The following is a 144179-nucleotide window of genomic DNA, read 5'->3' as shown; positions in this document are numbered from 1 at the left end:
AGTAACCCCCTTGGTAACTATTCCAGTCCCTCAGATCTAACTCACTTGGCATAAACAGCCATTAATCACACCTCAGGGCAAGCCCCCAGTGACTAAATTAACCTCCTACCAAGCCCCACCTTTTAAAGGTGCCATCACTTTTTTTTTTTTTTTTTTTTTTTTTGCCAGTCTTGGGGCTTGAACTCAGGGTCTGACCACTGTCCTTGGGCTTTTTCCTCAAGGCTAGCGATCTGCCACTTGGGCCACAGCACCACTTCCGGCTTTTCTATGTATGTGGTACTTCTGGCTCTGCCACCACTTTTTTTTTTTCTTTTTGCCAGTCCTGGGTCTTGCACTCATGGTATGCATACTTATAATCCTACCTATTCTGAAATCTGAGGAACCCAGTTCAAAGCCAGCCTGGGAAGGAAAAGTCTGTTAAGACTCCAATTAACCACTAGAAAACTGGAAGTGGAACGTTGGCTCAAAGTGGTAGAGCACTAGTCTTGAGTAAAAAGAGCTCAGAGATGACTGGAAGTGTGGCCTAACAGAGTGCTTTTCTAGCATGCACAAAGCCCTCAGTCCCACATACACAGAAAAGGCCGGAAGTGGTGCTGTAGCTCAAGCGGTAGAGTGTTAGCCTTGAGGAAGCTCAAGAACAGTGCCCAAACCCTGAGTTCAAACCTCAGGACTGGCAAAAAAAAAAAAAATAGCTCAAAGACAGGGCCCACTTCCTGAGTCCAAACCCTACAACTGACAAAACAAAAAAAGAGAAACTACTTCCAATCCTTGTCTAGTACTCTTGGTTACCTTTTTTGTTCCAGGCTGGTGTTCTACCCCTTGAGCTACAATTCATTTCTGGCTTTTTGGTGGTTAAAGATAATAGTCTCATAGACTTTCTTACGTGGGCTGGCTTGAACTGGACTCCTCAGATTCTAGCCTCCTGAGTAGGTAGGATTACAAGGATGAGTCATCAGTATCTAGCTCATTTGTACACTTTTATTTATTTATTCTCAGTGCTAGAAATCAAACCTTCTGTATGCTACCACTGAGCTTATACTCTCCGTTCCTGCATTTAGCTTTTGTTAAGAAAGTAACCAGCAATTTAAGTGTAAATGACCATTACAGTCTCTCAAATTACATTTCACTAAATTGCCTTATATTAGAAAAATTGGCACTCAATTGCTTTTTCTTAATTTCTTTTACTTTGAAGTATGAGCATTTCTATCATCTTAAAATAAAGATTTGACCTTTTAAAAAACCCTCAAAGTTGTAGGTTGAATGAATCAGTGATTCTACTCTGAAGAGATGAGTAAAAATAGAAAATAATTTATTTTCCATTCTTATACCTTCTCTTTCCTGAAGATTGTTCTTTGAAGCCTTAAAAATTAATATTACTCTTTTTATTTTGTGGTAGTACTAAGACTTGCACTGAGGGCCCAAACCCTGCCTTTGAGCTTTAAAAAAAAAAAAAAAAAACTCAAGGCAAGCACTCTACCACTTGAACTACAGCTCTACTCCTGGCTTTTTGATGGTTAATTGGAGGTAAGAGTCTCACAGACTTTTCTACCTGGGCTGGCTTCTAACTGCAATCTTCAGATCTCTGCCACCTGAATAGCTAGGATTACAGGTGTGAGTCACAAGCACCTGGGTTAGGCAGAATTTTTGTGTGTACCTGCTGGCACAGGTACATGAACCCAGGGCTTTATTCTCTTGCCTACCATTTTCTGTTCCTGGCTGGAAGTTTACCGCTAGAGCCACAGCTCCATTTCCAGCTTTTGGTGGTTAGTTGGAGATAAGAGTCTCACAGACTTTTTAGCCTAGGCTGGCTTTGAACCATAATCCTCAAATCTCAACCTCCTGAGTAGCTAGGATTATAGGTATGAGCCTGGCTTAAGAAAGCTTTTTATTTTTTAATCATCCTTTAAGATCTCGTATGGAAAAATATGTGGATTTTTGTTGAGCAGCAATTGACAGCCGTAAACTATTTTTGTTTTACTTTGGTCATCCCATAAGTCTGTAGGCATCGTTGCACAGAAAAGGCTGGCAGCATGTTCAGTGGCAGTGTGCTTGCCTGGTATGTGTGAGCTCTCCCCTTTGTTTGATGCTAACATTGTAATATTTGGTCCTACCATGATTCTCTTTGTAATACCATAAATCTACTTAAATAATAAAATGTCCTTTCTCCTGGAGTTTCAAAAAAAATGTGCATTAGAAAGATAATTCAGGAAGCAGTGGAGGAAATGGCCTGGAAAGAGGTGTGGAGGAGGGAGAGTGGTTACTGAGAGACTGATTGATTGCCTTTATCTAGGTGGGATATGGAAAAGGTCTGTTGTTACAAGACATCATGCCATGTACTGCAGGACAGATAAAGCTGAACAAGACACGGCCCTACCTTCAAGGAAAATACCAAACCTCCTGCTTATTTCTTTAAACAATGCTCCTAGACACAAGGATGTATAAAGATGGGGCTTTTAGGAAAATCTTAGCAAAGATAAAGATTTTAGAATGCTATAATGTCTTGCATGATCTTTTCAACTGCATGATGTTATTTCCTGTGTTTTTATCTAATTCATTTATTTACCCTGCTGTTTGTGTTTCAACCCTGCATACAAGACAAGGCCCTAGAATGATGCTGTCTGCAGTTGCCTGGACTTGTTAACAGGTGTGATTTCAGTAACTAAGCTACTTGCTGACTCATAGACAAAAGGATAGCAAAAAATCTCCTCTTCCAGTCTGTGGCCAGCCAAGTGATTACAAGACTGTAAAGTCACAAAGATGGAAACATCCTTCGAGTGCCAGCTTGCTTATTTGCTGTGTCACTGATGAGCCTGAACGAATTTTCTTTTTAAACTTCAAGAAAATATTGAGTCACATTAATCCATCAATTCGGAGGCCAAGTGATAAAAAGACTTCCTTTCCTAGCCAGACAGACCTATTATTCACCTGATCTCTTGTGGGAATCCACTGTCTGAGCTATGGCACATCCTCTCCCACACCTGGCACTGGGTGCCAGTGGCTCTCACCTCAAATCCTAGCTACTGAGGAGGCTGAGATCTGAGGATCAGTTTCAAGCCAGCTCAGCAGGAAAGTATGTGAGACTTTTATCTCCAACTAATCACCAGAAAACTGGAGGTGCCATAATGGCTGGACGAGGTAGAGTACTAGCTTTGAGCTGAAGAGCCCAGGGACAATGTCAAGACCCAGAGTTCAAGCCCTATGACCAACAAAAAGAAACAAACAAGTAGCTAGCCAGTGATCACCCACCATGGGGAAAGGATTGCATGTGAAACAAGAGTTGGATCCTGGCCTTGTCAAGGCAGATTGAGCTTCTGAAAGTTTGTTAACCTCTTAAAGCCATAGGCTTCTTACCTCTAAAATGGGGTAATAAAGGACTGGTAGCTTGACCTAGTGGTAGAGTACTCACCTAGCATGTATGAAGCCCTGGGTTCGATTCCTTGGAACCACATACACAGAAAAAAAAAAAGCTGGAAGTGGTGCTGTGACTCAAGTGGTAGAGTGCTAGCCTTGAGAAAGCCCAACGACAGTGCTCAGGCCCTCAGTTCAAGCCCCAGGACTGGAAAAAAATAAAAATAAAGTAAAATGGGGTCACAAGAAGTCAAGCACTGGTGGCTCATGTCTGGAATCCTTATTACTCATGAGTCTGAGATCTGAGGTTTGAAGCTGAAATGTCTGTGAGATTCTTATTTCCAATTAACCAGCAAAAAGCCCAAAGCAGAGGTATGGCTTAAGTGATAGAGTTTTAACTTAGAATGGTAGAGTCCTAGAGTGAAAAAGCTAAAAAACAGTGCTCACACCCTGAGTTCAAGCTCCCAAACTGTACAAAAATAAATAATATGAAATATTAAAAAAAAGATGTGAGGCCAGGAGTTTGACCTAGTGGTAGAGTGCTTGCTTAGCATGCAGGAAGACCTGGATTCGATTCCTCAGTACCACATACATAGAAAAAAGCCGGAAGTGGTGCTGAGGTTCAAGTGGTAGAGCTGTAGCCTTGAGTAAGTCAAGGGACAGTGCTCAGGCCCTGAGCTCAAGCCCAGGACTGGCAAAAAAAAAAAAAAAAAGGATATGGTCTCACATCACACCTAAGTATTCTAAGTAATACATCTAATACCTGGCACCCTCATACTTTCCTAGCAGGAAAGTTTGAAGCTTGGGTCAGAAAATTTCCAGGGATAGCCTAAGGAAAACAGTTTGGCAGTTTCTTAAAAAGTTAAGCACAAATTTACCATACTCATAACCCAGCAATTCTACTCTAGGCAGCTACCCAAGAGGAATCAAAATATATGTCCACACAAAGACTCACATGTAGATGTTTGTAGCATTATTCATGTCTGAGCAACAAAACATTACACTAAGTAAAAGAAGCCAGACCAAAAAAAAAAAAAAAAAAAAACAACCCAACCACCTATTGTATGAGTCTTACACTAGAAAAGGCAACTGACTCTATAGACACTTAAAATAGGTTGGGCTGCTTGGGCTAGGGATAGAAGACCAGTGACAGAAAAGGAGCATGCTGGGTCTTTCCAGGATGGTGGAAATGCTCTTAAATTGTAGTGGTGGCCAGGTGCCTGTGGCTCATGCCTGTAATAGTAGCTAGTCAGAGGCTAAGGTCTGAGAATCACAGTCTGAAGCCAGCCCAAGGCAAGAAAATGCAAGACTTTCCAATCAACAGGCCAAAAGCTGGAAGTAGAGCTGTGGCTCAAGTAGTAGAAGGCCAACCTTGGAAGAAAAAGCCAAAGGACAGCACCCAGGCTCTACATTCAAGCCCCAGTACTGGTATTCACACACACGCACACACACACACACACACACATTGTAATAATAGACATATGAGTGTACTCAATACTGGAATGGGTAGCTAATATCCATAACTATTCACTGGTAAGCAAACAATGCTTTGTTTATTTGCTTTATTTTGGGGTGTAGGTGTTTCTTTTGAGACAAGTTCTTATTATATAGTCCTGGCTGCTCTCAAAGCCCAATTCTCCATCTCCCCGAGTTCCTCCGAGTTCCTCCTGTGGGTTGGGGATTATAGACATGTCTCTCCACATACAACAATCACTACTTTAAGCAGGTAACATAAGGCTCAATTTCACTCTTCTGACTTTCTTTTATCTCTTTCATTGGTTTTCTTTGGTACTGGGAATTGAATCCAGGGCCTCAATCAGATAAGCACATGCTCTCCAACTGAGCTACAGCACAGCTCCTCATTTTTTTCTTTTCTTTTTCTCTCTTTCTTTCTTTCTTTCTTTCTTTCTTTCTTTCTTTCTTTCTTCCTTTCTCTTTCTTTCCTTTTCTTTGCCAGTTCCAGGCTTGAGCTCAGAGCCTGAGCACTGACTATCCTTGGGCTTTCTCAAAGCTAGAGCTCTACCACTTGAGCCACAGCACCACTTCTGGCTTTTTCTATGTATGTGATATCTAGGAATTGAGCCTGGGTCTTTGTGCACAGTAGGCAACCACTCTACCACAAGGCCTAACTCCCAGCCCCCCCCTTATTTCTAAAGTGGGCTTTTAGAAAGTTGGCTTCTAAATATCCTTTTAACTGTTTCTACCTAATGTATAAAGATAGTTTTTCTTTTTTTTGTGCTGATTCTTGTCCTCTTGCTTGACTTTTTTTGCTCAAGGCTGAAATTCTACTGCTTGAATCATACCTCCACTTCCAAGAAGGTGTGTGTGTGTGTGTGTGTGTGTGTGTGTGTGTGTGTGTTTGTGTGTGTGGTCACTCATGGGGCTTGAACTCTGGAACAGTTCCTGAACTCTTCAGCGCAAGGCCAGTGCTCTATCACTTTGATCCACAGCACCACTTCTTGTTTTCTGGTGGTTAACTGGAGTCTCACAGACTTTTGTGCCTGGATTTGCTTGAATTGTGATCCTCAGATGTCAGCCTCCTGAGTAGCTAGAATTACAGGCATGAGTCACCAGTGCATGGCTCAAGAAGATAATATTGTTTCTCAGCTCTGGAGGCTGGTTAGTCTAAGATCAAAGCATTGGCAAAATCAGTGTCTAGTGGGGGGATATTCAGTGGTAGAGCTCTGAAAACTCAAGCAAATATATCATGATAATATGTCACCATGGTAAATAGACAGTACCATTTGTCATAAGTGGAATATGCAGTGAAAATAAGCACAGACAATACTAAATCATCTAGTGCATAGATAAATGTTGTTGTCTTAAGTTAGCTTGCTCTCTCTGAATGGAGACAAAAGTGTCAGGGAGGTGACTGCAACTAGCACCAAGGGAGAATTTTTTTTTTTTATGTCATCCATACTGGGGACAAGGATCGCTAACTGAGAACAAAGAAGGTTTTTTGTACTGTACTTTCACCTCCTGCACAGAGTTGAAAGTGATTGAAGATGAATACCTCCTCAGGGCTTATCTCTAAGCGGCCAAGCCTGCTTCTGTTACTTTATCATTGTCCACCAGAAGTCTGTAGCATGCATGCCTGGAGAAGGGTGGGGAACAGGGCTTGGGATCTTTGCTCATCGGGCCTAGTCAGGCTTAGGGTAGCATGACATGACAGATCGGGGTCAGGCAACAGTAACAGACACTGCTCCCCGGACTGGGGAGACAGTGTTGCAGAACCCTGTATGTGATCCCTGAAGCTTGGATGTGTGTGTGATGCTAAACAGTTCTGTGTGTGTGTGTGTGTGTGTGTGTGTGTGTGTGTGTGTGTGTGTTGTGTATGTATGCATGTGCGCCATTCCTAGGTTTGAACTCAGGGTCTGGTGTTGCTTATGGCTAGGACTCTACCACTTCCAACTTTTTCTGAGAAATTTATTGTCTCATGGATATTTCTGCCCAAGCTGGATTCAAATTGTAATCCTCAGATCTTAGCCTCCTCAGTAGATAGGATTACAGGTATGAGCCATCAGCTCCCAGCTAGCTGTGTGTGTGATTCTAGTTGTGGGCTCTGGGAATAAAAGCTGAGGTGTTGTTGATGGGGTCAAGTTAGATTAATCATCTCATCTCAAGGAACTACCCAGAGCCCATTGAAAAACTAGCTCTAGCACTCATCAGAAAATTGATATTTGGATGTCCCAGAAGTAGGAGCCGTCAATAGCCAATGAGAGACCAGGCAGCCAAGGGAGGATGTATGGCACCTTTCTTTTTTTATTAAATAATTTATTAATATTGATTTTTACATCATATTTCAAATGATGTATTTAACAAACAAGTATTCAAGAAGGGAATCTCTATCTACAATCACTGGCACTTAGATTTTAGAACATGATTAAAATTAGGCTGAGGGTTTGTATATCATAGATACATATTAATCTATGTAATAAATCATTATGTCTATAGAGTCATAGATTTTTATGTCTACGTAGTTGTGTTTATATTTCCAATACCATGTCCATAGCATTGACTATGCAAATATTGAGTCCTGATCTTGTACTGTTAGGATCTACTAACCACATATTAAGGATACCATGCGCCTTTTTTCCTTAGGTCTTGACTTGTCTCACTCAACATGATTCGCTCTAGATTCATCCACTTCCTGCAAATGCCAGTATTTTATCTTGTCTGTTGGCTATGTAGAATTCCATTGTGTGTATATAAACCACATTTTCTGTATCCATTCATCTGCAGTAGGGCATCTGGATTGTTTCCATCACCTGGCTATTGTGAATAGTGCAGAGATGAACATAGCTGAGCAGGTGTCTTTATCATATCTTGGGTTATGATGTTCAGGATAGATGCCCAGGAGTGGTACTGCGGGATTGTAGGGAAGGTCAATTTTCAGTTAAGAAACCTCCACACTGCTTTCCAGAGTAGCTGAACTAGTTTACAATCCCACCAGCAGTGTAGTAGGGTTCCTTTTTCTCCACAACCCCACCAGCATCTGTCATTGTCTGAGTTCAAAATCTTGGCCATTCTTGTTGGGGTAAGGTGGTATCTTGGGATTGTTTTTATTTGCATTTCCTTTATGATCATGGATGATGAGCATTTTCTCATTTGCTTTTCTGCCATTTTAACCTCTTCTTTTGATAAGTCTCTCTTTAGTTCCCTTGCCTATTTATGGCACCTTTCTTAAAAGAGGATATATTGAGCTGGGATGGAACTCAGTGCCTAGCAAATGCAATGTCCTAGGATCAATCCCAGTACCAAAAAATAAAAGACAAAGCAGGAGGGGACTAGGAATGTGGCTTCTTGGTAGGGTGCTTACCTACCATGCATGAAGCCCTAGGTTCAAGTCCTTAGTACCACATACACAGAAAACCAGAAGTGGCACTAAGTGGTAGGATGCTAGACTTGAGCCATAAAAGCTCAAGGATAGTGCCCAGACTCTGAGTTCAAGCTCCAGGACTGGTTTTAAAAAAAGGGGAGCTATTGATAAGAGGAAACATTTATTCCCTTTCCCTGGAGAAGAAAGGGGTCCGTAAACATAGGGGAAGGCAAATATTAATATAGATATGATTACATATCCTTTTTTTAGCCAGTCCCAGAGCTTGAACTCAGGGCTTGATCAATGTCCGTGGGTTTTCTCAAGGCTAGAGCCCTACCACTTGAGCCACAGCACCATTTCCAGCTTTTTCTTGATATATATATATATATATATATATATATATATATATATATATAGAGAGAGAGAGAGAGAGAGAGAGAGAGAGAGAGAGAGAGAGAGAGAGAGAGAGACCTGGGTTCGATTCCTAGGTATGATATATATATATATATCATATTTATGAATGGAACCCAGGTCTTTGTGCATGCACTAGGCAAGCACTCTACCAATAGGCCAAACTCCTGGCCCCATGATTACAATCTTAAGTTAAGGGTTAGTTAGAAAATAGTGGTAGAGTAGTGGTAGAGGGCTTTCCTAACTTGGGCAAAGTCTTGAATTCAAAATCTATCATGTTCAGTACTGCTCCTATTAATAATAACAGTGATGACCACAATGCTGATGCTATATTAATAAACTAGACTCGCTGAGTGCCGGCAGCTCATGCATATAATCCTAACTATTCAGAAAGCTGAGATTTGAAATCACCCGCCTGGGCAGGAAAGTCTGTGAAACTCTTACCTCCAATTAACCACACACACAAAAAAGCCAAAAGTAGAGCTATGGCTCAAGTGGTAGAGCACTAGCTTGAGCATAATAGCTCTGGACAGTGTCCAGGCCCGGAGTTCAGGCCCTAGGACTGGCATAAATAAATGAACAAATAGACTAACAAATTAGTCTGGCTTTTTTTTCTTCTACCTAAAAGTGATTAGACACTTATGGTCTCTACCAAAGGGGTAATTAAAACAAAAACTTACTCTTTCTCACTTGATGACTTTTTCAAGGAATGGTAAATAGTAGGAAAGAGGAAAATAATCCCCACAATTCTGGATAGGGATAGCAGAAAGTAGCATTTTCTTTGTGTGTGTGTGTGTGTGTGTGTGTGTGTGTGTGTGTGTGTGTGTGTGTGTGTGCTGGCACTGGGGCTTCAACTCAGGACCAGGGTATTGCCCTTTAAGTTTTTTTCTCATGGTTGTAACTTTTTCATTTAATTTTTAATAGTTATTTTATGAGACTGACGCGCTGCCTACTGCGCTAAGGAGGCAGATTTAATAGTTATTTTAAAGGTGATGTCAAAGGGGTTACAGTTACACAGATCAGGTAAAGAGTACATTTCTTTCTGAACAATGTCATTCCTTCCCTTGCTTTCTCCACTGCTGGCTTTTAGGTGGTTAACTGGAGATCAGAGCCTCATGGACTTTCCAGCCTGGGCCGGATTTGAATCATTAAGGCCCAACGAGCACTTTCATTTGATTCGCACTGTTTAATAAACTGGGTAGAGAAGGATTAAACACATTGTAAAAGATTTCACTTTCTGGTGTTCTATGAATTCCCACATCTGTAGTATCTACAATTATTTTTGGTTTCTACTGTATTCTGGGAAACTCTGCTCTAGGGGATGTGAGATCTGCTTTCTGCCCCACCTTCTGATCCTTGGGTTGTCAACAGAGACACTAAAAGAAAGGCTATGTGGCAGGATGACATCTAAGCTCGCTCACCTTTGAATCTTCATGAACTTTGACCTGATAGCCTATAACAATCCAGGGAAAAATTTATGAAAGCCCAGATATGACCAAAACACTTAGTCTTCATATAGTTTTTCCTTTTCTCAAATCTTGCTTTATTGCTATTATCCAGATGATGTACAGAGGAGTTCCATTTACACGAGTCAGGTAATGAGTACATTTCCTTTCGTACAGTGACATTTGTTCCCTCCTCTCCCGTTCCCTCCCTCCCATCTCCACCCGTGAGTTGTACAATTCACTTTCATCAGTGTCCAGTGAGCTCTACTGCTGCACTTTCACTCTTTTTCCTCCAGTTATGCGCCCTCCCTCCACCTTCCCAAGTAAGGTAAAGAATACAGAATCATCAGAAAAAGAAAATATGTTTAGAAGTCTATTGTTGTCATAGCTGAGGAGTTCATTTCACTATACATGTTATTTTATGTAAAAATTAAAAGGCACTTAGGCATTACACCTTTGTAATTCTCTCTTAAGACTATGCTCTTTTGGTCTCACTGTATTGTGAACATCTAGAATCCTGTGGAATTTGTCACATCCCAGTGTGTTTTAGATCTGCTCTTTGACACTGTCTTGGCTTGCCTCATTTAACATGATTTGTTCCAGTTTCATCCATTCTAATAGCTGTGTAAAAATCCACTGTATATAGATACAACACATACCACTTGTGTGTGTGTGTTTGTGTTTGTGTGTGTGTGTGTGTGTGTGTGTGTGTGTGAGAGAGAGAGAGAGAGAGAGAGAGAGAGAGAGAGAGAGAGAGAGAGAGAGAGAGTGAGTATGTCATGGGGCTAGAACTTGGGGCCTGGTACTGTCCCTGAGCAATTTTGCTCAAGGCTAGCACTCTACCACATGAGCCACAATGCTACTTCTGGTTTTCTGATGGTTACTTGGAGATAAGATTTTCATGGACTAGATTCTTTCCCTGGCTGGCTTCAAACTGTGACCCTCTTCTGAATAGCCAGGATTACAGCTGTAAGCCACCAGTGCCCAAGAGTTTTTCCTTTTTTTTTTTTTTTGTTTGTTTCATTTGCTCTATTTTTCTTATCTTCTTTCCACTCCTTCTTCTATTTGTTTGTTAATTTGTGGGACTGGGGTTTGAACTCAGGTTGCCAGACAAATACTCTACTTGAGCTACACTTCCAGCATTTTTTTTCCCTTTGGGTAGTATTTAAATAGGGTCTCACAATTATGTTGGATTTGGCCTTGCAACAATCCCCACATTTATATTTCCCTGATAACTGTGATGACAGGCCCAAACCACTGCATCTAACTTTATTTATCTCTTTCTCTAACTTTATTCATCTCTTTCTTTTTTTATTTTCTTTTCTTCTCCTCCCTCTCTCCTTCTCTCTCCCTCTCTCCCTCTCTCCCTCTCTCCCTCTCTGCCTCTCTCTCCCTCTCTCCCTCTCTCCCCCTCTCCCCTCTCCCCCCCCCCTCTCCCTTTGTGGGTCATGGGGCTTGATCTCGCCCTGGGTGCTGTCCCTGAGCTCTTGAGCTCAAGGATACTGCCCGACCCTTGAGCCAAGTCCCACTTCCTGTTTTCTAGAGGTTAGTTGGAGATAAGAGTCTTCAGTCCTTTTGTGCCTGAGCTGGCTTTGAACCTTGATCCTCATATCTCAGCCTCTTGAGTAGCTAGGATTATGGACATGAGCCACCGTCCCCAGCTATTCATCTCTTTCTTGAGACAAGGTCTTGCTAGCCTTGATCTCTAGGACCGAGGTCTATGTCTTAGTTCAGTCTCCTAAGAAGCTAGAATGACAAACGTGCTACCATGCTGGATCTTTTAGTTTAGTTTTTTGTTGGTGGTGGTGGTGGTGGTTTTTTTGATCTACCATGGGGCTTGATCTCTGGACATGGGTGCTGTCCCTGAGTTCTTCAGCTCAAGGCTACCACCCTCCCCCTTGAGCCATAGTGCTACTTCTGGTTTTTTGGTAGTTTCTGGCTTTGAACCATAATCCTCAGATCTCAGCCTCCCGAGTAGCTAGGATTACAGGTGTGAGCCACCATGCCCTGCTGGATCTCTTTTTAGTCTTTTCTTGACCCTTGCCTTCTTTTGTTCTTTAAGAGATAATTCTGTCCACATTTTACTTTCGGTTAGAAGTTCTTAGGAAAGTCTGAGTCACCAAATTCAAGTGTTGAGTTACCCAAGGCACTATGGGAAACAGTCTGGTTAGATGCAAATACTGCCTGTAAAGGCCATGATTTGGTTTCAGGGTCTGCCTCTTGGTATTACTATGTAGCCTAAACTGACCTTACTTCATACTCAATTAAGTCCTTGTACTTCTTAAATACATTTCCTTATCTATATGGAATTAATAATACCTGCCTATGGTTTACAACTATAGTCCTATCTACTTAGAGGCTGAGATCTGGAGGATCAAATTTCAAAGCCAACCAGAGAAGAAAAGTCAATGAGATCCCAACTCCAGATTTTTACAAAAATCACCTTTAAAAGCTGAGCTAGCAGGATGTCAGTGGCTCATGCCTATAATTCTAACTACTCAGGGCCTTGGTTCTGAGAATCTCAAAGCCAATCCTATCAGGAAAGTCCATGTAATTCTTAGCTCCAATTAACCACCAAAAAGCTGGAAGAAGAGCTGTATCTCAAGGGGTAGAGCACTGGCCTTGAATACAAAAGCTCCAGGACATTACCCAAGCCCAGAGTACAATATCCAGGATTGACACAAAAGAAAGCAACAAAAATGGTGTAGATTGGGGCCGGGAGTTTGGCCTAGTGGTTAAAGTGCTTGCCTAGCATGCATGAAGACCCAGGTTCAATTCCTCGGTACCACATGTAGAATAAAAGCCAGAAGTGGTGCTGAGGCTCAAGTGGTAGAGCTCTAGCCTTGAGAAAATCCAAGGACAGTGCTCAGGCCCTGAGCTCAAGCCCAGGACTGGCAAAAAAAAAAAATGGCGTAGATTGATAATCAATTGAGCACTAGCCCTGAGTTCAAACTTCTGTACTATAATAACAGCAACAACAATGATAATACCTATTTTCCAAAGTTGTTGTGAAGAACAAATGATATAATATGAAAATACACACCACAGCTTTTTCCCCTATTTCCTGGCAGTGGGGACTCAACTCAAGACTTTGCATACTCCAGGAAGTCTTGTTTTAGCTCTCAGTTAGACCTGGCTCACGCCAATAGAATTCTATAAAAACATTTCCTTTTATTATTGTGGTAGTGATTTTGGATGGAACACTATTTATTTGTTTATTTATTTTGCCTGTCCTGGGCTTGAGCTCAGAGCCTGAGCACTGTCCTTAGGCTTTCTCAAGGCTAGGGCTTTTACCACGTAAGCCGCAGCACCACTTCTGGCATTTTTTTTTTTTTATCTGTGTATGTAGTACTGAGGAATTGAATGTGGGTCTTCGTGTATACTAGGCAAGCACTCTACTACTAGGCCAAACTCCCTGCCCCTGGAGCACTTTTTCATATATATATATATATATATATATATATATATATTATTGTAATTAATAGAAGGATTACATTATATTCACCAGATAGAAGGTGCATTACTTCACAAACATGATACCCTATCTCATGTCTTGGTCCCCATTTCCCTGTTCCCCTCCCACACCGCTTATTATTATTATTATTTAATATAATTATTATTATTATTGTTTTCCCCTTCCCTATCCAATTTCAAATAACCAATCAAGCATATATACAATATATCAGATAACAAGGTGAAATACTGTGACAATATGAGATAACCAAGGGATAGCAAAAGAGATGAGAGATAACATAGTATATTAAGGACACCAAATCACTCATTATATGGCTTTTGTTTCTATATCCTGGAGGTCCTTTCATTTAACATCATACTATATGGCCTATGTATGTAGGTTTTCCTAGATACATAAGGCCATATAGTAAATTGTAAATCTCTGCTAGGAGATCCCAAGGTTTCTACTGATTATGACAAATGAGGGAAACCATTGAGCCTATGTTCCTTTGAGTCTGGCTTACTTCACTTAATATGATTTTTTCTAAGTCTTTCTATTTCCTTCCAAATGGGGCAATGTCGTTCTTTCTGACAGCAGTATAGAATTCCATTGTGTATAAACACCACATCTTGTTGATCCATTCATCAACTGAGGGATATCTGGGTTGGTTCCATATCTTTGCTATGGTGAATAGTGCTGCAATGAACATTGTTGTGCTAGTGGATTTAGTATGTCCTTTTTTCTGGACGATTGGGTAAATAAATGCCAAGTAGTGGAATAGGGGAGTTCTATGTTTAGTCTTTTGAGGAACTGCCTTAGTTGGAGCACTTTTTTAAAAACTAACTGTCATGGTCTGGGAAGGTGGCTTAGTGGTAGAGTGCTCACCTCCCACATATGAAGCCCTGGGTTCGGTTCCCCAGTACCCATACACAGAGAAAGCTAGAAGGGGTGCTGCGACTCAAGTGCTAGAGTGTTAGCTATGAGCACAAAGAGGCTCAGGGATAGCACCTAGGCCCAGAGTTTAAGTCCCAGGACTGGCAAAAACTGTTTTTAAAATAAATAAATAATTTTCAAGTTAATATATGTATGTGTGTTTTTAATAGCAATCACAACCATAAATAAAAAAAAAATTGCCAGATACCAGTGGTTCATGCCTATAATCCTAGCTACTCAGAAAGCTAAGATCTGAGGATCACGGTACAAAGCCAGTCTAGGCAAGAAAACCTGTGAGACTCTTATCTCCAATTAACCACCAGAAAACCGAAAGTAGCATTATAGCTCAAAGTGATAGAGTGCTAGCCTTGAGAGAAAATGATTATGGAAAGCTCCCAGTCCCTGAGTTCAAGCCCCATGACTGACATTAAAAAAAAAGAGGGGTTGGGAGTTTGACCTAGTGGAAGAGTGCTTGCCTAGCATGCTCAAAGACCCAGGTTCGATTCCTTCGTACCACATACAGAGAAAAAGCTGGAAGTGGTGCTGAGGCTCAAGTGGTAGAGCTCAGCCTTGAGAAAGTCCAAGGACAGTGCTCAGGCCCTGAGTTCAAGCCCCAGGACTGGCAAAAAGAAAAAAAAAATTAAAGATTCAAAAAAAAGAATAATTTGAAAAACCATGTGATTTAAGCTGAATCTGGTAGTTCGTACTTGTAATCCCAGCTCTGAGGAGGCTGAGAAAGTGAGTTGACAGCCAGACTGAGCTGCATGCAATATAATTCATTGTGAATTTTGAGATACACACAAAACGTAAGTTTTGAATATTGTTCATGCATATATGCATACTTAAAAGTACTTAAAATGGATAGGCAAACACTGAACTTATTCTAATAATTGCTTCTAAGGAGAAGCTGTAGCAGCAATGTTTTATTTCTCCAAAACAAAGGAGAAAGGAAGAAATATTCAAGGCAAACATAAGGAATAATAAGCTATTGTCCAATCTGAGTGTATGAATGTTTACTGTATTATTCTCTGTATTTTTCTCCATCGAACAAAAACTGTTCTTAATATTCTAAAGCTGGGTATGGTGTGGCATGCCAGTACTCTCAGTGCTCCAGAAGTGGAAGCAGGAGTGAGTTCAAAGCTAGTTTGGAATACATAGCTGGACCCTGCCCTAAAACACAAAAATCAAAAAGAAAAAGTTAAACAGCCAGGCACTACTGTCAGATGCCAGTAATCCTAGGATTGAGATTTGAAGGCAGCCCAGGCAGAAAAGCCTATAAAGCTCTTTGGGAGTATGTGTCAGAATTTTGGTATTTTAGCCAAGATAAGAGTCTCACAGAGCTAAGGGCTGGTGGCTCACACCTATAATCCTACCTATACAGGAAAGTCTGTTAGACTCTTATCTCTAATTAATCACCAGAAAACCATAAGTTGTGCTGTGGTTTAAAGTGGTAGAGGCTAGCCTTGAGAAAAAAAGGCTCAGGGACAGTGTCTATACCCTGAGTTCAAGCCCCATAACCAACAATGACAGCAACAAAAAGAGTCTCACAAGAGTTTACTGCTCTGGTTGTCTTTGAACCTCAATCCTCAGATTTCAGCCTCTTGAGTTTATAGGCATGAGCCACCAAGTTCTGTGAAACTATTATCTTTAATTAACCAGCAAAATGCTGGAACTAGAACTGTGGTTCAAATGACAGACTGCCAGCCTTGATAGAAAAAGGCCTAGTAATAGTGCAAGGCCTTGAGTTGAATTTAAGCCCCAGTACTAATACTGAAAAAAAAATAAAATAAAACAAAAAAACCCTCACACACTAGAAAACAGAAAACATTAAAGTTGTGATAACTATAATAACCTAACAAAAGTAACCATTTCTAATATTTTTGGTGTTTGTCTGATCTTTTCAACTCACTTACACATACAAATGCAAGTTATATACAATAGCATAATTATTTGAGGTTTCTTAGGATACCTGCTGGCAGCTGGGATAGACCACAATTAGCCTAGATGTCAAACAGAAAGTCTCATACAAACAAAACCTTTCCAACCCCCTTTTATTACTGAAGCTTCTAGTTTATAAACATGCCCTTTACAAAAGATCTGCTGTGCAGGGGGTAAATATTTAATTGAATCCATATCCATTTAGACCTACCTGGTGTTTGTTTTTCATTTAGATTTCACTGCGTTGCATAAGGCCATATTCATCTGCCAGTTCATTCCACTCAGTATGCAAAAAGCTACAATAGTTTGTACAGATACCAAATGTTCCAACTACCTTTTTCCCTACTACTTGGTTGAAATTCTATATATGTTCCTCTTTGTGCCAGGTGGCAGGTAGCCCATGCCTATAATCCTAGCTACTCTTGCCTCTGTGTTTACGTGGCAGATCACTAGCCTTGAAGGAAAAAAAAAAAAAAAAAAAAAAAGAAGCTTCGGAACAGTGCTTAGGACCTAAGTTCAAGTCTCAGGACCAGAACAACAACAACAACAAAATCTGCATGTGGAACTAGGTGCTAGTGATTCATACCAACCTGTAATCCTAGCTACTCAAGAAGCTGGGATCTGAGTATCAAGGTTCAAAACCATCCTGAACAGACAAAATCTGGGAATCCTATCTCCAGTTAATCAGTAAAGAGCTGGAAGTTGATCTGTAGTTCAAATGGTAGAATACCAGCCTTAAGCAAAGAAACTAAGCAAGAGCTCAAGGTCCTGAGTTCAGGATCCAGTGCCAACACACACATACACATACACACACACACACACACACACACACACACACACACACACACACACACACACAATGTTCATATGGTGTCTAATGCCTGTAAACACCACTGCAAAGTGTAGAATTGTTCTGCATAATGTGGCACCAACTAGCTGCAAGTGGCTGAGTTTTAATACATTAAACTTAGAGTCAGGGTGTGGTTTGGTGGTGGAAGTACTTACACATCCTGCCCAAAGCCTTGGGTTAACTATCACTACCCAAAAGTTAACAAATACGTGAATTTATTAAAACTAAGTAGTAGCTCACACCTAAAATACTAGCTACTCGAGAGGCTGAAAGCTGAGGATCGTGGCTTGAAGCCATCCTGGGCAGGAACGCCTATGAGATGTATTTCCAATAAATTACTTAGAAAAAGCCAGATGGGCCAGGCTCCATGCCTCCCACCTATAATCCTAGCTACTAAGGAGGCTGAGATCTGAAGGTCGTGGTTCAAAGCCAGCCCGGGCACTAAAGACTGTGAGACTCTCATCTCCAATTAATCTCTAGAAATGGGAAGTGAGACTGTGGCTCAAGGGTAAAGCCTTGAGCTGAAGCACCTAGGCCCAGAGTTCAAGCTCCAGAATTGGCAAATAAAACAAAATTAAAAATCACTTCCTTGGTCATAATAAACATGTTTCTTTTTCTTGCTTCTTTCATTTTTCTTCTTTTTCTTGTGCAAGCTTACATGCTTGGCACAGGGTGTACATTTGTCTTATGAATTCTATTGTTATTATGAAGATGATATAGAGAGGGGTTACAGTTACATAAGTCATATAAAGTATATATTTCTTTTTGGACAGTATCTCCCCTTGCTTTGCTCTCTCCCAGATTTTATCTCCCATCCCTACCCTCAAGTTGTATAGTTCATTTTCAACATAGTATCTAGTGAGTTCCACTGTTGCATTTGTTCATGCTTTGTCCCACCATTTCTATGCCCCCCCACTTATTTTCTCAAAGATAGATAAATGAAAAAACAAAACAAAAAGAAAGCAAAAACAACAACAAAGAGAAAACCTTTTTTTTTGCCCTCATATATTTTTATTGTAATTAATAGAAGGGTTACATGATATTTGCCAGATAGATGGTGCATTAATTCCCATACATTGATACCCTTTCACATGTCTTGGTCCCCATTTCCCTCCCCCCCCACCCCTCATCTTATTTTCCCCCATTCCCTATCCAATTTCAAATAACCAAATACAAATATATCTGATATATCAGGTAACAAAGTGAGGAGAAAACCTTTTATCAGAGCTGGTTGTCCATTCCTGTAATCCTAGCCATTTAGGAGGCTGAGATCTGAGGAAAACAGTTCAAAGCCATCTCAAGCAGGAAAGTCTGTGAGAATCTTATCTCCATTTAACCATTAGAAATTCTGAAGTAGAACTGTAGCTCAAAGTGATAGAGCACTAGCCTTGAGCAAAAGAGCTCAGAGACAGTGCCCAGGCCCCAAGTTTAAGCCCTGTGACTGACAAAAAGAAAAAAAAGAGAAGGAGAAGACAAAAAAATTGCATTTCCGTTTCCTATTGTTCATCTTGATAAATGTTATTTTATGTAATCAGAGCACAAGGGACATTTCAGGTGCTCAGAAAATACTTGTAGTTAGAAGAAATCTTCATTTCTATTAGATAATGCCGATCTGGAATTAGCAGCTATGGTCATTTCCTGTTCTTGAATGCCCCACTGTCACCTCTCTGGCTTTGAAAACCTCTGCAGGTACAACTGGGGATGAGGAAATTGCAAGTAACATGGGAATGATGTAGGCAGAGTTTACCAGAGGCCCCTCTGCTTCTCTCTAGAGACTGCTGAGGAACAGAGGGCTTAGACCCTGGAGCACAGTAGGCAAACACTCTACCATTGAGCTATATTCCCAACTGTCTATTAAATTTTGAGTTGTGATCTTTTCCACACCAGCAACATAAAGCATAATTCTCTTTTGTGACTCTGACATCATTTATTAGCTGGCCCAAGGACCAAGCAGACTAATCTTTATTTTTACTCTGTTTGCTAAGCTCAGATATTCCATTAATTAGAGGTTCTAAAAGGCCTTTTTTCTTTTTGAGACACTGTATTCCAGGCTTGTCTTGAACTTATGATCCTGCTTCATCTTCCAGAGTGCTGGGATTACAAGTACATGCCAACATAACCACCTTTAAATGCATATTTTTTTAAATTTATTTATTTATGTGCTTTTTTTTTTTTTTGCCAGTCCTGGGGCTTGAACTCCGGGCCTGGGCACTGTCCATGGGTTTTCTCAAGGCTAGAGCTGTACTACTTTTGCCACAGCACCACTTCCAGCTTGTTCCTTTGTATGTGGTACCGAGGAATCGATCCTGGGTCTTCATGCATGCTCGGCACTCTATCACTAAGCCAAACTCCTGGCCCCTGGTCTCCTTATATATAAGCTCTCTGCTCCAGTCTGCTTTGAAACTCACTCCTCAGATCTGAACCACCTAAGCAGTTATAACTACAAAAGTGAGCCTACAAACATCAGGCTTAAATACAAAAGTTAAACATTTTTTTTCCTTTCCTGAAATTCTGGAAATCAAACCCAGGGTGTCACACATACTATGCAAACATATTACCACTGTGGGTTGTGCCCCCAAACTAGACTTTTGATGCTTTCAACTCTTAACAGTTCTATGGGGACAGATCCCCATTGTAAGTCAAATAGAATCTAGTATCTCTATTTCCTTCTTGGAAAGTAAACTAGTGGTAATTAGTAAATAAAGCTGAAAAATGGCCAATAGGGTGGAATGTCTTTATAGGGCCAATATAAGTGGATCGACATGTTCTACTGAAAGACCAGCCAATTAGATAAATTAACAGCTAATTTTGGCATGAAGCAAAAACAGCTAGCAAATGAAATTTATGATGGGAACATCTTTGCAGAACTCAGGAGGGGCATAGGGGAATTTCATGCTAGAGGTCTGCTTAGCATCTGTGAGGCCTCTAATAATTACCAACACAAAATAAAGCATACAAAACTCATGCAATTTCTTCTAAAATTCTCTTCAGTGTTTCTATGATGTCACCTAGGGTACTATATTTAACTTTTCATTGGTTTCATTTTTCCCTCTGAATTTTTCCATTTGGCTTTCCCAGAGGTGGGCTCTGCACTATTCTTCAATGATTCAATATACCATTTAAGCCTTAAATCACCACATTTCATTACGACATCTATAAAGCATTTATTATTTCAATTAATAAAGGTATGTCTTTTGCAATAATTGCCTTGAGCCATAAGCATAAAGTTAAAAACACTCAGTAAGTTATGTAAAACCATAAAAGCCTTCAAGCAGATGACAAATGTATCCGTTAGGCATTGAGCCATTTTAAATAATTTTAAAGCTGCTTTCACAAAACACTCCTATAGGGAGGTGAGCTGAAGAAAGAGAAATGTTGGCTCAAACTCTGAAAATAGCTAAGCTCAGGTGTAATAAGGATAGGAGGGGAAAGCAATTATATAAACAATGTTGTTACAGTGACACCTGGCCAGTTTTCCTTCCTCTTCTATAGACTAAACTTGGGGACTGAGCATCTACTGTATGAGGTCTCAGGTAGCTGCCTTGGTGCTGAGGGAGTAGGCAGTCACTGAGTAACCAAATCCCAAATCACCAAAGTCTTTAACAAAGTCTGCATGTGACCATTCTCCTTGTAAGCAAAAAGACAGCTTTTCCAGGCTCTCCAAAACAATGTTGACTCTTGTACTTTCACGTTTCAGAGGTAAAGGACAGAAATTAGATGGACTTTTATTTCACCTCATCTCCTTGCCTGGAAAAACAAGCAGAATTTAGCCTGGTGTGCTGTCACCCTCAGCCGCTTTGTTAACTCTCTAGGGATTAATCACTTGGCGCTCATCTTGGCCTCTTTGTATTAGTGGTAATGAGCTTGCAGAGAACATCTGAGAAGACTGATTTTAATCGGCCACAGCCATACTACTCACAAATAATCTTATTTGTTGTTAATTGTGTTCCATAGGTCAATGCTCAGATTATCTGAATAAGAATAATTGTGTGCAGGGGCCACGAGTTTGGCCTAGTGATAGAGTGCTTGCCTAGCATGCATGAAGCCCCAGGTTCGATTCCTCAGTATCACATACAAAGAAAAAGCTGAAAGTGGTGCTGTGGCTCAAGTGGTAGAGCTCTAGCCTTGAGGAAGAAAAAAAGAATAATTGTGTGCATATTATATATAACATGTTATGTACCATAGTATATGATACAGAACATTAAGGTGCCTCATATATAATATATAATATGCAATATAATATAAAATTTATAATGTATAATTATATAACATAATTATACAATATATAATATTATATACTATGCAATATATTATACATACAGAATGCATTATACATCCATAATTATATAGTATTATGATATTACATATACATACATATATATAAGTACACACACATACACATATATATAGTATAAATCTGTTTATTTCTTTTTGTTGCACTAACCAGCTAACTAACACCAGCTTAAAGCTGGTGTTCAATACCCACTTGAGCTTCACATCTAAGAATCAGTATCTTTACAGAGAGCATTTTAATCATCTTTCTTTGTGATTCTTTTTTTTTTTTTTCTTTTTTGGTTGTGGGGCTTGAATTCAGGTCTTGGATGCTGTCTCAGACATCTTTTGCTCAAGGCTAACATTCTGCCACTTTGAGTCACAGCTAACTTCCAGTTTTTGAGTGGTTAATTGAAGATAAGAATCTCATGGGGATTTTTCTGTCCAGACTAGCTTCAAACCATGATTCTCTGATCTTATCCTTCTGAATAGCTAAGATTACAGGTGTGAGCCATCAACACCCAGATTCATCCTGATGCTTAGGAACATAAATTTAGCATCAGGTGGATGACAGATTAAGAAAAAGAGTTCTCTTTGATTTTTTTTGTGTGTATGGGGGGCATGAGGCTTGAACTTGGCCTGGGCGCTGTCCCTAGGCTCTTCAGCTCCAGGCTACCACCCTACCCCTGGGCCTGGGCATTGTTCTTGAGCTCTTCAGCTCAAGGCTACCTCCCTACCCTTGAGTCAAGCCCCACTTCCCATTTTCTAGAGGTTCATTGGAGATAAGAGTCTCAGGTTCTTCAAAGCCAGACGGGGCACTAAAGGAATTGAACCCAGGGCTTCTTGAGTATGAGGCAAACACTCTATCACTAAGCAACATTCCCAGACCTTCTGTCTTGTTTATTTTGTTAAATCGCTACTACTTCAATATTCTCCTTAGAGCCTTGTCTTTGAGTTATGAATTAACTACATCACTATGTATACAATGTATGGCACAATCCATGTATTGTGCAATAGAATTAACCATGTGGTAATTTACACTGCTTGTGGAGATATTCAGATAAGAGTTAATGTGGCCATTCATAACTATACAGTAGACATACTCTAAATCCCCATCCCTCCCACCCTTTTCCATGTTTATTTCCTTATTTATCCTTCATTTAAAGTGTTTTATTCTTTAAAATAACTAAAATCAAATGTATACAAAGGAGCTGTGTCCTGGTAGCTCACGCTGGTAATCCTATCTACTCAGGAGGCTGAGATCTGAGGACTGAGGTTTAAAACCAGCCCTGACAAACCTTCTAGACTTTTTTTTTCCAATTAACCAGCAAAAAATGTGGAGGTGAAGGTGTAGCTCAAGTGATAGAGCATTAGCTCTGAGCAAAAAACTAGGAATGCCAGGCCCTGAGTTCAAGATTCAGTACTGGTGTGTGTATACACACACACACACACACACACACACACACACACACACACACATCTATCAAAGAAAACATTGCTTTCTCACTGGTAGTTCCCATTTTCCGTTTAAAGCTCCTCTCTGTGACTGGTTTCACATCTATACTTTCAGACATAATTTCACATTTAAATACCAGTGTCGGTGCCTAGTAATTTTGTTTTCTTTTTTTTTTTTTTCTGTCAGTCATGGGCTTAAATTGTGGGCCTGGGTGCTGTTCCTGAGCTCTTCAGCTCAAGGCTACAGCCCTACCCCTTGAGCCACAGCCCCATTTCCAGTTTTCAAGTGGGTAGTTGGAGATAAGAGTCTCATGGACTTTAGTGCCAGGCCTGGCTTTGAACCATGATCCTCAGATCTCAGCCTTCTGAGATCTGAATTACAGGTGTGAGCCACTGCCCTCAGCCAATCTTGTTTTCTTTTGTGGAGCTAGGACAAGAATCAAGGTCTCATGTATGCAAGGAAAGTACTCTATTACTGAGCTATGCTCCTTTTTTGGTTTTGTTTTGTTTGTTTTTGTTTGATTAGGTTGTAGGGCTGAACTTTGGGCTTAGGCAGTTTCCCTGAGCTCTTCAGCTCAAGGCTACCACTCCACCACTTGAGCCACAATGCCACTTTCGGTTTTCTGGTGGTTAATTGGAGCTAAGAGTCTCTATGACTTTAGTTCTCTATCTGGCTTTGAAGCATGATCCTAGGATCTCAGCCTTCTGAATAGCTAGGATTACAGACATGAGCGCCCAGCCTGGCTTATTTTGTTGTTGTTGTGTATGGGGCTTGAACTCAGGGCCTGCCTGGGCACTGTCCTTGGGCTTTCTCAAAGCTAGAGCTCTACTACTTGAGCCACTGCACCAGTTCCGGCTTTTTCTATGTATGTGGTACTGAGGAATGAAACCCCGTTTTTTTTTACAAGCACTCTGCCACTAGGCCAAATTCCTGCCCTTCCAACCTGCCATTCCCCGCCCCCCCCTTTTTTTAACAGAGTCTCACTGTGTACTTTAAACTTGCCTCAAACTCATTGTGATTTTCCTCCATCAGCTTCCTCAGTTCAGGATTATAGACATGTACCACCACACCTAGCTCTTTCTTTACCTTTTAATGTGAAGGTAGAATAGTGCGTACAAGCCTATATCTTCCTTAATTTCATTTAACAAGGAATCTTGAAGACATTTTCTTTTTTAAAAAAAATTGTATTGTTGGGATAATGTATAGAGGGGTTACAGTTATATTCACCTGATAGTAGGTACATTAATTCTCACACATTGATATCCCTTCTCATGTTTTTGTCTCCAGTTGGAGAAGTTTTCTTTTTTCTTTTTTTTTTTCCCAGTACTGGGCTTGAGCTCAGGGCCTGAGCTCCTTGGACTGTCTCAAAGATAGAGCTCTACCACTTGAGCCTCAGCACCACTTCTGGCGCTTTTCTACATATGTGGTACGGAGGAATCGAACCTGGGTCTTCATGCATGCTAGACAAGCGCCCTACCGCTGGGCCAGACTCCTGACCCAGAGACATTTTCTTAACAGATCTTGTGAAACAGGTTTCATTGTGTAGTTCAGAATGGCCTGGAACTAGCTATGTCGCGTTGGCTTCTTCTGTATCTTAAGTGCTGGGATGAAAATATGTGCCATTATGTCTGGCTCATTAATAATTTTAATGCCTGAAGTGAATTCATTATATAGATACGTCATCTCTCATATTTGTGAATCTTAAATGGATCCAGATTATAAATAGTATATAATAAACTTGAGCCTTTATTATTTCCCATATGTGTGAGCATACCTGTATCATAAGTTCCATTTTGCTTGTTTTCTAGCCTTCAAATAGTTTACATGATTCTTTTCTTTGAAGATAATTTTTATTTTATCTAGTTATTTTATTAAAATACTTTTATTAACACTGATTTTATTTATTTGTTTGAGAGGAGGTCATGGGGCTTGAACTCTGGGCCTGGGTGCTGTCCCTATGCTCTTCAGCTCAAGGCTACTGCCCTGCCCTTGAGCCACAGCCTCACTTCCCATTTTCTAGAGATTAATTGGAGATAAGAGTCTTACAGGGTTTGTAGTGCCTGGACTGGCTTTGAACCTTGATCCTCAGATCTCAGCCTCCTGAGTAGCTAGGATTGCTGGCATGAACCACTGTGATCAGCTAACACTTATTTTTTTACACCATATTTCAAATGTCAAGTTTAACAAACAAATATTCAAGAATGGAATCTCTATATGCAATCACTAGCACATAAATTTAAGAACAAAATTAAAATTGAGAGTTTGTATGTCATTTATATATATCAATCTATATATTGTGTCTATAGAATGTATATCCCATCATAGGTTAATATGTCTATATAGTTATATTTATATCTCCAAGTTCATGTCAATGACCTTGAATACCTGAGTATTGAGTACTGAGTATTATACTATTTGGATCTGATATCCACATATCCTTTGGTCTTAACTTATCTCACTCTACAAGATTTACTCTAGTTTTATCCACTTCCCAGTGTCTGGTCCTATGTAGAATTCCATTGTATATATGTGCCACATTTTTTTTTATCCATTCATCTGTAGTGGAGCATCTGGGTTGTTGTGGGGCTTGGGCCTGGGCACTGTCCCTGAGCTCTTCAGCTCAAGGCTAGCACTCTACCACTTGAGCCACAGCTACACTTCCGGGTTTGTTTTTTTTTTTGGTGATTAATTGAAGATAAGAGTCTCACAGATTTTAGTGCCCAGGCTGGCTTTGAACCATGATCCTAGGATCTTAACCTCCTGAATAGCTAGGATTACAGGCGTGAGCCATGGGCACCCAGCTAGGTCTTTCTTATATTAGGAAAATGAAAATTGTGTGCAATACTATATAATTTCACAAGACTGAATGCAGCAGGGTTGTGGTTTTGTCTTTTTGTTCTTGCAAATCAGCTATGTGAAAATTGTAAACATTTAAAACATAGCCTAACAGCTATTCCAGAAAATAAAGCTTATTTAAAAAAATAATGACTTGGGGCTGGGAGTTTGACCTAGTGGTTAAAGTGCTTGCCTAGCATGCATGAAGACCCGGGTTCGATTCCTCGGTACCACATACATAGAAAAAAGCCAGAAGTGGTGCTGAGGCTCAAGTGGTAGAGCTCTAGCCTTGAGAAAGTCCAAGGACAGTGCTCAGGCCCTGAGCTCAAGCCCAGGACTGGCAAAATAAATAAATAAATAAATAAATAAATAAATAAATAAATAAATAAATAATGACTTAACATTACTGAAGAATATTAAATCTCTAAGCACCATGATTGTCCATTGCTTTGCTGCTACTGCATTTTAGATTTCTCTTCATTTTTAACACATGTTGTTTCTGTTTTTATCTTAGTAGAAGTATTTGATTAAGGCCAAAGCTACCTGATAGACAATAATACAGCAGCCTCAAATAGGAAGTAGAATGGGAAAACACTGTGTTAACTGTGAAGAACTCATTGTGGCTAGACACATGCCCGTGCCCGCAATCTTAGCTACTCAGAGGATAGGGTTCAAAGCCAGGCTAGGAAGGAAAATTGAGAGAGTTATCGCCAAGTAACCAGTAAAAAGCCTGAAGTAGAGCTGTGCCTCAAGCAGTAGAACAACAGCTTTGAGAGAAAAAAAAAAAAACAGACATCACCCAGCCCAAGCTCAAGACCCAGGACGGGCACATACAGAAAAAAATCCTCTCATTATCAGTCATATATCTTCATTTTAGCTTTTAGAAATCATAATCACCAAGCCTGGAGAATGCTTGCCTAGCATGCATGAAGCCTTGGGTTTGATTCCTTGATGCCACATGCACAGAAAAAGCTGGAAATGGTACTGCACCTCAGTTGGTAAAGTGCTATCCTTGAGAAAGCTCAAGCACAGTACCCAGGCGCTGAGTTAAAGCCTCAGGACTGGCACAAAAAAAAAAAGGAAGAAGAAGTAGTTTGAGGCATATAAGAAAGAAAGAAAGTATAGTCACTCACCAAACAAATACAGGATATTTGTGGCCCAAAATTTTGTAGTTACATGTCGACACAAGCTATCAGTAATTGCTTATGAACTTCCAATTGCCCTCAGTGCCAATTAGTATTCAATGATTCCTGTAACTTGGTAGCATGTAGAAGTAACTACTAATTCTAAACAATTTGAAGTATTTATTAAACATATACAAAACATATGGTATTCGGTTTTGGTAAGAAGTAGAACTTAGCCAGGTACCAGTGGCTCATGCTTGTAATCCTAGTTACTTAGAAAGCTGACATCTGAGGATCATCGTTGAAAGCCAGCCTAGACAGGAAAGCCCACTATATACTATTTATTTATTTATTTAGCTGCCAGTCCTAAGGCTTGAATTTAGGGCCTGGGTACTTCCAAGGCTTTGCCAAAGCTAGCACTCTACCATTTGAGCCAAAGAGCTAGTTCAGGCTTTTTCTAAGTAATTTATTGGAGATAAAAGTCTCCTGGGGGGGCCGGGAGTTTGGCCTAGTGGTTAAAGTGCTTGCCTAGAATGCATGAAGACCCGGGTTCGATTCCTTGGTACCACATACATAGAAAAAAGCAGGAAGTGGTGCTGAGGCTCAAGTGGTAGAGCTCTAGCCTTGAGAAACTCCAAGGACATTGCTCAGGCCCTGAGCTCAAGCCCAGGACTGGCAAAAAAAAAAAAAAAAAAAAAAAGTCTCCTGGGGGACTGGGAATGTGGCTTAGGGGTAGAGTGCTTGCTTCACATGCATGAAACCCTGGATCCAATTCCTCAGTACCACATAAACAGAAAAATCTGGAAGTGGTACTGCAGCTCAAGTGGTAGAGTGCTAGGCTTGAGCCAAAGAAGCTCAGGACAGTGCCCAGGGGCCGAGTTGAAGCCCCAGCACTGGCAAAAAAAGAAAAAAAAAAAAAGAGTCTCATGGACTTTCCTGCTCAGACTGGCTTCAAACCACTGTCTTCAAATCTCTGGAGTAGCTAAGGATTATAGGCCTGAACCACCAGTGTCTGGCTTCTGTGAGACTTCATCTCCAATAAACTACCAACAAACTGGAAGTGGAACTGAAGCTCAAGAGGCAGAGTGCTAGTCGTGATCAAATTCAGGGACAGAGCTCAGGCCTTGAATTCAAGCCTAAGGACTGGCTTGTGCATTTGCACATGTGCGAACACACACACACACACACACACACACACACACACACACACACACAACTTATATAACAAAACTAAAAAATTTGCCTTGTCTTACTATGGTTTTCTGTGTGTCTGAGCTGTCTCATTCTTCTTCTTTTCACACTCAAATGCCCTTTCACCAGGATTGCTCAAGCTGGGGTAAAGTAAACTTGAAAAAAGCCTGCTCTTGCACTTCCTCAGGGGAATACAGGGTTCTTGGGTTGAGAAACTAAGACATAGGTCTTGAATAATATTTGAACTTTTTTTTGGATGGTTCTGCATTTAAATTAGGGTTGACACATACTGTAAGTAAGGCTAGGAAACAGCAGACTTCACAATTGAATACCTAAGACATTTTTGTAAAGATCTAAGCAAATTGGCATATAGATGGAGAGTTAGAAAGCCATTCTAACTTTTTTATTTGTGTGTGGGGGTGTGTGTGTGCGTGCATGTGTATGTGTGTGTGTGGGGGTGTACTACTGGGGCTTGAACTCAGAGCCTGGCACTGTCCCTTAGCTTTGTATTTAAAAGCTGGTGCTCTAGCATTTGATCCAAAGTTCTACTTTGAGCTTTATTATTATTATTATTATTATTATTATTATTAACCAGGGCTTGAGCTCACTGTCCTTGAGCACTTTTGCTCAAGGCTAGTGCTCAGTCATTTGAGCCACAGCATCACCTCCTGCTTTTTCTGTGTATATGGTACTAAGGAACAGAACCTGTGACTTTGTGCATGCTAAGTAAGCACTCTATCACTAGGCCATACTCCCAGCCCTATTTTGCTTGTGGTTAGTTCGAGATGAGTCTCACAGACTTTCTTTTTTTTTTTTTTTCTTTTGCCAGTCCTGGGCTTGAGCTCAGGGCCTGAGCCCTGTCCTTGGACTTTCTCAAGGCTAGCACTCTACCACTTGAGCCTTAGCACCATTTCTGGCTTTTGTCTATGTATGTGGTACCAAGGAATCGAACTCAGGTCTTCGTGCATGCTAGGCAAGCACTTTAACCACTAGGCCGAACTCCCGGTCCCGAGTCTCGCAGACTTTCTTGTCTCATCTGGCTTTGAATCCTAGTCCTCAGATCTCAGCCTCCTGGGTAGTTAGACTTACAGTGTGAGCCATGGAGGTTCTTCTTCATGCCTTGTTTTTCTAGACTTCCTAACCTAGCATTCTTTGTTACCACAAATCTGACCTCATTGATACTGAAAAGCTTCAACCTTAATCTATCTAGGACAGCAGCCAAGAGCAAAAGATTAAAAAAAGAACCACCAGAAGAATAACTTTGCCTTATAAGGATTGGTTATTGTGCCATACAGCTGTCATTATAACATGAAAGTGTTACAGTCTTTTTATCTGGTGATATGAACTTGATCTTGTGACATTCAAGGAGCACTCGCCCATGCATGTCAGCTTTTCATGAATGTGCTTTAGAGTTTCCCTCTGCACTCCATGTAAATATGCCTATCAGATTTGAAAGGTGCACATCTCATCAAAGAACAATTGTAAAAATGAGTATGCATTTTTAAATTATTAAATTGAACCGTTACTTCTGTCTCCCTCTTTAAAAAAAATCTCTTCTTTCAAAACAAACTGATATTTTCTTTTTTACTTTCACCTGTACTTTTTAGTATGCATCTTAAAGGGAAAAATGAAATCTTATCACTTCAACTGTAACATATTGTCTCATAAACAAAAATTCTTAATCTCTCTTCTCTCTTCTCTCTCTCTCATTGGTCATGGGACTTGAACTCACTGCCTGGGTTCTGTCCTGAGCTTTTTTGCTCAATGCTATCACTTTGAGCCACAGCACCACTTCCAGTTTTCTGTGATTAATTGGAGATAAGAGTCTCCCAGACTTTCCTGCTAAGACTGACTTTGAATCTGATCCTCAGACCTCAGATTTCTGAGTAGCTAGGATTATAGAGGTGAGCTTCCAGTGTTCAGTTCTTTTTCTTTTAAATTGTCACTATGGAGTTGGGATGCAGCTCAGTGGCAAAGAACCTTGTCTAGCAGGGGCAACATCCTGGGTTCAAGCCCTAGTACCAAAAAAAAAAAAATACAGTTAAAAAATTTTGTTAGCTGGGTGCAGTGGCTCATGCTTGTAATCCTAGCTACTCAGGAGGTTGAGATCTGAGGATTGCGGTTCAAAGCCAGCCTAGGCACTAAAGTCCATGAGACTCTCATCTCCAATGAACCAAATTGGAAGTGGCTCTGTGGCTCAAGTGGTAGAGTGCTAGCCTTGAGCTGAAGAGCTCAGGGATAGAGCCCATGTGCAGAGTTCAAGCCCCACAAGTGACAAAAAAAATGTTACTATAAAGATGGTGTCCATAAGGCCATATAGTATGATGCTAAACGAAAGGACCTCCAGGATACAGAGACAAAAGCCATATAATGAGTGACTGTTGTCCTTAATGTACTATGTTATCGCTCATCTCTTTTGCTGTCCCTTGGTTATCTCATATAGTATTTTACCTTGTTATCTGATATATTGTATATATGCTTATTTGGTTATTAGAAATAGGATAGGGAAGGGGGAAAAACAAGATGAAGGGGGGTGGGAGGAGGGAAATGGGGACCAAGACATGAAAAAGGGTGTCAATGTTTGTAAAGTAATGCACCTTCTATCTGGTGAATATAATATAACCCTTCTATTCATTACAATAAAAATATACGAAAAAAGATGATGTATAGAGGGGTTATATAAGTCTGGTAATGAGCAGATTTCTTTTTGGACATTATCACTTCTCTTAATATCTGCTAGTTTTTCTCTCCTGTCCCCACCCACATTTATTTTAATTTTTATTATCATTAAGCAGCTGTACAAATGGGTTTTAGTTTGACATATTAATTTATGAGTACAATTCACCATGATCAGTGTCACCTCTTCCATCTTTCTCTCCCATCTCTCCCAGCCCTACCTATCCCCTCAAATTATGTGGTTCCATTTTCACACATATACATCAAATATTATCAGTATGCTTATCCATCCTTCCTCTCTCCATTTATCTGCCTCCTCCCCTTTCCCCCACTTCAGACAGCACATGTTTCAGCTTCCTGATACTCTTTTTTTTTTTAACTTATTCAAAAGTTAGTTGTTTGAGGTTGGGCATGGTGGCTCATGCCTGTAATCCTAGCTGAGATCTGAGGATCAAAGTTCAAAGCCAGCCCAGGCACAAAAGAACCTGAGACTCTTACTTCCAATTAATCTCTAGAAAATGGGAAGTGGGGCTTGGCTCAAGAGAAAGGTAGTAGCCTTGAGCTGAAGAGCTCAGGGTCAGCACCCAGGCCCAGAGTTCAAGCCCCATGACCTCCCCCCCCCCCGAAAAAAAGTTAATTGTTTGAAGGAGCTATTTCAAGAGGTCATGTCCAGACCCCCTGAATTCAAGTCCCAGTACTGGTACACACACACACACACACACACACACACACAGAGACAGAGAGAGAGAGAGAGAGAGAGAGAGAGAGAGAGAGAGAGAGAGAGAGAGAGAGAGAGAGAGAGAGAGAGAGAGAGAGAGAGAGAATTCTTTATGTTATTTTTTTTTTTGCCAGTCCTGGGGCTTGAACTCAGGGCCTGAGCAATGTCCATGGGCTTTCCTCAAGGCTAGACCTCTACCACTTGAGCCACAATACCACTTCCAGCGTTTTCTGTGTATGTGATACTGAGCAATTGAACCCAGGGCTTCATGCATGCCAAGCGCTCTACTATCAGGCCATGCTCCCAGCCACACAAAATTTTGTAGACAGAGTTTTAACTCCATGATATTTTACCATGCTCATGTAAATTTATGTGTGAATATCAGCACATTCCAACTCTGCTTTTCTAAAGAGATCTGGAGCAAATCTAGACATTCTACGATTAGCGATATCTGAAGTCAGGATGGTGATATTCGTCACTGTATGGTGATGCATGTCTTGTCTTATCTGCCACTCACTGCAAATTCAGTAAAAGCCAGCTGCCTGTAGTAGGGCTGGAAAGGGCTCAAACCTTCTGCAGCTTTTGTCATATAAAATGGAACAAGGGGTTTTAAAAGCTGATGTTCAAATATGTTTCTGGACTGCTGGAAGCAGAACTCTTTTTATCTCAAAATAGTACAAGGCATCATCAAAAGTCCCTGCGGGGCAGGCATCCAGGGCTGTTTTGAATGCTGCTGACTGTGCTTTTCAAGAGGCCAGCCAGAAAATGTGATCCGGAAAGAGTTCTCCTAAGAAATTGGGAGGCACAGCCTCACGAAGGGGCTGTGATGACCTGAGAATTAAACTACTGAAGTTCAGTCATTTGCAGAAGGAATGGTGTTTGGGGTAGAAATGCAGAAAGTATTCATCTCCAACAACTGGAAAATAACTTCTGGTGTTGAAGAAGTGGGTGTCTAGACTAATACTTAAGACAGACTGTGCTAGAAAGAGGTAGACAAATTATTTGTTCTCTCTAAGCCTCAGGGAGTTATTATGAATATGAAATTAAAAGTTAAACTCGAAGTTTATTAGATACCATACTATTGGGAAGAAATCCTTCAAGTAACCACAATAACTAACTGTTCAGGTCTCCTCAAATCTGGAATCCCATTGTTAGCTGATGTACATCTTTTAGTTTGTTTGTTTTTGTTTTGTTTTGGTCATGGGGCTTGAACTCTGGGCCTGGGTGCTGTCCCTAGGCTCTTCAGCTCAAGGCTACCACCCTACTCCTTGAGCCACAGCACCGCTTCTGATTTTCTGGTGGTTAATTGGAGATAAAAGTCTCACGGATTTTAGTGCCTGGGCTGGCTTTGAACTGTAATCCTCAGATCTAAGTAGCTAGGATTATAGGCGTGACACCACCCTGGCTTCTTATTAATTTTTAACTATTATTTTGTGTGTGTGTGTCAGTACTGAGGCTCAAACTCAAGGCCTCAATCTTTTACTTGGCTATTTTGCTCAAGGCTAGTGCTCTATGAGTTGAGACACAATTTCACTTCTGGCTTTTCACTCAGATATCAGCCTCCTGAGTAGCCAGAATTATAATCATAAACATCTGGCTAGCACCTTATTTCTTTGTTTTGTGATAACCTTACTATGTTGCCCAGGATAACCTTCAGGTATTGAATTATAGCCATGATACCTACTTGGCATCTTTTCCCTAATTCCTATTTGATTGGCTTTGTTTTTCCACCCTCTCCCACACTGTCCCTTCTCTAGTTCCTGAAAGTTCCTGTATGGCTTAAGATATCCGGCAATTTCACCCTTTCCTCCCACCCTTAGGGGTTGGTTATTGATTCAGTGATCAAGTCACAGAATCTGAAGAGTCTTACTTGGAAGGTTACACTAAAGATGTCATTTCTTCTGAATATTGCCTGAACAGAATAAAATAGTGCTTGGAAATATAGCAAAGGATTCACCGTAGCCTGAGGATGAAGGTACTACTTCAGGAGGACCAAGAGTCACAAACACATGACCTGAGGTTCTGCTTGGAAGGACCATTGTTATTTACTCAGTTTGAGTAGGACTTTCAGTTATTTACAGCCAAAAGAAAGAAACCTAATGAAAAAAAAAAGGCTGTTTATAATTCTAGTACATTTACTCTAAACCAGTTAGTATCCACTAAGATGGTTAGGAATATGTCTGGCCCGTAAGTTTTTGTTTTTGTTTTTAAATAAGAATAAGTTGTAGTAGCCAAGTGCTTATGGAGGGTTGTTTTTTTTTTATGACAGTCCTGGGGCTTGAACTCAGGGCTTGGGCACTGTCCTTAGACACTTTTTGCTCAAGGCTAGTGCTCTGCCACTTGAGCCACAGCACCACTTCAAGCTTTTTCTGAGTATATGCAACTGAGGAATCTAACCCAGGGCTTTATGCATGCTTGGCTAGCACTCTACCACTAGGCTAGGCTCCCAGCCTGCTTGTGGATTTTGATTGTAGTTCTAGCTACTCAGGAGGCTGAGACCTGAGGACTGTGTTTCAAAGCCAGCCCAGGCTGAGAAGTATGTGAGACTTTCATCTCCAATCAGCCAACAAAAAGCCAGAAGTGGAGGTGTGTCTCAAGCGGTAGAGCACCTGCCTTGAAAAAAAAAAAAGTGAAGAAAGAGTGAGAGGCCATGAGTTCAAGCCCCAGTATTAGCATAGACACAAAAAAGTAGTTACAGTTTATTATTATTATCAAAAGTATTAGTATTTTTTTTTGCCAGTCCTAGGGCTTGAACTCAAGGCCTGAGCACTGCCTTGGATTTTTTTTCTCAAGGCTAGAACCCTACCATTTGAGCCACAGCACCATTTCTGTTTTTTTCTATGTATGTGGTACCAAGGAATCGAACCTTGGTCTTTGTGTACTTTACTTATTTTAAATATGGAGAGTATATCTACTACATAAATAGGTATTGTTAATAAAGGAAAATGGTCAAAGTGAACTAGTATTCCTTATATTATAAAGGTAACATATCCATGATAGAAAAATTGAAAACTATATTAAGAACAATTAGTTATAATATCCCATTATCCAGAAAAAAATATTCTAGTTTATTCTAGTTCCCCTAGCCTACCTTAAAGTCATAATTAAAATTATTCTACACAGGCAATTTGCATTGTTTTTTTAAATTTTCCATACCTCAGATGCATTTTTCATTTTGCATTCATTTTGGATTTCTTTCCTAGGGTGTGGTCCTACAAATTAACAAAATGACACTTTTAGGGCTCTTTTGAATATGAAATGAGATAATAGACACATAAAGCAATTGAAACTCACTATCCAAAGATGAGCTATTACTATGGTGTTGTCCTCTCTTTTCCTTTAAACTTATTTTACTACCCCAACAAACCAATGAGCTTGTCAGCTAGCTAGCCAACCAACCAAGCAGCCAACTAATCAATCAACTTGATTAATCCTATCTTAAGCACTTACTACACAATACTCTGTGCTGAACTAAATAAATAAGCACTTTCTCTATCATTTAGCCTTTATAAGATCCCTGCTTAAAAAGGTGATGTAGGGCCGGGAGTTTGGCCTAGTGGTAGAGTGCTTGCCTAGCATGCACGAAGACCCGGGTTTGATTCCTCGGTACCACATACGTAGAAAAAAGCTGGAAATGGTGCTGAGGCTCGAGTGGTAGAGCTCTAGCCTTGAGAAAGTCCAAGGACAGTGCTCAGGCCCTGAGCTCAAGCCCAGGACTGGCAAAAAAACCAAAAAGGTGATGTAGCTGGGCGCTAGATCATGCCTGTAATCCTAGCTACTCAGGAGGCTGAGATCTGAGAATCATGGTTCAAAGACAGCCCAGGCAGGAAAATCTGTGAGGCTCTTATCTCTAACTAACCAACATGAAACTAGAAGTGGCACTGTGGCTCAAAGTGGTAGAGTACTAACCACGAGTGAAATAGCTCAGAGACAGTGCCTAGGTCCTGAGTTCAAGAACCACAACTGAGCCAGGTTCAGTAGCTCACGCCTGTAATCCTAGCTACTCAGGAGGCTGAGATCTGTGGATCTCAGCTCAAAGCCATCCCTGGCACTAAAGTCCTAAAGTCCATGAGACTCTTATCTCCAATTAACCACTAGAAAACCGGAAGTCGTGATGTAGCTCCATAAGCTCAGGGACAACAAACACCCAGGTTTGAGAGTAGGGCAGCAGCAGCCTTGAGCTGAAGTGCTCAGGGACAGCGTCCAGGCTCAGAGTTCAATCCCCACGACTGACCAAGTTCACAGAATTATTTGCTGTGCCACTCTGCCTTCTGCATATGCTCTAGCCCTGAACTACACCCTGAACCCTTGCCTTTTTTCTGCATCCCTCAAACCATGGAACCGGGAAGTTTGTAACCTCTATACCACTTCACATGAGTATTTCTTCCCTGGTTCAGACTGTTACTGGGTTTCCCCTGAAATGATGCAATATTTCCTTGTCTGGCCCATGTTATTTGAGCCTCTAGCCAACAGAGTGATTTGTTTTTTTTTTTTTCCTAAAAATACAAATCTGACTGCCATTTAGTAGCTTCCCATACCTGTCAAAATAAATGACAAAGTCCCTTAGGATTCCTCTTTTCTTTTATTATTCCCATCAATGTCATGCTGTCTCATGCTTCTATGTCAAGAGCTGCATGGCTGTCTTTGTGCTTAGTTTTGGATACCACATCTTTAGAGGTTCATGGTTAAATTGGAAATTATATAGATATTATAAGGATGATCAAAATCCCTGAAAACATTATAAGAAAAATGATTACATAAGTGAGCATATTTACTGTAAAGACTGAGAGGCTGAATAGCAAATGACATCTAACTTCATGTATGTCACATAGATTTTTTCTATAGAAAAACTAGCCAATAGAGCTGCAAGTTTCTCCATCTTTTCATTACAAATAGTATAACTTCATTCTGGGCTCTCTTTTTTTTCCCACTTTTTAAAAAATCCAGTATTGCCTCAAGTTTCTAGCCTCCTGAGTGGCTAATACTAAAGGTATGTAGCAGCAATTCTAGCTCCATTATGGGTACTATAGAAAGGCCTCTGCACAGAGTAGAAAAAAATGCTTCAGGCTGGGAGTTTGGCCTAGTGGTAGAGTGCTTGCCTAGCATGCACGAAGACACAGGTTCGATTCCTTGGTATCACATACATAGGAAAAAGCCGGAAGTGGTGCTGTAGTTCAAGTGGTAGAGCTCTAACCTTGAGAAAAGTCCAAGGATAGTGTTCAGGCCCTGAGTTCAAGCCCCATGACTGGCAAAAAAAAAAAGCTTCAATACCTTCAAATTCTTTGATTTGGGACATCTCAGACACAGTAATTTCATATCAGTGTGCTATATAAGAATACCAAGTATCATTCTTTTTTTTTTTTTTTTTTTTTTGCCAGTCCTGGGCCTTGAGCTCAGGGCCTGAGGACTGTCCTTGGATTTTTCTCAAGGCTAGAACTCTACCACTTGAGCCTCAGCACCACTTCTGGCTTTTTATAAGTATGTGGTACCAAGGAATCGAACCCGGGTCTTCGTGCATGCAAGGCAAGCACTCTACCACTAGGCCAAACTCCCAGCCCCAAGTATCATTCTTATTCACCAAGAATAAGAACTTAGAATGTTGGCAGTTCCTGACACCAAGGTTTTTAATTGTCATTTTATGTTTCCTGCACCAAAGGCAAAAGAACTCGTTCTAAGGAAGACCAAATGAGCATGAAATAAAAAATGAGGCATTACTACAGAGAGCTGAGAAAATTAGCTCAGCTAAGTAGCAGAGACAAAGTAAAGTAGAAAGAATGGGACAGCTTCTTTCAAGTCAGAGTTGGGAGCAACAGTGGAGGAAGGAAACTAACTAGAGACAGGCTTCATATACAAAGGCAACTCCTCCACAAAACTATTTGTAGCCACAGGCAGTTTTCTACAACATTAATGAGTATTAAGCTTCATTCAGACCCTAGCAATCTCACCCAAGATTGTCCTTACCAAACCTGTTTCAAACCCATAGACCAGTTATCAGGAAAGCAAAACTTAGCATATGCATGCTATATATAAAAGTCTCTCCTCACTCCCTCCACCCCCACCCCAGCATTTGATTTCAGACATAGGAAGTACCCAGATTAGAAGTATTGTCTTTGAAAACAAATAGTACTCTAAGGCCTCAGATTTGGGGGCTATCCATTGATTCTTTAGTCTACTCGATTTGTTTCACAAATTCTTGTTTTAGTTTAGACCAGCTGGAGTTAGAAGAAAGGCTTTGTAAGTTACAATCTTGGGAAATCTTAATTTTCTATTCATGTGGGAAAGGTGTGAGTCACAGATGGAAAAACCTGTTCAGCTTCAAACAACTGCATTACTTCCCTGAGAAGTAACGTCACCTACTCCACTTCAATGATGGACAATACACAAGAGCCTTCTAAGCAGGGGAGAAAAATGGGAGTGACTCTTCTTGAGTCACCTTGTTAATTAGCAATAGTCACACCTTGGGGAAACCTCACTGGTTATGACACTGCCACTGTGCAAAGCTATGAGTCACATTTTTTTAATGGCTTCTCTGTGTATTATTACAAATGTAATTGTTACAGAATGTCACAAAGCCATATTGTAACACAAGCAAAAGAAATGGAGAGCCATTGGTACCTTTTCATGGGTCAGTTTTGTGACTTATTAGACTATTTATGTGTGTGTGTGTGTGTGTGTGTGACACGCTTGGGGCTTGAACTCAGGGCCCCTTACTCTCACTTGGCTTTCCTGCTTAAGATAGGTAGAAATCTTGGCTGGGAGTTTGGCCTAGTGGTAGAGTGCTTGCCTAGAATGCACCCAGGTTCGAGTCCTCAGAACTACCTACATAGAAAAGCTGGAAGTGGTGCTGTGGCTCAAGTGGTAGAGTGCTAACCTTGAGAAAAGCCCAAGGACAGTGTTCAGGCCCTGAGTTCAAGCCCCAGGGCTGGCAAAAACAATAATAACAATAATGAGTTGGCCATTTTTACTCAAGGCTAGTCTTCTAACACTTGAACTATGCATCTACTCTGTCTTTTTGCTAGTTAACTGGGGATAAGAATCTCATGGACTTTTCTGTCTGGGCTCCAAACTGCAATCCTCAGATTTCATCTTCCTGAGTTGATAGTATTACAGGCTTGAGCACTGATGTTCAGCTAACTCCCCACATTTGAGTTCTGATTTCAATGTTTCTCTGAGCTTCTCCTCCAAATACTTTTTAAGCATTTCATGCATAGCACTGAAATTTCACATCTCCACTTTTCTCTACTACCATAGTCCTTGTTTTACTTATCTCTGCTCACGGAATCATTGGCATCATCGGCATCTTTCTTTTAGGCACTTGTTTCGACACCTGAGGTTCTTCTTCTTCTTTTTTTTTTTTTTTTTTTTTTGCCAGTCCTGGGCTTGAGCTCAGGGCCTGAGCACTGTCCTTGGACTTTCTCAAGGCTAGAGCTCTACCACTTGAGCCTCAGCACCACTTGCGGCTTTTTTCTATGTATGTGGTACCGAGGAATTGAACCCGGGTCTTCATGCATGCTAGGCAAACACTTTAACCACTAGGCCAAACTCCCGGCCCCTGAGGTTCTTCTTATTTCTCTTCCTCTCTTTATGAAGATTTCTCAGGCCAGCGACTGACCGTGACAATAGATTTTTACCTTTCCAGCATGCTTCTCAATCTCACTGTACTCTCAGATCTGCCCACATCTGCCCACTCATTGTCTATGATCACAGTGGACTCCAGGAGGCCTTCTGGCCTCCAGGCTCCCGTTCATTCCTCACATAGTTGTCACCTTCATTTTTGTCAGGAAGCCAGCCCTAATTATGTTCTTATCTATGGCTTCTTTAGATAAACCCACCAACCATCCTACCTTAACTATATATTACAGGCTCCGCATCCCAATTAAGTGAAATGCTCACTCATTCCTTGACCAATTTTGTATTTTTCCAGTGCTTTACTTGCACTACTTCTCCCTCTACTCTATATGTTCTGTCCTGAAACTGCTTATACACTTCTGTATATATTTCCAGAAAGCCTCAGAATATAAATTATCTTCTTTATGATCCTTGCCTGGGGTCTTCAAGACAGGAGGAAGGGCTGGGAGTTTGGCCTAGTGGCATGAAGACCTGGGTTTGATTCCTTGGTACCACATATACAGAAAAAGCTTGAAGTGGTGCTGTGGCTGAAGTGGTAGAGCACTAGCCTTGAGAAAGCCCAAGGACGGTGATCAGGCCCAGAGTGAGATTCCTAGGATTGGCAAAAAAAAAAAAAAAAAAAAAAAAGAGGAAGAAATCTACTTCTTCTTCTGTACATATGAAAAATTTTAGTTTTTCCATCTACGGCATTTATGACTTTCCATCTAATATGTGCATGTGTGTGTGTGCGTGTGCACACGTGCGCATGTGTGTGCCTAAACATGCTGGGCTAGGACTCTAGGCCTCCCACTTTTGCTAAGTTCCTCCACCCCCTCAACTGATTGAGCCATAGCTCTACTTCAGTCCTTTTTTTTTTTTTTTTTTTTTGTGGATCTTGGGGCTTGAACTCTGGGCCTGGGTGCTGTCCCCCTACCCCTGGATCTGGGCATTCGAGCTCTTCAGCTCAAGGCTACCGACCTATCCCTTGAGCCTCTGCCCCACTTCCCGTTTTCTAGTGGTTAATTGGAGTTAGGAGTCTCACAATCTTTTGTGCCAGGGCTGGCTTTGAACCTTGATCCTCAGATCTCAGCCTCCAGAGTAGCCAGGATTACCAGCGTGAGCCACCATGCCCTGCTTACTTCAGTCCTTTTGATGGTTAATTGGAAATCAAAGTCTCAAAGACTTTTCTGCCTGGGCTGGCTTCATACCACTAACTTCAGACCTGAGCCTCTGGAGTAGTTAGGATTATAGGCATGAGTCACCAGGGCCCTACTCTAGTATGCACACACAGGATTTCCTCTCTGCCAGACTTTACCACTTATTAGTTATGATGCCTTCATTCAACACTTGTTGTTGTTGTTGCTGCTGCTGCTGCTGCTGGAACCCAGAGCTTCACACTTGTTAAGCATATGCTAATATTAGGGTGCTACATCCCCAACTCAGCAAATATTTGTGAATATTCACTAACTACAAACATTATTGTGGAAGTAGGTTTCCTTCCAGGGATTCATGATACAATGATATGATTAATATTTAGTTTACAAATAGTGTGAGGTATGTGCAAATGTTGAGGACAAAAGGTGTTCTAAACTCAGCCTGGAAGAAAGAAGAAAAACAGAAAATTCCCTGGGCCGATGACACCTGAATGAAGTTTTATATGCTGAGTCTGTTGAAGATGAGGAGACAAAAAGTCTGGATTGAAGAAAATAGATATTTCAAGGCAAGTAACCATTTTAACATTTATTTCCCTTATTTCAATGGTTCCAACATCTGTGTTAAACCAGGACTTTTCCAGTGGCTCCGACATCTGTGTTAAATCAAGACTTTTTCATTACAAACTACGAATTTGTTATGCATAATATAGGCGATTGTTGAAAAGTTATATTGCCAGACACTGGGAACTTACACCTGTAATCCTGGCTCCTTAGGAAGCTGAGATATGAAGATTGTGGTTTAAAGTCAATGGGCAGACAAATTGGAGAGACTCTTATCTCCAACTAGCTAGCAAAAAGCCAGAAGTTGGAGGTATGGCACAAGCAGAGAGCCATCCTTAAGTGGGGAAAAACAAACAAACAAACCCAAAAGTGTAAATCTCTGAGTTTAAGCCCCAATACTGGCACAGAGTATAAAAAGGTACAAATCCCTTTTTTTCTTCTCAAACATCAAACTGATGTTGGAACTGAGGGTTGACTGTTTGCTAGGTAGGTCCTCGGTCAGTTGAGCCAGGTTCCTAAGTGGATTGAACTTTGTATTGACCTGAGGCTATTGAGCTTTTCCTTGGCTTTTGTTTTGGTCACAACTGGCATTCTACCACTGGGCTTTTTGCTGGTTAATTATAGATAAAAGTCTTGCGGAGTTGTCTGGGCCAGCACATTCTCAGATCTCAGCCTCCTGAGTAGCTAGAATTACAAGCAACACTTGGTGAGCCAGCTGCAACTAGCTGAGATGAGGCCTTAATAATCTGTGGACTGACTTGAAGTACAACCTTCCCAATCTCCTAAGAAGCTGGGAGTACAAGTGGCAACAACTGTACCTAGGTTAAAAAAATTTAAATGAAAAAAAAAAAAGACAACTTATGCCTTATGCTTGTTATAAAATGTTCTTTAATAGGCCAGGTGTGTGTGTGTGTGTGTTATGGAGCTTGAACTCCGGGCCTAGGCACTGTCCCTAAGCTTTTTTTTGCTGAAGGCTAACAACACTACCATTTAAGCCACAGTGCCATTTCCCATTTTTGTGGTGGTTAATTGGAGATAAAAACCATAATCCCTAGATCTCAGCCTCCTGAGTAGCTAGGATTACAGGTATAAGCCATCAGCATCTGGCTTGGGTCAGGGTTTTAAAGACTGTAGCTGAGATTCAAGTGGTTCAAGGGTTTACCTAGCAAGTGGAAGGTCCTAAGTACAAACAGGGATGCAAAGGGATGGGGAAAGTAAACAGGCAGACAACAGACAATGTTGCCAGGCTTCCTTGAATTCTTGAGTTTAAAATACTCTGGCCTAGGCTTTCTAAGTGGGATTACAGATATGCACCACTACACTCACACCCAGATTACATGTCTTCATTTAGAAAACAAAAATAACAAAATCCTGATAATTTAAAGCTAGCTGTTCTAACTAAAAATGTTCTTCCTAGCTGGGAGCTGATAACTCATGTCTATAACCCTAGCTACTCAGGAGGCTGAGATCTGAGAATTGTGATTCAAAGCCAGCCTGGGCAGGAAAGTCCCTGAGACTCATCTCCAAATTCCGCCTGAAAAACAAAAAAACAGAAATGGAGCTGTGACTCAAAGTGGCAGAGTGGCTAGCCTTGAGCAAAAGAGCTTGGGGATAGCACCCGGGCCCTGAGTTAAATCTCTGTGGCAGACCAAAAAAAAATTTTTTTACCCCTTATTCATGATATTCAAGAGTTAAGTGATCACTACTTTAAAGCAGTGTCTCTCAAAAGATTAGCAATCTGAGGATTTGACCAAGTAGTACAACACTTGCCTTGTAAATATGCTCAAGGCCCTGGGTTCAATTACCAATACTGTAATAACCTGGCAAGCTTAGCTGCCAAATTCTGTTTTTGTAAAAACTGCTTAACCTGCTCGACCATCTGCATGTGGTTCCATTCTTGTGATTTTTGACTGTGGGCATCATAAGGTGACATCATACAATGATGACCACCTGTGTATAGTTATGATCACCTGCATGTGGGGTTCACCTTTAAAAGCTCGGCTCCACTGAAGCTCCGGGCTGCTTTCTATCAGCCTAAAGGTAGAGAGTAACTGCTGCACTAATATTAAAATGACTCCTACCTCAGGTCACTGAGTGCTGGTGACTCTGTTGATGGGGGGGTGGGGAGTGTTCAGGCCCCTCTAAAATTGACTGGGATATTACAAATACCCCTCCCCCCACCACATACACACCACACACACACCACACACACACACACACACACACACACACACACACACACAAATTTCCAGGACTGGGAATGGCTTAATGGCAGAGAGGTAGAATGCTTGCCCCGACCGAATGTATGAAGCCCTGGGTTCAATACCTCAGTACTACATGAACAGAAAAAGTTAGAAGTGGCACTGTTGCTCAAGTGGTAGAGTTCTAGTCTTGAGAAAAATACAGGGATAGTGCTCAGGCCCTTAGTTGAAACCCCAGGACTGGCAAAAAGAAAAAAAAAAGGGGGGCTGGGGGGGGTGGGAGGAGGGTAATGGGTACCAAGACATATGAAAGGGTATCAATGTATGTGAATTAATGCACCTTCTATCTGGCAAATATCATGTAACCCTTTTATTAATTACAATAAAAATATATTTTAAAAAAATCCCCTCAGATAACTTCAGAATTCCTGAGGTTAGGGGTTTTTTCTTTTTTCTTTTTTTTTTTTTTTTTTGCCAGTCCTGGGCTTGAGCTCAGGGTCTGAGCACTGTCCTTAGACTTTCTCAAGGCTACAGCTCTACCACTTGAGCCTCAGCACCACTTCCGGCTTTTTTTTTTTTTTTGTATGTATGTGGTACCAAGGAATCGAACCCGGGTCTTCGTGCATGCTAGGCAAGCACTTTAACCACTAGGCCAAACTCCCAGCCTTGTTTTGTTTTTAGTTTTTTTATTTTGGTTGGTTGTAGGACTTCGACTCTGGGCCCAGGTGCTGTCCCTGAACTCTTCAGCTTAAGGTTAGAGCCCTACCCCTTGAGCCACGGTGCCACTTCTGGTTTTCTAGTGGCTAATTGGAAATAAGAGTCTCATGGCCTTTAATGTCCAGGCTGGCATTGAACCAAGATCCTTAGATCTTAGCCTCCTGAGTAGCTAGGATTACAGGCGTGAGCCACCGAGCTGGGCTAAGGTTTTTAATTCTTCTTCCTCCTCCTCCTCCTCCTCCTCCTCCTCCTCCTCCTCCTCCTCCTCCTCCTCCTCCTCCTCCTCCTCCTCCTCCTCTTCCTCCTCTGCCTTATGTGCTCTCACTTGGCTTCACTCAACGCTAGTGCTCTATCATTTGAGCTGCAGCTTCACTTCAGGCTTTTAGCTGGTTAAAGAAAAGATTCTCATGGACTTTTCTGTCTGGGTTGACTTCCAATCAGGATGCTTAGATCTCAGCCTCCTGACTAACTAGAATTATAGGTGTTAGTGCCAGTTAGTGCCAACCTAGAGCTTTTTTTTTTTTTTTTTCCTGTCTTGGGGCCTAAACTCAGGGCCTGAGCCCTGCCCTTCTCAAGGCTAGAGCTGTACTACTTGAGCCACAGCACCACTTCTAGCTTTTTTTTTTTTGCCAGTTCTGGGACTTGAACTCAGGGCCTGGGCACTGTCCTTGGACACTTTTTGCTCAAGGCTCGTGCTCTGCCACTTGAGCCATACAGCATCACTTTCGGCTTCTTCTATGGATGAGGCACTGAGAATCAAACTCAGGGCTTTGTATGTGCTAGGTGAGCACTCTACCACTAGGCCAAAATCCTGGCCTACAACCTCGATCTTTTAAAAATCAACTTTATAGTTGATTCTGAAAAGCATCCTGACTTGGGAGCAACTGTCCTAGTCAGTTTGTCCCTCCATCTTATGCACAGCCTTGGATAAACTCATAGAAAAAGAATGGAGAAGGCAGCTCTCTCTCTCTCTCTCTCTCTCTCTCTCTCTCTCTCTCTCTCTCTCTCTCTCTCTCTCTCCTCTCTCTCTCTCTCTCTCTTTCTGAGGAACATGAACTTTGCTTGCTCCCACCCCCAAAATAGAAGTATATATGCTAAATACACATGGAAGAAAATGTTTTAGTAATATACCTGTTGACAGGAAATTTTAGGGCTTCATTTTTTTATAATTTTTTATTGTGATTAATAGAAAGGTTACATTATATTCATCAGATAGAAGGTGCATAACTTCACAAACATTGATACCCTATCTCATGACATGATCCCCATTTCCCTCCCACCCTCTCCCCACTTATCTTGATTCCCCCCCTTCCCTATCCAATTTCAAATAACCAATTAAGCACATATAAAATATATCAGATAACAAGGTGAAAAATAGTAACAATATGAGATAACCAAGGGATGGCAAAAGAGATGAGCGATAACATAGTACATTAAGGACAGCAGTCACTCATTATATGGCTTTTGTTTCCTTATCCTGGAAGTCCTTACATTTAGTGTCTTACTATTTGGCCTAATGTCTTTAGATTTTGTTCTATTGTAAATCTCTGCTAGGAGAGCCCAAGGTTTCTACTGATTATGACAAATGAGAGAGACTATTGGGCCTATGTTCCTTTGAGTCTGGCTTACTTCACTTAATATGATTTTTTCTAAGTCTTTCCATTTCCTTACAAATGGGGCGATGCGGGTTGGAGATATGTCTCACAGATTTTCTTGTTTGGGCTGGCTTCAAATTGCAATCCTCAGATCTCAGCCTGATTAGCTAGAATTACAGGTGTGAGCTACCAGTGTCCAGCAGAAAATAACATTCTTTTTGTCATTGTTGCTGTTGGTCGTAGAGTTTGAACTCAAACCTGGTCATTGTCTCTGTGCTCTTTTGCTCAAAGCTAGCACTTTGAGCCACAGTACCCCTTCCAGTTTTCTGGTGATTGATTGGAGATAAGAGTCTCACGGACTTTCCATCCCGGACTGGCTTCGAACCACAATCTTCAGATCTCAGCCTCTTAAGTAGGATTACAGGTGTGAACTATTGGTGCCTGACTTTTTTCACTTTTGCAAATTCATTTTTCATTGACTCATATAACTTGGTGAAATGAAATATGCTTTTTTTCTTTTTTGGATCATGGGACTTGAACTCTGGGCCTGGACACTGTCTCTGAGCTCTTCAGTTCAAAGCTACTTCTCTACCCCTTGAGCCACAGCACCAATTCCGGTTTTCTGGGGGTTAATTGAAGATAAGAGTCTCACGTACTATATATATATATATATATATATATATATATATATATATATATATCTCAGGTGATTTAAACAACAGGAAATAATTTCTCAAATTTCTGAAGGTTGGGAAGTTCAAAACCAAGGTGCTACTTTCTTTGCACAGTGATAGCACACTACCTGGCTTGTGAATAGGAGGGAGAATGGGTGAAAGAGAAGAGGAAAGGAAGAGGAAGGGACAAAAACTGCTCCGGTGTTGTCTTTGTCTTTACTTTTAAAGGCGCTAATCTCATGATTCACTCCACTTTGACCTCATTTAATCCTAATTACTTCATGAAATTTGTTCAATAAACAAAAAATTTGTGGGTAGGAGGTGTCAAAATTCAAAGTTAAACTCAAACCATTTTCAAAACTAGGATTCACAGCCAGGGCACTGAACAAACATTTGCTGAGGCCTCCCTGGTGAGAGGTGATGCAGCATGACACACCCAAGTCTGGTCACTGGTATAATAAATAATGATAAATAGGGACTGAGTGTCATCCAGAGAAACAGCCTTCTGAGTGTTCTGAAGTGGACGGAAGGACATCTACATGAGGCGAGGAATGGTGAAAATGTTGGCCATAGGTAAATACTGAAGGCCAGCTCTGCAGGCATGGAACAGTATCAGGAAAGGCTGAGCAATGGAAAGGTGCCCATCGTCAGAGAGAATGAGGCAGAGCCAGTTTAACCACAGGGAACTGCTCACGTAGGAGTGAGGCACAGAATATGACAGGAAAGTCCTGGGGCTCTTCTCAATGTCCCTCTCGGCTCACTGAGGGGTCCATGTCACGTTTCCTGGGGATAAAGACCCTAGTCTCTTATTAGTGAAACCCAAAGAAACCGGTCCAGTTCTCTGCAGCTGCACATAAACCACAAGCTACTGAAAGCAAACAAAGCCAGGGATGCCCTGGTGATGGCCAGGCTGTGGTGCCAGTTGTGAAGTGGGCAGCAGACTGCTTTCCCAATGAGTGGAAATACAGTGTAGCCAGAGAGAGAAAAAGCAGGTCTCTTTGCTAGTTATCTTAAATGGAAGAAATAATAATAATAATAATCAGGATTTGTTTCGTAAAACACAGGAGGAAACGGGCCTCGTCTTTCAGCTCTTGGGTCTCACACCCCTGATTTCCAGGGGAAGCAGCCATCTCCGGCCTGGGCTCCCTCTCAGGGCGGGAAAGGACCAGAGGTCAAGAGCGCAGGTTTGGGGAGGAGGGAAGGGCGAAGCAGTTTGGGGGTGGGGAGCGCCCCGCGTTGGGGTTCTGCTTGCTTAATCCTTCTGATTTGGGGATGGCCCTCAGCAAACTGTCCTAGACGCCCAAGAATTTATCTTGTTTTTAATAAGAGCCGCTTTCTATCCCCTGCCCTCCCCGAACCCCCAAAAGGGCGAGACCCAGAGGATTCAGAAAAAAGATATCCCGCAGGGGCGGGAGAACGGGGTGTGCTAGGATCTGGAGGCTGCAGGCGGGTGGCACCAGCGCCAATCTGACAGATAACTGCGCGTGTGCGTCCGCCCCCACGGTGCCGCGGCCCACCGCCCCTCCCGCGCGCACCCCGCGCCTGCCGACCGCGGGGTCCGGAGCGGGGTCGGCTGTGGCTGGGGGCGGGCCGGGAGGGCGGGCGCGCGGCCAGGCCGGCGGGCGGAGAAAGCTCTTCCATGTTCCGATTGGGTCTCAGCTGATCGGTGGGCGGTGTCTTGGGACAGTTCTACGAGCCGGCATTGGGCGCTCAGAAAGAGGGCGTGGTTTTGTGAAGTCAGTTCCGGTTGGTGTAAAACCCCCGGGGCGGCGGTGAACGGGCTTCAGATGCTTCTGGGTGGTGGTGGGAGCCGCTTCTCGGTCTTCGTGCGCGCGCGCGCGTGTGTGTTTGTGTGTGTGTGTGCGGTGGGTTGAGCTTCAGATCCCAGCCTTAGAGCGACCGGGCTTGGGATGGGGACCACTGGGACCGCGGCCGCTGCGGCCACGGGCAAACTCCTGATCCTGCTACTTCTCGGACTCACGGTGCCTGCTGCGGCTCTGGCGGGCTACATCGAGGTGAGGACCAGGCGGACGCCGGAGCGCCGTCTCCTCAGACCGCCGAGGGTGGGCGGCCTGTGCTCCGCGGGCTCTGCGGCCGGCGGGGCTGGGGGCGCGGCGCGGCGGGGTCCGGCGCTGCGGCTGGGCCGGCGCGCCCTCCCCCTCCCGCCCCTGCTTGGCGCAGTGCTTAGCGCTGGAGGTCGGGCTGCCTCCTCCGCCGCAGAGGCCAAATGAAAGGCGTCGGGGGCTGCGGGCTGTGATAGGGCGCGGGGGGGCGGCGGGCAGCCTCGGCCGGCCTCGGCTCCCAGTGTGCCCGCAGGCGCCGCCGCATCCCTCTGGGGACCCCGAGCCGCCCGGGCTCCCGCCCCGCCCTCCCCCGGGACAATGCTGCCCGGTGCGCGCTGCGGCCCCGCGGGCGTTCGGGGTGCTGCCAGCTCTCGTGGGGGGCACCGCCGGGACCCCCTCGCGGCCTCCCGCGGCGACAGGGCCTTGTTTCCCCGGCCTCCCACCTGCCGTCGGCAAGGTTGGCCAGGTGGGCCGGGGCTGTGTGTGGGGGATGCAGCTGGAGCTCCGACCCTCGGCGAGCCCGATCGTGGGGTGCCTGCCTCCCCGCCTGGGCCACGGCCGGGGCGGATGAACTAGGGAAGGGCATCTCCGGTGTTGGTTAGTCATTTTGGGGGGGGGGGCTGAACCAGGAGACCAGGTATCCCCCGAATCCGTTGTAAAAACTGCCTTCTCGGCCGTACTTTTTCGGCGTCTGTATATCTCTGCGGCGGTGACCCCCGGTAAACATCTTTGTGCCGCGGGGTGGCGAGGTGGCCCGGCGCCAGGGTGGTTGGCGGGAGTTCAGGCGGCCGGGAGAGGCTTGGGTGGCCGGGCGTCGGGCGCGGGATCCGGTTCTGCCGCGGTGGGCGCCGCGCTCTTCCTCGGGGGCTCCGGGAGACCTGGGTCGTTTATTTTAACCTGCCTCGTCGAAATAGTGCTTGGACTGTTGGCCAGGAATGTGTGCTTCGGGTGTAGTTTTATTTCTTGCGTCGATTCGCTATATTTAAAAATGACTGCTAGTGTGGAGCCAATTTTCAGGGAGACCAGAGTCTGGATTTGATTAAATAGCTATTGCCTGAGAACTTTACAATTAAAAAAAATAAATAAAACCCAGTTTGGAATGTGATCATATCTACAAAATGCACACAAATATTTCCACAGGTAAAATCTAATGAGGGGGGGGGGGGAAAACCCTCTCTGGTGAAACTCCATAAAAATCTTTGTATTCATCCTGCTTGAAGCTGAATGAGAGTGGGGGGTGGTGGAAGGGTTAAACTTTCAGTGGAAGTAGTTAATGTTTATATATGCGGGTTTTCAGACTTAAGATTATTTCAGGCTCCACACAGTGGGTAGGGCTGTATTTGTGATCCCTGATAAGATGTCCCTGGGACTGGAAGGGGAAAGAAGATTTTGGAAAAGGATATTCTGTGTTTGCTGGAACTTCATACCAAAGGTCAGACCTTACCTCACTTTCTAGTGAGGCACGGTTGATTCATAATAAAGGATATATTAGTTTTAAAGAATGTGGTAAAGCACATACCTACAGAAAACCAGTTCTGTTGAAGTCTGCTAAACAAAATAAGTAAACATTTCTGCAAACTGCTTTTAAGATGCTATCTTATGGTTAATGTCTGTTCTTTGAAAGTATGTTTTTGTCAAACTATTTTTCAAGAGGCTTTTTCTTTTAACTGGCAGAATTCACAGTATATAATTTAATTTTGTTTATTTGTTGTCAGGCAAAGGATTGCTTAAGCCTTAATTTAGATGAGAATGGCCTAAATCAGTATGTCTTTGGGAAGGCCCTTACTCAGATTAGTCAAAGGGATTCTGGTCAAATCTCTCAAGATGTATGGCACAGAATTACTGAGTGGAGGATCTATAGTGTTATTTGCTGTTGTCTAAATTAATTTCTTACACCTGTTTAAAGAGAAAACCCTATCTCTACTCAGGGTCACATCCTTCCCTCTCTCCAATCCAAGGTAAGTTCTTGTGTGCTTGTTCCCGTCTTGCAATCAGCAAGAACGTGTGTGCAGAAATCCTTCACCCTCCATAGTAGGTATTAGTCTTCTGAGTCGGAAGCTGAATTTGTTGTACTGCATCTGAAAGTAGGGGTGCTGTTTGTTTGCCAGTTTTCAGGAAACCCAAATTAAGTATGGCATCTGAGGCAAAAGGAGAGATGTCCTTTTGTTGGTATTTCTGAAAGGTGATATGGAGGTGTCTAATTGTACCTGAGAAGAATACCTTGGCAATGCTTCTCTCCTATGGGCCAGGCGCCAGTGGCTCATGCTTGTAATCCTACCTACTCAGGAAGCTGAGATCTGAGTATCGGGGTTCAAAGCCAGTAGCAGCCCCAAGTCCGAGCCCATGGGACTCCTCAGCCACCAGAAAACAGGAAGTGGCACTATGGCTCAAAGTAATAGAATGCCAGCCTTGTGCTGAAAAAGCTCAGGGACAGTGCCCAAGCCCCCACTGCTAAAAAGGAGGAAAAAAGTCTGTCAGTTATAGAATTAACTGAGTTTTAAAGATTTTATTTTTAAAAATTTATCTTGAAGTAGTTGTATAAAGGCTTTCATGTCCTACTTTGTAGAGGGAGGGAATTTGTTCTGTTCCCATCTAAAGCTGGGGTGTCTCACTGTAGCAATTAGCTATGGGTGTGGGGGGGGTTGTTGTGCTTGCTTGCTACCTGATGTCTTCATTTGTGCTGTGTTTTTGGTGCCAGTTGAACTCAGGATTTAGGTTTTGTCTCTGGCCTTTTATGCTCAAGGCCAGTGCTCTGCCACGTGTGTGTGTGTGTGTGTGTGTGTGTGTGTGTGTGTGTGTGTGTGTGTGTGTGTGTTCCTTTTCTTTTTGTAGTTTAGTGGAGATAAGAGTCTCAAGATTTTCTGCCCAGGCAGGCTTCAAACCTCAATTCTCAGAGCTCAGCCTCCTGAGTAACCAGTATTACAGGCATGAATCTCTGGCACCCGGTTCTTATTTAGTTTCAATTCACACGTTTACATTTAAAATCTGATCAATTAGAAAATTTTTACCTTTGAAACAACCTTTTTTTTTTTTTTTTTTTTGCCAGTCCTGGGCTTGAGCTCAGGGCCTGAGCACTTTCCTTGGACTTTCTCAAGGCTAGAGCTCTACCACTTGAGCCTCAGCACCACTTTTGGCTTTTTTTCTATATATGTGGTACTGAGGAATGGAGCCTGGGTCTTTGTGCATGCTAGTCAAGCACTCTACCACTAGGCCAAACTCCCGGTCCCCCCTCTCTCCCCCCCCATTTTTTTTAAAACCAGTCCTGGGCTTGAACTCAGGGCTTGGGCACTGTCCTTGAGTTTCTTTTGCTTAAGGCTACCACTCTACCACCTGAGCCACAGCACTACTTGGGGCTTTTTCTGTTTATGTGGTATTGAGGAATTGAACCCAGGGCTTCATACATATTTGGCAAGCACTTTTCCACAAAGCCACATTTCCAGCCAAAGCAACTGTTGTTTGAATCTGCTTTATATATGCATATATGTATTTTATGCTGGTACTGGAGCTTGAACTCAGGACTCTTCTCTCAGTTGGCTTTTTTGTTCAAGGCTGGCACTCTCCCACTTGAGCCCTACCTCCACTTGTATCTTTTTTGCTGGTAAATTGGAGATAAGAGTCTCAGACTTTTGTGCCTGCGTTGACTTTGAACTGAGTTCTTCAGATCTCCTAAGTAGCTAGAATTATAGGCATGATCCACCAGTGCCCAGCCTTGAAATCTACATAGGAAAATTTAGCTCCTGGGACTGGGAATGTGGCTTAGGTTAGCATTATGCCACTTGAGCCACAGTGCCAACCTTGAGCAAAAGAAGCTTAGGGGACAGTGCCCAAACCCTGAGTTCGAGCCCCAGGACTGGCCTGAAAAAGAAAGAAAGAAAATTTAGCTTCTGAAGTGAGATGTACTATAAAGTATAAAATACATTCTAGATTTTGAAGACTTAAAATAGAAAATTATAACAATTTTTTAGTATGTTATATATATGTATTTAAAGCCTTGTGCTCTACCATTTGAGCCACACTCCTAACCTAGACATCCTCATTTTTTTATATTGATTATAATGAAAAGATAATATTTTAGGACATTTGATGAAATATACGTGAAATCTTCCAGTTTCTTTATAAGTCTAACGTGCCTACTAGAACGTTTAATTGTACATATGTACTCACATTACATTTCTGCTTAACAGTACTGACTTCAAGTCTTATGTGTTAACAACAGTGAAATTAAAAAGAAATAGATGTCTATATGTTTCCCAATGAAGTCTAGCTAAAAGGTGGTCAAGCATGATCCTCAATGTTTTTTGTTTTTGTTTTTTAAATTAGGGTTAAAAAAAAGATTAAATGTTGGGACCAGGAGTGTGGTCTGGTGCCAGAATGCCTACCTAGTGTGCACGAAGCCTTGGGTTTGGTTCCTCAGTACCACATACACAGAAAAAGTCAGAAGCAGTGCTGTGGCTAAGTGTGCTAGACTTGAGAAAGCTCAAGGACAGTACCCAAGTCCTGACTTCTCATCCCAAGACTGCCTCCCCCCACACAAAAAAAGATTACATGTTAATTTTTCCCTGATATTTTCAGTTAATTTTCTTTATTTAGAGAGAACACTTGTAAATAATGCCAAATTTGTGCAGATAGTTCTAATAGCATTAACCCACACTCACCATTAACATTTCCCACATTCATGAATTGTTCTTACAGATTCAGGATGGCAGGGTTAGGGGAGATGTCACTCCATGTTACAGAGTCCTGGGCTCAATCCCCATTACCATGTGACAGATAAGTTGCTGTATCGTTTAGTCTCCAATAATTGTAATTTTTGCTATGCTATGAACATTATTCCCTTCACCCTGAAAGTTTAGTAAATTTCTGAAGAATAAAAGGTATTTTCTGGTAGAGCCACTAACCTTGAGCTGAAGAGCTCAGGGACAGGGCTCAGGCTGTGTTCAAGCCCCACAACTGACCAAAAAAAAAAAAAATAAAGCTATAATTTAAAAAATGTATTTTTTATACAACTTTGGTACAGTTCTAAGGATTTGTATGTGCGTGCATGCATGCGTGTGTGTATTTTAACGTTTGAACTCGTCTTTCTCGGCTTTTGTTTTTATTTTTCCCGTAAAAGTTAACTTTTTTTTTTTTTTTTTTTGACAGTCCTGGGCTTGAGCTCAGGGCCTGAGCATTGTCCTTGGACTTTCTCAAGGTTAGAGCTCTACCACTTGAGCCTCAGCACCAGTTCTGGCTTATTTTCTATGTATGTGGTACCAAGGAATGGAACCCGGGCCTTCGTGCATGCTAGGCAAGCACTTTAACCACTAGGCCAAACTCCCAGCCCCGACTTTTTTTTTTTTTAACCAGTTCAGGGCTACAACTCAGGGCTTGGGGCACTGTCCCTGAGCTTCTTTTGCTCCAAGGCTAGCATTCTACCTCTTAAGCAACAGTGCCACTTCCAGCTTTTTCTGTTTATGTGGAACTGAGAAATAGAACCTACAGTTTCATGCATGCTAGGCAAGCACTTTACCCCTAAGCCACATTCCCAGCTCCTTCAAAGTTGACATTCTACCACTTTAGCTAATCACTTCCTCTACTTACAGCTTTTTGCTAGTTAAGTGGAGATAAGATTCTCTGGAATTTGTTTGCCTGGGCTGGTTTTGAACCTTGAGCCTCAAGTCTTAGCTGAAAATTTAAAACATTAATAAAATATTGAGTTAAGCTTAAGAGTTCTGTCTTACATAAGCATGGATTTTTAATTCTTTTCAATGCCAGTATTGGGGCTTGAACTGCACCATTCTTTAATTTTTCATTCAAGACTGCCACTCTCTTGTCTTGAGCCACACCTCTATTTCAGGCTTTTTGCTGCTTAGCAGAGAGTGTTATAGAGTTTTCTTGCTTAGGCTGGCTTGGAAATGTTATTCTCAGATCTCCCCCGAGTAGCTGGGATTATTAGGTGTGAAGCACTGGCACCCAGCTATCTTGGCTATTTGTGAAACAAAGTTTTGAATAGTTGGCAGTAGTATATAATAGGTTATTTTTACCTTTTTTTTTTTTGGTGGTGATTAGGTTTGAACTTGCAAAGGCAAGTGTTCTTTTTAGACATACCTCCAACTTGGTTATCTATTTTTCCTAAATATAAAAATCATATATTTTGCTTACCTGATACTGTTTATGGAAAAGGGAGACACAATTTTGAAAGATAGTCTGTATTATTGACTCTCATTCTCAAGCTTTCTCATTTTTGTGTCAGAGATTCTGTCTCAAACTATACTCACAGTATAGCTCAGGCTAACTTTGAACTTGTGATCTTCTTGCTTCAATCTCCTGACAGTTAAGATTACAAGTGTGTGCTCCCATACCTGGATGCACTTTACTTTTTGGAATAACAGAAGAAAAAGTCTGTAGGTAGTTTACAGTCATGGTAAGAAATTTAAAAAATACAAACAAATGAAAGTTATGCCAGGGCTTAGAGTGAGACCTTGTGGTAGAATCCCTAGCCTGCACGAAGCCCTGGGATTGATTCCTTGGCACCACATATACAGAAAAAGCTAGGAGTGGTGCTGTGGCTCAAGAGGTAAAGCATTGCCTTGAGAAAGCCTAAGAATAGTGCCCAAGGTCTGAGTTAAAGACCCAGGACTGGCCAAAAAAAAGGAGGGGGTGTAAACATTTTCATGGTGTACCTCCTTCTATATATGTACAGAATTTTTAAAAATAGCACATCACATACTAAATTTAAAATGATATATACTGCCTGGTGCTCATGGCTCTTACCTGTAATCCTAGCTACTCAGGAGACTAATATCAGAGGATCATGGTTCAAAGTCAGCCCAGGCAGACAATTCTCAGAGACTCTTCCAATTAACCACTAAAAGTGGTAGAGCACTAGTCATGAGCAAAAGAACTCAGGGACAGCACCTAGACCCTGAGTTCACATACACACACACAAATAACATATACTGCATTTTGAAGTTGGTACTTACTATTTTGAATTGCCTTCAAATGAGCTATGGGGAAAAAAGTTCTCTTTTTCTAAGTGACAAAAGTTACAGGTAAATCTTTGTATAGTAATTACAGTTGCTGTGGAGGGGCCAGTTGAGAGAATTCTAAATTGCCAGTAATTCAATTTTGTGAGTTGTTCTTTAGTGTGATAAACTAGATTACTCTGAAACCTAATTGAATTTGGTGTACTGTACCTTGGTTTATGGCTTAAAATGGAAAGTTGATGGCGTAGCTTCATGAGATAGGAATAGGTTACAGTTCTTTGTATCTAGTACAGGTCATAATTACTTCTGCTATGGGTTTTTTGCTTTATTTTGCTGTGTGAGGGATTGAACCCTGGGCCATGCATATTAATGGTATAGAAGACCTCTACCAGTGAGCTATACTTATAGCTGATTTTTAATTAAGTCATGTAGATATAACTATTTTTTTTAATGAAAAGGTTAGAACACTCAATGGGTATTTCCTTGTCGTCTATAGAATTAACCTATTGTATAGTTCTGTGTTTTATACTAAATTGTAGCAGTAAACACAATATACGTTGTAGTACTGTTTAGAAAGTGCTCTCACATGTGATGCTAAGTTTCAGAGATTTCCCCTAGTGACTTTTAATAGGCAATAGGAGGAAAAACAAAACAAACTTGTAGCAACAGTCTGGTAAAGTAAGCATTCTTCCCTCACCTGAAAAGTGAGTCGGCCAAGGGGGAAGAGTTGAAGATCACATGACTTGACAAGGGCTCTTGTAAGTGCGTTGTTTTTCTGTTCTCTTTCATGGTGTTTTCTAATATTTACTGTTTGCCTGTAAAGTTCTCCTCACTCTTGTCTACATTATGTTACTCACTGTTAAAAAACTTGATAAGATAGGCACTGGTGGTTCATACCTATAATCCTAGTTAAACCAGGAGCTGAGATCTGAGGATCATGGTGTGAAGCCAGCCCATGCAGAAAAGTCCAGGAGACTCTTAACCTCCAATAAACTACTCAACAAAAGTTGGAAGTGAAGCTGTGGCTCAAGTGCTAGAGTGCTAGTCTTGAACAGACCTGGGCTCTGAGTTCAAGCCCCAGGACCTGTATTAAAAATAAACTTGACATGAAGAAGTGATGGTTGTTGCTCAAGTGGTAGAGAACCAGCCTTGCGTAGAAAATGCCAAGGGAGATTGGGGGGCACTGAGTTTAAGTTCTAGTACACATACATACACTAATATGAATATTTTCTTTAAAAGGAAGTATTTTCATGCCAATGATATTGTAAAACAATGTATCAAATGCAACAATGACAAGGTTATAACTACAGAGACTTTGCTATTTTATATTTTCTACTTTTTAAAAAAGACAAAACAGCTTTTTATGCTATGTTAATTGTTCAATAGTAAACTTGTCTATCATTGTATTCTGAGCCCCTTTCCCTCCTAAAAAAAAATTCTAGAGAGCTGGACAGTATGGCTTATGCCTGTAATCTCAACTACTTAGGAGGTAGAGATATGGAAAACTGAGATTCAAAGGCCAAATGTTAGCCAGACCTGTCTCAACCTAAAAGCCAAGCTGATCGGACAAAATTCAAGTTCCTAGTTTCAAGGCTTCAGTTTGATATATGTAACTGCATGCTCATCGATTGGTGCTTAAAGAGGCCATTCTTCATTGGTTGTAAGTTTTTTGTTTGTTTCTTTGTTTAGGCTAGGACTGGAGCTTCCACATACCGACTTTTGCTCTTGCTTGGCTTTGTCTTCTCAAATATCAGGGTTGTACAACTGGAACTACACCTCTCCTTCTGGCTTTGTGCTGGTCAATTGTTGATAACAGTGAACACTATTTATGCCTGGTCTGACTTTGAGCCAAGATCCTCAGGTCTTAAGTCTCCTGAGTAGCTATAGTTACAGTAGCTACAGGAGCCGCCAGAGCTCTGCTAGAAAAGCCTATTCTTACCAGTCATTCACATTGTTCTTTCAACATTTTGTTTTCTCAGATTGTTGAAGAATGGTAACTTCATGTATTAGTATTTGTGTCTAATTTACTGTTAAATATTTGTGCCAATACAGGGACTTTTGAGTTCACCAGAAGTTAATTTAACTCTTGACTTGAGAAAGAGATGTAGCATTCCCATTCATGTTTAAAAAAACAAAAACAAAAACAACGTGTTTAGGCTTTAATTAGGTATCATAGTTTTTCTATCAATATAGAGTGTTAATCATTTGGACATATATTATGATGATTTCAGAAAATGAGGGTGAGAGGATATTTGAACAGTAAAGACAGTAGCTTGAATTCAGGGCCTTAGTGTTATCCTTGAGCTTCTTTTGCTCAAGGCTAGCATTCTACCACTTGAGCCACTGTGCTACTTCCAGCTTTTTCTGAATAACTTTTTGGTGGCTCATGCTTGTAATCCTAGCTACTCAGGAGGTTGAGATCTGAAGTTCAGAGCCAGCCCCACACAAAAGTCTGAAAGACTTATCTCCAATTAACCACCAGAAAACTGGTAGTGGCACTGTGGCTCAAAGTGGTAGAGCACTAGCCTTGAGCTGAAGAGCTCGGGGATAGCGTCTAGGCCAAGTTCAAGCCCCATGACTGACCCCCCAAAAAAAGTTTTACTGACTTTTCTGCCTGGTCTGGCTTTGAACTGTGATTCTCAGATCTTAGCCTCCTGATTGCTAGGATATATAGGTATGAGCCACCAATGTCTGGAGAGCCTTTTACAATTTAAGAAAAGAAAAAGGTATGGGGCTGGGAGCATGGTCTAGTGGTAGAGTGCTTGCCTAGGATGCACAAAGTACCTTAGTACCACATACACAGAAAAAGCTGAAAGTGGTGCTGTGGTGCAGTTGGTCGAGTGCTAGCCTTGAGGAAGTGCAAGGACTGGGGAAAGAAAGGAAGGAAGGAAGAAAGAAAGAAAATAGTTTACTCTCGTAAACCAAACACTTATACAATCATCACCAAGGTCAAGAAAAAGAACTTGACTGGTATCTCCTTTCTCTTCTCCAGAAGTAATTATTGGCCTTACTTAAAGGAATTACTCTTTGCTTTTCTTTATAGTTTTGCCAATTAGGTTTCCTCACTTCCTGTTTTTTTAATTCTTTCAGATGAGATCATTCAGTGTGTATTCTTAAGTATTTGCTCTGTTTCACTAAGTCTTCCGGTCCTGGAGCATGAGCTCAAAGCCTGGGACTCATCCCTCTGCTTTTTGCTCAAGTCTAGTGTTCTACTATTGAGCCAAAGCTCTACTTTTGGTTTCTTGGTACTTGAGATAGGAGTCTCATGGACTCTCCTGCCCTGGGCTGGCTTCAAACTCTGCTCCTTACATGTTAACCTCTTGAGTAACTAGGATTACAGGTGTAAGCCACCAGTGTCCAGCCTGAACATGTTTTGGGGAGTTGTTAGTGTTGAATATAGCTGCAATTTGTTTCCATTGCTTTATTATGAGAAGAAATTACAACCTGTTCTGCCCTTAGATACTTGAGTTCTTTCCAGATAATGTTCGCTCTGTGGATTGCCTTTACACTGCTTTGGCTTTTCATTTTGGACACTGAGGATTGACCCCAGGGCCTTTAGTATACTACGCACATGCAATACTTAGAACTGCATTCCTAACCTCTTACTTGTACATACTGATAGATTATTATTGTTGTTGTTTTTAATTTTCATTATTATTATTTTGGTCTTTTGTGGGGCTTGAACTCTGGGCCTGAGCCCTGTCCCTAGGCTTCTGCCCTACTCCTTGAGCTACTTAATTTATTTAATCCAGTATTTAATCCATTTGCACTTAATGCCATTAATATTTTTGAGTTTTCTGGTCTAAATAGAAAATGAATTAATTTATTCATGCATTTGCGTATGAGTGTGTGTGTGTGCGTGTGCGCGCGCGTGTGCGCGCGTGTGTGTGCTGGTCCTGGAGTTTGAATTTAGGACCTCCCAATCATTTTGGCTCAAGGCTTGTGTCTGACACTTCAGGCTTTTTTGTTTTGACTTTTCTGTTTTTGTTTGTTTGTTTTGTAGTTAATTGGAGATTATTGTCTCAGGGACCTTTCCTGCCCCAGCTGGTTTTGAACTACAGTCTTTGGATCTCAGCCTACTGAACAGTTAGGATTACAGGCGTAAGCCACTGGCACCCAGCTATTCATGCATTTATTTATTTATTTTGCCAGTCCTGGGCTTGAGCTCAGGGCCTAAGCACTGTCCCTGGAGTTTCTCAAGGCTAGAGCTCTACCACTTGAGTCTCAGCACCACTTCCGGCTTTGTTTTTCTATGTATGTGGTACTGAGGAATTGAACCTGGGTCTTCGTGCATGCTAGGCAAGCACTCTACCACTAGGCCAACTCCTGGCCCCTATTCATGCATTTTTTTACAGCTTTGAAATTGAAATAATCCTGTCTGTTCTGTGCTGAGATTGCAGATATGAGCCACTCAGAGTCAACTTTTTAATTTTTGGTCAGTCATGGGGCTTGAATTTAGGGTTTGAATGATGTCCCTTAGCTTTTTTTTTTGTTGTTGTTGTGAGGCTTGAACCCTGGACCTGGGCTGTGTCCCTGAGCTTTTCAGCTCAAGGCTACTGCCCTATCTCTTGAGCCACAGTGCCACTTCTGGTTTTCTGGTGGTTAATTGGAGATAAGAGTCTCACAGGGACTTTGCTGCTTGGGCTAGCTTTTAACTATTATTGTCAGATCTCAGCCTCTTCAGTAGCTGGGATTACAGGTGTGAGCCACTCAACCTTTTTCTTTTTTCTTTTTTAATATTTATATGATAGGCCCACTGTGACTTTCTTTCAGAATTTTAGAGATCATATCCCATTCCAGATACTGAATGTTATAAATAACATTGGAGTCATTAGTGTCACTGCAGTTGTTACTCCATTGACGATGTAGAGTGTCTTTTTTCTGATTACTTTTGATCTTGTTGAATCTCATTTTCAGCAGTTTTTTTTTTTTTTTTTTTTTTTTTTTTGCCAGTCATGGGGCTTGAACTCAGGGCCTGAGCACTATTCTTGGGCTTTCTCATGGCTAGTGCTTTACCACTTGAGCCATAGTACCACATCCAGCTTTTTCTGTGTATGTGGTACCAAGGAATCGAACCTGGGTCTTTATGCATGCTAGGCAAGCACTTTACCACTAGGCCAAACTCCTGGCCAGTAGTTTTATTATTATGTACTTAATGTGTGAAGTGTGTGTGTGTGTGTGTGTGTGTGTGTGTGTGTGTGTGTGTGTGAATGTGTGAGCTTGTCAGTCCTGAGGCTTAAAATCAGGGTCTGGGCATTACCCTTGAGCTCTTTAAAATTTTACTTTTTTTTTCTTTTTCTGGAGATTGAACTTGGCCTGCACACTGTTCTTAGGCCTTCCTCAAGGCTAGAGCTCTACCACTTGAGCCACAGCACCACTTCTGGCTTTTTTATGTATGTGGTACTAAGGAATCGAACCTGGGTCTTTGTTCATAGTAGGTAAGCACTCTAGTACTAGGCCAAACTTCCAGCCTCCAAATTTAAGTTTTTTTGGTGCTTAATTAGAGGTAAAAGTCTCAGGGATTTTCCTGTCCTGCCTTATAAATTTCTTCAAACCATAATCCTCAGATCTTAGCCTCATGAGTAGCTGAAATTATAGGTGTAAGCCATCAGTGCCTGCTGTTAGGTATGAATGTTTAAATTTTATTCTGCTTTTGAAACTCGTTGAATCTGTACTTTGATTTCTTATATCAGTTTTAGAATGTTCCAAGAATGTTAAAATAACTAGTACTGGCTTTGCCAATTTTTTTTCTGTTTTTTTAGTTGTATATCAGACATTTTATTTTACGAATGCTTTATATTTCCAGGTTCACTGGTGTTTGCAATCAAATCTTAACCTTTATGTCTTTAAGCAACCTCCCTCAATCCCAGGCCCTTTCTCCTTTGTTCTTTGTGTATTGCCAATAGCACCAGTGAGATCTTCCAATCTTCTGACTTCCCCAAAGAAGTAAAGTTTCACTCATTTCTCTGGGCCTCTGTCCTTTCCTTGGTACTAATACTTGCTGTATTACCTTCACTTGTTTTCATACTTTAGTCTTCAAGAATGCATTTTACTCTAAGTAAATAACTGTTACTTTACTTTTATTTCCTTCTGCCTTTAAAATAGGTTCTCTTGTGTAGCCCAGGCTGGCCTTAGAACTCCTGATCCTCTGGCCTTCTCTGAGTAGTTTATTGGAGATAAGATATCACGGGGGTTTTTCTGCTTGGGCTTGATCCTAAGATCTCAGCCTCCTGAGTAGCTTGGATTATAGGTGTGAGCCACCAGCACCTAGCTCTGGTCCAGATTTTATTGTATTTAAACATGTGTTTCTAATATTTCTCTAATATAAACACTGTGCAGTAGCTTTTTAAAAATTCTTTTTAACTGTCCTCCAGATAAACATTTAAAAGTGCCTCTGGGCGTAACTGGCTCTGAAGTTGAAGGTTCTCCCTTTGTGAGCAAACTTACTTTTCTATCAAAGTGGACTGCTTAAAAATTCCTGCTTTGGTCTGATGTCTGGACCCTTGTTGATTATTCTAAGACAATATCAGCAAGTAACAAAAGGAAAAAAAGGAACTTCTTTGGGATAAGGAAGAATTTTTTTTTTAACCACCTGGCTGGAACTTAGCACCGAGGTGCTGTGCCTGAGCTCTTTTGCTCAAGCCACCATCAGAGTTCTAGCGATTAATTGGATGAGTCTCTTAGACTTTTCTTGGCTGGGCTGGTTTTGAACCATGATACTCAGATCTCAGCCTCCTGAGTTGCTAGGATAAGAATTACAGGTGTAAGCCACTGGAACCCAGCCAAGGAAGGGATTTTGTCTTAACTGGTTTTTCCTAGGTGGAATTAAGATACACTCCAGGTTGTTCAAGAAATAGCAAAGGGGATGGGTATGTTTTGAGTTTGCTGTGTACTATTTATCTTATTTCCAAGTCTTTTAATGGTCATTTTCTGTAACTATATCCTACCCTCTGCAGACTAGCAAATCATGAGCAGATTGAGAACCTCAGCTCAACCATTCTGAACTGAGGGACCAGGGGCCTTCTGGGTGCTTGCTTGCTAGGTGTTTGGTGGTTGATTTCACCCCCATCTTTAGCAGTAAATTTTGCTTTGCAGAGACAGTTCTTTGTTTTCATGTACCGTTGAGTATATTTATAGTTCATGTTAATTGGTTCTGTTGAAGATCTTCATGGTTATACTTGTAAACGTTCATAGAAGTGTGTGGAAGGCTTGTGATAGAACAAGTAACAGCAGAGCTGAAGGTGCTTTAGTTCCCAACATATTAAAGAAGCTTTTTATGTTGTTGGCAAAGTGATAGTCAGTACTTCTCATTATTTTGACATAATGCTAATTTATGTAGTTTACATCCAGATAGCTTAAGTTATATCAGCCACAAATAAAGATTCCCTAAATCCATAGATCTTTTTTTTCTGTTTATTAAAAGTGTTTTTTAATTGAGAGATTTCTTACATTTTCAGTAGCGTAATACATTTTTGTTAACTATAGGCTCATTGTTGTACAACAAATGTCTAGAATTTATCTTGTATAGATGAAACTTTTCACCTGTTAAGTATCAGCTTTCTTTTCCTCCCTCTCCTCCCTGGTAACTATACTCTGCTTCTATGAATTTGATTATTTTAGATAGCCCATGTTTGTTAGTGAGATCCTGAAGTATTCCTTTAATCTGTATGACTTGTTTGCATAATATTCTCTAGGGTTATTCATTTACTGATAGCAGGATTCCTACCTTTTTTTCCTCCTTGTCCTTTCCTATCAGTATCAGGATTTGAATTCTTGGCCTCATGCTTAATTACTCAGCTTGCTTGGCTGATGTGCTTACTACTTGAGATTGAGTCCCACAGACTGGTGCTGTGGCTGGATACAAAACTTCATACTCAGCCTATTGAGCAGCTAGGATTATGAGCTTGAGCCCTTAGTGCCTTTTTTGTTTAAGACAGGGTCTTAGTGGAGAGTCTTTAAGACAGAGTGGCATACAGGCCCACTGGTGGCTCACACCTGTAATCCTCACTAGTCTGAAGGCTGAAATCTGAGGATCAGGGTTTAAGCAGGCATGGGCAGCAAAGTCTAAGATTTTTTTATCTCCAGTTACCCCAGCAGAGGTAATAGAGCTGTAGCTCAAGTGGTAGAGTTCTATCTAGACTTGAGCAAAAGAGGGCAAAGACAGTGCTTAGGCCCTGAGTTTAAGCCCCAGGGTCAGTACCCACCCCTACCCCCACCCCTGCCAAGAAAAAAAAAAGACTGAATGAACATTATGCCATTTCATGTATTGACAGCTATGTCAAAAATTAGCTGGCCATACATAAGGTTTTTCCTGGACTGTCTGTTGTATGTGTCTGCCCTCCTCCTTGGTTTTTTTGAGATAGATGCTTTGTAGCCCAGGCTGGCCTAAAACTCTCAGGCCTCCTGTCTCAGTCTTTGGAGTTGTGGGATCACAGGCAGGCAGTATACTGCTTTGAATATTGCAATGAAGAAGTGTGAGTCTTCTACTTTTGTTCCTTGTGTCTCAGAATTGATAGATACTATATATGCAAATGAAATGTGATACCTTTTTCTGTTTCTGTAAAGTAAAAACTACTAGGATTCTGGTGGGGATTTCATCAACCTTTAGGTTGCTTTGAGTAGTATTTCCATCTTAACAATACTAATCTTCAAATGCCAGGATTCTTTTTGTTGTTGTTGTTTCATTTTGAGGATCAAACCTCTAGGGCCTTGTACATACTAAGCACACATCCTACTATTGAACTGTATCCCTAGTGTAGATGTCAAGATCTTTAAAGTTAATTATTGCAATAAAATTTATTGACAGGATGCAGTCTGGCTGTTGTCCTACCTTTCTTTCTTTCTTTCTTTCTTTTTTTCTTTCTTTCTTTCTTTCTTTCTTCACTGTCTCTGAGCAATTTTGCTCAAGGTTAGCACTCTGTCACTTCAAGCCATAGTGCCACTTCCTGTTTTCTGGTGGTTAATTGGAGTCTCACACTTTCCTGCCTTGACTGGCTTTGAACTGCCATCCCCAGATCCCAGGCTTCTGAGAAGCTAGGACTACAAGCATGAGCTACCTGTGCCCAACTACAATTAATTACACAACCTTATTTAGTGAGATACATAGTATATAATCTAAAGTTGAGGTAGAAAATTTACAGTTTTCAAACAGAATGTGGCTTGTCCCTCTTTTATTTTGTTGTCACTTCATTGTGTTTTAAATTCAGAATACATAGATCCATGTCTGAATAACACTGAGTTTTAACAGAAAAAATTTCTCTTCTGGCTTTGAAGAGATGGGAAGCCATGACAAAAGGGGCTCCTTTTAGTTCGTGAAAAGACCTACAGGAAGCTGACTGTGGGGTGCTACTATGGTCTTGTACCATATCTACTCCATTCCCAGTGTGGTGCATACAGACAGTTGAGTTTTCAACCCTTAACAAGGAAGAAAAGAGAAAACTAGTTTGAAATAATTTCTTGGAAGAAATATCTACAGTACTGTTACCTGCAAAAGATAATGTTCTAAGACCTCCAGAGAATCCCTGAATCCATAATAGCATGGCTTAGCTTATAGATTAGTATAAGAATAGTAAGAATAATAGAACAGTTGTAACTATATGCTGTAATTAGAGTTTTGCAGATGTAGTTTCTCAAAATAATTTGCTGAATTGCACTCACCTTATGATGATGAGTAGATATATAAAAGAACCATTTTGGTTTGGGTAGTAGAGTGATTGCTTAGCATGCACAAACCCCTGGTTCAATTCCTTCGTACCACATACACTGAAAAAGTTGGAAGTAGTGCTATGGCTCAAGAATTGAGAATGTTCAAGGTCAGTGACCAAGTCCTGAGTTCAAGCCCCAGGACTGGGGAGGAAAAGCATTTTATGTCTTTGGCATGCTCGAGTTACCAACATTGCTGGAGTACTGGAACAGTAGCACTGTGACACTGCAGCAATTTGACCAAACAGCATATATGATATGAATACAGTGAACAAAGGGATGTTGCACAACCAAGGTAATTTATTGAAATTTCTTTCATCATGGAACTCAGAATGGTATATAATTCAATACTTGTAAATTTTTTTATGTCAGGGATGGATAATCCATTTAACATGTTACATTATAATTAACAGTAGGTAACTGAAACCGTGGAGACTCAAGGTACTTCAGATAATAGGGAGTCATTATTATTACCAATGGCTTCCCTTCCTTCTTTGCTTTTTTTCTTTCAAGGGGGATTGAACCCAGGTCCTTGCATATGCTAGGCACATAGGCCTAGCTTATGTGCCAGAGCACATGGCACATAAGCACATACCATACCACTCAGCACCATGGTACATTTTAAGCAAACTAAAAATGATATTTCATACAGAATCTTTGCTTAGGCTATCTTCTATTCCCTTTCAACAGATTTTTGTTATTTTTGGCATGGTGTTTTCCTTATTACTAGCCCTTTCCCCTTCTCTTTCATAGTAGCTTAAAAAATATGTTATGTGAGGCTTTTTTAGCTAACTCAGAATCTACATTATTAAATATCTTTCTGGGATATTGTTTTGAAAGATTAATCTTGTCAACTGAATGCTGGTTAGCATTGTCTTAAAACAATAGGAATAATATTCAGGACAGATTAAAATCAGATTAAAATATTTTAAGTATTGCTTTTAAAAGATTAAATACAAAGCACAGGCCTACACTAAAAAGCTCTTAGTCAAACAGCCATTAGGTGTAGTGTTATGTCTAATGCATGTTTGTATCTCATGTGTAGAGGATGAACAAGCTGGCTCTTAAGAGTGGATGAATGAGGCATATTATAGATTGTATAGTGCCCGTACTGACTAGATAAATTAGAGGTAGGTTATTAGAGATTTTTAGTTTTCGTGTGTGTGTGTGTGTGTGTGTGTGTGTGTGTGTGTGTGTGTGTGTGTGGTGCTGAGTGTCGAAGTACTCCGGGGTGGAATTTTAGGATTATAAAACAGGGTGAAAACAGCTCTGAACAAAGCTTTAGGAATCATATTGGCTTTAGATTAATTAGCAACTATACTAGAACCTACAACTGAGTGTTAGTGCAAAATTACAAATAATAGTGTCTGTCCCAAATGAAATTGTTTGAAATCTGTCATGGTTGAAATTTACCATTCATAACACCCTTCCTGAGGAAGCTATGAACCACTGAAGCCAGAGGAAGGAAGTTTAAAAAAATAAGAGGAAACCAGAGGAATCCAAAAAAAAGAAGGGTGGGATTTTCAGGACAGATGACTTCAAGAGCAGAGAATAATCAGTTCAGATGAAGCTAGAAGTAGAAGGCTAGAATAAGGCTAGAATAACATCCTTTCTGTATGTGTACTGTGGGTATTTTGGACAATTTCATGGAGTTAACAAATCAGTACATGTAATACCTAGCAAGAAAAGAAGAGATACGATTATTTATTCTTTTTTTTTTTTTTTTTTTTTGCTAGTCCTGGGCTTGAGCTCAGGGCCTGAGCACAGTCCTTGGACTTTTTCAAGGTTAGAGCTCTACCACTTGAGCCTCAGCACCACTTCCGGATTTTTTCTATGTATGAGGTACCAAGGAATCGAACCCAGGCCTTCGTGCATGCTAGGCAAACACTTTAACCACTAGGCCAAACTCCCGGCCCCACGATTATTTATTCTTAGAGGGAATTTTCTGCTTAAGGAATTGTAACCACTGTATACTTGTATATGTAATAGAAATAAGGAGTATTGATTTGGCCAGCTGTATAGGTATAGATGGCTCTTAAGAGTTGGAGCCTTTTGAATAAAAAGACCATTTTTACATAGAAAGTTTGTTTATAATGTCTGGACTAAAAGATACAGAAATACTCAATGTAGTTTAAAATGTTGGTAAACAGCATCTGGAAGGCCTGTTGCAGCATGCTCCTGAGGAAAAACTGTGCTCCGTGGTTGGAGGACAACCTGTTAGTTTAGGGGCTGTGCTAGGATTTAGTAGCTTTTCAGACTGTGTGCATGGAGTCCTTTGGCAATGATGGACCTTTGAAAAATTGAGACATGATATCCTGACAAATGTTGTTCTCATTTGCTTTTTTTTTTTTTTTTTGAGTACCAAAATATGGCCACTTAATGTAGATGCAATTATGAAAGCAAAGTATTGACAAAAGAATATTTTTTGGAATTACAGAAAATAATATATACAGAGAGAGAGATTCTTCCAAAATAATAAAACTGAATTAATCTTTTTTTTTTTTTTTTGGCCAATCCTGGGCTTGAGCTCAGGGCCTGAACACTATCCTTGGACTTTTCTCAAGGCTAGAGCTCTACCACTTGAGCCTCAGCACCATTTCTGGCTTTTTTCTATGTATGTGGTACCAAGGAATCAAACCCGGGTCTTCGTGCACGCTAGGCAAGCACTCTACCCCTAGGCCAAACTCCCAGCCCTGAATTAATCTTGAGTTGCTAAAAGTATATTTACTACCTCATGCTATAAGAAATTCATTCTAAAGTTCTTAAAATTTACAGTTCACTTAACGTAAAAATGGATTTTGAACAGAATGAAGAAAGATCTTTACTAATTTTTATATACTTATAGAAAATCTAGTTTAAATGTTTTTTTTTTTTTTAAATTGGTGCTGGTCCTGAGATTTGAACTCGGCCTGAGTGCTGTCCCTGAGCTTGCACAAAGCCAGCACTCAACCACATGAGCCACAGCTCCACCTCCAACTTTGTAGTTTTATGAGTTTCACAGGCTTTCCTGCCTGAGCTGGATTTGAGCCACAATCTATAGAACTCAGCCTTCTAAGTAGCTAAGATTATAGGTGTGAGCCACTGGCACCTGGCCTCATTGGTGTGTTTTTTGGGTTTTTTTTGGTATGTAAGTGCCCATACAGTGTTTATCTAGAAATCACTATTGATTTTAGTATTGTCTTGAAAAAAACTAAGAATTCTGGCTTTAGAGAGCTGGTTACATTCAGATTGGTTAAAAGAAATGAAGCCTGGAATGTGTTCAGGGGCCGTAAGAAGGATGGGGTTATTAGTTTCTGCTCACTAGAGTTGAGTCTGAAGGGTGAGAACACACCTGCATAGGAGCTCTCCATTGTGGATGGAGAACCTGGAGGCTTGGTGCCTTGGCTTGGGATGTTGGAGTCCGGCAGAAGCTGCCCTGTGATAGACTGTCTAAGCCATGTAATCACTTTGAATCCTGGGAAAAGGAAGCCTAACTTATCTGACCAGAGGTGATTCATCGTGCTGGGTGGAGTCTGGGTTCTAGAGGGCAAGGACGGATGGGGTGGATCTGGTGGAGGATTTTTGCTTGTTTAAGAGAAGGGCACATGATGAATCCAAGTTCCATTGTGCTTTCCATCTTTCTACCTTTCCATGGCATAGAGGTATTCACACATGTTTAATCCTTATTTGTTTGTTTTTAACTTGAGTGTAGCTTCTCCTACTGTCCTTTATGCACTTATTTAGTAGGTGGCTTGAACCCAGAAAGGCTAATTAATGGCCATGCAGCAAAACAGTAAATATACTGACTTGTGGAGTACACTAGCTTTATTACTTAAAAAAAAATGCTGATAATTACAATAATGCACATGGGCACGAGTCCAAGACAGGGAGAATTATTGTCTGAAAGCAAATCTGTTACAGGCTGGTAAAGCAATGTATTTACTTTTAAATTTAAAATAGGATATAAATCATAGGAAAGATGTCTTTTGAGCCTGAAAAAGGTTGTGTACTGTCATTGTTTTTTCTTATTTTTACTATTTTAATGGGCATTAGAAGTTAAAGTAATTTGCTACATTGTTTGGTATCTGAATATTGTGAGCAAAACTCTTTTTTTCTGTGTTGCTTACAAGTTCCTGCTTTGTCCTAGAACTGCTTTGGGATAAGGAAGGGGTTTTGAAGCAGAAGGTTTTGTTTTAAACTGGTTTCTTTTCAAGATGGAATTAAGACACACCTCAGATTGTTCTAGAAATAGCATGGGGGAACAAATTAGAATTATTCCAAAATTACCTGAGTACTGTGAATTTTATCTCAAAGTTACCTTATGCAAATCCATTTTACCCTGATAAATGAGCCAATCTTGAGAACAGCTAATCTGAGTAGAGGGGCTAGTCCTGCTGCATTAGGGGTAGTGGGACAGCCTGCCTGCTCTGGGTGCTTGCCTTATGGATTTTTGGGTGATGGTGCTGCATGCACCCTCTGTAAAAGTCTTTTTTTTTTTAAATTATTATTATTTAATTCATTTTTTTTTTTTGCTAGTCCTGGGGCTTGAACTCAGGGCCTAAGCATTGTCCTTGAGCTTTCTCAAGGCTAGCACTCTGTTTTATCCACAGTACCATTTTCGACTTTTTCTGTGTATGTAATGACAAGGAATCAAACCCATGCATGCTAAGCAAGCACTCTACCACTAAAACATACTCTTAGCCCCCAACATTGAATTTTGCCTTGCTGAAACAGTTCTTTATTTTTGTGTCTCTAATGGTTCTTGGAGAGCTATGCTTTAGGAGAATAACTTTATAAACTGCCATTTGTGTTTAAAAGGATGACTTTCCTGTTTTCTCTGTAAAACTTACGTTGGCAAATTGTTGGTTTTTATTTACAAAAACTACAGGTTATTCATCTAAGAATTTCTCGCTTTCCTTTATTTTTTGTTGTTTAGTTTTTAATTCATAATCATAAACTTAACTGCAATCCAGCTAGACTTGGAGGGGAGTGAGGAAAACACGGCATCCAAAGAACTACAGTGAGAGCATAAAGAGTAGAGGATATTGCAAGCAGAAGGGGTGAAAGGGTACTCTCCTGAGCTACAGGAGTAGTCTGACAGTTAAAATAAACCAAGTCAAGAGCATTAGAGTCATTTGTAGTCGGTCATGGTAACTTTCTTGCTGGTCTTGCCATTCCCAGACCCAAAGCCCTGCATGGCTTCCACATCTTCCATGCCCTCTTTCACCTTTCCAAAGACCACATGCATGCTATCCAGCCAGTCAGTCTTGACAGTGTAGATGAAAAAATGGGAGCCATTTGTGTTTGGTCCAGCATTTGCCATGGACAAGATGCCAGGACCTGAATGTGTCAGGATGAAGTTCTCATCTTCAAATTTCTTTCTGTAGATGACTTGCCACTCAAGCCATTATGGCATGTGAAGTCACCACCCTGGCATAGGAATCCTAGAATAATCCTGTGAAAGCAGGAACCCTTACAGCCAAATCCTTTCTCTCCAGTGCTCAGAGCAGGAAAGTTTTCTGCTGTCTGTGGAACTTTGTCTGCTAATAGCTGGAAGCAGACATGACCCAAGGGCTTGCCGTTGGCAGCATTTAATTTGTTACTTTTCTGCATCACAAAAGTTTATAAGAGTTCAGTTTGTGGCATCCAAAGTTTAATTCTCAGAGAATAGTAGAACTATGAAGAGGTAGAAGAAACGGTTTAGAAGTCAGGGCAGTCATTTTCAAGAAAGATATTCTTCTTCATCACTCACTGACACCAGACTTGTCTTCACCATCCTGGAAATCAAACCCAGGGCCTCAATATGTGCAAGTCAAACGCTGTACTATTGAGTGACACACCAATCCCAACCTTCTTATATTTCTTGTTTTTCAGGATGCTACTCAAAACTTGCAGACCATAATAGTCCTTTTATTAGCAGAAAACCTTTGCTTAGTAAAAATTAATTCTAGAGCCTGGAACCAGTGGCTCATATCTATAATCCTAGCTATTCAGGAAGCTGAGATCTGAGGGTCTAGGTTTAAAGCCAGCCTGGGCTGAAAAGTCTCTTCTGCCCTTATCTCTTCTGGCAGAAAGCCAGAAGTGGAGATATGTATCAAGTGATAGAACACCAGCCTTGAGTAGAAAACTTATGGGACAGAGTTAAGCCCACCAAAAAAAAAATTCAGAATGTGAAATTGTGTTTTATTGATTAGTTTTCTTACCTTTTCTGAGCTATATTAAAGGAAAAGAGATCCAGTTGAATAAGTTTCAAATTTCAGATGCTTATGGTTTTTAACCTCTTGAAGTCAGTTATGTAGTGTTTCAGCCAAGCCTATCATGTTACTAAAATTCCTAAATTAAGTGTTTATTACTTTTTTAGTAAAGTAATCTGCCTAAAGAATAGAATATTTGGGCCAGGAGGTTGGCTTAGTGGTAGGGTGCTTGTCTAGCATGCACGAAGACCCGGGTTCGATTCCTCGGTACCACATACATAGAAAAAGCCAGAAGTGGAGCTGTGACTCAAGTGGTAGAGCTCTAGCCTTGAGGAAAGCCCAAGGACAGTGCATAGGACCTGAACTCCAGCCCAGGACTGGCAAAAAAAAAAAAAAAAAAAAAAAGAATATTTGGGGAAGTGACACTGTGGTTCAAGTGATAGAGTGCTAGCTTTGAGCTGCAGAGCTCAGGGACAGTGCCCAGGCTCACAGTTCAAGCCCCAGCAACTGGAGTGGGGGGAAAGAATAGATTATTTTGCCAGGTTCCAGGGGCTCACAGCTGTAGTCATGACTCCTCAGGAGGCTGAGATATAAGGATTATGGTTCAAAGCTATACCAGCCAAGAAAGCTTGTGAGATTTTTACCTACAACAAACCACAAAAGGCTGGAAGTAGACTCGAGTGGTAGAATACTAGCTTTGATCCTAAAAGCTCAGGCCCTGGGTAAAAACAGAATATTCTGAGAAGTGTAATTTTGATACAAGTACATGAACTACTCAAAATATGCTTTAAATGATTTAAATGCATATTAATAAATGATCACAGACTTATCATATTGGCCAGAAGGGTGCTTTATACTTTTTTGAGATTGTCAGATTTGTGCGTGGATATGCTGTAGAAACTTTCCATCATTTGTTACAGTTCTGTCATCTGTGAATCAATAAGAATGATTTGAAAAAAATGAATTTCATTATGAAGTTTTAATCAGTGAAATTTTGATGCACTTTCTAGGTTTTACCTAGCAGTCCTTTTACTCTTTTAAGGTTTAGGCAAATTCAGTCTTGTGCCTTTTAGATACCCTGCACATTCTGTTCAGTGAACCTAGTAAATAACTGCCTAATATTGGGCAGTTAGTTCAAAGATTAAGCACAACTTAATACCATTGAGATCATTTCATATGAATACTTTATCCTCCTAGCATGCCAAAGTATGATAAAAGCCTGCTGTGCTGTAGAATCATAGTGAAATATAAAGAAGCTTCTATGAAGACGCTCTTTCTTTATTAAGCTAAAATTGAGTAATGTTGCACCGAAGTAAAAACTATAGTGGAGCAGGTAAAATAACTTCTGTGAGGTTATTCCGCAGCTGGTGAATACGTGTAGGATATCCACCAGGAAAACAGGTTTAGAAAAATAATGTATCTTTTTTAATCACAGAAGTATCTCAGTAGTTATCAACTGCATATTCCTCTTGACCTCACTTCCGAGCCATCTGGAAGGTGGACCAGAGCCAGGATGTCTGCAAACTGGTGATTTTCTTTTAAATGGTGGACTACATTTACTTGATCATGTAAACATGGGGTGACTGAATTCCCACCAAATGAAATATGGAGCATTAGTGCAACTTTATCTTTTTCCAGATTTAGTAGATAAATAAGGAATGCATGCCTTTTAAAGACATTTCGTGCCATCCTGCATTTGGAAAGATGGCTGATCTTCCCTTGAGTGCCCCTCATTTAAGCATAGTTCTGTGTAATTGCAGTCAGAGAGAATTAAATCTTCAGGAGCCAGGCGGTGCACTTAGAGTGCTTCCATGCATTATTTTAATCTAATTCCCACAACAGGCCCGAGAGGAGTAAGTCTATTAGTAGCCCCTTTACACGTGGGTGTAAATTTAATGCCCCAGCATTGAGGTAGGAGCTCCTTCTGTGTGACAAGCCATGTTTGAAACTTTGTCATTTTAATAGAGGAATGAATCATGCTTTTCCTGCTTGAAAACCATGTCCTCAGTTACCATCTCTTGCCATGCATCTGAGGCATAGAGTGCAATGAGAAGACTGAGAGGTAATAGCCAAGGCAAATCCCTGGAGCTTCCTTACCCTCTGGAAACCAGTTTCTTAGACTTCCTGTTTTATAATGGCATTTAGGAAGAAACCTAGGAAGCAGTGAAAAACATTTGTGAGAATTTTAGTAAGCACTTCCTTTATAAAAGACTCTTAGCTCTCATCTCACACATAGTGAACGATAGATCTCTATTAAAATTATAGTGCTTGGATTATCACCAGTGTAATCCAGATGGATAAATTACTATGTTCCTATAAAAGCCTTAGAGACAAACTAAACCATTTTCAATTTAGGAAATGATATCTCATTTATACTTTAATATTTAATGCTCTAATGAAAGCAGGGGTCATTTGTATACATTATGGCCTCTGAAAATAATGCTTGACAGCTGGTGTACATCAGTGTAAGAATAATGGCCTTTAACACTTGGGAATTTTCCCCTGCAACTAATTTACCAGCTTCTAATTAGAATTAAGTTCAACTAAAGGATTTTTGTTTGGTGTAATAAAAACTCATTTTTTTTTAAAGAACAGATATTCTTCATATTGCCACTCAAACTAGAATACCTTTGACAAGAATCCTGCCGTGTTTTCAAGTAGTGGATTGACTCATTTGAAGCATGTTTTTTTTTTTAAAGCATTCAAAGCTTTGCTTCACTGATGCTGAACAAGATTTCAAACTGTAGTCTTTGACAGCAAGTATGTTACCTCTGGGTCAGAACTGTAGTAGCCCTCTCATTGCAGGGAAATAAAATTTAATATATGTATACCTAGGGTTTTATTACATCCTAATTTATGCCTATATATTTGGAATAAATAATAGGCTTTTCAATACTGAGCCTTTTCTGATTATTCTTTTTACAGAGGGGTTACAATAAAGAGTACTTCTTTTTTTATTTTTGGAGGGGAGGGTTCATTGTGGGACTTGAGCCTCGGGGCTTGGGCACTGTTCCTGAGATCTCTTGTTCAAGGCTAGCTATCACTGTACCACTTTGAGCCACAACATCATGTCTGATTTTCTGGTGGTTAATTGGAGATAAGAATCACACAGACTCTCCTGCCCAGACAGGAAACTCAAGATCCTCAGATCCTAAACTCTGGGCCTGGGTGCTGTCCCTGAGTCCTTCAGCTCAAGGCTACTGCCCCACCCGCTGAGCCACAGCACCACTTCTGGTTTTCTGGTGGTTAATTGGACATAAGAATCTCACAGACTTCAGTGCTTGGGCTGACTTTGAACCTCAATTCTCAGATCTCAGCCACCTGAGTAGGATTATAGATGTGAGCCACTGGGCCCAGTAAGAATACATTTCTTTTTTTAACAATGTCACCCTTCCACCTGCTCACTGTTTTTCCCTCCAGTATCCACCCACAAGTTATATAATTCTGTCTAGTGTTACTGCTACATTTTTCACCCCCTGTCCCCCTCCATTTTTATGCCCCTCCCTTATACTCCCTCTGAAAGAAGAATGAACAAACAAGACAAAACAAAACAGCAGCAATTAAACCTGTTTCCATTTCCTAGAGTTCATTTTGACAAATATTATTTTAAACAATCAGATACACTTAACTTTCTGGGTTTTTTTTTTCCCCTCTCCTTTGCCAGTCTTGGGTTAGAGCTCTACCACTTGAGTCTCAGCACCACTTCCGGCTTTTTCCCCCCCTATGTATGTGGTCCAAGGAATTGAACCCCAGTCTTTATGCATGCTTGGCAAGCACTCTACCACTAGGCCAAACTCCCAGCCCCCTGATTCTTCTTCTTTTTTTTTTTTTTTAAGGTCATGGGTGCTGTCCCTGAGCTCTTTACCTCAAGGCTAATGCTCTACCAACTTACCTTGAGCCACAGTGCCACTTCTGGCTTTCTGGTAGTTAATTGGAGATAACAATCTCACTGACTTTCTTGCCCCAGCTGGCTTTGAACTATAATTCTCAGATCTCAGCCTGTAGCTAGGATTACAAGCATGAGCCACCGGTGCCTGGCTTTTTTTTTTTTCCCCTTCTCTGTGTGGTCTTGGGCCCAAGTAATTCTCTTGCTTCAGCCTCTATAGCAGCTGAGACTACAGATATGTACCACCATGCCCAATTTATCATCCTTTTTTGAGAGTTTCTTGAGATTGAAACATGCCCCCAGAATGAAATCCAGGCTAGCAATGAACAAAGACATTCCCTCCCACCCATACACACACTCCTTTTACTTTTTCTGTGCCGGAGCTTGAACTGAGTCTGGTCTTTGTCCCTGAGCTTTTTTGCGTAAGGCTAGTTAATGCTCTACTACTTGAGACACTACTCCTCTTCTGGGGTAGGTTTTCTTTGTTTTGGTTTGCTTTGCTTTTCATGCTTAATTGAAGATAAATGTGTATCACAGCTTTGGGCTGACTTCAAACCTAGAACCTGAGATCTCAGCCTACTGAGTAGCTAGGATTACAGGTATGAGCCACCAGTGTGGTCCTTCTCTTTTTGATGGTGCTAGAGCTTGAACCCAGGGTTTCCTTCATACCGGGTGAGCTCTCCACCACTGAGCTATATCAGCCCCCCAAGCCAAGTTTATTTTGAAGTAATTCTAGGCTTTAAATATAAGCTGCAAAAATAATAAAATAAAGTTCCGATTTGCAAACTTACACCAGAGACAGAACTTTTGATTCACAAAAATGTCTTCTGTTTTCCCCTCTTCCCTTTCCTATTTCAAATAAACAAACGTATATATATAATATACCAGGTAATATACAGTAACATGAAATTAACCCTAAGGGCAAAAGAAGAGAAATAACAGTACATTAAGACAACAGTCACACAAGATGAAGGTCTTGACTCCAAGATGATTAGGAGGGGGTGGGGGAAGGGAATTGGGACTATAACACGAGAAGGGGTATCGATGTGCCACAAGTAATGAATCTACTACCTGACGAATGTAACTAACCCCTCTTATGCATTATCTCCACAAAAAAAAAAAAACAATTTGTACTTACAAGTCTAGGTCATTAAATATTAACTCTATATTCAAAACAAAAAAAATTTGCAGAAACGCCGACTTCCACTATACCTTCCAGAACTGTTAACCCATAAAAGCAGTTGTCAAAACCAGAAGATTCACATTGGCACAGTGCTTCGATTTTTGTTTCCCTGTGCCAGGATCTGGTCTAGCCGCCCTGTACTGTGTTTACTTATCATTCTGGTTTAGACATTTCCAATCCATAACAGTCTTTGTTTTTCCTGATCAATTTATTGCTGGTGTTTCAACTCTTCTCCCCCCCCCCCCCAATCCTGGGGCTTAAAATCAGGGCCTGGGGGCTGTCCTTGAGCACTTTTTCTCACACACTGCCACTTGAGCCATAGTACCATTTCTGGCTTGAAAAAAGTTTATGTGGTACTGAGGAATTGAACCCAGGGCATCATGCATGCTAGACAAGCGTTCTGCCACTAGGCCACACTGAACTCTTTAAGTAATATTCTCATTTTCTCCCTCTCCTTCTCCCTCCCCACCCCCTTCTGCTGGGGCTTGAATTCAGGGCTTGGGCTCTCCCTGAGCCTCTCTGTGCTCAAGGCTAGTGCTCTACCATTTGAGCCACAGGACCACTTCTGGCTTTTTCCATTTATGGGGTACTGAGGAATTGAACCCAGGGCTTTATGCATGCTAGGCAAGTATTCTACCAAGTCAGTCCCAGCCTCTTTTTTTTTTTTTTTTTGTAGATAATATCTTGAGAGATAACCTTGAGTAGACTAAGCACAAGATTTATTTCACCTTGTTCAGTTAAATAAATCTCCCATGAAGATTTGTGAGCACTGATTTAAGCCATATTTTAACATGAATCATGAAGTGTCGGTCAGCACTTGAACAAACAGGAATTAAAATGATACAGAGGCCCTTCAACATTTTAATAGATTGTCATTTTACTTTTTCCTAAAAAAACAAAAAGAAACGGAATTCAAGAAAATCATGTCTTTTGCAGTCATAGCCACCTGGTGGAAGTAGATGCTGCAGGCACCTGCTGCATTCTGTGTAGCTGCATTCTCTGTTACAAGTGGAACTCTGTTGACTTTTGCCTTCTCACACTGGGATGTGATTGTAATGCAGGACCTTTCTGTTTGAGAAAATGTGAAGTAGGATAAAACCCTGCCTTGGGGAAGTTGCTATTTGTAGCAGACACTAACAAACCCAGGAGCCAGGTTTGATTGTGCCTCAGTGAGGAAAGAATGAACTGGGGGGGTAGGAAGGTTAGGTTGTCCTGAGCAGCTTTGTAAAGGTGGATAAAGGGCATTCATTAGTTAGCCAGGAGTTGTGAATCTTGAACTAGTGATTAAAGGACTTGATTTAGCAAATGGTAAGATTTATTATGTTTATGTACTTACTGCTTTATGCTATTTCAGAATTTCAACCAAGTTATTAAAAGCTCTTTTTTTTTTTTTAACCAAGTTGAATTTCTCTCCTTGGATAGCTAAACTCTTCCCTGAGCCAAATTAATAAAATGGAATTTCTTATTAAGGATGAATTATTAAGTGAAGTGAAAGCTAGGAAAGCAATTGATGCAGTTTGTTTTTAAAGCCTTAAAAGTGCTGTAGTGTGCATAGATCACAAGGCCTGGCTTAAGTGCCAGCACATGGGGCATTAATTTTCTTTCATAGAGGATTCCAGGTTCACAGGATGTCGGAAGTGCTGACTTGGCAGTGAAACCCCATTTGTAACAAGTTAGATTAGGAAACAGGATTGATTTATATGTTGATGTAATGGATCAAGGCACAGTCTGTGCATAAGGAAACGGAGAGCACATTGAATAAGAACATTTTCAAAGTAAGGAAGTAAGAACATAGAAGACATGACCCTATCATGCACTAGGTAAGCTTTAGGGCTATATTTGATTAGTTGATTCTAAGACATGGTCCACTGAGGCTTTTTATATTTCAGAGGATACCTTCTCGAGAGTCTCTCATGACCACAAGGATTAATCTTTCTGAACTCAGAAGTGAATCACTATAGCCTATTAGCTGTCTGGATTGATTCCAGTTACTCTCCTCTTTCTTGGTGGTAACTGATGTGAGGATCTGTTGCTGCTTCACTCCTCTTCCTGTTGCTTTAACCTTTGGTATTTTAGCTTCTCTTTAGGGAAGGTAAGGTTGACCATCTCAACACAGAGAGCCAATGCACTTACACAGATGTGGTGACCTTCGTGGTTGACCCATAAACTGAGCATTTATACAGTTGGAACTCTTGTGGTCTTTCAGCCAACAGTGATAATGAGTAACACATGAAACACTGGTGCTGATGAATGGCAGCCTGACCTAGAACTGACCACTCTAAGGCTTGGGCAGTTCTATTTCACTAGATTTTCTTGGTTTATTTCACAGGCTTTTATCTAGGCTTTTGAGTTAGGAAGCAAAGATTTGAGAAGAGTGTTAATTCTTGCCTTGCCTTGCCTTGCCTTGCCTTGCCTTCCCTCTCCCTCCCTCTCTCTCTCTCTCTCTCTCTCTCTCTCTCTCTCTCTCTCTCTCTCTCTTTTCCTCCTTCCCTCTCTCCCTCCCTCTCTCCCTCTCCCCCTCTCTCCTTCTCCCTCTCCCTCCCTTCCCCCTTTCCTCCCTTCCCCCTTTCCTCCCTCCTTCTCCCTCTCTCTTATTTCCTTTTCTTTCTCCCTCTCTTGATCTTTATTTTCCTCTTTCTCTTTCCCTTGCTCCTTCCTTCCTTCCCTTCCTTTCCCTCCTTCCCCTCTCTCTCCCCTCTCTCCTTTCCTTTCCTTTCCTTTCCTTTCCTTTCCTTTCCTTTCCTTTCCTTTCCAGTCCTGGGGCTTGAACTCAGGGCCTGGATGCTGTCCCTGAATTTCTCTTATTCAAGGCTAGCACTCTACCACTTGAGCCACTGCACTACTTCCGGCTTTTTCTGTGTATGTGGTACTGAGGATTTGAACTCAGGGTTTCCTGTATGCTAGAAAAGCACTCTACCATTAAGCCCCATTCCCAGCCCCAAAGTGCTAATTTCTGTACACATACCTACAGACACATCACTGCACCTGGGTTTCTTCTACCTATGAAAATATAACTTGTTTTCCTCTGTATTATAATCCAAATTTCTAACCACAGTCCCTAGATACTGGTCATGAAAAGGGGTTTTTTTTTGGTACACATTTTGAGCTTTAGTATGAAAACAAATCATCTTTGTTTTTGGTCCATCATGGGGCTTTAATTCTGGGCCTAGGTGCTGTTCCTGAGCTCTTCATCTCAAGGCTAGTACTCTACGCTTGAGCCACAGTGCCACTTCCAGTTTTCTGGTGGTTAATTAGAGATAAGAGTCTCATGGACTTTCATACCCGGGCTGGCTTTGAAACATGATCCCCAGATCTCAGCCTGCTGAGCAGCTAGGATTACAGGCGTTAGCCACCAGCATCTGACATGAAGCACATTTGTCTTGTGCATATAATTTGTTTGAATTCATTGTCATTACAGTATTACTTATGAGTAAGTATGTGACCCTTTCACCAGGTATCTTGAAGGAGCTGGGAATTTACATCAGTCTGCAGCTTCATATTTGGTTTACCTGAAGGCATAGGACCATTCTCCTTTAATAAATGATTACAATCAGTTTTAATTAATAAAGGTGCTAATTGTTGGATTTAATGGAGGTGCTTTCCAGCAGTGATAGATATTGACAATATTTTAATTTCAAATTAGCTTTCAGCCATATAGCAAATGTTTGTGTGGCTCTTGTATTAATAGAAAGCTTATTTCACTAAGCCCAATTCTAATTTGTTAAAAGTTACTGGTGTTTATTTCTTATTTTGTCTAGTGTATAAGTTATTATTTTTTTTTTTGCCAATCCTTGGGCTTGAACTCAGGTTCTGAGCACTGTACTTGGAATTTCTTAATGCCTGAGGTTTACCACTTGAGCCCAGCACCACTTCCAGCTCTTCCTATGTATGTAGTACCAAGGAATCGAATCAGGGTCTTTGTGCATACTAGGCAGGCATTCTACCACTAGGCCAAACTCCCAGCCCTATTTTTATTTTTTGCCAGTCCTGGGGCTTGAACTCGGGATCTAGGCACTGTTCCTGAATTTCTTTTGCTCAAGGCTAGCACTCTACCACTTGAGCTACAGCACCACTGACTTTTTCTGCTTATGTGGTACTGTATAATCGAATCCAGAGTTTCATGCATGCTAGGCAAGCACTCTACTACTAAGTCACATTCCCAGCCCCAATTAAATTTTATCATATTATGAATGTATAGGAGAAATTGATATTGAATTCAAGTATATCTGATTTCATAGATAAAAGGAGGACACGTAGAAGGCCAGATGCATACATGCCTGTGTTTGTCCAAAACATAGTGTGCTTCATGGAAGTCTTATGACTGTGATTCTTAACTGCTTTATATCACCCAGATTTATTTCTTTTTAAGTTATTATAAGGTGAGGTATAGGGCTGTTTCATTTATATAAGTCAGATGAGTATATTTCTTTTTAGATAATGAGTATAGTTTTTTTTGAACTCCTTCCCTTGAGGTCACCTAACTTTCTCAGAACAAGAAGATATTGACCAAAGAATGACTTCATGGAATAGTTGATTATTTTTACCCAGCACAAGCTAAAACATCATCTCCCACCATCCTTCCTTTCATCCTTCCCTCTCTTCTTCTTTCTCCCTGTTTCCTCTCTGCTCCAACATTTATGGCTTCTATCTTCTGAGCCATTTGCCTGTGCACACCCTTGTGTCCTTTCAGACTATTTTTAGAGACCAGAAAAAGTATCAACTGCATCTTGAAAATGGTAATGTGGAGCTGGGAGCATGGCTTGGTGGTAGAGTGCTTGCCTAAGCATACATGAAGCCCTGGGTTCAATTCCTTGATACCACATACATAGAAAAAATCAGAAGTGGTGCTGTGCCTCAAGTAGTAGAGCGCTAGCCTTGAGAAGGTCAAGGACAGTGTCCAGGCCCTGAGTTCAAGCCCCTAAGCTGGCAAAAGAGAGAAGGGGGGGATGGTAAAGGAAGAAAGGAAGGAAGGAAAGAAAGTAGATGGTATTGTGCTTAAATCTCTCAAAACATCTAGTGACAGACTAAAGTTCTTACTTTTGGTCTATATTTGGTATATCTCTCCATCTCTTCTCCATCTCACTGTCTACATTTTGTGTCTGCAGTAAGCCCAAAGCTTAACTCAAGCATCATTCTCTTAAAAATCTTCCTTAATCCAAACTATGTTGTATTACTTTTTTTTTTTTTTTTTTTTTTTTTTGCCAGCTCTCTCAAGGCTTGGACTTTCTCAAGGCTAGAGCTCTACCACTTGAGCCTCAGCACCACTTCCAGCTTTTTTCTATGTACGTGGCACCAGGAATCGAACCCTGATCTTTGTGCATGCTAGGCAAGCACTCTACCACTAGGCCAAACTCCCGGCACCTGTTATATTACTTTTTATGTATTTTCTCAGCACTGTGTTTTTTTTTTTTTTTTCTTAGAACTGGGAATGTGATCATATACTTGGATGTGGAATTTGATTGGGCATTTGGACTAGAATCCTGGGGTTATGAAACCATGATATTTTCCTTATCCATGTGCCCTAGGCACTTAGCTCATTGCTTGGCAAAGAGCTACTAGATAAAATTTTGGTAGTGGTGGCATATGAGTAAATTAAACATAATTATCGGTGGTGAAGGAAAAAGTAGACTTGCTTATATTAGGATAGAGTGTTGTCTGAATTTGTAAGTAGTCGAGATATGTGAGGGAGGTGTCGGGTTACTCATTTTGATCACATTTATCCTGAAGGTCACTTTAAAATTCTGCCTACCTCTGGGACAAGGATTCTTTTGTCAAGAACAATTTCATAAATAGTTAATAATGAAGATAATCAAATGATAAATTCGGTCACAAACTATTGAATGACTGTTATTCTCCCAGCTTTTTTAGAATAAACCTGGAATTTTTTTTTTCCTTTGATAGGCACTTGCAGCCAATGCTGGAACAGGATTTGCTGTTGCTGAGCCTCAGATTGCAATGTTTTGTGGGAAGTTAAATATGCATGTGAACATTCAAACAGGGAAATGGGAACCAGACCCATCAGGCACCAAGAGCTGCTTTGGAACAAAAGAAGAAGTTCTTCAGTACTGTCAGGAGGTAAGGTTGTGGCCAGGAAGCTCAAACCTTTTTTTTTTTTCTTGGACCAGAGTTGCATCTGTATACTTTGGAAATAGATACTCTATCATTCTGTTTTCATGACCGAAGACCAGGGTGCTAATATTGTTGCCTGGCTTCCGTGTCTCCCCGTATGTAGTATGGTGGAGATCCCTAACTCAGTTCCAGATTTCCAGATGGAATATCCAGCAACTTGGAAGAGTGGCTGTAGATTCCATGCCTGGTTGTTTTGTCTTCCACTTGTCTTAGAAAAGATAAAAGCAAAATGTGTCTGTTATCCCCCCCACCCCCAAGTCCTGGGGGCTTGAACTCAGGACCTAGGTGCTGTCCTTGAGCTGCTTTTGCTCAAGGCTAGCACTCTATCACTTGAACTACAGCTTCTCTTCCAGCTTGTTTTCTTTTGGTAGTTTATTGGAGATTTAAAAAAAAAAAAAAAAGAGCCTCACAGACTTTGCTGGCTTTTGCTGGCTTGGTATTGTGACCCTCAGATCTCGGCCTCCTGAGTAGCTAGGATTACAGATGTGAGCTACCTACTCTGGCTGCCCTTTATATATATATTGGGGTCTCTCCTGGTAGATAGAAAGCCTTCAGGATTTTAAGCAATCACCTCAGGTCTGGTTCAACTTACCTTTTGGTTCAAAATAAAAAATAATAGAAGAATTAACCTATAGGACCAATAGTGAACAATGAGGGTTCACTCATTGTAAACCAGTGCTCAGGGCCTGAGCACTGTCTTGGGCTTTCCTCAAGGCTAATGCTTCACCACATGAGAGCCACAGCACCACTTCTGGCTTTTTCTATATATGTGGTACCAAGGAATTGAACCCCAGTCTTCAGGCAAACTCCTGGCCCTTTTCTGTTTTTTTTTTTTTTTTTTTTTTTTTTTTTTGCCAGTCCTGGGTTTTGAGCTCAGGGCCTGAGCACTGTCCTTGGACTTTCTCAAGGCTAGAGCTCTACCACTTGAGCCTCAGCACCACTTCCGGCTTTTTTCTATGTATGTGGTACCGAGGAATCGAACCCGGGTCTTCATGCATGCTAGGCAAGCACTTTAACCACTAGGCCAAACTCCCGGCCCCCCTTTTCTGTTTTTGCCAGTCCTGGGCTTGAACTCAGGGCCTGGACATTTATCCTTGGACACTTTCTGCTCTAGGCTAGTGCTCTGCCACTAGAGCCACAGTGCCACTTCTGGCTTTTTCTGTGTATGTGGTACCGGAGAATCAAACCCAGGGAGGGCTTCGTGCGTGCTAGGAGAGCACTCTACCACTAGGCCATGCTCCCAGTCTATAGTGAAGTATTCTGTAATTTTGCTAACAGAAACTCCCATAGGCTGGGGCCAGGAATTTGGCCTAGTGGTAGAGTGCTTGCCTAGCATGCACAAAGGCCCCGGGTTCGATTCCTCAGTACCACATACTGAAAGTGGTACCACCTGCTGGAAGTGGTACTGTTGCTCAAGTGGTAGAGCACTAGCCTGGAGAGGGAAACCCCAGGGACGGTGTTCAGGACTGAGATCAAGCCCAGGACGGGCAAAACAAAACAAAAAAACCTCCCACAGGCTTTTCTCCTAGATGTTTTAGTTCATGTATTCAGCAAATTGGATATCTGATCAGATTTGGTTGGGTTTGAAAGCCTGCTACTTTAGTTTGTTGTTAAATACACATTTCTTTTAAAAATACAATGCAAGGAAGCAGGCAGAAGTCTAGCCTGTCCAAAGAAAACCCATAGTCTGTCTTTTTTTACTTAATGAGTACAGTTGGAACCAGGGATAGAAAAGTGGTATTTACAGTCTATATGGGATAAGGGAGGGGGGCGGGTTGAATAAATATAGGTACTTATTCTTACTTGAAAGTGTATGTCCATCTGTGGGTTGATTTACTATGTGTGGCTGTTTTCTCTCACAGATGTATCCAGACTTACAGATCACAAATGTGATGGAAGCAAACCAGCGGGTCAATATTGACAGTTGGTGTCGGAAGGACAAAAAACAGTGCAAGAGTCACTTCGTTATACCTTTCAAGTGTCTAGGTGAGTTGTCTTGGTTGCTTTTCAGAAAGTGCTTCTCCCCGTCCCCTTAAAGTATCTGCACCTATTAAGATGAATTTATTGGGGGATTATCTTCTGTGACTATTCAGTGCTTTCTCCTGTCAGTGGGGAATACTACTTAGTATTATTAACTCTGCCTCTCCTGTTGTGAATGTTCTGGAGGACGAGAATCCTGAGGAGGAGCTTTTTTCTGAAGGGATTAAGTAGCAGCGCTGCCCACAGAGCCACCTAGCTTTGCCCTCACATGGGCAGTTTGAAGTTAATGTTGACAGTGATAGTGGAGAAGAGGTACTAAAGAAAGAAGCCCAAAGGAAGGGGTCTTCCATTCCGGTAGTTCATCCCACACACATTTGCATGGTCAGTCGGACTGCTGGTCGTGTTTGGGAGAAGGAAAAGTGACTCACAGCAGTGTGTGGATAGGTGCCAGGACTAGATGCTGTGGGCTCTGCCATTCTGAGTGTCTTGGGGCTTACCCAGGCGTTAGGACTCTATTGTTGGTGTTAACATTTAGAGGCCAACTTGAAGAAAACTGTGACGGTGTATTACTTGGAAATAGGCCTGTTGATTTGTGAATAAAATCATATCCACTCTTCCATAGCTGACACATTCTAATTATACGCACATGTCTGGGGTCTAGGTGATTCAAGAACAGATTTGGTTATAGATGCTTGAAAGGGCAAAACAATCGATTTTAAATCATCTGAAACAGCATTAACATAAACATCCTGAGTAGTTCTATAGCTCTTTGTGATACTTGCTAATAGTCTAATCTAAACTTATTCATAACCTCCCTCTCTTCACTAAAACCTTTTCTCAGTCTTATTTGGAGCAAGGAAAGATGGCTGAAGAACATTATGGAAAATAGGCAGCAATTAACTTTGCCTTAAAAGCATTTGGCAGGGGGAAAGAAGGATTCTGTATATACTCAACCCTGTTTACTTTTAAAAGTTCTGTCTATGACGTTTTATTCTCTTAAACTGTAAATGAAATGAGATCTGCCCCCCATTGGTTTTACTGAGTATTGAACCCAAATCCCTCCCACCTGCCTGCTAGGCACTGAGCTACATCCACAGCCCAAAAGATTGTTTTGGAACATTTTTAGACAGTAAATCAAAAGTACTTAAAAAATTGTTTCTTATACATCCATTTGCCTAAATACTTCACAGCCTGATCTTTTCCTCCTGTTTATTCTTGTCACTTTCAAGCTCTTCTGTGCACATAGACAGTTCAGTGGTATATGGAAGGTCACAGTGGTTCTTCTATATCTCTCCAATTTCATTTCAGCCTAATTTTCACTTCTTAAACATGGCTTGTATCTGATTCACACATTGTGCACTTAAGCAACTCAGGGTGTTGCTAACTCCAAGGGCACTATGGGGTGTGTATTATTTGCATGTGGAACATAGTAACAGTATGTCAAGTGTTCTACAAACCATTATGTGCAGGTGGTTTGCAGTTTAGCATTCTGTGCCTTTTAGTATCTTCCTCTTTGTGAAGCTCTTCTCAGTGATTCCTGTGATAAAAAGCTAATACCTCATGAAAATCCTATAGAAGAAATATTGAAGGTCATGTTATTGAGTCTGATTGTGGTGTGGAGATAGTTGTGTATGCACAAAGGTGATAGAACACAAATATCAAATTATTGCACTCAAGTTAGCTATGCTTTAAATAAAAACATTGAGTGTTAAAAAAAAAAAAAATGAGGGGCCGGGAGTTTTGGCCTAGTGATAGAGTGCTTGCCTAGCATTCATGAGGACCTGGGTTTGATTCCTCGGTACCACATACATAGAAAAAAAAACAGGGCCGGGAGTTTGGCCTAGTGGTTAAAGTGCTTGCCTAGCATGCATGAAGACCCGGGTTCGATTCCTCGGTACCACATACATAGAAAAAAGCCAGAAGTGGTGCTGAGGCTCAAGTCGTAGAGCTCTAGCCTTGAGAAAGTCCAAGGACAGTGCTCAGGTCCTGAGCTCAAGCCCAGGACTGGGAAAAAAAAAAAAAAACAGAAGTGGTGCTGAGGCTCAAGTGGTAGAGCTCTAGCCTTGAGAAAGTCCAAGGACAGTGCTCAGGCCCTGAGCTCAAGCCCAGGACTGGCAAAAAAAAAAAAAAAAATTGAGTCAACTCCATGTACTGTGAGTACTATTATCTTGACTGTACAGTGGTATCTATGCATATTTCTCAAGTCTGTTGTCTCATCTATAGCCCTTAGTAATCTAAAGTAAAAATCAGATTATGTTTTGCCTATGTATAAAACTCTTCAGTTTTGCTTTGCCTTTTATTTTATTTTTTTGCTAGTCCAGAGACTTGAACTCAGAGCCTAAGCACTATCCTTGGGCTTTTTCTCAAGGCTAGAGTTCTACCACTTGAGCCATAGCACCACTTTGAGCTTTTTCTGGGTTTGAGGAATCGAACCCGCGTCTTCATGCATGCTAAGCAAGCACTCTACCACTAGGCTAAACTCCCCGGCCCCTCCTTAGTATCTCTTATTCACCAAAAAAGAGGAGGGGGGGATATGTATGGATGTATGTATGGATGTAGTGCATGTGTGTTGTCCCTTCACTTTTTTTGCTCAAGGCTAGCAACTCTACTACTTAGCCATAATTCTACTTTCCAATGTTCTGTGGTTAATTGAAGATAAAGAATCTCACAAATTTTCCTACCCAAGCAAGCTTTAAACCACAATCCTCAGATTTATTTCAGCTTCCTCATGACAAGTATAAGCCACTGCATCTGCCTTAAAAAGTAAGGTCCTTATCCTGGCTTAAAGACCCATAACCAGACCTTTCTTTCACCCAGCCCTGTTGCACCTACCACTTTTGGATCCATGCTTCAAAATTTATCCGTGTTGACTCCCTTGAGTTTGCTTCTTCTTTTGTTCATGCATGTTTGGATGCATTTACCACAGTAGTTTACATTGTATTATTAGGAGTTGTATCATGTCAGCAGTGTTTCTCTTTACCAAACGGCTAAGATGTTACCTACATTCATTTATTTCATTATGTATTTTGGGAACTTTTTTATGCTGATTCCAGTGTCCTTTAAACATGTCCTTATCATTCTTCTAAGGTTTTCTTTCTAAAAGATAGTCCAGATCCAACCTATATTTCTCTATACCAGCCCTAAAATCTCCAAAAGGCCTTGGTTTCTTTTAGAAACTAAGATCTGAATGTTTTATGCACTTATTCCTATTGAGGAATAGGATCACCCAGGAAGCAGAGCTAAGAAATCTATGTATACATTACATGTACATGTAAGTCTGCATTTTAGTATCTCTGTATAAATTTAAAAAGATATGTTCAGAGTGCTATATCCAGTTCTAGTATTTCCAGTGTTTTTATTTTCTTGATATTGACTATAAATAACCATAAAAATATGAAGAGATATAATTGGCATATTATGCAATTTGCCCATTTTAAACTATGTAATTAAAATTTTATAATTCGCTTTGTTAATGGAACCGTAGGTGATTCTTTTTAACATACATATTGCACTAAAAATTAAGTAACCACAGAATCCTTCTATCTGTATTAAGATGAATAACTACATTGTTGGAATAAAGAGATGGTGGTAGAGTAGCTTCAGTTCTGAAACTTCCTTAAGATATTACTGCATGGGGCTGGGAGTTTGGCCTAGTGGTAGTGTGCTTGCCTAGCATGCACAAAGACCCAGGTTCGATTCCTTGGTACCACATACATAGAAAAAAAAAAAACGGAAGTGGTACTGAGGCTCAAGTAGTAGAGCTCTTGCCTTGAGAAAACCCAAGGACAGTGCTTAGGCCCTGAGCTCAAGCCCAGGACTGGCAAAAAAAAAAAAAAAAAAAAAGACATTAGTGTATTACTGCATACTAAACCCATAGTATAGGCTAGCCAGAGGAAGAAAAGGTGATGGGAAAAATTGTGTGTGTGTGTATGTTGATAGGTGCTTTGTAATTTGATTTGAATGTCCCAGAGTTCTTACCTTTGTCCTTGAGCATTTTTTTGTTGCTGTTCTTTTCTTTTTTCTTTTCCTTTCTTTTTGAGGGTTTAAGAGTTACATGTTTAATGTACCTTGGAATTCATGCAACTCAAGAGGCTAGAGGTGGGGCACATGCAGGCTCTTGGGTCACCATCCAGCAGAGTTAAGGAGGCGTCATAGGCTGCATGCTTCTAGGGTGACTGTGTTTGCTTGTTAGTGTTGTTGCTAGGTTGAGGACAAGGGTAAGTCCTTGATCACAAATTGAGCATTAGTTGTTAGTGGTACTTCCATCAAGTCTTTAGATGTCTACATTCACCCATTGCTCAGCCCTGCTCTGCCTTGAGAGCATGTCATTTGCCCATCAGTGTGTCTCTTTTAAATGGCATTTGTATGTTTGATGAGAAGATGTAGTCCACAGTCTTCTCCCTTTTCTAAATGAACTCTATCTTAAATTACTCCTGCCTCCTGTAAAAAAATTTTTTTTAAATTTTATTACTTCAGTTTGTCTTTTCGATAACCTAGTTCTCCTCATACAAGTATTGTAAGTGGTAGACTTTTTTTTTTTTGTATGTATGTGGTACCAAGGAATCGAACCCGGGTCTTTGTGCATGCTAGGCAAGCACTTTAACCACTAGGCCAAACTCCCAGCCCCCTGTAAAAATTTTTATGTATAGTAAATAGTGACTGAGTGACTGTGTAGGGCAGAAATGGTGATATGTGAAGACACCACAAAACTATTTGAGGATAAGCATTTAGTCACCCCTGGCATTTATAATTTTTTTTTGTATTCAAGAATTTGAAGAGTGACATTTTAATAAAATTAAAACAATCTATGATATAAAGATTGGACAACAATCATTACCAATAGTAAAATAAATATTTGCCAGGAGCAGGGTGTGGGGAAGGAGGCAGGCTCCAATAATGCATTGTGCTAAAGTTGCCTGCAGGCAGAATGGTATCTATCACCTTATGAAAGACAAATACTCTTCCTGACACTTATTCAGTTTACTAAATTTAAGAATGGAGAAATTTTCCATTAATCTTACAGGGGTTGGTTGATCCTGCTAACCAAGAGCTTTGCCAATTTGAACTGTTTGTGGCAGATCTACACAGTATTCAAGTCAATGAAAGAAATACTGCTTGTTCTTCTTGAGAAGTATCTCTAGGTCATTCTGCCACATTTTGGGTTAAGAACAAGTTGGGTGTCCATATAATTCAAAACTGAGTTTGGCCTTTCTACAAATGATAACCCATCCACAGGTTTCATACAGTAGTAATGGTTCCAGATCACCATCTGTCACCATCGGGGACATCACTGGAGGTTTTAGGTCATGAATTCTGGGCTGACTGCATTCTGTAGGCCCAAATACAACGACTCGCCCGCCTTGTTTTTGGTCTGCTAAGTCATAGGTTCTTCAGCTGGTCAAGGAGAATGTGTAAATGGAGAAGCAGGTCCGAGGAGGGCATGTTGAGCATCACATAGAACATGAGTTTGTTTAGAGTGTCTTGGTTCTTGCGATCATAGAAATCATCAGGAGAAAAGTCCATCCACATCGTGAAGATGGAACAAAGGGTTCTGGAAAGACAGGAGCTCAGCTCTCAGCAGCAGAAGCAACAGCATAAGAGGAGTGCAGGATTGAATCCTAGCACCCACAGGAACCACAACAAAGTGAACCCCATGCACCAGTTTGCCAGAAGCACCAGCTAGTGCCCAACAACCCAACTACAGCACTTTCATCTGGCATTTATTCCATACTAAAGAAGAAAGCTTTACAAGTCCATGACTGATTTTTGTTTTCAATCACTTGGGGATGGGGATTTTTTTTTGGTCAAGAAGTGTTATTGTAATGAGAAAGCTACCAAAAATGTTCCTTTGTTTTTTAACCTAAACACAACTAGTCTCAGGCTTTAAAGTCTTGTCATCAGCATTTGTGGATTGGTGTATTATTAGAACAGCTTGCTCATCATTGCAGGTGTTCTAGCCTCAGAATTCATAGCCCCCAAATTTCTGACAGTGTAGACTCATTCAGGGTGAATGTGTTCTGCTAAATCACTTAACTTCTCAGGGCCCGGTGTACCTCAGTTAGGAACAACTACTGCATTGCAGTGCCTTAGACTGCTTGTAGCTGGCAGCACCTTTGGCAGTAAGTTTATTGGTATGTGTGGGTATATGGCATTGGAGGCCTGCCCAAATGGATAAATGGTGTTTGTTATTCTGAAAATAATTTTTTAAACCTAGAAGGCTGGCTTCTTGGCTCTGTTGGAGAAAGGTGGTATAAAAGAGAACTAATCTCGGAATTTATACAGGTAGGCAATAAACTGAAGCGCATCTAGAATCATGTAGGTTAGGTTTGCTGTATTGCCTTATTCAGTAGCAAAAACAATAAAGCTGGAGCCAGGAGTTTGGCCTAGTGGTAGAGTGCTTGCCTACTGTGCACAAAGACCCAGGTTTGATTCCTGGGTACTACATACATAGAAAAAGCCAAAAGTGGTGTTGTGGCTCAAGTGGTAGAGCCCTGGTCTTGAGAAAACCCAAAGACAGTGCTCAGGCTCTGAATTTAAGCCCCAGAAATGGCAAAAAAAAAAAATAAAACCAATATAGCTTTATGTTTGTGCAACAATGCAGGAAATTAAGACAATCATACTCTAAAAATTGAGGATTGTCATTACAAACTTGGATATAAACTTTGGAAATGAGACCAAACCATTTTCAGTGTTCTGTAAAACTGAAAAATACTAATCTACAAATGTTTTCCATAGACTCTGCAATAAATGAAGACAAAACAGAGCAGTGAAATGACCAAGCGGATGCTAAGATTCCAGTGTGCTTCCTCTTTCAGTTTACTTTTTGGAAAAAGGTTTATTTTCCAGTGAAAGAAGTTTGCACTTGTGGCAGGGAGTAAAAGTCGTCATTTCTAGTTTCTGCATTTAGTTAACTATGGTTAGGTAACATTTTGTATATATGAGACTATTTTTCTTTGGATACATGTGGAAATGTGTATACTTTTTCCTAAATGGGATCATTCTGATGTTCTTTTTTTATTAAAAAATAAAAGGTTGAGCTGGCTCACACCTGAAATCCTAGCTACTCGAGTGGCTGAGATCTGAGGATTGCAGTTGGAGACCAGACCAGGCAGGAAAATCCATGAGACTTGTTTTTCTAATTAACCACCCAAAAAAAACCTGGAAGCGGAGCTGTGGCTCAACTGGTAAAAGAAAAACAACAACAACAAAAAACAACCCCTGGGACAGTACTTTAGACCTAGAGTTCAAGATTTGAGATGCACGGGACTGGCACTCATGTGCAAACACACACACAGAGTTGGAAATTTCTGGGCAAAGGTTACTTTAAGGAGTATATAATCTCTCTCTCTCTCTCTCTCTCTCTCTCTCTCTCTCTCTCTCTCTCTCTCTCTCTCTCTCCCTCTCTCTCCCTCTCTCTCCCTCTCTCTCCCTCTCTCTCCCTCTCTCTCCCTCTCTCTCCCTCTCTCTCCCTCTCTCTCCCTCTCTCCCCCTCTCTCCCCCTCTCTCCCCCTCTCTCCCCCTCTCTCCCTCTCTCTCCCTCTCTCCTCTCCCTCTCTCTCCCTCTCTCTCTCCTCTCTCTCTCTCTCTCTCTCTCTCTCTCTCTCTCTCTCTCTCTCTCTCTCTCTCTCTCTCTCTCTCTCTCCTCTCTCTCTCCTCTCTCTCTCTCTCGGTTATGGGGCTTGAACTCGCCTGGGGTTGTCCCTGAGCTCTTCAGCACAAGGCTACCATCCTACCCTTGAACCAAGCCCCACTTCCCATTTTCTAGAGGTTAATTAGAGATAAGAGTCTCTGGTCCTTTTGTGCCTGGGCTGGCATTGAACTTTTATCCTCAGATCTCAGTCTCCTGAGTAGCTAGGGTTACTGGTATGAACCACCACTCCCAGCTAGCATCTTTTTTTTTTTTTTTTTTTTTTTTTTTTTGGTGGGTCATGAGGCTTGAACTCAGCCTGGGCACTGTCCATGAGCTCTTTACCTCAAGGCTACTACCCTATTTCTGGGCCTGGGTATCTCTTCAGCTCAGGGAAACCTTGAGCCATACCCTTTAACCCCACTTCCCATTTTCTAGAGGTTAATTGAAGTTAAGAGTCTCAGGTCCTTTTGTGCCTGGGCTGGCTTTGAACCTTGATCCTCAGATCTTGGCCTCCTGAGTAGCTAGGATTACAGGCGTGAGCCACTGTGCCCAGCTGTATATGCATCTTTGAATAAGAGACAAATTAGAGTTTTAAGATGTGAGCCTCCAGCCCCCAGCTCAGATTAACATCTATAGTACTAGCTAGCTACTCAGGAGGTTGGGCTCTGAGGATCATGGTTTGAAGCCAACCCAGGCAGAAAATTCTGTGAAACTCATATCTCCAGTTAACCACCAGAAAACCAGAAGTGGTGCTTTGGCTCAGTGTGATAGAGTGCTAGCTTTGAGCACAAAAGCTCAGAGATAATACCCAGGCCCTCAAGCCCTACAACCCCCCCCCCAAAAAAAAAAAGAGTACATCTGTGTTCTTTCCTTCTCTTCCCCCTACTCCTTCCCTCCTTTTCCCCTTATAAGGAGGGACTTGTTAAACATCTATCTAGGAGTAACAACAATCTTCTATATAATAATTATGACACTTAAAAAAATATCCTTGGGACCAGGAGTTTGGCCTAGTGGCGGTATGCTTATGTAGTATGCACAAAGACCTGGGTTTGATTCTTTGGTACCACATACATAGAAAAGGCCAGAAGTGCTGTTGTGGCTCAAGTGGTAGAGCTCTAGCCTTGAAAAAGCTCAAGGGCAGTGTTCAGGCCCCGAATTCAAGCCCCAGGACTGGCAAAAAAAAAAAAAAAATCCTTAAATGCTCAAGTAATGACCTTTATAGTTTCCTTCTAAAATGGATTACTTATTACATTTGATCTAGAGTACTTCTCATTTTTTATTATCACTAAGTAGTTGTATGAAGTAGTTCAGTTCAGCAAGTCAGTTTATAAGTACAGAGTATCTTGATCCTTGTTACCCTGTCCGTTGTTCTCCCCTTCTTTCCCAAGCCCATCCACACCACACCCTCAAGTTCAGTGGTTCCATTTTTATAGGTGTATGTTGAATATATTGACTGTATTAACCCACACTTCCTCTTTCCATTTGTCCTTTCTCCTTAATCCCTCTCAGAAATCATGTTTCAGTTTCCTGGTATTCATTTTGTTAAACTGTTCCCAAGTTTTCTAATGATGTGTTTCACGGGTTCAGGCCATTTGTTTAACCAATTATTCCTTACTTTAGATTTTTCTAGCTACTTTATTATGACTAGACTCAGATGATTCATTTTGGCAAACACACTGTATAAATAATACTGACATGTACTTCTTACTCCATTGCACGTGTCAGTTTCCCCATTATCACGATAATAATTTGGTCACCTAATTAGGGCTAATTAAGGTAAGTTTTTTAGAGTATCCCGTTGAAAATGTATGTACCATTGCCCCCTTTGTAATTAATCATTGGTTGATGATTCTTACTGGAATCCATTGCAATAATACTAGTTTTCTGGGCATTTTGTTATTGAAATATGTCTAGGCTAAAATAGGGAAGAGGCAGGAACTTTTTTTTTGTCGGTGATGGGACTTGAACTCTGGGCCTGGACGTTGTCCCTAAGCTATTCAGCTCAAGGCTACTGCCCTACCCCTTGAGCCATAGTACCACTTCCGGTTTTCTGGTGGTTAATTGGAGATAAAAGTCTCATGGACGTTAGTGCTAGGGCTGGCTTTGAACTGCAATCCTCAGATCTCAGCCTCCTGAGTAGCTAGGATTACAGGCGTGAGCCACTGAGCCCAGCTAAGAGGCTGGGACTCTTGTTTATGTGAATGAAGTCAGTGGCTATTTATTTGAGGCGGCCATGGAGAAGGGGATCCTATTTGTGTCCCCCTAATTGAGTGTTGCTATAGTCCTGCAAGGGATTATACCCAGAGAAACATTAGGAAAGTAAGTTTCTGACTTGTGCCCTGACAGAATGACTTTTTGTGGTGATCACACGTACCTATTTGCATTAGACTATTATATACACTTGGATATGTAACTGCCATGGTATTCTGCAGTTTAAAAGGTTGTTTGCACCTTGAATCCTAATCAGACTTACTTTTGACAAAGATTGTTTTTATTTTCCCCCAGTGGGTGAATTTGTAAGTGATGTGCTACTAGTTCCAGAAAAATGCCAGTTTTTCCACAAAGAACGGATGGATGTGTGCGAGAATCACCAGCACTGGCATACCGTAGTCAAAGAGGTAAGAGTGTGGGCCGGGAAGGCTGAGGGCCATTGCATCTTTTAGGAGAGAAAATAGCATTGATGCTGTACTTTCCATTAACTTCATATACTTATATCTTTGGAATAGATGTGTTGGTAAGGAAAGCATGGCATAGGCTGCCCTTACCTAAAGTTATAGCTGTTGTGGAGTCAGGGATATTGCTCAGTGGTAGAGCTCTTCAGATGCTTCCCTACCACTGATGCTCACTCAACATACCTCCCCACACACACATACAATGAATAAGAAGAAAGAAAACGTCAGCGGCATTTCCTTCTTCATTGGGGTTGGGGTATAGATTGTGATAGATTATTTGCCTCATGTATGTAAGAGTTTGATCAGAATAAAGAAAAAGATATACTACTGCAACTTTCTCCTCCCCCTCCCCCAAGAGGAGAAACTGAAAGAAATGAAAGGAAAACATAAGCATTTGTTGGTTGGTTTTTTGGTCAGTTGTGGGGCTTGAACCCTGGGTGTGGGCGCTGTTCCTGAGCTCTTCAGCTTCAGGCTAGCAATCTACCACTTGAGCCACTTCCGGTTTTCTGGTGATTGATTAGAGATAAGAGTCTCACAAGGGCCGGGAGTTTGGCCTAGTGGTTAAAGTGCTTGCCTAGCATGCATGAAGACCCGGGTTCGATTCCTCGGTACCACATACATAGGAGAAAAAAAAAAGAGTCTCACAGACTTTTGTGCCCAGGTTGTTTTTAAACCGTGATTCTCAGATCTCAGTCTCCTGAGTAGCTAGGATTATAGGTATGAGCCACTGGCATCCAGCTAGACATTTGTTTTTGTATACGGTCAGCAGGACTCCGCAAAAGGCATCCTAGACCTGAAGAACAAGTTGAAGTAGAAATAGCTTACTTGGGGGAAATGTGGGCCTACACTTGTGTACAGGCAGGCTTGGTGGAGAGAAACACTCTTTCTTATGCTTGTTGTTCATGATTAGATTGATTTTTCTGGTCTGTATTTTCTTTGGCTAAATTCTGAAGTAATGACTGAACCCATGATAACATAGAAATTAGCATTAGCCATCTTTAATGTTGATACTTGCTGGAAGAAGCTCCCTCTTTCTTGTCTTAAAAAAAAGACAAGATTTTGGTTAACACTGATTTTTTTTTTTTTACATCATATTGCAAATGCGATGTTTAAGTATCCAAGAAGAGAACTTGTCTTTTTTTCCCCAAGTTTGGGCTTGTAATGTTTTTGACTTCATAAGGTGTTGTAAGCTAAGGAAAATTCACAAATTTTAGTATCCTAACTTTTTTTTTTTTTTTTTTTTTTTTTGCCAGTCCTAGGCTTGAGCTCAGGGCCTGAGCACTGTCCTTGGACTTTCTCAAGGCTAGAGCTCTACCACTTGAGCCTCAGCACCACTTCCAGCTTTTTTCTATGCTATGTGGTACCGAGGAATTGAACCCGGGTCTTCATGAATGCTAGGCAAGCACTTTAACCACTAGGCCAAACTCCCGGCCTACCCTAACTTTTTAACAGAAAAATAGGTATGTCTGTAAGAAAAAAGTGATTTTATAAGAATTGATTTTATTTGCCTTTTTTTTTTTAAATAATACCAAGGATCAGAAGGTGTTAGTGGGCTGTGTTGTGATGTGAGCTTTGGCTCTTTTCTAGGCATGTCTGAATCAGGGGATGACCTTATATAGCTACGGCATGCTGCTGCCCTGCGGTGTAGACCAGTTTCATGGCACGGAATATGTATGCTGCCCTCCCACGAAGATTAGTGACTCTGTTGATTCTACTGTGTCTAAAGAAGAGGAAGAAGAAGATGAGGAGGAGGAAGATGAAGAGGAGGACTATGACGTTTATAAAAGGTAAACTCTTATTCATAACTCAAATCACGGAGGCTATTTCTCAGCTCCTCTATAAAGTTGGTCAATGGCCCCTTACTGCTGGATAAGATGGGCTTCCTTCCTTGTGCTCTGAATTTAGCCTGCATTCCATTCTAGCCACACCTGATCATATGAGAACCTGGGGCTTTAGGCTTTCCATTGTTTTTTGCCACATTGTTTTTGGTAGAGTGACGCAGTTGTGGATGTGGCTGGACCATGGGCTTTACTGGTACGGTTACATGTGTAACTGTTTCCTGTCTCTGTTTCAAAGTAATGAAAGTAGTCATTGTTATGCTTTGTGCATAGGAATTGGTATTAACCTTGCTTTTTTTTGTGTGATCTGTAGTGAATTTCCTACTGAAACAGATTTGGAAGACTTTACCGAAGCTGCTGTGAATGACGTTGATGATGATGATGATGACGACGGCGACGATGATGATGACGACGACGATGAGGATGAGGAGGAAGAAGGGGAGGAAGTGGTAGAAGACCGAGATTACTACTATGACACCTTCAAAGGAGATGACTATAATGAGGAGAACCCAACTGAACCTAGCAGTGAGGGCTCTATTTCAGACAAGGAAACTGCTCACGATGTTAAAGGTAACCAGTGATAAAGCTTTAAAAGTTGACTTGGTAATTGTGTACTTAGAAATTGTATTGTTTTCCTCATTCATCACAGGTAAGTGTTAGAAGGAAAGGTGGTATCTGCACTCAAGGAGAGACTCCCAGCTCTCCTGGGTGGTGGTAGAGCCCTATTAGGAGAGAGCGGATAGGCACCAGAAGGCATAGCTAAGCCAGAGAAAGAGTTTCTATTAGAGAATAAAAGCCAGATAAATAATCTACCCTACAGATTTTTTTTTGTATTTTCAAGTGCCGGTTTTTTACAATGAAGCAAGTTTTTCTTGTCCTGGGGTTTGTAGCTGGCAGGGTGAAGTTGAATGTTCTTGCCTAGTTAAGATCATTAAATTGTGATGGTTGTATAGCCATTCCACATAGCATCTGTTCTTTGTATAGTTGAAAACAACTAAGATTGGAAAAATCTGAAGAATCACTTAGCGTTCAACCAGGATGGAATTATGTAATCTAGAATTTTATTTTTTGCTGTGAACAACATGAAAATAAGAATACTTCTCTTTTCCAGGTGCAAAGTCTTTGCTATAGGTATCACCATTTTAAATGGCCTTCTTCCCAGCATTGATGTCTTTGGTCCTTAAAACCAGGAAAATAGGCAAATGAGGCCACTGTCCTCACTGCATAGATGAGAAATGTGGGGACTTATGGCACAAGAAATTCCTCTGTCATCCTATGCATCAGTTTAGACTCAATGCAAAAATTAAGAATTCCATTGGCTATGTGTTTGGTGGCTCACTGTGTGTAATCCTACCTAGTCAGGAGTCTGAAATCTGAGGATCGAAGTTCAAAGCCAGCCTGAGCAGGAAAGTCGATGACATTCTTTTCTCCAATTAACTACCAAAAAGCCTAGAAGTAGAGCTGTGGCTCAAGTGGTAGAGCACGAGCCTTGAGCATAAAAGCTTAGGGATAGTACCCTGGTCCTTGAGTTCAAGCTCCAGAACTGGTACACAAAAAATTTTCTCTGCCCCTAAATATCTTCATGTAGAACGTGACTGTCCATACAATACACCTGACCCGTGTTGGTGAGTTAGGACTGGACTCGGGTCCAGTCATGGTCTCTGCCCCACCCCAGCTGGCCTGTAGCACTGTGAAAAAGCATTTGAAGCTCTGCTCTGCCCTGCTGACACTCTGACCATTTTCACACAGCTGTCTGCTCCCAGGAGGCGATGACGGGGCCCTGCCGGGCTGTGATGCCTCGTTGGTACTTCGACCTCTCCAAGGGAAAGTGCGTGCGCTTTATATATGGCGGCTGCGGCGGCAACAGGAACAATTTTGAGTCTGAGGATTTTTGTATGGCTGTGTGTAAAGCGATGAGTAAGTCCCGCCTTGTGCTGGCCCCTTGAAGCAGCGCTGTCCTGTCCAGCGTTCTGTCTCTCCCAGCTGTCCTTGTGACTGCATCTGTGTTGTTTCTGCCGACTCAGGTGTTTGCTGTCAGTCGTTTTCCCCTCCTCTCTGTGCTTTCTAGAATGAGGCTTTGCTTTCCTGTTGGCAGTTTGAGTTCAGTTTTCCGTGTCCCCTGCTTCCTGTGTGTCTGCCGATTGGTTGTTGGTGGTGTGTACCTTCCCTCTTTGCAGTGGGTGGCACACCCAAGGGCTTCTTTCTCATTGGCCTTCAGGTCCTTCTGCTCCCCAGGCCAGCCCAGTCCGTGTTGGTTGGGAAGGGAAGTGAACCTTTGGCTATTTAGTTGAAAGATATCATAGGTCACTGGATAGCCCTGTGTTCTACACATGCGTGTGCCCTAGGCTTTGCTCTTTTTTTTTTTTTTGGCGCTGGAGGGGGAGGGCGTGGGGGAGGGGGAATTCAGTCATGGGGCTTGAACTCTAGATTCTGTCTTGGAGCTCCTTTGTACAAGGCTACCACTTTGAGCCACAGTGTCACTTCTGGTTTTCTGGTGATTAACTAGAGATAAGAGTGTCACAGACTTTCCTGCCTGGGCTGGCTTTGAGCCATGATCCTCAGATCTCATTAGTGCCTGGCATATCCTGCTCTTCTTTCCACTTAACCCTGTCACAGACTACTGTGCTCCATACCACCCGTTGGGATGCTTGCTCTTGAAAGGACTGATAATAGAAATACTTGTGGGATTCTAGAATATTGAAATAATGGTACTATGCTCTTGTCATGACTGTTCTCTGGTATTTGGGGAAAACCAAATACCAGTTGGAGTTGTTTTGCTCTCAGACTATTGTACAGTGCTTTGAGATGGTTTTATATTCACCTAGGTTTTTGTGTTAACATAGTTTTTCTCCATTCCTTTTTTCTTTATGGCCCTGTCTATACTTGGTGAACTGTTTAGAAAATCCTTGGCTTGGCATATGTCCTTGTCCTTGGTTCTGGAATTCATCAGAGTAATGAGCATGAGCATTAGTGCCTCTTTGTAATTGCTGTATTGGTTTTGGGCTATGGTTTCTGATGGTTTTTCATTGAATGAAATATTCTGAAAATCTCCCTTCTTCCTCTCCCCAAAGAGGCTTAAAATCTTAATCTAATGCAGCACACTGTGAATGCTTCTTCCCCAGCTGCTGCTCTAGGGAAAGGCTGTGCAGCTGGGGGTGGGAGAGGTGAGTTTTTTTTGTGTGTGCGTGCTGGTACTGTGGGCTTGAACTCAGGGTCTGGGCTCTGGCCCTTCACATTTTCTTTTAAGGCTGGTGTTTTGCTAGTTGTGCCACAGCTGTGCTTGCTTTTTGATGATTAATTGGAGATGAGTCTCATATACTTACCTTCCCAGACTGGCTTTGAACCATGACACTCAGATTTCAGCTAGGTTTATAAGCATGAACCACTGGCACCTGGCAGGAAAGGATGTTTTTGACAGTGCTGGAAAAATGTAAGACAACTATCCCTAGGGTTCTTTGGTGTGTAAACTTTTGTTTATTCAGAAAATATTTAGAGATAACAAATACTGTGAAATTTATTACTTTGTCAAAAAAGGATCTGCAAAAAGTTGTGGAACTTGGGAAATTAAAGTCCTTTAAAGTTCTCCCTGAAAAGAGGTGGCAGTCTCTACCCAAATATTTGATACATAGTGGTGTAAGACATGATGAATAACTGGAATTATGGTGTGGTTTTCTATAGCTCTGGGGAGATTGGTTGGGGAGAATCAAGTAGTTCAGAACTTGGAGGGCCTTTGAGGTCTAGAGGCATCAGGTTTCCAGTGGTCACGCTTGTGTCTCTCTTCAAAAGGGAGTCAGGCAACTGGGAGTGCCAGCATCACAGCTTTAGACACGCTGTTCTTTTCCTCTTTTGTCCCAGGGAATGTGGCGGGCATGTTAGGTTTTACATAATCTCTTTTCAGTCCATGGATAGGCACCTTCTATGGCACCTAACTTTTTATATTACAGATGTATATTGTTGACCCTGTACATATTGGCGCTGATGGAGTTGAAATTCTCTTTTACTGAACTTTTAGTTTCTTGGGGAATGTGATTTTGCTAAATGATATGGTCTAATTCAGTTAATCTGAAAGTTGTATATCAAGATCCTTATAAACTTATATAGGGCTCAAGATTATACTCATAGCTTTTAAGTTAATTAAATTACAGGGAACAAAGCAAAAATCTTCTGATAGAGGAACTTTGGAGTGACTGGCTAATTTCTACCTATATTTATCAGTTATACAATTACTTAATGGATTAAAAATGTGCAGTTTTGGAAATTAGGTGAATTTGTTTTTGAGTTTAAATGTAGTTGAATCTTGTGTTTGCTTTCTACTTCAAAATAGTCATCATACATTGTTACACATCGTTCCTCCCCAGTTTGAATCAAATTACTAAGTGTCTTCATGGGCATTTCTTGAGAGATGACTAAATAAACTTGCCTTCTCTACGTTCTTTTCTTTTTTGGCCAGTCCTGGGCTTGGGTTCAGGGCCTGAGCTTTGTTCTTAGGTTTTTCTCAAGGCTAGAGCTCTACCACTTGAGCCACAGCACCACTTCTGGTATGTGGTACCGAGGAATCAAACCCAGGTCTTTGAGCATGCTAGGCAAGCACTCTACCACTAGGCCAAACTCCTGGCCCTGTCATTTTCTTTAGAAGGGTAGATTCCATTGTGTTAAGAACCATGTCTGATCAGCCTTGAGGCAGGGCTGTCTGTTCAATGGGCTTTTTGTAGACTACCTAGGGAGTCACAAATTAGCTAAGACCAAGGTGTCTTTATATCAGTAGAACAATAGAAACTCAGTTTTACCTTCATTAGTTCCGTTATTGCAGGGGATGTGAATCTTTCAGTGATGCTAAAGATTCAAACTTACTGATAGTAGGCACTGATGTCTATCAGGCCTACATGGAAAGAATATTTAATGAACCAGTTTTCCAAACTAAGTTAAGACCTAAAGGTTGTAGAAGAAGAAAGGGGCTTAAGTATTAAGTTACTTAAAAATTGGACACTTAATAGAAGTGCCTCCTCAGGGCCTAATTTCAGCCCTGTTTAGATGCCATTAGTGACAGAACAGTAAAGTAGTTGTATTTTGGAATTTTAAGCACTGAAGTGAAGGTGTAAGCAACAATTTTCTTTTTTTTCTGCTTAAGTGGAGATGCCTCTTTGAAGATACTGGGAGCTATCAATAAATTGTTGTATTAGCATGCAATGACATGGTTGATGAATATTATGTAAAGAAGATTGCCCACTGTAATCTAACAAAGTGAAGTCTTGGCAGACAGTAACACCCTGTCCTTTTAGCAAGCTGCAAGCCAAATTGAGTTGATCCTGCAGGTCCTGAGCTGAGTTTTCTTCCTAGAGAACTGTTTGGTTCAGGTATAATGTTAAAAGCACAAAGACAATTAATTGTCTCTGTAATTTTGTTTCAGTTCCCCCAACTCCTCTGCCTACCAATGATGTTGATGTGTATTTTGAGACCTCAGCAGATGATAACGAGCACGCTCGCTTCCAGAAGGCTAAGGAACAGCTGGAAATCCGGCACCGCAACCGAATGGACAGGGTAAACTTGCCCACTTCCTTCTTCATGGTTTTTGACATTTGGTAGCATGGTAATTTTTTTATTTTTTATTTTTTTTGGCAGTCCTGGCCTTGAGCTCAGGGCCTGAGCACTGTCCTTGGACTTTCTCAAGGCTAGAGCTCTACCACTTGAGCCTCAGCACCACTTCCGGCTTTTTTCTATGTATGTGGTACCGAGGAATGGAATCCGGGTCTTCGTGCATGCTAGGCAAGCACTCTACCACTAGGCCAAACTCCCAGCCCAGCATGGTAATTTTTAAGGTATGGTGGTAGAGATCCACCCAGGGCCTTTATATCACTGTTACTTACAAATAGATGAATATTATTAGCCATGAAAAAACATGTTAGATGAAGCAACATATTGAATCAATCTACCATATCTTTTGGGATTACAAGGTGATTCTGTATCTTGGGAGAATAGTCTTAAGTGTCAGGGTAGTGGGTACCTAGTGTGCAGCTCCTGCTTTGACTCACTCTGGATTGAAAAGAGGTTGACACAGGAATGCCTTACTAGGTCTGAGCTCCAGTAGACAACCTATGTCACCTGCACTGGACTTAATCTTTGTCAGGTACTCGTTATTTTACTTTATCCATATCAGTTCTGAGATCATCATTTAACATTTTTATTTATTTTGCAAGGGGACAAAGACACAGACTTTGAAATAACTTGCCCAAGGTTATATAACAAGGAGGTCATAGAATGGAGGCTTTCATCTAGGGAGAGCTGAGGTCTAGAATCCTCTGGGTAACAGCTCTGAGCCTCAGAAGGGATCATATGATCGGTTTCCATTTGCACAGTTTCCGCCGACATTGGATTCAGCGCCTGCCTGTATTTTTAGAAAATGAGGAAGTTGTTTCAGAGAATCATTCTGTGGTGGATGTTTTTGACCTTTGTAGGTAAAGAAGGAATGGGAAGAGGCAGAGCTTCAAGCCAAGAATCTCCCCAAAGCGGAGAGACAGACCCTTATTCAGGTATGATGTGTTCCCTAGGAACAAGAAACAAAGCATTCAGTCTGGCCAGTTGAAAATATGGTTTGAGCCAAACTCCCAGAGAATTTGAATTTGACACCTCCTTTGAGTCAAGAGCTTAAGTTACAAGGAAGTTGTAGCTGACCTATTTTTTTCTTTTTCACCTCTAGTATTGCTCACCTATGGCAGAGGGAAAACAAACGCTCTCCCAGAGCACACCCAATTCATGCCAGGAAGTAACCTTAGCTCAGCTGCGTTAGTTAATTCTGCTTCCTGGCAAAGGTTCTCTGTCATCTTTGTTCTTAGGCTGTGACTTGTTTTTCATCAGTACTGGATTCTACCCGCCCCCCCCCCCCCAGACTAAACCAAAAGCACAAAAAACATTTCTAATTCAAGCTCATCTCTATCTTCATAAAAATACAAAATTAAGATCATAGCAACAGTATATTCTTTTTTTTTTTTTTTTTTTTTGCCAGTCCTGGGCTTGAGCTCAGGGCCTGAGCACTGTCCTTGGACTTTCTCAAGGCTAGAGCTCTACCACTTGAGCCTCAGCACCACTTCCGGCTTTTTTCTGTGTATGTGGTACCAAGGAATCGAACCCAGGTCTTCGTGCATGCTAGGCAGGCACTCTACCACTAGGCCAAACTCCCAGCCCGTGCAACAGTATATTCTTGTCTGTAGAAGAGATAGCAATGGTTAATTATCATATCTTCACTACCTCCTCCTCCTCTTCCTCTTTTTCCTCCTCCTCTTTCTCCTCCTCTTCTTTTCCTCTTTTTTCTTCTCCTCCCTCTTCCTCTTCTTGCCAGTCCTGGGACTTGAACTCAGGGCCTGAACACTGTCCTTGAGTTTTCTCAAGGCTAGTGCACTACCACTTGAGCCACAGCACCACTTCCAGCTTTTTCTGTGTATGTAGTACTGAGGAATCAAACCCAGGGCTGAGATCTGAGGATGGCGGTTCAAAGCCAGTCCAGGCAGAAAAGGCCCTGTGAGACTCTTATGTTCAAGTAACCACTCAGAAACTGCAGGTGGAGGTATGGCTCAAGGTTGTAGAGCATTAAGCCTTGATCAAAAGAGCTTAGGGAAAATATCCAGTCCCTCCTGGCCCCTCAAACTGGATTTTTCTACCTCTATGTCTTGAGTAGCTAGGAACATAATTGTTTGAGATGGGGTTTCAATAACTGTAGCTTGTCCCTGAGCTCTTAACCTCAAGGCTGTTGCTCTACCACTTAAGCCACAGCATCAATTCTGATTTTCTGGTGGTTATTGGAAGAATCTCACAGACTTTCATGCCGGAACTGGCTTTGAAGAGCTGGCTTCGAACCACAGTCTTTAGATCTCAGCCTCCTGAGTAGCTAGAAACACAGGTGAGCCACTGGAGCCCAGCAGACTTTCACAACTTTTAACACGATTCAGTATAACCTATCACATTTTATTTGATTGTATTTCAATATACATTATCTAGTAGCCACTTATTTCAGGGTTGGCACCTTGTTATAACATGGAAAGGACAGTATTTCTTCTACTATAGTGTACATTGAAAACCCTGGCATTGAGCTTACCATACAAATAATTTTCAGTTGGGGAAATGTTAAAGAGATGCTATATTTCACACTGAAATATAACTGTTTTTCTTATGTAAGGAGTAGTGATCTTGATAGAAATCAGGAAAAGCACACTTCTTCCCACCCAGTTTCATTCTCTGAACTTGTTACTACCTTGCACAGGCACTGAACAAAGAGGAGTACTAGAGTAGAAGGGTGCTCACTTAGATCACCCCCCACCCCCCCAGCTACTACAGAGTAGTGTTGTTCTTCTTTCTGGATGTAGCATTTCCAAGCTATGGTTAAAGCGTTGGAGAAGGAAGCCGCTAGTGAGAAGCAGCAGCTAGTGGAAACCCACCTGGCTCGAGTGGAAGCCATGCTGAATGACCGCAGGCGGATGGCTCTGGAGAATTACCTGGCTGCCCTGCAGTCTGACCCACCTCGGGTGAGTGCAGTCTGAGCTGTGTCATTGGTTAGTCTTCTTCAGTGTTGCCTCCCTTACAGCAGTACACTTAATGGAATCTCAACGAATGGCATACAAGTTGGTAAACACTTTATGACAAGATTTGACAAAGATTGAATATAGAGATATTTATTATGTTATGAAAGACAGTTTCTTGTTACTTGATAGCCTAAAAAGGCTTCCAGGGATTCAGCTTTCATAGGTAAGCTTTACTTTTTTTTTTTTCCTAATTTATTTTATTGTCAGGGTAGTATAAAGAGGGTTTAGGGGTTGTATTCATCAGGTAGTGGGTACATTACTTCTTGAACATTGATACCCCTAAGCTTTGCTTTTATTTCATTTTTGGTGCTGGTCCTAGGACTTGAACTCAGGGCCTAGATGCTGTCTCTGAGCTTGTTTGCTCAAGGCTAGTGTTCTACCACTTGAACCACAGCTCTACTTCTAGCTTTTTTTGGTAGTTAATGGGAGATAAGCATCTCTAGGGCTTTCCTGCCCTGGATGGCTTCAAATCATGATCCTTAGATCTCAAGCCTCCTTAGTACCTAGGATAATAGGCATGAGCACTAGTGCCTTTTACTAAGCTCTATGTTCTTTTTTTTTTTCCTTTTTCTTTTTAGTGTATTGTTATTAAGGTGGTATTCAGCTAGGATTGAGTCAAGTAATGAGTACTTTTTTTCTGACCAACTTTTAAAAAATTGTTATTATTAAGGTGATATATAGAGGGGTCACCCCTTTGTTTTTCCCCTCCCATTTGTAGCAATATATATATATATTTTTTTTTTTATTATTATTTTTTTTTTTTTTGCCAGTCCTGGGGTTTGAACTCAGGGCCTGGGCATTGTCCTTGAGCTTTCTCCAAAGTAGTGCTCTACCACTTGAACTGCAGCACCACTTCTGGCTTTTTCTGTGTATGTGGCACTGAGAAATCAAACCCAGGGAGGGCTTTGTGCATGCTAGGCAAGCACTCTACCACTAGGCTATGCTCCTGGCTGGCTTTTTGTATATTCTTAAATGAACTTGTAAGCTTTGGTTTTCCTTACCTATTGGAATTCTCTGGGTATCAAACAAGTGTTCTCTCTTGCAGCCTCATCGCATTCTGCAAGCCTTGCGGCGCTACGTCCGTGCTGAGAACAAAGATCGCCTGCATACCATTCGTCATTACCAGCACGTGTTGGCTGTCGACCCAGAGAAGGCAGCACAGATGAAATCCCAGGTATGCCGTGGACACAGAACATGCTGCCTCCAGAGTATTTCCACAGGGGATGGATGCCTGTGCTCATGATGAGGGAGCACAGTTACTTGTGCTTGTTATATGGTTTTTTATTTCCAGAAATATCGGGTACACGATGGTTCTTTGTTGTTGTTGTTGTTTGTAATTTTAAAATTTATTTTCTATACTGTGTATTAAGTATTTGGTATTTAAATAGTTGCCGAAAAATAGAGAGTTATGATTGTATTTTAAAAAGGAAGAGAATTCTGGGGTGTCTCCAGGAAGACAGCTAGAAAAATGGGTCTAGTTAGGAACTAGTTAGGCTTTTCAGGTCATCTTCATTAAAAATGACTAAACAAAACCTGTATAGCCCCTTAATGGTAACAATAAAAATGGGGAAAAAATATTCAGGGGTGGTGGCTCACGCCTGTAATCTTAACTACATAGGAGGCTGAGATCTGAGGATCAGGGTTCAAAACCAGCTTGGGCACCAAAGGACCTGAGACTCTTATCTCTAATTAACCTCTAAACAAGGGAAATGGGGCTTGGCTCAAGGGTAGGGCGGTAGCCTTGAGCTGAACTGCTCAGGGACAGGGCCCAGGCCAAGTTCAAGCCCCATGGCCCACAGGGGGAAAAAAAAAAGTCTTAAGGGCCGGGAGTTTGGCCTAGTGGTTAAAAGTGCTTGCCTAGCATGCACGAAGACCCGGGTTCGATTCCTTGGTACCACATACATAGACAAAAGCCGGAAATGGTGCTGAGGCTCAAGTGGTAGCGTGCTAGCCTTGAGAAAGTCCAAGGACAGGGCTCAGGCCCTGAGCTCAAGCCCAGGACTGGCAAAAAAAAAAAAAAAAAAAAAGTCTTAAGCTGGACACTGAGTGGCTCATGCCTATAATCCTAGCTACTAAGGAGGCTGAGACCTGAGGATTAAAGTTTGGTTCAAAGCCAACGCAGGCAGGAAAATCCATGAGACTCTTTATTTCTAATAAACTACCTAGAAAAAGCTGAAAGTAGTATTGTGGTTCAAGTTTAGAGCACTAGCCTTGAGCATAGAGGCTCAAGACAGAGCCCAAACCCTGAGTTTAAGCCCCAGGACCCACAAAAAGAAAAGAAAAACTAAACCAAAAAAGGGTCACAGTTTTTTTTTTTTTGTGTTGTATTTAAGGAAACATAGCGAGTGAGAATAGTCTAAGAGATTTCAGTGAATGTGTTTTGTTTGTATGTTTGTAGTATTGGGGATTGAACCCAGGATTTTAGGCTAGGGAAGTGCTCTGTAATTGAGCTCTTCTATATCCCTGGCCTTGGTCAATATATTAAACAAGTAATTAGAGAATCTTCATAAGAGTGATCAAACTGCCATACCAAATGAAATGGAGAGTAGAAAGGACTACCATTGCAAAAATCTCTGGAGAGACTTAACTCTCCTGTGAGCTGTCTACTAACAATCTCTAATTCTAGTAAAGCAAGGCCATTGAATTACAATTTTTTTTTGGTCTAGTTCTTGTTCTGTGATTTGAACACAAGAACGAACTAAGATACTCTACCTATTGTAACTTGAATATCCTTTATCCAAAATGTTTGAGACAAAAAGTACCTCTGAATTAGGATCTTTTTTCAATTTTTGAAATAGTTACTATGATATGGAGATACACTGAAGTTGGACTCAAGTTTCTACATCATTTATATTATATACATAGCCTAAAAACAATTTTTGTGCAGTACTCTTTGTACTTTGACTCTGATCTTTACAAGTAGTCAGATGTGTAATTTTCTACTGTATCATGTACAGGACTGAATGAATGTTACTAGTTTGGGTGACATCTCTGATTTTGGTACTCAGCCTATATATCTTTGGCCATATTTGCTTGCTTGAATATCAGTGAAACATTGCTTTTATTTGTCATGCTCTGTAGTTACTATAACGGCAGTAATTTCCAATATTCCACCTTTCCTCAGTGGGTGTATGAAGCACCTACTCTCAAAAACGGCTTCTTAATTCATCTGAGAAGTATAACACATGCTGAGACTGTGGATAGCTCCATTTGCATTTTTCTTTCCCCTAAGGCATTTGCTCTTGTGCTTTTCCATCAATTTACTTGATTGGCAGAGTGGCATATATAAAATTAAATTGCTTTCATCCTTGCTTTTAAAGGTCAGAGGCATATCAATCTACAGTAAAAGCATCTTTACATTTAACTTTTTTTTTCCCCCCCTTTCATTTTGACCCTTCATGTTAATGGCTTTCAGCCCACACAATTAGTCCAGTGGCTTTAAGCACCCTCTGTAGGAGAGGCTCAGTAATTGCAACTCATCAGGTAGCGAGGCCTTGGCTTAGAGTGAACTGCAAAGCTTACCTTTTGTAGACTGCTACTTACTTTGCTGTGTCCTTGGGGCAAGTCACCTTTCAGTTCTTATGGGAAGAATAGTCTTGGATCTTTTTCTTTCAGAAAAAATAGAGGTCTATAGCATATGATTAACATTCCCTTAACACCAGAGTTTATTGTTGGTTTACACCTATAATCCCAGCTACGTGGATGGCAAAGATTGAGAGGATCACACACAGTTTAAAGCCAACCCTGGTACAAAATTTTGAGTGTGGGACCCCTCCACAGATGCTGGGCATGGTAGCATATGCCTGCCATTCTAGCTATATAGGAAACTGAAATTAGGCAGACTGTGATCCTCAGCTCTAGTCTAGGTTAAAAACAAAATCCTTGAAACTTCATCTCACTAGAAGCTGGACACAGTGATGATGAATCATCCCAGCTATGATGGAATCCCCCTATTTTAGGTGGGTAGATCATGGTCTAGGCACCAAGCCCAGACAGGAAAACAGGAAAACAAGACCCGGTCTTATCTATCTCAAAAATAACTAGCGCAAAAAAAAAAGACTGAAAACATGGCTACCTCCTTAGCAAGTTCAAGTCTCTGAGTTCAAAACCTAGTACCACCAAAAGAAGTATGTCAGGTTTATACCTCAGCATGATTATTAATTTTTTTTTAGTGAGTAGTAATTTTGGCTGAAAATAAACTAGTATGCTCTTTACTGTCATCATTTTAAGCAGGTGCTTTACTAAGCAAAATACATAAATGGCTTTGTCTTCCCACGTAATTACTTTTCAGCCAGTGATTTGGGTCTGTTTTTAATCCCAAATAATCTGATAGGTGGCAAAAACTGGTGTTTTTGCTCAGTAAAACCTATAGAATGTGCTGCATTGTACAAACAAGGGCTTTCAATTTAGTAAATAGTTGGTGGCAAGTGCTTTGTGTGAAAATGAAGCCAATATCTGGCTAGAAAATATTTTCTTAATTAAATTTTCTTTGTTCCCCTCAGTTAATATTTTTCAGATTTTTTAAATTGTTATTAAGGTGATGTACAGAGGGGTTACAGTTTCATAATGTTCTGAGAGTACATTTGTGGGGAAACAATGTCCCCCTAAATTTTCTTTTGATATATTGGTATGTTCTCTGTAAATAAATATGCATTTTTTCTTAGGTGCTGTATGACCATATTCTTAAGCTTTTGTGGTCAGGACATGTGGCATTATGGGTATATTTCTTTTGGTCAGCTACTCTGCTGGTCTTTGTAGAGTGAACAACCCCAATGTAGTCTTTGTGAAAATATGTGAGGCTGTCCCACCAGGGAGTTCCTACCTAGCTTGGTTGTTCCCATGTTCCCAGTGACACAGCTTTCTACCATATTGTGCTTTCAGGTGATGACACATCTCCATGTGATTGAAGAAAGAAGGAATCAAAGCCTCTCTCTGCTCTACAAAGTTCCCTTTGTAGCCCAAGAGATTCAGAAGGAAATTGGTGGGTACTGACTATATCAAGGCCTGGTGGGACTTCTGGCCTGAGGTTCAGGAGTGATGGCTAGGGCAAGAGAAGAGAAATAGGAGCCAACCAGACCAAAGAGGTGTGGGGCATACCATGGTTTCTGAGATCTACAATCTCCTGGAGCTTTCATGTATGACAGGGTTAAGGAGTCATTAAGGACAGATGTACTGGCCAGAAGCCACAGAAACCATTGGTTTTGTTGACCTTTACCCTTGTTAACAGAAGAATCTAAGGTATGAAATTGTAGGAGCCTGGGAAGTTTACTGTTAGCATTCCACCCTGTAATTGCTGATGTATTTCACAAATTTCCACCTCAGCTCCCTCTCCCACTCTTCTTCATTTATTCAGCAGGACTTATTATGTCCAGGTCAGGAAAATTATACTTGGTTAAGTAAAATCAAGGAGTTAGATAATGGAATTTTCAAATAATGGGAAATAATGGGATAATTCTCAGATTATAGACATTGGTGGAAGGCTTTAAGCTTGGGGTTATATTTTAAAAGCACACAGAACTTTTTTTAAAGAAATGACTTGATGAACACATGGAGAGCTGATTATAAACTAGCTAGAGAATGTTCATTAAAAAAAATCTAGGAGAAAGGTAGTGATAGTGTTGGGTGATAAGACTGTAAAACGAGATCAGAGATGTCTTTAGGATGAGCAAGGGTATGGGTGAGTGAAGGGAAAACACCAAGGAATACTATGGCTGGCATTGCCATGGTGAAGAAGAAAAGATGTGGTTCTCTGTACAGGCTACAGTAGTAGTTTCTGCTGGACATCAGGCAGAGATCTTAGGAAGACTGTCCAATGTTTGGATAGTTGCTGTAGGATACCTATTTAAAAGTCAGGGTAAACCAGTGATTTTTAAACTAGCATTGAAGAAGTAGGTCAAAGGCTATGAAATTGCAGTTTTTTTAAGGTGGCTTAAGTTTATAGATAGACTATAGTATAAGTGCTATATTAACCAAAGCCATAGTTAATATTGTAGGCCAAGGGCTAGGAATGTGGCTTAGTGGTAAAGTGCTTGCCTAGCATGCATGAAGCCCTGGGTTCAATTCCTCAGAACCACATAACTAGAAAAAGCCTGAAGTGGTACTCCATATATCTAGATAGACAGACAGACAGACAGATGGACAGGTAAAAATTGCTGGGAACATAGATTTTTAGGTATTCCTATGAATAAAAATAATTCTGAAAGGAATTGGGCACCTTTAATTGTTTTACAATGCATATCAAAATACTACTCTATACATTGAAAACACATGAAATTTAAAAAAAGTCCATGAGACCCTTACCTTCAATTAACCACCAAAGTTAAGTGGAGAAGTGGATCTGTGTACTAGCCTTGAGCAAAAAGGATCTTGGACAAGGCCCAAGCCCCGAGTTCAAGCCCCAGGACTAGCATCTGAAAATGAATGGAGTTAGGAGTGATCAGATGGTCTCTAGGCACTTGCAGAGAGACCAAGTCCTTCCGACAACTTTCCTGTCCCTGTCCTTGTCTTTTATCAGATGAGCTCCTTCAGGAACAGCGGGCAGACATGGACCAGTTCACTGCCTCCATCTCAGAGGGCCCTGTGGACGTTCGGGTGAGCTCTGAGGAGAGTGACGAGATCCCGCCGTTCCACCCCTTCCATCCCTTCCTGCCCTTACCTGAGAACGAAGGTGTGTATGGTCTTTAGTAGCACTTCTTGGCAGTGGGGTAAAGCAGAATGAAATTCAAAAATTGGAGTTAGGTTGTTTTGTTTTGTTTTGTTTTTAATTAGGTTGAGTTGGGGAGAGGCAGGGGAAGGGAGACTGGATTTCCTTAAGCATCTGCTATATCCTTGGTCTTGTCAGGAAGGAGACTTCACTATCACTGGAAGTCCCTCCCAATTTCAAGATGGATTGTTTCAAGGTCATTGCTCTTCCTGCTTGTGTGATGGCCCTTACACATATGTGGGAGTCACATTGCAGGTTAAATAGGACCTTGTGCTACTGCCATTACCTTTATATAACAGTCGTAGGTGGTGGTAGATAAATAATGGAGGGACTGAGAAAATGCCTGATCTGGCTTAGGCTCTCATCTCTAATGTGGTAAGGAGTTATGTCCTTTGGTTCCTAGTCAGGCATGTTTTCTTGCTGGTTCAGTGCCTAAAAGTATTTCCAAAAATACATGAGATGGCACTAGAAATAAACAAGCTGGTTCCCTGAGAACAGTATGTGTAATCAGATTATATTTTCTGCTGCTGTTACTATTACTATTGCTGGTAATGATAAAAATGGTCTGTCTATATGCTGGGCACCAGTGGCTCACACCTGTAATCCTAGCTACTCAGAAGCCTGAGATATGAGGATCATGGTTCGAAGCCAGCCTGGACATAAAAGTCCCCATGAGACTGGTATCTTCAATTAGCCACTCAAAAACTGGAAATGGTGCTGTATTAAGTGGTAAGAGTGTTAGTCTTGAGCACAGAGAGGCTCAGAAACAGTGCCCAGGTCCTGAGATTAAGCCCCACAACTGACCAAACAAAACCAAACCAAAGGCCCACCCCTGTGGAGGGAGCCCTGGCTATGTGCCAGCTTTAATTAAGCATTCAGTTCGTATTCAGAATAATATTCTGGTGAATAACCTACTTGCTGAGGGTTATGTACGGTGTAGTTTGTGGATGGAGAGCCAGGTTTTGAACTCAGGCTGACAATAATATCCTGCAGTCCCTGGGATGTTGTCTCACACCTGTGACCCGAGATAGTGCTGGAACAGAGGCCTAGGGTGCATGCCTTAGCTTTCTGGTATTCCAGAAATGTTTTCTAGCTGGGGCGCTGGTAGCTCATGCCCATTACCCTGGCTACTCAAAAGGCTGTGATCTGAGGATCATGACTTAAAGCCAGCCCAGAAAGGAAAGTCTTTGAGACTTTTAACTCCAATTAATCACAGCAAAAGCCAGAAGTGGCACTGTGGCTCAAGTGGTAGAAAGGTAGCCTTGAGGAAAACGGAGCTCAGGGATAGCACTCAGACCCAGAGTTTAAGCCCAAGAACTGGCAAGAAAAGAAAAGAAAAGAAGGTTTTCCAAATTGGTTATCTCAGAGTCACAAGACTCAGTGCAGTGAATGACCCTTCACTAATGAAGAGGAACTGAGAGCACCGTGGGTAGAGCTGTGACCCCATCCCTAATCCTGATCTTACAAGTCTCAGCCTCTGGGGGGCTGTAAGGTGGCCATGCGAGAACACAATTCTGTGCTGCTTTGGATCAGAGCGTTTCAAGTATAGCTCAGCTAGGTCGTTCTCGGTCTATCAGCAGACCACAGACAATACTAATAGCATGTTTTACTGTTTTCTAAGAAAAATAATTTTGTGAGCTAACCTGAGTAATTTCTCTTAAAAGGTCCAAATTTCTTTTAAAAGGCCTGAATGAGACCTACCACTCCTCCCACCAATACTTTCTGTAATATACTATGCCTCTTATTGCTAGTTTGTTTATGGGACATTTCAGGCATGATTTCTAACGGGGAAAATTCCGCATTCACATTGTAGAGAAATTCGAAGTCAAGAATTTTCAAAGAAGCTATTTTCTTTCTTAATCTACTTTTTGCTGTTTTTTTTCTTTTAATTGTTTTCCTTTCTGCTTAGACACTCAGCCGGAATTGTACCACCCAATGAAAAAAGGTTGGTTTGTCAAAGATGTTCCCTTTAAGACTTCCATTCCTTTTCACTTCCCCAGTGTGTTAGAACTTTTCATTTTCTGTTTCATCCCATCATCTGACCTTTCACTTCATTTCCTCAACCATGGCTGTCAGTAGTCAGAGTAACATCTCTCTGTGATGGTAATGAGCTCACCTGGCCATTCCTCACGCGGTGGTAGTGGTTACTGTGTGCCATCCCAGGCTGTCCTAGAATGTTCAAGCCTAAATAGATAATTACTAAATCTTTATAATCTGGGTAGATTTAATATATATATATATAATATTATATATCAATTTAACTGATTGTAGAATTGCTGGTTTGTAAATGAATATGCCTAATTTATAGCCAAGTGGAGAGTCTTTTCCTGTTCTTTTCTCTCTGCTGTTCCCACTTACCTCTTTTCCTTTGTTTTAGCTATCCTTGCCCTCTATGCCTTTGGTCCCAAGACCTCTGAGTTGCCACATTCTTTCAGTATGAGAGGCTGATGGATGGAACCAGTGGGGATGAGTGAATTCTTGGTGGTGTGGTCTCCAGTTTTCAAAGACAGTGCCCTGTGTGTCATCAGTGCGCTGTGTTTTGTGTGCAGTTCTATCTAGCCCACTGAGCATCCTGTAAGGCAGGGGTTTATTTGATTTCATAGATGAGGGAGTTGAGAGATCTTTGTTTCAAACTTGTGAGTTGAAGAAGTAGAGTACCAGGGATCTGAATCCAAGGCTCTGCTTCAGGAGCTATGTGATTTTACCCTGTAGGTTGTCAGTGTGGGCTACGGAATGCCCCAGCTAGTTAGGCAGTCCCCACTCTTGAGTCATTGATAATAATAAATACATACTTTCCTTTCTTCTTTTTTGGTTGGTTGTGGGGCTTGAACTCTAGGGCCTGGGCATTGTCCTTGAGCTCCTCATCTTAAGGCTAGTGCTCTACCACTTGAGCCATAGCGTCACTTCTGGTTTTCTAGTAGTTAATTGGAGATAACAGTCTCATTGCCTTTCATGCCTAGGCTGACTTTGAACTGTGATCCTTAAATCTCAGCCTCCTGAGTAGTTAGAATAATCGGCGTGAACCACCAGCTCCTGGCTCTTTATTCTTTCTGTATGTGTATAGTCCGGTCTTGGGACTTGAACTCAGGACCTGGTTATCTCTCTGAGCTTTTTGTTCAAGGCTAGCACTCTATCGCTTAAGCCACAATATTCTACTTCTGGCATTTTGGTGGTTAATTGAAGATAGTCTCATGAACTTTCCTATCTGGGCTGGCTTCAAACCTTGATCCTCAGATCTCAGTGTCCTGAGTAGCTAAGATTACAGGCTTTAGCCACTAGTGCCTGGCTAGTGTATATTGTCAATGTCCTTTATTTGGTTTTGATACATTGAATATGGAGAGACCAAGTTGTGTTCCTTGGCTCAGAATTTGGTTTATGTCTTGTAATACAAAAGTGATTTAAGTCTTACATCCTTGTTATTGCTGTGTTCTCTTTGGGTATGCTGTTGCTGTCTGCAGATCACGGTGCTCACCTCCTCTCTCCTGCACACTGCAGATTTACACTTAGTGCTAACATTTCTAGCTCAGGTAGAGTGCTTGCCTAGCATGCGTGAAACCCTGGGTTTGATTCCTTGGTCCTGCATACAAAGGAGAGGCCAGAAGTGGTGCTGTGGCTCGAGTGGTAGAGCGCTAGCCTTGAGAAAACTCAAGGACAGTGCCTAGGTCCTGAGTTCAAACCCCAGGACTGGCCAAAAAAAAATGTTTCTAGAAGTTTGACTTTCGCTTTCATACTTACTTGTTAACTATTGGGGCAATTTAGTAGTTATGCTTTTGGTCTTTCAGTCATCTTTTTATGCGTTTTATAACACTAATGTGGATTTGATCAATGTTTATAGGTTATACAACCAAAAATAAATTGGAACAGCCTGGGTAGTTAGTCTTTCAATGAGTTGGTTCAGTACTATGGTATTTTTTTCAAAGAGGATCTTATTCTTGTGTCCTTTCAAATGATAATGAAGAGAGAAAAGTGATAGTAGCTCAGGATTAGAACTTCTTGGTCTTGGTCATAGCATCCTTTCAGAGGCAATGCCCTTCCAGATTCATCTTTCTCAAATAGCATTCAGAATTGCTTTTTCACTGGCCTGGTAAGACTGCAGAAGCCTACCCTCACTTAACTAGAGTCAAGTTGTGTAATTCTTTTTCAGGTGAAAGCTCTTGAAAAAATTGCATCGTTTTTGGCTGCAGTGTAATGTGTTAATGAATCCGTTGGCCTGCAAGCTCAGCTGTGAAGCTGTTACTGATTGCTTTTGTTGCTATGTGTTTAGAATGAGTGTAGTTATTGAGCTGGAAAGCTTTTACTGTGGCTGGGCCTAGTGTCAGTACCTTCTATGAGAATCCAAGGACAATAGTGCTGTGGTAAACCTACTGGGATCTCCTCCCACGCAGGTTAAGTTACTTGTGATGGCTTAGGATGTAGAGTAGCTCATCAGATTGGCCTATTTTATTTATAAAAGGGTCAACTTGTAGATGTGTATAGAACTGTATGTTTTGTTATTAATAAGGAACTTAGGATAGCTAGATAGATGAAAGGATTGCCGAAAGGAGGCCACCACATGCTTCAGGCAGAAGAGTTTATTGGGAAAGTGTTGCTGGCCTGCACCAGATATAGATGTGCAGATAGAGTAGTGTGTAGCATGTCATGTATAGTGTGTAGCAGCCTAATGGTGGAGAGAGATTAATTATATAATATAAGGAAAAGTGAGGAGGTGGTGGTGGTGGAGGAGGACGAGGAAGAGGTACAGCCATAGTGGATAAGGAAGTGATCTCAGAGCCCGGGGTTCTTTTGCTGACTCAGTCAGTTGATTGATAGTTACAGGTAATGTCTGGTTTGGGGAAGATGGTTTCTGGTAAGGCTACATTCTGTGCTTGGGGGCAGGAGGCAGTTCTCCCAGGCAAACCTAACAGATTTCACATGCTTTGAAACTGAAAGAGGATTGCCTCTCCTTTCCCTTTGCTAGGTCCAGTCACACTGCATGTTTGCAGACTTATTCCAAATGTCACACCTGAGTGATGCTGACTCAGTCCATATCTGACTTTAGAAAAAGAAGGGCCAGGCACTGATAGCTAATGCCCATGATATTTAGCTACTCAGGAGGCTGAGATCTGAGGGTCGGGATTCAAAGCCAGCCTGGGCAGGAAAGTCAGTGAGACTATCTCTAGTTAACTGCTAGAAAATCAGAAATGGAGCTGTGGCTTAAAGTGGTAGAGCTCTGGCCTGGAGCATAAAAGCTCAGGGACAGCGCCCAGGTCCAGAGTTTTGAGCCCCAGGATCAACTAAAAAAAGAAGAAAAGGAGAACTGTTACTCTTGCTCTATGTAGGGAAAAGAACCTTCTGCCCTGGTGTTAGAATTTCCTGTTGAAGAACTAATTTCCTGCTGTTCATTCTGGACTCTAGCCTTTTAGGATGTGGCCATCAAGGATCTGAATTCTGAGAGGGGTATGAACCAATAAGAGACACAGAGAAAGACAGTTACAAACTGACTTTAAGTGCTACATCCTGGGAGTGTGAAAGGAGCCGAGATTTAAAAGGACTTTTACAGTTGGGGGTGGGGTGGGGTGGGGGATTTGAGCCAGAAAGAATTGCCTTTGGTAAACTATAATATTCGAGGCTAGGATGTGCATCCATGTGGGAGGACCTGAGTGTGGAAGAATTGGGCTCTGGAATAACAGCAGGTCCTCAGTAGGAGATACATATCTATAGATTATAGATATGTGTGCTTCATGGTTCCCATACCATGATGCCTATAGACTCAGCTTCTGTATGTCTTACAGTAATTCTTGGGCCATGAGCATAGCCTAGGGGTAGAGTACTTGCCTAGCATGCATGACGCCCTGGGTTCGAGTCCTCAGTACCACATACTCAGAAAAGGCCAGAAGTGGTGCTGTGGCTCAGATGGCAGAGCACTAGCCTTGAGCAAAAAATGTCCAAGGATAGTGCCTAGGTCCTGAGTTCAAGCCCCAGGACTGGCAATAATAATAATAATAATAATAATAATAATAATAATAATAATTCTTGCCATGGTTTACCATGCATTTTTCCTACTAGGTGACAAGTAAGCATTCTCTCCTCCTTCATTATACTCATCAGCTCTCTGACAGTGCCTCTGTCCTTCATCCTGTAGAGCAGCGCATAGGTACATCTGCCAACATGGGAACACAATGGCATAGTGAGTTGTGGGAGGGATTCAGTGAGGGGCTTCCTGGCCCCTCCTCAAGCAGGAATTTACTGTTTCTATGCAGTTGGCTTAAGGTGGACTGTCAAGAAACTGAGATGTGATCTTTATCCACACAGGGTCTGGAGTGGGTGAGCAAGATGGGGGACTGATTGGTGCAGAAGAGAAAGTGATTAACAGTAAGAATAAAGTGGATGAAAATATGGTAAGCTCATTCTTTCTTCTACACAAAACAGTTTGTGTTGAGACTCACTAGACTGAATGGCTAGTGCTTCTGGGAGTACCTCTGCAGGCCCATTTTCTATATGGCAGAGACAGAACTCCCTTGTTGCCACACACTGGCTATGTTGCTTAGCATCTGCAGATGACGTGGACTAATGAAATCTCTTTCTGTAGAAGTACTGATCTCTTGCTGTACAGTAGGAAAATACATTTGCAACTGAAATGAATCACATAAGGCTGTGCCAGTCTTTTGCATCTACATTTGTGTTTGCACCTTCAGAGATTCAGAGAGTGGCTATGGATGCATGGTGACAGAGCTGCCTGGTTACCAGGTGTCAGCTCTCAGCTACCACCAGTGCAGTAAAGAAGCAATGGTATTTATACTGAATGTCCATGTAGTTACTGACATTTCTGTGACTATTTTAGGTCATTGATGAGACTCTGGATGTTAAGGAAATGATTTTCAATGCTGAAAGAGTTGGAAGCCTTGAGGAAGAGCCGGTAGGTGTTTAGTTCCAGAACTTAATACCTGTTTTCATGTTTGTTTCACTATTTTCTGACCTTTACATAGACAGTGGAAGGTGTCTGCTTTTCTCCGTTGACAAAGCTCCCTCATTGGAGAAAGCGGCTTCTTCCCTATATAGATAAGATATGGGGCTGCCTTTGGCTTTGAAGGTCCATGCCCGTCCTTTATTTGCCTGTCTCACAGTTTCAAGGTGGTCACTGAGACTTTGTTCCTGGTCCGTTTCGTGATTTTAGGAATCCGTGGGACCTCTCCGGGAGGACTTCAGTCTGAGCAGCAGTGCCCTTATTGGACTGTTGGTCATTGCAGTGGCCATTGCCACAGTCATTGTCATCAGCCTGGTGATGTTGAGGAAGAGGCAGTATGGTACCATCAGTCACGGGATCGTGGAGGTGAGGAGGGACTTCGTTCTGCCTTGGCCCATACTCGTGATGGCTGTGGGTTTTCTCTGCACTGCCATCCCTGGGGTAGAGGGGAAACTATGGAATTCAAAGATGCTATATCATGGATAGCATGATTTACTGTATTATGAGGTCACAGGTTTGGTAGTCACTGAAAACTAATATACTGAACCTGAGTCAAACAAGGGGCTGTTGCCAACTTTCTGTATTTATTTGGGTTTTAACTAAATTTCAGAAAGCTGTAATAACATGCTTCAGAAAGTAAAGCCATTTTTCAGAGCATCTCTGTAGCCTATCCCTGGGAGTTTTGTAGCTATATTAGATACTTAGCACTGAAAGACTGCCACGCGTCTTGTGTATGTGGCGTGCTCTACCACTGAACCTATCCCAGCCTCTGACCTCTTTTGTGGGGGGTAAAAAGCAACCAGAAATTTAGAAAGAGTCAAAAGTGGGAAATTCTGCTCTTTTGCTAGTGTGGGTAGTGAGAATTGAATACAATAAGGAATATAATTCTTTACTAGCTTAGTTTTTCTCTTCTGTTGGAACCTAGCCTCCCTATAGAGTCTCAGAGCCGAAAAAGACCAGAAACCACCAGGCCCCTCTCCTTATTGCCCGACATGACTGTGACATGACTCCCTTCTGCCATCCTCAAAATTCTGCAGCTTAAGGAAATCCAGTGGGCTGTTTTCTCCCTTGACCAAACTTTCAGAACTCTTGTTTCAGGAAGCAGCATTGCTCACAGTCCCCATCTTTTCCCTCTCCCATGGAATGTCCTCCATACCAGCTCTTGTGTGATTTCCCAGGGGAAATAAGATGCCAGGCTACACGGGGTCCCTAGGGCATTGTGTGACACGTGCCTTTGACTTCTGACACCTATGTGTGTCTCTTGAGCATACCAATGACCTGAAGTCTTTGTCCCTTCAGGTTGACCCCATGCTCACCCCAGAAGAGCGTCACCTGAACAAGATGCAGAACCATGGTTATGAAAACCCAACCTACAAGTACCTGGAGCAGATGCAGATTTAAGTGCCCGAAGCTATGACACGCAGCTGCGGAGTGCTGTGGATGGGCCAGGAGAGATCCAGCATTTTGGATCAACTCCTGGCCACTGGTTGCTGCCAGTAGGTCCCATCTGACATCCTGACCTCCTGGATTAAGACTATAAAGTACTACTGTAGGGTTGCAATTTCCATTCTTTTAAATGGGTTTAAAAAATGTTAATATAACAATATATGATATATAAACCTTAAATGGAAAAAAAAAAAGATCTATTGCAGATGTCTGATGGATGTAGCTTTCTTTTTTAAATTAATCAGAAATCCCACTTCTGTTGTACTGTCTCACACATACATGCTCTATATACATGGAAAATGTTGATTTTCGATGATAGATTGTATATGCAAGCTGTTTGTTCCAGTTATATTGTATAAGTCAACTCTAAGCTCATTCATTGTCCCAGTTTTTATAAAAAAAAAAAAAGTGAAAAAAAGAAGGCAGTATTTCCTTTTAAAACTTGTAGAAAGTTGCTGAAAAACTTTAGTGGACAGGAAACTGCCATTTCTGCTGTAGCACACCGCGATACACTTGCTAAATGATTTTAGAAGACCAGCTTCTTGGGGAAGTCTGGGGTTTCCATGGGGGTACGCTGGTGTGTGTGGCCCAGCCCTGTCCCGGGGAGTGCTAACATCTTTCCCTTCGCACATCTTCAGAGAGCCCAGTGCATACAGGTGAGCACGTTCCCTGCAGCGTTCCTTCTAAATCCAGTTCTTCCACAGCAACTATCCTGTAGCTTGTATATGAGGTTTTTCAGCCATTTGTTGTTACTTACTGTAGCTTTCTCCACGTTTCCTTCTGAAGTTTGTCCCCGTGTGCAGCCTCTCCCTCCTTTAGATGTCCCCTGCACCGCTTCATATTACCTTTTACACAGGTCCTCTCTCCTTTCCCAGCCTCTTTTAGTTCACTCAGACCACCAGAACTAGCTGGGAGCCCAGGGGAGAGCAGAGGGAGCCTGCTTGTGTGAAAGGCAAATGTTCTAGGTTGCACGTAAAACTGGACTTTAGGCCTTGTGGAAAGCTTGGAAGACTTCCTTCCTTCACATGCGTCTTTGTAATGCTTGTATGGTTGATGTTGATGGCTCACAGCTTTCTTATTTCTTTTCCTTTAGTCTGGAGATTCTGGTAACCTGTAATGTATTTTTTCCCCCTATGACTGTTTTGTTTTCTTTTCCCCTCCTTCCTCTCCTTTGGCTCTATGTCTTTCCCACTATGCACACATAAAACTTCACTTACAGACTCCTTACTACGATCTGTGGAGAATGTACAGAGTTTAAACACATCAATAAATACTTTAACTTCCACCAAAAGAGATGCCTTGTAGTATTTATTGACTACCATTGCTTAGTACGGATGCTTTTTACTTCTGTGCCTTGGGTTTTGACTGTCTCCTTTCCACTGGGGCTAAAATAATTTAGCTCAAGTTCCTGGTCCCCGCGTCTCCCCAACCCCTCCCCCCCCCCTCAGTCACAGTCTTAATCAGCTGCTTTGTTCATGGCTAGTGCTCCAGTCCTACCATTTGCTACTTAATTGGTGATAGTCTTTTCAGCATTTCTGACCAGGCTGGCTTCAAACCACAATTCTCTAGGTTTCAGCCTCCTGAGTAGCTAGGAGTCAGGGGTATTTGGCTAAATGCCCTTTTTCATTGAAAAACAAAGGAAGCTGAGCGGTGTGGTTCCTTCCTGTATACCTGGCATTCGGGAGATCGAAGGAAAGGGGTCTTAAGTTTCTGGACAGCCTGGGCTCATTAAAAAAAAAAATATTAAAGGAAGTCTTCCTAAGGCATTTGTCTGGCTACCATTTTAAGTTAGGCTACCAGTATTAACTAGGAGAACTTTTCTTAAAAATCCTAGATGCTGAGTAGGTAATGGTAAATCTTTAGAGAAAGAAATGTTCAGCCTTCACTTAAATTTAAAATAACCTGCCACCAGGAGGCGCTGTCTTCTCATTGAAGAGGCTTTAGTGGTCCATGTTTTGGGTTTGGGTTTGGTTTTTTTTTTTTTTTGCCGGTCCTAGGGCTTGAGCTCAGGGCCTGGGCATTGTCCTCGGGCTTTCTCACCGCTAGTGCTTTACCACTTGAGCCACAGCACCACTTCCAGCTTTTTCTGTGTATGTGGTATCAAAGAATCGAATCCAGGGCTTCATGCATACTAGGTAAGCACTCTACCACTACACCATGCTCTCAGCCCCACACAATGAAGTTTTCATAAGTACAGTGCATCTCCATCCATGTCTCCCCTTTCAACTTTCTTTCCCAGCCCAACCCCTCCCCCCAAGTTTTCACTCTTTAGTGTACTACTCTGCCTCAGGGGCAGATCTTATCAGTCATTACCCAGATCTACTGCAATGCAATTTAAATATATAAAGTAGTTATCAAAATCATTTGCATTTGTCTGTGGTAAGTGTACACTTAGAGGAAGTGAGCATTTTAGGAACTGTAGCCAGAAAACACCTGGGGTGAATCATAAGCACTTTGTGTGTGTGTGTGTGAGAGAGAGAGAGAGATTCTGTACCTGAGCACTGTCCCTGAGCTCAAGGCTACCACTCTACCACTTGAGCCACAGCACTACTTCCATTTTCTGGTGGTTAATTGGAGATGAGTCTCTCTGCTTGGGCTGGCTTTGAACTGTGATGCTCAGATCTCAAACTCCTGAGTAGCTAGGATCGCAGGTGTGAACCACTAGCACCCATGCCTGTGCCTGCACTGGGACTTGAACTCAGAGACTGGGCACTATCCCTTAGCTATTTCTCTCAAGACTAGTGCTATATTACATGAACTATAGCTCCACTTTCATTCGCTTTTTTGTGGTTAATTGGAGGTCTCATGGACATTCCCACCAGGGCTGGTTTCAAACCTTGATCCGAAGAGCTGTTTCCTGCATTTCTTTCTGCTAGAGTGCTCTTGTGTCATTGAACCCTTTCGTAAGCTGCAAAGACCAGTTTTGATTATTTAGTTTTGATTATTTCCAGGTGCTATGCAAGCTGCATCTAGCTTAATGGTGTCACACACTGTGTGTGTGTGTGTGTGTAAGAGAGAGAGAGAACCATATAGTGATTTAATTTTGTAAGGAAACGCCCATGGAAATAAAGCCACTGCCCGTTGGCCTCACCCTAGGCTGGCTCCACTCTGCTCCAGGCAGCACAGCTCTTTTCATGGGTACTGAGAGAAACTTGGTCATCTGCTGGTTTCTGCCTTGGGTGACTCAGCCTAACCTCTGGGGAATGTGACCTTACCCACCTGGCTTGGGAGCCTTCCACCTGCCTGTCTGCTTTCAGTTGCAAATGTGGCTCAGCTGAGGTCTGAGCCAGCCAGGATGATCTGTTCTGCGCTCAGTGACTGTGACTTCTCATTTTCTGCTGTAAGAAGTCCATGGGATTTGGGGAGGCCCAGAGAGCTACTCATGCAGGATTATAGTGCCTACCAATCTCCCTGGATGTCGTGTGCATGGACAGATGGATAGGAGGAAGGTAGAAGGGCCCTCATGACTTCCTTCTCATTTTAGTCACCTGCTCAGGGACGGGGGCAAAGTCTGTTTATAAGCAATGGGCTCTTTGTTTTGTTTTCTGCCAACAAAGGGGGAGGGAGTGATCCTTATAAAACAAGAGGGCCAGGGGCCAGGAGTTTGGCCTAGTGGTAGAGTACTTGCCTAGCATGCACGAAGACCCGGGTTCAATTCCTCAGTGTCACATACATAGGAAAAAGCTGGAAGTGGTGCTGAGGCTCAAGTGGTAGAGCTCTAGCCTTGAGAAAGTCCAAGGACAGGGTTCATGCCCTGAGCTCAAGCCCAGGACTAGCTAAATAAATAAATAAAACAAGAGGGCCAGTCGTCACAGGTAAGTTAAACCTGTAGCTGATGTGTATGATTCTAGCTATTTAGGAAGCTGAGGGCTGAGGTTTAAAGCCAGCTTTCCCTTTCATTCAGATCTGCTGGACTCTCTTCTTCAGTTAGTAAAATGCTAGAACTGGAGACAATATGGCTCAAGTGGTAGATTACTGTTGATCCAAAAAGGGTTCAAGAATTCAAACCCCAGTAAAGGTTCTTAGTTTTAGTAGGGCCCCATAAACTTGAGTAGCACAATCCTACAGAGCAGCCCAGATTCCCAAAAAATGGGTGTAAGTAGTTTTTTTTCTGCTTGAATCCCTGAAGTGAGGCAGACCCTTCAGGAATCTTCTGGAGTGCTGTGGAGCTCACTTGAAATTGGGTTGAAGTTAAACTGACTAGAACAGCGACCTCCATCAATGAAATGTTATCAATAACTGGTGTTATCGCATCCGTTTTTTACCTAGTTCTGTTTTTTGTACCGGAACTGGGGCTTGAATTCAGAGCCAAGTTGCTGCCCATTAGCTTTTCTACTCACGGCTGGCATTCTGCCACTTCAGCGACCACTTCACTTCTTGCTGGCAACTTAAGAGTTTCTCAGATTTATCTGAGGCTGACTTTGAACTGTGATCCTCGGATCCGCCTCTTGAGTAGGATTATAGGCTTGAGCTAATAGTACCCAGCTTCACATTCTGTTTAGTTTCATGTTCAGGTTACTCTTTTATTTTTCTTGTTTTGGCCCATCCTAGGGCTTAAACTCAGTGCCTGAGCACTGTCCTTGAACTTTCTCAAGGCTAGCGCTTTACCACTTGAGCCACAGCACCACTTCTGACTTTTTCTATGTATGTGATATAGAAGAATCGAACCCAGGACGTCGTGCTTGCTAGGCAACTACTCTCCCACGAGGCTACATTCCCCGCCCTCCAGGTTACTCTTGACTGCCCATTTCTCAGACTTTCCTTGGCTCCATGGTCTTGACAGTTTGGGGAAGCATTGGCCAGGCATTCTGTAGGGTGTTCCACTATATTAGAATGTGTCTTTCTCTCTTGGGACCCTAGGTTTGCATCTTATTATTTTAGTTTTCATTGCTGGTGATGAGCCATGCCCACTCTCATCATTTCTTTTTTTTTTTTTTTTGGCCAATCCTGGGTCTTAGACTCAGGACTTAAGCACTGTCCTTGGCCTATACCACTTGAGCCATAGCACTACTTCCGGCTTTTTCTATGTATGTGGTACTGAGGAATAGAACCCAGGTCTTCATGCATGCAGGCAAGCACTTTACTACTAGGCCAAACTCCCAGCCCCTCATCATTTCTTCAAAGTGGTACACCCATCAGGTCATGTTCAGTGGCTCAGGAGAGGAGTGGGAAGATGATGGTTCAAGGCTAGCCTAAGAAAAAAGTTAATACCCCCCTCCTTCCCTCGCGCCCCCCTGCCCCCCGCATCTCAACCAGAATGCTGGGCATGGTAGTACATGTCTGGTTCCTAGCTAGGTGAGAGACTCTAAGTAGAAGGATTCTGATAAAAATCGGAAACCCTACCTCAGAAATAATGAAATCATCCAGGCTTCAGTGGCCACATCTATAATCCTTCACGGTTTGAAGCCAGCTGGGGCAAAAACAATTCTCAGCAAAAATCCAATGGTAGGGCTGGGAGTTTGGCCTAGTGGTTAAAGTGCTTGCCTAGGATGCATGAAGACCCGGGTTCAATTCCTCGGTACCACATACATAGAAAAAAGCCGGAAGTGGTGCTGAGGCTCAAGTGGTAGAGCTCTAGCCTTGAGAAAATCCAAGGACAGTGCTCGGGCCCTGAGCTCAAGGCCAGGACTGGCAAAAAAAAAAAAAAATCCAATGGTAGATAGAGTACTAGCTGACAATGAATAAGCTGAAGGAAAATACAAAGCCTTTGACTTAAGCCCTGGTACTAGAAGAAGAAAAAATGTTTAAAAAAAAAAAAGCTGGAGGCTGTGTGTCTGTTGTTCACACCTTTGTAATCTTAGCTATTGGGGATCACGGTTCAAAGCCAGCCCTGGCAGGGAAGTCTATGACACTCATCTCCAATTAACCACCAGAAGACCTGGAGTGGCACTGTGGTTCAAGGTGGTAAAGCACTAGCCATGAACAAAAAGGCTCAGGGACAACACCCAGGCCCTAGTGAGTTCAAGCCTAGTGACCCACAAAACAAAACAAAACTGGGGGCATGGCCTGAGTGGTAGAGTATCTGCCCAGCAAGTGCTAAGCCAAGCTCTGAGTTCAAATCCCAGTATGGCCTATAAATGACAGACCACCCACATGACCTCACTGTCGATGCTTACCTTGCTACCTGGCTGTGACGCTGGTGTCCAGTTTCTCTTCTTGAATCTCATCCTTTCTCTGGATCTTCATCCCTAGGTCCATCCCACGGTCAAGCTGCGCCTGGCTCAGTGTGGATTTTCAGCATCCTCCAGAGCCCATGTGAGGCCTGCTTGACGGCCTGGTGGGAGGTTGTGGAACCCTCAACGAAATTAGCTCTCCTAGAGGGAACATGGAAACAATTCCTCCTCCTCTCCTTCCTCCCTCTCCTCCTCTGCGTCTTCCTCCTCCTCTCCTCCCTCTCCTCCTCTGCCTCTTCCTCCTCCTCTCCTTTCTTCCAGTCGTGAGCTAAGCCAGCCCCTCCCCCCACGCATACACCAGTGAGGTCCTGTTACATGGACGGAAACCTTGAGCAGAAAGAAACCTTTCCTTTTTCACGTTGGTTATCTCAGTTACTGTGTAACAGTGACGGAACACTGACTAACACAGTCTTATCCTTTTTTTTTTTTAATTGTGTTTGGACACCCTGAAATAAAGCAATTACAAAGTCTAGTTCTAAGGTCAGATTGTTGTAATGTTGTACTTAATGCTTATCAAAGCTGATAGAGAATTCTAGATTGTAGCGGTACATTAATTTAGACTTGTTAATAGACATATTGCATATAAATTATAACTTAATAAAGTTGGGGTTTTTGTCTTGTTTTGTTTTTAATGCCAGTACTGGGGCTTCAACTCAGAGCCTAGGCACTTTCTCTGAGTTCTTTCTTTCTTTCTTTCTTTCTTTCTTTCTTTCTTTCTTTCTTTCTTTCTTTCCTTCTTTCCTTCTTTCTTTCTTTCCTGTACCTCTTGAGCCACATTTCTGGCTTTTTTATTTTGTATTTTTTTGTCAGTCCTAGGCTTGAGCTCAGGGCCTGAGCACTGTCCTTGGACTTTCTCAAGGCTAGAGCTCTACCACTTGAGCCTCAGCACCACTTCCAGCTTTTTTTTTCTATGTATATGGTACCCAAGAATTGAACCCGGGTCTTCATGCATACTAGGCAAGCACTCTACCACTAGGCCAAACTCCCGGCCCATTTCTGGCTTTTTTGGTGATTAATTGTAGATAGTCTTATAGACTATCCTGCCTATGCTGCTTAGAAGCAAGATTCTCAGATCTCAAGCCTCCTGAATAGCTAGGATTACAGGCACGAGCCACCAGTACCTAGCAAAGCTGTTTTCTTTTTGGTCTTTACAGTTCTGGGACTTGAACTCGGGGCCTGAGCTCTGTCTCTGAGCCTCTCTGCTTGAGAGACACAGTTCCACTTCCTGCTTTTTCTTAGTAGTTTAAACCATTATCCTCAGATCTCACCCTCCCGGGTACAGACAAAAACTATCGGGGCCTGACAAAGCTGTGTTGTTGTTGTTTGTTGTTTTTCTTGGTATAAAAAAGACATCTTACAAGAGAAGAAGAGAAGTACATCACTCATTCATATGCTACTGCAACATTATAGTAAAATTTCAGTCCTATCTACCGATTCTATTTCAGTTGTATACATAGGTCTTTTAAGTGAGACAGCAGTTTTGACACCAAAATTATGGAACTTGCCAGACATTTTTAAATTTCTTCATTGCATGAGGGTTTTTTTTTTTTTTGGTTCGTTTGTTTTTTGTTTTGTTTTTTGGTCAGTCATAGAACTTGAACTCAGGGCCTGGGTACTGCCCCTGAGCTCTTTTGCACAAAGGTAGCACTCTACCACTTTGAGCCATAGCACCACTTCTGGCTTTCTGGGGATTCGAGATAAGTATGTCTCGGACTTTGAGGCCAGAGTTGGTTCGAAACCACAATCCTTAGATCGATCTTAGCCTCCTAGATAGGTAGAATTGCAGGCATGAGCCACCAGTGCCTGGCTAGCATGAACTACTTAAGAAAAATAAGCAAAGGGCTGGGAAGGTGGCTTAGTGGTAGAGTGCTTGCCTACCATGCATGAAGCCCTGGTTTGATTCCTCAGTATTACATAAACAGAAAAATCTGTAAGTGGTACTATGGCTTAAGTGGTAGAGTACCAACCTTGAGCAAAAAAAGAAGCTCAGGGACAGTGCCCAGGCCCTGAGTTCAAGCCCCAGGACTGGCAATAAATAAACAAAAAATAAACAGCATCAATTTTCAGTTTAAAACACACACACACACACACGCACACACACACACACAATGGGCATCAGAAGCTCACATCTGTAATCCTAGTTACTCTGGAGGCTGAGATCTGGGGATCATGGTTTGAAGCCTACCCAGGTCAGAAAATCCATGACTCTTATCTCCAATAACCACCAAAAATACAGAAGTAGAGCTGTAGTTCAAGTGGTAGAGCACTAATCTTGAACAAAAGGAGGCCAGGCCCCGAGATCAAGCTTTATGGCCACCAAACACATACAAACAAACACATACATACAAACACATACAAACAAACACATACATACAAACACATACATACAAACACATACAAACAAACACATACATACAAACACATACATACAAACACATACATGCAAACACAAACAAATACATACAAACACACACATACAAACACACACATACAAACACATACAAACAAACACATACATACAAACACATACATACAAACACATACAAACAAACACATACATACAAACACATACATACAAACACATGCATACAAACACATATAAACAAACACATACATACAAACACATACATACAAACACATGCATACAAACACATACAAACAAACACGTACAAACAAACACATACATACAAACACATACAAACAAACACATACATACAAACACATGCATACGTACATTCAGTGTATATGCACCATAAAGCTGAGTGCAGCAGTACATATCTATAGTCCCAGCTTGCCAGAGCCGGAGGATCCCCTGGGCTAGTAGTTTGCAGCCATCCTAGACAACAGAGTCAAGAAGAGTGATGATAAGCCAGGTGTGGTGGCTCACGCCTGTAATCCTAGGTCCTCAGGAGGCTGAGATCTGAGGATCACGGTTCAAAGCCAGCCCGGACATTAAAGTCTGTAAAATTCTTATCTCCAATTAACCACCAGAAAACCGCCCTGAGTTCAAGCCCCACAACCAGCCAAAATAATAATAATAATAATAATAATAATAATAATAATAATAATAACAACAGGGCTGGGAGTTTGACCTAGTAAGAAGAGTGCTTGCCTAGCATGCAAGAACACCCAGGTTCAATTCCTTGGTACCACATACACAGAAAAAAGCTGGAAGTGGTGCTGTGGTTCAAGCGGTAGAGCTGTAGCCTTGAGAAAAAAAAGCCCAAGGACAGTGCTCAGGACCTGAGTTCAAGTCCCAGGACTGGCAAAAAAATAATAATAAATATTTCCCATGAAGTACAAATAAAGTTTAAGAGACAGTCGGTGCTAAAGGCTGGAATTCTAAGCCAAACTACATGTTCTTTTCTTTCTGGCCCCTGATAAGCGTGATGACTTGAGTAAGCGATCCACTGTTCTGAGCCTTCGTTTTGCCATCTGAGAAGTGGGGTAATGACAGTACTGTCCTCATTAGGTAAGGCGTGAATTGCCACAGGTGGAACTCCTAAACCTAGCAAAGTACATGCTCAGTGAGTCTTGGGTATTGTTCTTCTGATTCAAGACAAGGTTTTACTATGTTGCTTTGACTCCTAGGCTCGAGCTCTTCACCTGCCTCCTGAGCAGCTGGAACTACAGGTGGACACCATTGCCCCAGGAGGGTATTATTATTTATAATGATTGAGAACATATCATCTCCAATACATACGAGTCCAATTTTTTTTTCTTGATTTTGGTGGCCGTCCTGGGGCTTGAACTCAGGGCCTGAGCACTGTCTTGGGCTTTCTCAAAGCTAGAGCTCTACCACTTGAGCCACAGCCCCACTTCTAGCTTTTTCTATGTATGTGGTACCAAGGAATCAAACCCGGGTCTTCACGCATGCGAAGCAAGTACTCTACCAGTAGGCCAAAGTCCCAGCCTAGGTATGATAGGTTTGAGGAAATCCTTGACAGCCTGACCTGAGGCCTGTCTGTCACTTGGGTAGCCACCCACCTTCTTGATGAGCTTCAGCTCTTCATCCCGGACATAACAGAGATGGTGGTTTGTGCAAGCAGGACCCAAGGCATGAAGATCCAACCTGGCTTGATTCAGGTCCTTCTCCAGGGCCAGGATGGCTTTACCCCACTTGCCTTGAGAGGCTGCTGCGGGTTTTGGCACTTGAATGGTTACCACTCAGGTTCTGCATCTTCAAGAGAGGATGGGCCCTCAGCATCTCATCCTCCAACTCACAGAGGAAGTGGTCCACACCATCCAGAGCCACAGCGTCAAGATGGAAACAGCCAGAGACAGGGAAGTTGGGGGGGAGGGGCGGGGAGGGCGAGGGAGCCCAGCGATGCAAGTGACCATCCAGCTATGGCAGTCTCCACCTTGGAAGAATAATTCTGATGAAATTGGAAGGTCATGACTAGTCTTTGATACAGAGCTAGCCACTAAAAAAACACACAAACATTTTTTAAATGGCATTGATTGGTCCAGAAAGCAGGAGATAGGTGACAAGATAAGGACCACAGGTTGTGGCTGGGGAGGAGAATCTAACAGAGATGGTGATCAAAAGAGCAGTGCCTGGATGTGTTCCATCCTCAAACTGATGAGGCAAAACACAGATACGTGAGATTTCAGCTGTGTGCTACTTGATAAACTATTTTCTTAGAGTCTTGGTTTTTTGCCCACGATTGGCCTCAGACCATAACTGTCATATATATATATATATATATATATATATATATATATATATATATATATATATATGAGAGAGAGAGAGAGAGAGAGAGAGAGAGAGATGCCTCCCACACAATTGTGATGCTAGATATAAATCACACTCTCAACTTATTGGTTGAGATGAAGTCTTGCTTTTTGCCTGAACTGGCTTCAGATCTCAAATCTCCCAATCTCCACTTTCTGATTAGCTGGGGTTTACAGGTTGGAGCCAACAAACCCTGTCCTAAATCTGTACTCTGCCTATTTTTTCCTCATTCTTCAAATCTGCGCATCTTCCAACAGCATAAACTAGTAGAAGGATGTATTGTAGTGCTGCCATATTGTTTTCAGAGTATTATTTCAATCCTTTTTACTATAGTAAGAAAAAATTATTCTACAACACTTTATCTTTTCATCAATCTCCCACTTTATATTTCTTTTTCCTAATGAAAATTTGTGAATTACTAAATTCAATTTTGCATGACCATAAATCAATTTTTAAATTTTTTTGTCAGTGTAGGGCTTGAACCCAAGGACTAGGCCCTGTCCATGAGGTTTTTTTTTGTTGTTGTTGTTGTTTGTTTGGTTTGTTTTTTGCTAGTCCTGGGCTTGAGCTCAGGGCTTGAACACTGTCCTTGGACTTTATCAAGGCTAGAGCTGTACCACTTGAGCCTCAGCACCACTTCCGGCTTTTTTTCTATGTATGTGGTACCAAGGAATCGAACCCGGGTCTTCATGCATGCTAGGCAAGCACTTTAACCACTAGGCCAAACTCCTGGCCCTTGTCCATGAGGTTTTAAGTGCTGTTGATCACATTGGCCTCAATAGAAGTCAATTCAGCAATAGCTAACAGAGTAAAGAATATCATCAACACTACAGGGACACACAGTAATGCATTCGATATTACTATTTTGTTCCATCCATCCATACATACATACATCCATACATACATAGTATTACCATAGTTTGTATTTCCATATTCCCTAAAGAGCCTTGTGTTGAAGGCTTAGTCCTCAGGAATGTAGCAAGATGGTGGAACCTTTAAGAGATGGAGCCTAGTGGAAGGAGGTTAGGTCATTGGAGTGTACCCTAAGGGGATATTGGGATCCTGGCTCCTCTTCTTGGCTTTCTCATTCCTTGGCTGGCCATAGGTGAGAAATCTGCTCTGTCACTCAGTCCTAGCCCCCAAACTCATCAGGACCAATACATTTTGAACTGGAACTCATAAAACTGTGAGCCTGGCTCTTTCTCTTTTGTGTATATATGTGCCTCTACTGGGGTTTGAATATGGGGCCTCCAACTCTTCCTTTAGGCTAAACCTTTTCTCTTTATATGCTTATCCTCTCAGGTATTACGATGATGCACAGCTGAGTAATATATCCATGATAAAGTTTAATTCATAGGTTAGGCACTGGTGACTCAGGTCTGCAATCCTACGTCCTCAGGAGGCTGAGATATGAGGTTTAAAGCCAGACAGTGACGAAAAGCCATGAGATTCTTATCAACTAGCCACCAACAACCCAGAATTGGAGCCATGGCTCAAGTAATGGAGCCCTGTCCTTGAGCATAAAAGCTCAGGAATAGCACAAAGGCCCTGAGTTCAAGCTCTATCACACACACACACACACACACACACACACACACACACACACACACACTTAATTTATAAATCATGTAAGATTAGCAATACCTATACTTAGTAACACAATAGAACAACTACAATAATTTACTGTAATAAAAGTTATATGGCCAGGAGCTGGTGGTGCATACCTGTAATCCTAGCTACTCAAGGGGCTGATAATCTGAGGATCAAGGTTCAAAGCCAGTCTGGTAGAAAAGTCCATGAAGACTTATCTCCAAGTAACTATCAGAAAACTGGAAGTGGCACTGTGATGGGAGTGGTAGAGAACTAGCCCGAGTGAAAGAGCTCAGGGATAGCACACAGATCTTGAGTTTAAGCCCAATGAACAACAGAGAGGGGAGGGGAGTCTCTTAAAATACCTTATTTTTCTGAGTTCACCCTTCTTGTTGGAGAAGTGATCAGATGAAGGGCAGCAGATGACAGAGGCACCTTCACTTGGACACAAGCATTGTGATACTGTAACAGTCACACTGATGACTGAAGCAGCTATGAAGTGGTGAGCAGGCAGCATACACAGCTTGGCTACTATGAACAGGGATGTCTGATATCCTGTGTGGGATGGAGCAGAATGGCTTAGAATTTCATCATGCACCTCAGAATGGCTTTTAGTGTAAAACATGGATTGTTTTCCATTTAGTGTCTTCAGACTGCTTGATCAAGATCCACTGAAATGTCAGAAAGTGAAATTGGATAATGAAGGACTATTAAAAAAAATACATGGGGGCCGGGAGTTTGGCCTAGTGGTAGAGTGCTTGCCTAGCATACACGAAGCCCTGGGTTCCATTTCTTGGTACTACATACACAGAAAAAGTCAGAAGGGGTGCTGCGGATCAAGTGGTGGAGTGCTAGCCATGAGAAAGCATCCAGGTCCTGAATTCAAGACTCACAACTACAAAAAGAAAAAAGAAAAGAAAAAGAAAGAAAGAAAGAAAGAAAGAAAGAAAGAAAGAGGGAAAGAAAAGGAAGAGAGGTTTATTCTGGATTATGTTTTCATAGGTTTCTCTCTATAGTTACTTGGGTACAGTGCTCATTAAGACAAGAGCCTCAAACTTCTGATCTTCCTATCTCCTCCTCCTGAGCAGCTGTAATTATAGGTACTATTTAGTCTTAAAATGAATTAACAAATGCCACCGAAGGTATGCTGGAGCCACTTACAGATACTGATTCTTGCCTTGGAGAACTTAGTATTTTGAAAGGGGATAACAAAATGTATTTGTCTTATCATTGTAATCTCAGTGGATTGGGATTTAGTCTGGAAATGTACCCGGCTCAAGGGATAAGTACTTGTCATGCAAGAAGCTCTGAGTTTGATCCCCAACATGAAAGACAAACCAAAAGAAAATGAATTGAAGTGGAGCAAAGGGATAAAGAAGAGCTTACAGGATCTATGTGGTTCAGAGAGGAGATAGTGGTGGCTTGGAATAAAGAGATGAAAAGGGGAGAGAGTAAACAGTTTTCAAATGCATTTTTTTTTTTGCCAGTCGTGGGGCTTGAGCTCAGGGTCTGAGCACTGTCCTTGGACTTTTCTCAAGGCTAGTGCTCTACCACTTGAGCCACAGCACCACTTCCAGTTTTTTGCTATGTATGTGGTACCAAGGAATCAAACCCTGGTCTTCGTGCATGCTAGGCAAGCACTCTACCACTAGGCCAAACTCCCGGCCTCAAATGCATTTTGAAAGCAGAATTGACACTTTTTGTTTTTTGTTTTTGACCCAAGAGCAGAACTCAAACTTGGTACCTGCCATTTTTGCTCATTGGGTAGCACTCTACCAACTGAGCCAACAGCTCTAACCCTTAGAACTGACAGACTAACAATGATTTCTTTGTAAGTTTGCTGTTTGTGGTTGGATGTCATAAATGAAGAAAGAAGTCAATGAATCCTTTTAGAATTGATTGACAGAATTCATGATGAAGCAATTGACTAAGATAACCAGATCCAAAGAAACTCATAGCTCTCAAACCTGCTCTGCTGTTATAAAAGGCATAATTCACATTTTCTCCCAGGTTTCTAGAACTTGATAGTTTATCTTAAAGACTAAAAAAAAGAGCCTTGTCTGTGGAAGAAAACACTCATGTGATCATTTGAAAGTAATACACATGTAATGCATTTATTGAAAATCCAGGTGCAGAGGAGGTGCCTGCCAACAGCTTTCTTTAGGATTACTGTGTTATGTCAGCATATTGAATATGTTCCACGCATGACAGAGAAAGGAGTATAATTGCATTGTACTATGTTAAACACATTTGCTTTAATCCTCATAAAATTAGGATATGCTTGTATGTGGAATGTGTGTGTAGGGGTGGAGGGTAGGGCTTGAACTCTGGGCCTAGGCGCTGTCCCTGAGCTCTTCAGCTCAAGACTAGCACTCTACCACTTTGAGCCATAGTGCCACTTCTGGTTTTCTGGTAATTAATTGGAGTTAAGAGTCTCATAGACTTTTGGGCCTGAGCTAGCTTTGAACCAAGATGAGCCAAAATTCTCAGATCTCTGCCTCCTGAGTAGCTAGGATTACAGGCATGAGCCACTGGCTCTCAACCTAGACATTTGTTTTCAGGGTTTTTTTTTTTTTTTTTTGTAGGTTGTCCTGTGTGCTATCCCTGAGGTCTTGCACTCAAGGCTAGTGTTCTACCAATTTGATCCTCAATTCCACTTCTGATGTTCCTCCCCATCCCGTGCTCTGGTACTGGGGCTTGAACTCAGGGCCTGAGTGCTGTCTCTGAGCTGCTTCTTCCTCCTCCTCCTCCTCCTCCTCCTCCTCCTCCTCCTCTTCTTCTTCTTCTTCTTCTTCTTCTTCTTCTTCTTCTTCTTCTTCTTCTTCTTCTTCTCCTTCTCCTTCTCCTTCTCCTTCTCCTTCTTCTCTTCCTCCTCCTCTTCCTCTTCCTCTTCCTCCTCCTCCTTCTCCTTCTCCTCCACTTCCTCCTCCACTTCCTCTTCCTCCTCCCCCTCTTCCTTCTGTCATGGGCCTTGAACTCAAGGTCGGGGTGCTGTCTGAGTATTTTCACTCAAGGTAAGTACTCTACCATTTTGAGCCACAGCTCCACTTCTGGTTTTCTAGTGGTTAATTGGCGATAAGAGTCTCCTGGACTTTCCTGCCTGGGCTGGCTTTGAACTGTGATCCTCAGATCTCAGCCTCCTGAGTCGCTAGGATTACAGGTGTGAGCCACCCAGCACCTGGCTTTTTTTGTTTCTTAATTGTAAGTGAAGAAATTCAATGGCAGAAAGCCTGAGCAAGTGCTTCATGATGTTCTGATTCTTAGCTTCATGGGCTGTCATCTCTCATCCTGTGTTGCTACACGTTGAGAACCTTATGGGTATCAGAGAAAAATCAAAATACAGTATACTATAAGGTGTTGAGCAAGTTCAGGAAGAAGTGTTTGCTTATGCCTGGAGAAAGTTCTGGCTGAACTTGCATCTTACTGGCAGGAGGCAAAATGGCTGTCATGATTTGGAGAAGGGCTGCAAGCAGAGAGCAGCTTGCCAAGGCAGGGAATGTGCATGGAAAGGCGGAATTACCATGAGGATACTGAACAGTTGGTACTTAGAAATGGCAGTTTTAGGCTTCTTGGAAAGATGGAAGATTAGAAGCTTCCTCCATGTTACCCTATGAATGAGAAGACTAACAAAAGAAAGACTATATTCTGAAGAGGAAGATCATCAGAAATCACAACCGAGGCACTAGGACAAATGCAAAGCACAGAGAAACAGATGGCGCAGAGAAAAGTAGCAACCAGCCCATAGCTGCAACTGGGGCTCCTGGAAGCTGTGGTGGTCCAAGCAGCTCTGGTGACAACATAGTAGCTGTCCCAGCTGCAGAATAAGTCCACAGCTCCCACCATCCTTAAATCAAGCCCAAGAATCTGGTGTGACAGTGACTGGAGGCCACTGGGGCTGTGGCTCAAATGATAGAACACTAGCCTTGAGCAAAAAGCCAGGTCAGAGTGTATGTCCCTGGAGTTCAAGCCCCGGTATTGGCACACACACACACACACACACACACACACACACACACACACACACGCTTTAGCCAGGTTCTGGTCTAGTGAGTCATGCCTATAATTCTAACTACGGAAGAAGCTGAGATCTGAGGATCATGGTTCAAGGCTAGCCCAGCCAGAGAAGTCTGTGAGACTCTATTTTCCATTAATTAGCAAAATGTGGGATTGGAGGCATGACTGGAGTTAGTAGAGCACCAACTGTGAGCAAGAAAGCTGAGCAAGAACAAAAGGCTTTTGAGTTCAAACTCTGGTACTGGCATGCACATTTAGAACACAAGAAACATACAAAAGGAAGGCAACACAAGTCTTCCCAAAGTTCATAACCTCTCAGCAATTAAATCCAAAGATATTGTAATGTGCATCAAAGAATTGAAAAATTCCAGTTTTAAAAATAATGACCTCAAAGAGGGCTCAAATTGATGAATGAATTCAAGACAATTCAAGATCTGGATAAGATGGCCAACAACTTGGATGAGAAATTCAGCAAAGAGAGAGATAATGGAGCAAACATTGCTAATGAAAAGCTTCATAAATCAAATTAACCCAAAGAAAAATCATCATCAATAGACTAGACCAGGTAGAAGAAAGGATAGCAGAAATTGAGGACACGGTTAAGGAATTATTACCTTCAGACAGCAACAAAGAAAAAAATCATGACCAGAAAATTCAAGAATTCTGGGACGCATTTAAAAGATTAAATTTAGGCTGAGTGCTGGTGGCTCAGGCCTGTAATCTTAGCTACTCAGGAGACTGAGATCTGAGGATCTTGGTTCAAAGCCAGCCCAGTATGAAAATCCATGAGGCTCATCTCCAATTAACCACCAGAAAACCAGAAATAGCCCTGTGGCTCAAGTGTTAGAGTGCTAGCCTTGAGCTGAAGAGCTCAGGGACAAAGCCCACGCCCAGAGTTCAAGCACCATGACTGACAAAAAAAAAAAAAAAAAAAAGCGGGGCGCAGTGGCTCATGCCTGTAATCCTAGTTCTCAAGAGTCTCTGAGATTTGAGGATCAAGGTTCAAAACCAGCCCTGGCAAAAAAGGACCTGAGACTCTTATCTCCAATTAACTTCTAGAAAAATGGGAAGTGGGACTTGGCTCAAGGGTAAGGTGGTGGCCTTGAGCTGAAGAGCTCAGGGACAGTGCCCAGGCTGAGTTCAAGCCCCATGATACACACACACACACACACACACACACACACACACACACACACACAAATTGAACTTAGGGCTGTGAATGTGGCCTAGTGGTAGAATGCTTACCTAGCATTCATGAAGTCCTGGGCTCAATTTCTCAGTACCACACAAACAGAAAAAGCCATAAGTGGTGCTAAAGTGGGACTTGGCTCAAGGGTAAGGTGGTAGCCGTGAGCCAAAGAAGCCAGGGACAGTGCCCAGGCCCTTAGTCCAAGTCCTAGGACTGCAATAATAATAATAATAATAATAATAATAATAATAATAATAATAATAAATTTATAAGTCTGTGGTATAGAAGAAGAGGGGACAGAGATATAGACTAAAGACATGAAGAACTGATCCAATGAAATTATAGGAGAAAGTTCTCCAAAACTAGAAAAAGAAATGAGCATCCAAATATATGAGGCATTTAGAACCCCCAATAGATAAGCTCAGAAGAAATCCTCTGCACATTGTAATTATAGTTAAAGTACCAAGAATACAGAAGACATGATACTGAAAACTATAAGAGAACTCACAAGAATAAAGGCCAATCGGACCGGGAGTTTGGCCTAGTGGTAGAGTGCTTGCCTAGCATGCAGGAAAACCCAGGTTCTATTCCTCAGTACCACATACATAGAAAAAGTTAGAAGTGGTGCTGTGGCTCAATTGGTAGAGCTCTATCCATGAGAAAACCCAGGGACAGTGTGCTCAGGCCCTGAGCTCAAGCCTAGGACTGGCAAAAAATTAAAAAAAAAAAAAAAGAATAAAGGCCAATCTATCCAACATCTAACAGGTCTCATAGCAGAAAATCTACTGATCTGTTTCAAGGCTTATAACAAAATAACTCCCAACCAATGATACTATATATCACCACATTTTTCTTCAGGCTTTTTGGAGAAATGAAGACTTACTATGATAAGCATAAACAAAAATAATTCATGATGACTAAAGCCAGTATCACAAGAGATACTTAAAGGAACACTGCACATACAAGAAGAGAAAACATACACACAAGAACAATGACAAGGCAGTTCATAGAGCTTAAACTTAGGATAGGGGGGGTTTTGCTCTGCCTTTTTTTGCTTGCAGCTGTTGCACTACCACTTGGACCACACCAATAGTCCACATTTTACTGGTTAATTGGAGATAAAGTCTGAAGGATTTTTCTGCCCTAGCTAGCTTCGAACTTTGATCCTCAGGTCTCAGATGCCAGTCTCCTGAGTAGCTAAGATTACAAGCATTTGCCACTGGTGCCTAATTCAAGAATAAATCTTCTGCCCAGTGCCGGTGGCTTATGCCTGTCATCCTAGCTACTCAGAGCTGAGATCTGAAGATCATGGTTCGAATCCAGCCAAGGTAGGAAAGCCCATGAGACTCTTATCTCCAAGAAATCGCAGAAAAAGCCAGACATGGCAGTGTTGCTCAAGTGGCAGAGCACTAGTCTTGAGCAAAAAGGATCTCAGGGACAGTGCTCAAACCCAGAGTTCAAGCACCAGGACTGTCAAAAGAAGGAGGAGGAGGAAGAAATCTTAGGGAAAAAACCAGTGAGACAGAATAAGGAATCAAATATTATCAATTTAGTAAACCCTCTGTCCTCTAAGGTGATGGGAGAAATTAATACATACCTCTCAATAATAACGGACTGGCTGAACGTATTGAAAAAAAAAAAGATAAGTGGTAGACTGCCAGCTGTGAGAACCAAAGCCAAACAAGAGCAAGGCTCTGAGTTCAAGTCCCAGAACTGGGAGGGAAAAAAGTAAAGGGTAAAAAATTACATTCCAAGCAAACAAAGTCCACTATCATCCAATAAAGCAGACTTTAAGCCAAGACTGATTAAAAGGAATAAAGAGATCACTATATGTTAATAAAGGACCAATAATCAAAAAGATAAAAATACCTCTACTTTTGACTTAGTTTTGGTAGTTAAATTAAGAGTCTCACAGACTTTTCTGCTCAGGCTGGCCTCAGACCTTGTTCCTCAGATCTCAGCCTCCTGATTAGCTAGCCATTGGCATGCAGTTACTTTTGCATTTTTGATGAGTTTTATTATAACATTTCCACATATATAATTACGCATAATTATATACTACATATATAATTATATAAAATGTACTGTAAATATATAATACTTTGATCATATCACTCTGACATCGCCCACTCTTGTTATCTTGTTGGTTCCAAGCCAGTCCAAGCAGAAAAATCCATGAGACATTTTTTTGAACTGATCCTAGGGCTTTAACTCAGGGCCTGAGCACTATACCTGAGTTTTTTTTTTTGCTTAAGGCAAGTACCCTACCACTTGAGCCCACAATGCCACTTCTGGCTTTTTCTGTTTATGTGGTACTGAGGCATTGAACCCATGGCTTCATGAATGTTAGGCAAGCACTCTATCACTAAGCCACATTCCCAGCTCATGAGACTCTTATCTCCAGTTAACCAGCTAAACATTGGAAGTGTTTCAAATGGTAGTGTTAGCCTTGGGTGAAAAAGCTAAGAACAGCACAATTCCTGGCCCTGAGTTCAAGCCGCAGTACCAGCAACCTCCCCTCCCCACCTCCACACACACATACAACACACATACACACAGAAAAGAAAAAAGGAAAGAAAGAAGAAAGGAAGGAAGGAAGGAAAGAAGGAAAATGAAGGGGAAAAGAAAGAAAGGGGCATTTTTTTAACATAAAGTGTTAAAAAAAGAATTTCCAATTTCTACAGGGAAATTGGTAGCTCATGCTGGTAAGCCTAGCTGCTCCAGAGGCTGAGATCTGAGGATCTTTGCAGTTCAAAGCCAGCCCAGGCAGGAAAGTCCAGAAGACTCTTATCTCCAATAATCTAAGAAAAAGCCAGAAGTGGTGCTGTGGCTCCAATGGTAGAGTGCTTGCTGGCCTTGAGCACAAACAAGCTCAGAGACAGTATCAAGGTGTTAAGTTCAAGCTCCAGAATTGGCTCATAACAACAACAACAACAAAACAAACCAGCAGATGATAAATAGGACAAGAAACCTTGTTTTTCCAGATTGGAGGACACTCATGGATCAAGGTTCCTTCACTACTTAGGTCCATTCTAAACTTCGCTATACAGATGGCTGTTTGAAGACTTTTCCTTTTTCTTGAAGGAGGTGCCTGCGGGCTCCTGGTCATGGATGATAAGTGAGCCATGGTGATTTCAAGCAGTTAGGGCCACATGTCATGGCCTTTCTTCCTCCCACACCACCACCGGCTCCTTTTACCTGGCTCTATGGACATGTGACCTATGTGAGAGGTCTCAGAGGTACAGACTGACTTGCACAGAAGGCACAAAGAAATAGCTTTGGAGTGTGAGTATTGGGGATAGGGAGGGGAGTTGTGGGGCAGGCGCAAAAGACATGGTGGCAAAGCCTGGTTAATTTTGTCATAAAATACCATTGAGGCCGGGAGTTTGGCCTAGTGGTTAAAGTGCTTGCCTAGCATGCATGAAAACCTGGGTTCGATTCCTCGGTACCACATACATAGAAAAAAGCCGGAAGTGGTGCTGAGGCTCAAGTAGTAGAGCTCTAGCCTTGAGAAAGTCCAAGGACAGTGCTCAGGCCCTGTGCTCAAGCCCAGGACTGGCAAAAAAAAAAAAAAATACCATTGAATGGCAGTGAACTAATACAGGCCTCATTTTTGTTATTGTTGATTTTTTTTTTTTTTTTGCTAGTCCTGGGCTTGAGCTCAGGGCCTGAGCACTGTCCCTGGAGTTTCTCAAGGCTAGAGCTCTACCCCTTGAGCCTCAGCACCACTTCCAGCTTTTTTTTCTATGTATGTGGTACCGAGGAATCGAACCCTGGTCTTCATGCATGCTAGGCAAGCACTCTACCACTAGGCCAAACTCCCGGCCCTGTTGATTTTTTTTTTTAAAGGCAGAGTCTTGCTATGTAGCCCAGGCTGGTCTCAAATTTGTGATTATTCTGTTTCAACCTAGGGAGTTGAGTTTAGAGGTATATCCCACCAAGCCTGGCTAAAAGATAGGTTTGTTTATTTAGATTTATTTGTCTAGATTTATTTTTTTTGTTCATACACATATATATGTATGTTGTGACACACATTTATGCATGTATATATGTGTGGTTATATATAAACACATATAATGTATATATAGTATATAGTACATATTGTATAATATATATAACATATATATGATATATATGTGTGTATACATACATATGTATATGTATGTGTGTGTATGTATAAAATGTTTCAATACTGGGGAATCAAATTCAGGGCCTTGCATGTAATAGGCAAGTCCTCTCCACCGAGTTACTTCCCTATCTTTTTAAAATTTAATTTTATTTTAATGTATAGAGGAGTTACAGTTATATTCATCAGATAGAAGGTGTATTATTTCTCACACATTGATACCCCTCATGTTTTTGTCCCCATTTCCCTCCCCCCACCCCCTCTCCTAAACTTTTTCCCCTCCTATTTCAAACAAAAACAAACAAATATATATTTATAAATATATAATATCATATATATATATATATATATATATATATATATATACACCAGGTAACAAAGTCAGATACTGTAACAATGTGAGATTAACCAAAAGGCAGCACAAGAGAAGAGAAAAAAAAACCCCATAGTACCTTTTTTTTTTTTTTTTTTTTTTTTTTTTGCCAGTCCTGGGCTTGAGCTCAGGGCCTGAGCACTGTCCTTGGACTTTCTCAAGGCTAGAGCTCTACCACTTGAACCTCAGCACCACTTCCGGCTTTTTTCTATATATGTGGTACCGAGGAATCGAACCCGGGTCTTCGTGCATGCTAGGCAAGCACTTTAACCACTAGGCCAAACTCCCGGCCCCCCCCCATAGTACCTTAAGAAAGACAATCACTCATAATTAAGCTCATGCTTCCATGTCCTTGAGCTCTATTAATTTGGCCTCATCCTATTGTAATCCTCTGCTAGGAGAGTCCACTTCCCTATCTTTTGACCATATATATTATTATTTTTTGGTAGGTTGTGGGGTTTGAACTCTGGCCTGGACATTGGCCTGAGCTCTTCAGCTGAAGGCTAGTGCTCCACCACTTGAGCCACAGAGCCACTTCTGGTTTTCTGGTAGTTAATTAGAGATAAGAGCCTCATGGACCTCTATGCCCAGGCTGGCTTTGAACAGAGATCCTCAGATCTCAGCCTCCTGAGTAGCTAGGATTCCACGTATGAGCCACCAGCACCTGGCTTTCTTAACCATATTTTTTAGGCTTTCTGACTGTGGGCTTGACAGTTAAAAGATCTTGAGTCACATATAGTTTTAAGAGAATTAAATCAAATGGGTTTAAGATAATTATACAACTTGTCCTGTGACATAGCAGCATATTCTCCCCCCCAACCTCTCTCTCTCTCGTTTGCTTGCTTTTTTTTTTTTTGCCAGTCCTGGGGCTTGAACTCAAGGCCTGGGCCCTGTCCTAGCCTGTTCTCAAGGCTAGCACTCTACCCTTGAGCCACAGCACCACTTCCAGCTTTTTCTGTGTATGTGGTATCAAGGAATTGAACACAGAGCTCCCTGCATGCTGGGCAAGCACTCTACCACTAGCCAACACTCCCGGCCCTCAATATTTTCTATTTAGCTTTGGGGAGTCTCATATTTTGGAAGGTGACCGATTCATTTTATCATTTCTTTTTTGGGGGGAGGAGGGGTCATGGGGCTTGAACTCTGGCCTGGGTGCTGTCCCAGAGCTCTTCAGCTCAAGGCTACCGCCCTACCCTTGAGCCACAGTCCCACTTCCCATTTTCTAGTGATTAATTGGAGATTAGAGTCTCTTGGTTTTGTATTGCTCAGGCTCACTTTGAACCTCGATCCTCAGATCTCAGTCACTTGAGTAGCTAGGATTACAGGCCTGAGCCACTGTGCCAGCTTCATTTTATAATTTCTTAAATGAATACAATTTGTTGTCCTAGAATCTGAGGATTCAAAGATCAATAAGACTCTGAGATACACAGACAAAGTGATAAATTCTTCACCAGAATATAACCAGACCTAGTTCTGTTTTATTTCCAGGGAAGGAAAAATTTTCATGGTGGTGGAAGAGTATCAGTCAGAATAGACTAAGCTTGTCGCAACAATAAGCAACCATCAACTACTAGTGACTCAAAAATCCCTAAAGCTACCATTACTTCTGTCACATATCCAGTACAAGTCAGTAGAGATCTCTGCTTGTTGTAGCCATGTAGGTTGCTTACTCGCCGATGTTATTTGTTTTAGAAGGCCAGCAAGTCCAGAAAGAAAATTTGGTGTTTCTTGATTTTAAAGGAGGCATTTTAACTTTGTTCATTGCTGATTGATAGTACCCAGGAGTACTTAGCACAGTATGTACACAGTAGTATTGGTTGACTATGTTTACACCAGTAGAGTACCAGCAAAGAATTTCCTACATGATTGCTAATATTAAGTGCGTGCTTGTTCATGTTCTCTGTGTAGGGAAGTTAGGTTTCCCTATATGAAGTCATAGAATGAGGTAAGTTGTCAAAAGAGAAAGTGTAGAGAAAAAAGGGAGGAGGCTGGAGAGAGAACTTTGGGCAACACAATTATTTTTAAGTTAGCATAAATTATTTGCACAAGCATACATTATTTGTGCCCTTTCCATATGTATGAACAATGTATCCCTCACTCTTATTACTCTCTT

General features: G+C 41.6%; 2 protein-coding genes and 2 pseudogenes across 5 annotated transcripts; 2 read left to right on the top strand and 2 right to left on the bottom strand.

Annotated features, from left to right (window-relative positions):
* Positions 1–37904: 37904 nt before the first annotated feature.
* On the bottom strand, positions 37905–37972 carry LOC150045758 (U4 spliceosomal RNA; annotated as a pseudogene).
* Positions 37973–47751: 9779 nt separating this feature from the next.
* Positions 47752–90370, top strand: LOC150045756 (amyloid beta precursor like protein 2-like). Its single transcript, XM_090319764.1, has 5 exons — positions 47752–47995; positions 81854–82027; positions 83944–84067; positions 90103–90180; positions 90276–90370. Exons 1-5 carry the CDS (start codon positions 47891–47893, stop codon positions 90368–90370), a joined length of 576 nt encoding a protein of 191 aa, XP_090175890.1. The 5' UTR covers positions 47752–47890.
* LOC150045757 (peptidyl-prolyl cis-trans isomerase A pseudogene) lies at positions 69821–70302 on the bottom strand (annotated as a pseudogene).
* Positions 90371–94185: 3815 nt separating the features above from the next.
* Aplp2 (amyloid beta precursor like protein 2) lies at positions 94186–121154 on the top strand. Of its 4 annotated transcripts, XM_090319743.1 has the most exons (15): positions 94186–94309; positions 95951–96150; positions 96515–96771; positions 97951–98118; positions 101609–101739; positions 102654–102728; positions 104556–104714; positions 105817–105945; positions 109653–109752; positions 111286–111438; positions 113384–113419; positions 117766–117851; positions 118295–118369; positions 118628–118783; positions 119717–121154. In XM_090319743.1, exons 1-15 carry the CDS (start codon positions 94262–94264, stop codon positions 119816–119818), a joined length of 1875 nt encoding a protein of 624 aa, XP_090175869.1. In that variant the 5' UTR covers positions 94186–94261; the 3' UTR covers positions 119819–121154. The 4 variants fall into 4 exon arrangements, with proteins under 4 accessions (XP_090175869.1, XP_090175871.1, XP_090175870.1 ...); XM_090319745.1 differs by lacking the exon at positions 97951–98118; XM_090319744.1 differs by lacking the exon at positions 113384–113419.
* Positions 121155–144179: the final 23025 nt, after the last annotated feature.

Source organism: Megascapheus bottae, chromosome 27 (genome assembly GCF_031878675.1).
Source record: "Megascapheus bottae isolate mThoBot1 chromosome 27, mThoBot2.hap1, whole genome shotgun sequence".
In the NCBI taxonomy this organism is placed as follows: Eukaryota; Metazoa; Chordata; class Mammalia; order Rodentia; family Geomyidae; genus Megascapheus; species Megascapheus bottae.
This window is presented reverse-complemented; position numbering and strand designations above follow the sequence as displayed.

Excerpts from the sequence above, each read along its gene's own strand:
- Aplp2 (XM_090319743.1), top strand. The coding sequence starts at position 94,262 with ATGGATGTGTGCGAGAATCACCAGCACTGGCATACCGTAGTCAAAGAG. Across the intron at positions 96,151-96,514 it reads GACTATGACGTTTATAAAAG|TGAATTTCCTACTGAAACAG; the intron begins GTAAACTCTTAT and ends TGTGATCTGTAG. Across the intron at positions 105,946-109,652 it reads CAGCACAGATGAAATCCCAG|GTGATGACACATCTCCATGT; the intron begins GTATGCCGTGGA and ends TTGTGCTTTCAG.
- LOC150045756 (XM_090319764.1), top strand. The coding sequence starts at position 47,891 with ATGGGGACCACTGGGACCGCGGCCGCTGCGGCCACGGGCAAACTCCTG. Across the intron at positions 47,996-81,853 it reads CTCTGGCGGGCTACATCGAG|GCACTTGCAGCCAATGCTGG; the intron begins GTGAGGACCAGG and ends TTCCTTTGATAG. Across the intron at positions 84,068-90,102 it reads TATACCTTTCAAGTGTCTAG|GGCCCGGTGTACCTCAGTTA; the intron begins GTGAGTTGTCTT and ends TTAACTTCTCAG.